Source organism: Oncorhynchus mykiss, chromosome 23, assembly GCF_057628025.1.
Source record: "Oncorhynchus mykiss isolate SJ-2025 chromosome 23, ASM5762802v1, whole genome shotgun sequence".
Classification (NCBI taxonomy): domain Eukaryota; kingdom Metazoa; phylum Chordata; class Actinopteri; order Salmoniformes; family Salmonidae; genus Oncorhynchus; species Oncorhynchus mykiss.
Genome location: NC_143044.1, coordinates 43010438 through 43154616, shown reverse-complemented (window position 1 = coordinate 43154616; position 144179 = coordinate 43010438). Strand labels below are relative to the sequence as shown.

The 144179-nt window shown below is 44.7% G+C and overlaps 1 protein-coding gene and 1 pseudogene across 2 annotated transcripts; both read left to right on the top strand.

The window, feature by feature from the left end:
• Positions 1–24104: 24104 nt before the first annotated feature.
• LOC149972608 (protoheme IX farnesyltransferase, mitochondrial-like) lies at positions 24105–102962 on the top strand (annotated as a pseudogene).
• Positions 102878–141323, top strand: LOC110502957 (heparan sulfate glucosamine 3-O-sulfotransferase 3B1). 2 transcript variants are annotated; one of them, XM_021581304.3, is made up of 2 exons: positions 102878–103790; positions 140535–141323. In XM_021581304.3, exons 1-2 carry the CDS (start codon positions 103204–103206, stop codon positions 141151–141153), a joined length of 1206 nt encoding a protein of 401 aa, XP_021436979.3. In that variant the 5' UTR covers positions 102878–103203; the 3' UTR covers positions 141154–141323. The 2 variants fall into 2 exon arrangements, with proteins under 2 accessions (XP_021436979.3, XP_090073628.1); XM_090217502.1 differs by lacking the exon at positions 102878–103790 and adding an exon at positions 138573–138758 and having other exon boundaries at positions 140535–141281.
• The last annotated feature ends 2856 nt before the right edge of the window (positions 141324–144179 follow it).

Here is a 144179-nt window from a genome sequence, read left to right as displayed (position 1 = left end):
ATGGAGATGTCAACAGCTGTTTCTGAAATCAAAACTGAAAAGAGGATTGGGTTAAGATGTATGGTTTTATTGATGGGGAAATGATCTCTCTCTTGAACCAATAAACATCAGAAAAACTAGGGACAGACTCTTCTATAAAAGCAGCATTTTACTACGGGATGTTTTTGTGTTTCGTCGATTCTCCATGTCTGTGAATTCCATTTGTTTTACCTACGAGGGTTAAAAAAGTGACAAGCAGTTAGACAGATATGTTTTCCATCTGCTAGTTGTCATTATGTTTACTATTGTGGTAGAGACATTGGTCGAGTCCTATAATCAGAAGCATTTAGCTATGTTTATAGACCAAAACTCATTAAATTGAAAAAAGTAAGCTTCAGAATGAAATGTACCGTATGCAATAATTGAAAGCATGCATGTTGTTCTCATAATTTTCTTTTGTTGTGATTCAAGCTACAGTACAAGCCCCCAGCCTCGAAATCTGCATTCAATCGCACACCATTGTCTCAAAAATCCCATTTTATTTCAGCATATTCCATATTGCAAATGGACTCTTTCAGAAGCAATATCCTTGCTTGTTCCTCCTCGGTTCGTTCAGAGAAAATACATAGCAGAGAGAACTGATTCTGTTAGAGATGGTTGTGGATTTATGACATGGAGAACTAGTGTTTTGTTTTTTAACAGGACGACTGGACCAAGGGCGGCCGAGTTGCAGAATGTGCTCTCCTCTCATCCTGCCCTCGTCCTCCCCACATCCTAACCTTATCCTCCAGAGAGAGTTGTCTTTCCTCCCTCCCACTCCCCCACCCTACCTCCACCTAAACCCCACCCCTCCACCTAACCCCCACCCCCTCCACCTAACCCCCGCCACACCCCCTGGAGTACCAAGGCTGGGTTGTTGGACAAATACAGGCCAACTCGTTAGGGTCAATAAATAACATGTTTACAGACTGATGGGAAAGCCATATTGAGGCAAGCCAGGGCTCAGAGTACACATGCAGGCAGTCTCTCTCTGGATGGATGTGGAGAAATGTGGAGAGCTTGCTGCGACCCCAGCAGAAACCTCATGTGCTGTTCAAATGTGTAAGCCCTTAGATGCAATGTTTCACTGAGCGTGGTCTCAAACCCTAGACTGACAGTGAGAGTTCAGCTAAACCAAATAGATCCAGAACTGAACAATGGCTGTGGGGTAACCCCTCTAGACCCAGCAATTTGGTTCTGCTTATGGGCTGGACTCGTTGACCCTATAAGTCCACAGGCTGTCTCCTTGTCCAGCACCACAACAAGGAAAGGCCCTCGAGGCCCTCCACCCACTTACAGCACCAGGTCCAGCCAGCATCCAAACCAAGATGATAAACTGCCCTCAAGGCCCTCCACCCACTTACAGCCCCAGGTCCAGCTATCATCCAAACCAAGATGATAAACTGCCCTCAAGGCCCTCCACCCACTTACAGCCCCAGGTCCAGCCAGCATCCAAACCAAGATGATAAACTGCCCTCAAGGCCCTCCACCCACTTACAGCCCCAGGTCCAGTTAGCATCCAAACCTAGATGATAAACTGCCCTCAAGGCCCTCCACCCACTTACAGCCCCAGGTCCAGCTAGCATCCAAATCAAGATGATAAACTGCCCTCAAGGCCCTCCACCCACTTACAGCCCCAGGTCCAGCTAGCATCCAAACCAAGAAGATAAACTGCCCTCAAGGCCCTCCACCCACTTACAGCCCCAGGTCCAGCTAGCATCCAAACCAAGATGATAAACTGCCCTCAAGGCCCTCCACCCACTTACAGCCCCAGGTCCAGCTAGCATCCAAACCAAGATGATAAACTGCCCTCAAGGACCTCCACCCACTTACAGCCCCAGGTCCAGCCAGCATCCAAACCAAGATGATAAAGTGAAATGAAATAAAACACTCTCGTTGTCACCCAGTTCATAAATCAGATGAGGAACGACTTCAAGTGAAAACAGCCAATTAAAATACTATTGGATTGGAGTCAGTTTGACAAATCCTTTCCTTCTGAACAACAATTTCAGAGGCATTATTATGAAATTCAATCTGGAAACTAAAATCATTTTCGGGATCTGTGTAATAAGGAGGGTAATGAGGCTATGGTCCGCCCTCAGACTGTGTAATGAGGCTATGGTCTGCCCTCAGACTGTGTAATGAGGCTATGGTCCGCCCTCAGACTGTGTAATGAGGCTATGGTCCGCCCTCAGACTGTACAATAGGGAGGATAATGAGGCTGTGGTCCGCCCTCAGACTGTGTAATAGGGAGGGTAATGAGGCTATGGTCTGCCCTCAGACTGTGTAATGAGGCTATGGTCCGCCCTCAGACTGTGTAATGAGGCTATGGTCCGCCCTCAGACTGTACAATAGGGAGGATAATGAGGCTGTGGTCCGCCCTCAGACTGTGTAATAGGGAGGGTAATGAGGCTATGGTCTGCCCTCAGACTGTGTAATAGGGAGGGTAATGAGAATGAGGCTGTGGTTAGGTCTCAGACTGTGTAATAGGGAGGGTAATGAGGCTGTGGTCCAGTCTCACTGTGTAATAGGGAGGGTAATGAGGCTGTGGTCCGCCCTCAGACTGTGTAATATGGAGGATAATGAGGCTGTGGTCCAATCTCAGACTGTGTAATAGGGAGGATAATGAGGCTGTGGTCCAGTCTTAGACTGTGTAATATGGAGGATAATGAGGCTGTGGTCCGGTCTCAGACTGTGTAATAGGGAGGGTAATCAGGCTGTGGTCCAGTCTCAGACTGTGTAATAGGGAGGGTAATCAGGCTGTGGTCCAGTCTCAGACTGTGTAATAGGGAGGGTAATGAGGCTGTGGTCCGCCCTCAGACTGTGTAATATGGAAGATAATGATGCTGTGGTCCAGTCTCAGACTGTGTAATAGGGAGGGTAATGAGGCTGTGGTCTGCCCTCAGACTGTGTAATATGGAAGATAATGATGCTGTGGTCCAGTCTCAAACTGTGTAATAGGGAGGGTAATGAGGCTGTGGTCCGCTCTCAGACTGTGTAATAGGGAGGATAATGAGGCTGTGGTCCGCTCTCAGACTGTACAATAGGGAGGATAATGAGGCTATGGTCCGCCCTCAGACTGTGTAATAGGGAGGGTAATGAGGCTGTGGTCCGCTCTCAGACTGTGTAATAGGGAGGGTAATGAGAATGAGGCTGTGGTCCGGTCTCAGACTGAGTAATAGGGAGGGTAATGAGGCTGTGGTCCACCCTCAGACTGTGTAATAGGGAGGGTAATGACGCTGTGGTCCAATCTCAGACTGTGTAATAGGGAGGATAATGAGTTTGTGGTCCAGTCTCAGACTGTGTAATAGGGAGGGTAATGAGGCTGTGGTCTGCCCTCAGACTGTGTAATATGGAAGATAATGATGCTGTGGTCCAGTCTCAAACTTTGTAATAGGGAGGGTAATGAGGCTGTGGTCCGCCCTCAGACTGTGTAATAGGGAGGGTAATGAGTCTGTGGTCCGCTCTCAGACTGTGTAATAGGGAGGGTAATGAGAATGAGGCTATGGTCTGCCCTCAGACTGTGTAATAGGGAGGGTAATGAGAATGAGGCTGTGGTCCGGTCTCAGACTGAGTAATAGGGAGGGTAATGAGGCTGTGGTCCACCCTCAGATTGTGTAATAGGGAGGGTAATGAGGCTGTGGTCCAGTCTCAAACTTTGTAATAGGGAGGGTAATGAGGCTGTGGTCCGCCCTCAGACTGTGTAATAGGGAGGGTAATGAGGCTGTGGTCCGCTCTCAGACTGTGTAATAGGGAGGGTAATGAGAATGAGGCTATGGTCTGCCCTCAGACTGTGTAATAGGGAGGGTAATGAGAATGAGGCTGTGGTCCGGTCTCAGACTGAGTAATAGGGAGGGTAATGAGGCTGTGGTCCAATCTCAGACTGTGTAATAGGGAGGGTAATGAGGCTGTGGTCCAGTCTCAGACTGTGTAATAGGGAGGGTAATGAGGCTGTGGTCCAATCTCAGACTGTGTAATAGGGAGGATAATGAGGCTGTGGTCCACTCTCAGACTGTGTTATAGGGAGGATAATGAGGCTGTGGTCCGCTCTCAGACTGTGTAATAGGGAGGATAATGAGGCTGTGGTCCGCTCTCCGACTGTACAATAGGGAGGATAATGAGGCTGTGGTCCGCCCTCAGACTGTGTAATAGGGAGGGTAATGAGGCTGTGGTCCGCTCTCAGACTGTGTAATAGGGAGGGTAATGAGAATGAGGGTATGGTCTGCCCTCAGACTGTGTAATAGGGAGGGTAATGAGAATGAGGCTATGGTCTGCCCTCAGACTGTGTAATAGGGAGGGTAATGAGGCTGTGGTCCACCCTCAGACTGTGTAATAGGGAGGGTAATGAGAATGAGGCTATGGTCTGCCCTCAGACTGTGTAATAGGGAGGGTAATGAGAATGAGGCTGTGGTCCGGTCTCAGACTGTGTAATAGGGAGGGTAATGAGAATGAGGCTATGGTCTGCCCTCAGACTGTGTAATAGGGAGGGTAATGAGAATGAGGCTGTGGTCCGGTCTCAGACTGTGTAATAGGGAGGGTAATGAGGCTGTGGTCCACCCTCAGACTGTGTAATAGGGAGGATAATGAGTTTGTGGTCCAGTCTCAGACTGTGTAATAGGGAGGGTAATGAGGCTGTGGTCCACTCTCAGACTGTGTTATAGGGAGGATAATGAGGCTGTGGTCCGCTCTCAGACTGTGTAATAGGGAGGGTAATGAGTCTGTGGTCCAGTCTCAGACTGTGTAAGAGGGAGGGTAATGAGGCTGTGGTCCAGTCTCACTGTGTAATAGGGAGGGTAATGAGGCTGTGGTCCGTCCTCAGACTGTGTAATATGGAGGATAATGAGGCTGTGGTCCAATCTCAGACTGTGTAATAGGGAGGATAATGAGGCTGTGGTCCAGTCTCAGACTGTGTAATAGGGAGGATAATGAGGCTGTGGTCCGCACTCAGACTGTGTAATATGGAGGATAATCAGGCTGTGGTCCAGTCTCAGACTGTGTAATAGGGAGGGTAATGAGGCTGTGGTCCAGTCTCAGACTCTGCATTTCTGTCTGCCACCCTTCCGCTAGAGGCAGTGTGGGGCAACATGTCTTCTACATAAATGAAGAAAATTCACTAAAAAAGAAGATGGCTGTCAGGAGAGAGAGAACAGATGGACATGTCGGATGATGTCAGCTTTGTGCGTACATTTGGATTCCTCCCAAAACCACTCGGTCAATCCAGCCCGAGACCTGATCCTTTAAGGGCCTTCAAGAGACTTACAACCTAGCATCCATTCCATGTTGTCTCGTTCCTCTTCCTGCCGTTGGGATGGGGACTGTGTGTGTCTGTGTGTGCGTGTTGCTCTGCTAGATTGATGATCCATAGCCAATTAGGAGCTTAGCCTCAGAGACACACGAAGACAGCCTGATGATCTCAGACAATAACACTGGGAGACAAGACACACTATATCTTCTTTCTAAAACAACACAAGCCCTGTTTGGGAGGTTTCAAATACTTCATTGGCTCAAAGTACTTTTGACTAAAGTCATTTTTCCCTCCTCAATTAGATGAAACCAAGGCAAGAGACATTGCCAGCCTCAGACTAATTCCTTGGCTGATCCCTGTATTCCGGTATGGTGCCATCATCTCTGACAGAGGGGAGGGCGGGTGGCGGGAGGGAGGGATAGTCATTCCATTTGACACCCTGTAGTTGATGAGCTCCAGGAGCCACAGAGTTTGTTTGTTAGACAAACTCTGTCAAGACTTTGCCCTTGAAAAACAATTATAAAGAGGGAGCTTCCCTCCCTGCCTGCATAAAAAAAGATGCTTCTGCTTGGGACTTTAGTAGCCGTTCATCCGTCTCTGCATTTCTCTGTAATTCTCACAGTTTGTCTCTGTCTGTTTGTCTCTGCCTCTGTCTTACTGTATGCCTGTATGTCTGCCTATGTCTGTCTCTGTCTGCCTATGTCTCTTTATCTGTCTGTATGTCTCTGTCTGCCTCTGTATCTGTCTGTACGTCTCTGTCTGCCTCTGTCTCTTTAACTGTCTGTATGTCTCTGTCTGCCTCTGTATCTTTCTGTATGTCTCTGTCTGTCTCTGTATCTGTCTGTATGTCTCTGTCTGCCTCTGTCTCTTTATCTGTCTGTATGTCTCTGTCTGCCTCTGTATCTCTCTGTATCTCTCATTCTGTATGTCTCTCTGTCTCCGTCCATCCGCCTGTTTGTCTGTCTGCCTATGTCTCTTTATCGGTCTGTAATTCTCTGTCTGCATCTGTCTGTCTGTCTCCGTCTGTCTGTCTCCATCATTCTGTCTGTCTGTCTCCATCTGTCTGTCCGTCTGTCTGAATGTCTCTGTCTGTCTGAATGTCTCTGTCTGTCTGTCTGTCTATGTCATTCTGTCTGTCATTCTGTCTGTCGGTCTCTGTCTGTCCCCGTCATTCTGTATGTCTCTGTCATTCTGTATGTCTCTGTCATTCTGCATGTCTCTGTCATTCTGCATGTCTCTGTCATTCTGTATGTCTCCGTCATTCTGTATGTCTCCGTCATTCTGTATGTCTCCGTCTGTCATTCTGTCTGTCTCAGTCATTCTGTCTCCATCTGTCTGTCTGTCGATCTCTCTCTGTCTGTCTCTGTCATTCTGTCTGTCTCTGTCATTCTGTATGTCTCTGTCATTCTGTATGTCTCTGTCATTCTGTATGTCTCTGTCATTCTGTATGTCTCTGTCATTCTGTATGTCTCTGTCATTCTGTATGTCTCCGTCTGTCATGCTGTCTGTCTCAGTCATTCTGTCTCCATCTGTCTGTCTGTCGATCTCTCTCTGTCTGCCACTGTCTGTCTGTATGTCGCTGTATGCGTCCGTCTGCCTGTCTCAGCCCGTCCGTCTGTCTCTGTCCGTCTGTCTCTGTTTGTCTGTCATTCTGTCTCTGTCATTCTGTCTGCTTCCCCCTGTCATTCTGTCTGCCTGTCTCTGTCATTCTGTCTGCCTCCCTCTGTCTGTCTGTCTCTGTCATTCTGTCTGCCTCCCTCTGTCTCTGTCTGTCAGTCTCTATCTCTATCGGTGCCTCTGTCCCGCTCTGTTACACACGCCTCTTGGGAGGAAGGAATGCAACATCCTGCTACACTCATCCCCTCGTGGAGTAAAAGAGGTTTGTGACTTCAGGTGCGGGTAAGGATGACAGAGCCAGATAATTTTACCGTTTACATGGAATTTACATGGAACTTTGCGCAAAAATGCAAAGGCTTTCCGTTTGAGTTATGTTAGGGTTTATTTTCATCGTTAATTTGGGGAAAAGGGGCTGGACGGAACCAAAGCAAAGAAAGTCAAAATTAGAGAGCCCCCTCTCCTACCTTACCTACCCACAACTTCCCTAACTAGCACCAACTGGCGCACTAAACAAAATACAGGGGATGGTCCGCCAAGGTCTTACCTAGTGTGCATAGACATAGTACATACTACGGGTATATGTATGTCCGCAGGCCTCTTGCTGAAGCACTCCCAAGGTGCCTTCCCCTTCCCCCCGGGAACAAATTAAAAAGAATAATACAAACTTAAAGTGAATTTCACTAATCAAAACCACAGTCCTATAGCATACACAAACGTCAGCAGGACCGGCTACAAAATACTTCACTAAAATCCATACAGACCAACAACAAAACACAGGACATACCAAGAAGCTCTCTCCTCCTAACAAAGGAACACTGGCTTTTAAAGCTGCCGAAGGAGTCGGAAATTGAAAACAGCTGTATCTCCTGACGAGAGGGCGTGGTCAGAGAGCCAATCATTGATGGGGCTGACCAATCAGCTGCTTAGTATCCGGGAAGCCTTTTCCTGAAACACACACATACGAACCCAACAACATTACAGAAACTGGGGAACGTAACAGTCTGTCCGTCTCTGTCAGTCTCTCTCTGTCATTCTGTGTCTGTGGCTATCGCTCTGTCTTTCTCTTTCTGTTTGTCTCAGGTTGTCTCTTTCATTCTGTCTCTGTCTGTCTGTCTCTTTTTGTCTTTTTTTTCTCTGGAATTCTAACTGTCTGTCTGTCTGTCTGTCTCTTTTTGTCTTTTTTTTCTCTGAAATTCTAACTGTCTGTCTGTCTGTCTGTCTCTTTTTCTCTGGAATTCTAACTGTCTGTCTGTCTGTCTCTTTTTGTCTTTTTTTTCTCTGAAATTCTAACTGTCTGTCTGTCTGTCTGTCTCTTTTTCTCTGGAATTCTAACTGTCTGTCTGTCTGTCTCTTTGTCTTTTTTTCCTCTGGAATTCTAACTGTCTGTCTGTCTGTCTGTCTGTCTGTCTGTCTGTCTCTTTTTGTCTTTTTTTTCTCTGGAATTCTAACTGTCTGTCTGTCTGTCTGTCTCTTTTTGTCTTTTTTTTCTCTGGAATTCTAACTGTCTGTCTGTCTGTCTGTCTTTATTTATCTCTCTCTGTCCATCTCTGTCTGTCTGCCTCTGTCTCTCTTTTTCTGTCTGCCTGTTTTTCTCTGTCTTTCTGTGTCTGTGTCTGTCACTCTGTCTGTCGCTCTCTCTGTCTCTGTCTGTTGTCTCTGTCTGTTTGTCTCAGGTTGTCTCTTTCATTCTGTCTGCCTGTCTGTTGTCTCTGTCTGTTTGTCTCAGGTTGTCTCTTTCATTCTGTCTGCCTGTCTGTCGTCTCTGTCTGTTTGTCTCAGGTTGTCTCTTTCATTCTGTCTGCCTGACTATCGTTTTTTCTCTGGATTTCTAACTGTCCGTCAGTTTGTCTCTGCCCCTTCTTTCTGTCTCTGTCTCTGTCTCTGCCCCTTCTTTCTGTCTCTGTCTCTGCCCCTTCTTTCTGTCTCTGTCTCTGTCTCTGCCCCTTCTTTCTGTCTCTGTCTCTGTCTCTGTCTCTGCCCCTTCTTTCTGTCTCTGTCTCTGCCCCTTCTTTCTGTCTCTGTCTCTGTCTCTGTCTCTGCCCCTTCTTTCTGTCTCTGTCTCTGCCCCTTCTTTCTGTCTCTGTCTCTGCCCCTTCTTTCTGTCTTTGTCTCTGTCTCTGCCCCTTCTTTCGATCTCTGTTTCTGTCTCTGCCCCTTCTTTCTGTATCTGTCTCTGCCCCTTCTTTCTGTCTCTGTCTCTGTCTCTGCCCCTTCTTTCTGTCTCTGTCTCTGCCCCTTCTTTCTGTCTCTGTCTCTATCTGTCTCTGCCTTTTGTCTTTATTTCTCTCTGTCTCTGTCTGTCTCTGCCTTTTGTCTTTATTTCTCTCTGTGTCTGTCTGTCTCTGCCTTTTGTCTTTATTTATCTCTGCATTTTGTCTTTATTTATCTCTGCATTTTGTCTTTATTTATCTCTGCATTTTGTCTTTATTTCTCTGCCTGCCTGCCTGCCTGCCTGCCTGCCTGCCTGCCTGCCTGCCTGCCTGTCTGTCTGTCTGTCTGTCTGTCTGTCTGTCTGTCTGTCTGTCTGTCTGTCTGTCTGTCTGTCTGTCTGTCTGTGTCTGTCTCTGTCTGGTTCTGTCCATCTCTGTCTGTCCATTTCTGGCTGTCTTTTTCTTTCTGTCATTCTGGCTGTCTGTTTCTCTCTGTCATTCTGGCTGTCTGTTTATCTCTGTTATTCTGGCTGTCTGTTTCTCTCTGTCATTCTGGCTGTCTGTTTCTCTCTGTTATTCTGCTGTCTGTTTCTCTCTGTCATTCTGGCTGTCTGTTTCTCTCTGTTATTCTGCAGTCTGTTTCTCTCTGTCATTCTGGCTGTATGTGTCTCTCCGTCTGTCTTTTTTTCTGACTCAACATAGCAGTTGAAATGGCCATCCCCAAGGGATTAGTGATGGAGCTTAAGCATGTGGGACATTGCTTGTGATTCAGCCACGATGAACTGGGGTGATGACAGGTCCAGGAGGCCACGGTTACCTGACTAGGGCATTTAGTGGAGGGTTTTGCACACACACACACACACACACACACACACACACACACACACACACACACACACAGAGAGATAGCGAGAGGGGGGCTCCTCCTCATTATCTGTGCTTTGTGCTTTCTCTGCTGCATTGAACGTGTTAAACAAAATGTAAATAATGGTTAGACTGATGGGCGTTGGAGAATAACATATGGGGTTATGTTCTGGACTGGAGCCCCCTAAGTATTGAAGTCTATTAATAATGGCCTTTCAGCGCTTTGATTACACATCCTGGTGCCAAAGTTACCTTCAACTGATACAACATGCCCCCTTTTCACCGCCGAGCGCCAGGGTTCTGTGTTTAAATTAGCAAGCTGGGTAAATGCCTAGGCCACTTGAAATTTGCAAAAATATCCCTTTTTTCCCGCTGGCCGCTTGGCCACACCAATTTCACAGCAGCCCGGACAACTGGAGAGACCCTAACATTGTCCTGGCCCACCAATCTTCTTTAACAGCTTCTTTCTCGTGTATAATAGATCATGTTTGTTCACTGTTAATCTCAGTGGTCCCACACATTTCATTTTACAAATGAGGGAAAACCTTTGGGCAAGGTTGGTCTATCTCTAGAGAGAAAAGACAAAAAATCGAAACTCAAACCAGATATTAGTCTAAACTAAACTCAAACCAGATGTTAGTCTAAACTAAACTCAAATCAGATATTAGTCTAAACTAAACTCAAACCAAATATTTATCTAAACTAAACTCAAACCAGATATTAGTCTAACTAAACTGAAACCAGATATTAGTCTAAACTAAACTCAAACCAGATATTAGTCTAAACTAAACTCAAACCAGATGTTAGTCTAAACTAAACTCAAACCAGATATTAGTCTAAACTATACCAGATATTAGTCTAAACTAAACTCAAACCAGATATTAGTCTAAACTAAACTCAAACCAGATATTAGTCTAAACTAAACTCAAACCAGATGTTAGTCTAAACTATACCAGATATTAGTCTATAGCTGTCTCAACAATAGCATGCAGAGTAGCCCAGAAATGTGGACTTTAATTAATCAATAAACCTGCCTATTCTTAGCAGTTATATTTCTGTACATAAATCATGTGGATAATTGATCAATAATTAATAGAAGTAATCAGACGTTCTCCAGTAAACAATGGAGGATTACTGTTTTTCATTTTAAATAGGTTTTCCAAATGTGCTTAGGCCTATTGTTTTTGTTTTCCCAATACACAACTATCTCAGTGTTCCCATTTGTTGCCACGAGGTGAGTGGGAGACCCCAGATGATTGAGAGGAGGAGGAAGAGTAGACGAGAACCCACATCATGAAGTGGAGGAGGAGACCCCACATCATGGAGAGGAGGAGGAGGAGACCCTACATCATGGAGAGTAGGAGGAGGAGACCCCACATCACGGAGAGGAGGAGGAGGAGACCCCACATCATGGAGAGGAGGAGGAGGAGACCCCACATAATGGAGAGTAGGAGGAGGAGGAGGAGACCCCACATCACGGAGAGGAGGAGGAGGAGGAGACCCCACATCATGGAGAGGAGGAGGAGAGGAGACCCCACATCATGGAGAAGAGGAGGAGGAGAGGAGACCGAGCATCATGGAGAGGAGGAGGAGGAGACTCCACATCACGGAGAGGAGGAGGAGGAGACTCCACATCACGGAGAAGAGGAGGAGGAGACCACACATCACGGAGAGGAGGAGGAGGAGGAGAGGAGACCCCACATCATGGAGAGTAGGAAGAGGAGACCCCACATCACGGAGAGGAGGAGGAGGAGACCCCACATCATGGAGAGGAGGAAGAGGAGGAGAGGAGACCCATATCACGGAGAGGAGGAGGAGGAGAGGAGACCCACATCATGGAGAGGAGGAGAAGGAGACCCCACATCATGGAGAGGAGGAGGAGGACACCCAAATCAAATCAAATCAAATCAAATTGTATTTGTCACATACACATGGTTAGCAGATGATAATGCGAGTGTAGCGAAATGCTTGTGCTTCTAGTTCCGACAATGCAGTAATAACCAACGAGTAATCTAGCTAACAATTTCAAAAATAATACCTTATACACACAAGTGTAAAGGGATAAAGAATATGTACATAAAGATATATGAATGAGTGATGGTACAGAGCGGCATAGGCAAGATGCAGTAGATGGTATCGAGTAAATTATATACATTTGAGATGAGTATGTAAACAAAGTGGCATAGTTTAAAGTGGCTAGTGATACATGTATTACATAAAGATGCAGTAGATGATATAGAGTACAGCATATACGTATACATATGAGATAAATAATGTAGGGTATGTAAACATTATATTAAGTAGCATTGTTTAAAGTGGTGGTGATATATTTTACATCAATTCCCATCAATTCCCATTATTAAAGTGGCTGGAGTTGAGTCATGGAGAGGAGGAGAGGAGACCCCACATCATGGAGAGGAGGAGGTGAGGAGACCCCACATCGTGGAGAGGAGGAGGAGAGGAGACCCCACATCATGGAGAGGAGGAGGAGGAGATCCCACAACATGGAGAGGAAAAGGAAGAGATGAGACCCCACATCATGGAGAGGAAAAGGAAGAGATGAGACCCCATATCATGGAGAGGAAAAGGAAGAGATGAGACCCCACATCATGGAGAGGAGGAGGAGGAGACTCCACATCATGGAAAGGAAAAGGAAGATGAAACCCCACATCATGGAGAGGAGGAGGAGGAGACCCCACATCATGGCATGGAAAAGGAAGAGATGAGACCCCACATCATGGAGAGGAGGAGGAGTAGATGAGACCCCACATCATGGAGAGGAAAAGGAAGCGATGAGACCCCACATCATGGAGAGGAGGAGGAGGAGATGAGACCCCACATCATGGAGAGGAGGAGGAGGAGACCCCACATCATGGAGAGGAGGAGGAGACCCCACATCATGGAGAGGAGGAGGAGGAGACCCCACATCATGGAGAGGAGGAGGAGACCCACATCATGTATAGGAGGAGGAGGAGACCCCACATCATGGAGAGGAGGAGGAGGAGACCCCACATCATGGATAGGAGGAGGAGGAGACCCCCCATCATGGAGAGGAGGAGGAGGAGACCCCACACAATGGAGAGTAGGAGGAGGAGACCCCACATCATGGAGAGGAGGAGGAGGAGACCCCACATCATGGAGAGGAGGAGGAGACCCCACATCATGGAGAGGAGGAGGAGACCTCACATCATGGAGAGGAGGAGGAGGAGACCCCACATCATGGAGAGGAGGAGGAGACCCCACATCATGGAGAGGAGGAGGAGGAGACCCCACATCATGGAGAGGAGGAGGAGGAGACCCCACATCATGGAGAGGAGGAGTAGACCCCACACATGGAGAGGAGGAGGAGACCCCACATCATGGAGAGGAGGAGGAGACCCCACATCATGGAGAGGAGAAGGAGGAGACCTCACATCGTGGAGAGGAGGAGGAGACCCCACATCATGGAGAGGAGGAGGAGACCCCACATATTGGAGAGGAGGGGGAGACCCCACATCAAGCAGTGTATCTCTTTTATGAATTTCATTCACAGGAGGTTGGTAGCACCTTCATTGGGGAGGACGGGCTCATGGTGATGGCTGGAGCGGATTAAGTGAAATGTTATCAAACCTATGGTTTCTATGTACAGTGCCTTGTGAAAGTATTCGGCCCCCTTGAACTTTGCGACCTTTTGCCAAATTTCAGGCTTCAAACATAAAGATATAAAACTGTATTTTTTTGTGAAGAATCAACAACAAGTGGGACACAATCATGAAGTGGAACGACATTTATTGGATATTTCAAACTTTTTTAACAAATCAAAAACTGAAAAATTGGGCGTGCAAAATTATTCAGCCCCCTTAAGTTAATACTTTGTAGCGCCACCTTTTGCTGTGATTACAGCTGTAAGTCACTTGGGGTATGTCTCTATCAGTTTTGCACATCGAGAGACTGAATTTTTTTCCCATTCCTCCTTGCAAAACAGCTCGAGCTCAGTGAGGTTGGATGGAGAGCTTTTGTGAACAGCAGTTTTCAGTTCTTTCCACAGATTCTCGATTGGATTCAGGTCTGGACTTTGACTTGGCCATTCTAACACCCGGATATGTATATTTTTGAACCATTCCATTGTAGATTTTGCTTTATGTTTTGGATCATTGTCTTGTTGGAAGACAAATCTCCGTCCCAGTCTCAGGTCTTTTGCAGTCTCCATCAGGTTTTCTTCTAGAATGGTCCTGTATTTGGCTCCATCTATCTTCCCATCAATTTTAACCATCTTCCCTGTCCCTGCTGAAGAAAAGCAGGCCCAAACCATGATGCTGCCACCACCATGTTTGACAGTGGGGATGGTGTGTTCAGCTGTGTTGCTTTTACGCCAAACATAACGTTTTGCATTGTTGCCAAAAAGTTCAATTTTGGTTTCATCTGACCAGAGCACCTTCTTCCACATGTTTGGTGTGTCTCCCAGGTGGCTTGTGGCAAACTTTAAACGACACTTTTTATGGATATCTTTAAGAAATGGCTTTCTTCTTGCCACTCTTCCACAAAGGCCAGATTTGTGCAATATACGACTGATTGTTGTCCTATGGACAGAGTCTCCCACCTCAGCTGTAGATCTCTGCAGTTCATCCAGAGTGATCATGGGCCTCTTGGCTGCATCTCTGATCAGTCTTCTCCTTTTATGAGCTGAAAGTTTAGAGGGACGGCCAGGTCTTGGTAGATTTGCAGTGGTCTGATACTCCATCCATTTCAATATTATCGCTTGCACAGTGCTCCTTGGGATGTTTAAAGCTTGGGAAATCTTTTTGTATCCAAATCCGGCTTTAAACTTCTTCACAACAGTATCTCGGACCTGCCTGGTGTGTTCCTTGTTCTTCATGATGCTCTCTGCGCTTTTAACGGACCTCTGAGACTATCACAGTGCAGGTGCATTTATACGGAGACTTGATTACACACAGCTGGATTGTATTTATCATCATTAGTCATTTAGGTCAACATTGGATCATTCAGAGATCCTCACTGAACTTCTGGAGAGAGTTTGCTGCACTGAAAGTAAAGGGGCTGAATAATTTTGCACGCCCAATTTTTCAGTTTTTGATTTGTTAAAAAAGTTTGAAATATCCAATAAATGTCGTTCCACTTCATGATTGTGTCCCACTCGTTGTTGATTCTTCACAAAAAAATACAGTTTTATATCTTTATGTTTGAAGCCTGAAATGTGGCAAAAGGTCGCAAAGTTCAAGGGGGCCGAATACTTTCGCAAGGCACTGTATTTGATGCCATTCTATTTACTCCGTTCCAGACATTATTGTGAACTGTCCTCCCCTCAGCAGCCTCCACTGGTTTCATTGAGCACAAAAGGCACTGTGCTGTGATCCAATCAGATCTGGGTATCCCATCCCATTCCAGCCATCCCATTTCCCTGATTCATCTCATTCATTACAGCTTCCTGCAGGGGACTGATGGCAATAATACACCGAAGGATTGCAATTCCAAATGGCACCCTATTCCCTGGGCCATTTACGGGCTCTGGTCAAAAGTAATGCACTACATTGAGAATAGTGTGCCATTTGGACCACAGGCCAGGCCATCCCAGAGCCAGCTACACAGAACCTTTATTACAGGACAACGATTATGTGCTGTCCTCTGACCCGTTCAAACTCTTTTGTTTGAGTGTGGATATGTGTGATAAAATGTTTTATCACCTTGTTTTAAACCACTCCCTTGTTTCATGTTACCTCTGTAATGATGTAATAAAGTTGTGGAGGGTCAAATCTATTCCACTGAAAATGTAACCTTATCTTCATGCTACGTGTGTGTGTGTGTGTGTGTGTGTGTGTGTGTGTGTGTGTGTGTGTGTGTGTGTGTGTGTGTGTGTGTGTGTGTGTGTGTGTGTGTGTGTGTGTGTGTGTGTGTGTGAGTGTGTGTGTGTGTGTGTGTGTGTGTGCGTGCGTGCGTGCGTGCGTGTGTGTGTGTGTGTGTTGAGCTGGAACCTCACCTCAGGCCCTGGAGTTTCAGTGGATCAGTCCCCGCCCCTATTTCCAGTGCAGATGAGATGAGTGTCATACAGCCCCAGTATAATGTTATAGGGCCTTTCATGTTAACAATCAGACTTATTAATAACCATGAGGAGCAGAGCTGGCTGCCCTGCCTCTCGGGGTTAATTATGGGAATAATATTTGTTTATATAATTTAGGGATAATTCATCCTGATCCAATGCAATACAAAGGCTTGGACAGAGGAGAGTATCGCAGGGGAATTATTTTCAGAATTCAGATCTCCCCATTTCCCCGGCTGGCCGTGAGGGCAAAAGGAGAGGTAATACTGTGGTCAGTGTTGTTGACCTGGATAGCATGGTTTAGATTTGAGGTACTGTGTGGAGATTTCATTCAAGGTACAACTCCCAATAGCCAACAAACACTCTCTTCTGAATATCCAGATAGCTCAGGGATGGGGAGGAGTGACATACACGTTGCTCCTGATGACATACCTACTCTGGCAGATACCCCTGATGGAGGCACTGTCCAAGGAACAACGACAGGACAATGGGAAGAAGACTTCTCTACCATCACATGGTCTTCCTAACAGACATTGGAAACCAGGACAGATGAAGAACGATAGAATGGCCTTGACAGCAACGGCGGCAAACCTAGAAGAAATTTAAAAATCACCTCCCGCTAGCACTAGTACACCAACTAAGACAATGGCAAAACCACAAGAAAGTCGGTTGATGCAGAAAATCGGGACATCTGTTACTAACTGGCGTAGCTACAATGGAGAAACTAACAAAAAATGTCTGGTATAAGTTGGCTCAGTGGGCCAGCCAAAAAAACAGAATGGACAATTGTATACTGTGTAGAAAATCCCCCATGACAGGCATATTAATTGTATACTGTGTAGAAAATCCCCCATGACAGGCATATTAATTGTATACTGTGTAGAAAATCCCCCATGACAGGCATATTAATTGTATACTGTGTAGAAAATCCCCCATGACAGGCATATTAATTGTATACTGTGTAGAAAATCCCCCATGACAGGCATATTAATTGTATACTGTGTAGAAAATCCCCCATGACAGCATATTAATTGTATACTGTGTAGAAAATCCCCCATGACAGGCATATTAATTGTATACTGTGTAGAAAATCCCCCATGACAGGCATATTAATTGTATACTGTGTAGAAAATTCCCCATGACAGGCATATTAATTGTATACTGTGTAGAAAATCCCCCATGACAGCATATTAATTGTATACTGTGTAGAAAATCCCCCATGACAGGCATATTAATTGTATACTGTGTAGAAAATCCCCCATGACAGGCATATTAATTGTATACTGTGTAGAAAATTCCCCATGACAGGCATATTAATTGTACCTGAATCTGTGACGTTTGAGGTTTGTGCAAATGTTGCAAACTAGAGGATGTGAAACTTGTTCATCATGCTGATATGTTCATCATGCTGACCCAATTGTCTGTGCTACAGTTGAAGTTGGAAGGTTACATACACCTTAGCCAAATACATTTATACTCAGTTTTTCACAATTCCTGACATTTAATCCTAGCAAAAATTCCCTGTCTTAGGTCAGTTAGTTATCACCACTTTATTTTAAGCATATGAATTGTCAGAATAATAGTAGAGAGAAAAATTTATTTCAGCTTTTACTTCTTTCAAAACATTCCCTGTGGGTCAGAAGTTTACATACACTCAATTAGTATTTGGTAGCATTGCTTTTAACTTGTTTAACCTGCAAATCCAATAACTAACCACAGGCTGTTTTAATTATAACAACAAATTAACTGAATTAATTCATTTTCAATCAAAATGATTATATAAATGACATATTCCAACAGCTAGGGGTCAAACATTCCTAAACAATAGAGTAGACGTGTGGGTGTTTGTTCATTTGTTTTGCACAAATAGGCCTTGAGGCCTTGTATATTTTTTATTTTAATAAAGAAAATTCAGTTAAGAATTACGTCTTGGCCTTTTTGAATTTGTTTAGAGAAAAACATGAAATCGAGTTATATATGTATCGTGAATCGTCAAAACCTCTGAAAAAAATGGAGATATTACTTTTAGGCCATATCGCCCAGCCCTACTTCATGGCGTTACTTTTTCACTGCGACCGGCAATCAGTTTTCCCACCAATTATTTTTCACCACTCCATCACTGACTACCGGTATGCCTGATGTTCATGGTAAGACACATTGTAGCCTAGTCTAGTAAGTTGACTGTGTTAGGGTGAACATCGTGTTTTTTCACGGGACAGTTTCTGCCCCATTACATGTGTCTTGACTTTTCAGGATACAAAAAATGTCAATTTGTCATCAAGACGCATCAATTAATGAAGGACTAATCAATGGCAATCACTGAATGCACACCTTTTTGTGTTTTGTAAAAACATGTCTATTTCCGTTCATCAGAGTGTACATGCATTGCACTGTTTGGATGATTATTTAACGGACGGTCATGCACAGGTAACATACATTTTGAAGTGATTTGTTTGACAATCAGATGAAAGCATCATGACTGGTTGTGTTCTTGCCACTATAAAAGGTAATTCACCATTAAAATTTGGCCCATAACATTTTCCGTGCAGTATAATCCCCCCCCCCCACATTGTAATTCACATTCTGTCCATCCTATATCAACGATGTTTGGACAGGACAATGAGACTGTCATCAAGACATCGCCCAACCCTAACATACACAGGATTAGCTATATTATAATCGCAGCCTGAGTCATGGGCAGTCACTTCTTATTGATAAAAAAACAACGAGCAAGATATTACATTTTAGCGTCTCAGTTGCATGAATGGAAATAGACTTCTACATGTACACTCTGATGAATGGAAATAGACTTCTACATGTACTGTCAGGTGCGTGAATGAGGACCCAAAAGCGAATTAACAAAACAGAGTTTCTTTAATGACGAAACACACGTAGGCTCAGATGGACAGGCAGATTCCGACAGGACAGGACAAGGTTGCAGCAAACACGACGGTAGTCTGGTTCAGGCATGAGTAACACAAACGAGAATCCGACAAAGACAGAAGCAGAAACAGAGAGAGATATAGGGACCTAATCAGAGGGAAAAAGGGAACAGGTGGGAAAAGGGGTGAACGAGGTAGTTAGAGAAGACAAGGAACAGCTGGGGGAAAGAGGGGAAGAAAAGGTAACCTAATACGACCAGCAGAGGGAGACAGGGTGAAGAGAAAGAACAGGAACAGGACACAACATGACAATACATGACAGTACCCCCCCACTCACCGAGCGCCTCCTGGCGCACTCGAGGAGGAAACCTGGCGGCAACGGAGGAAATCATCGATCAGCGAACGGTCCAGCACGTCCCGAGAGGGAACCCAACTCCTCTCCTCAGGACCGTACCCCTCCCAATCCACTAGGTACTGGTGACCACGGCCCCGAGGACGCATGTCCAAAATCTTACGGACCCTGTAGATAGGTGCGCCCTCGACAAGGATGGGGGGGGGGGGGGGGGAGACGAGCGGGGGCGCGAAGAACGGGCTTAACACAGGAGACATGGAAGACCGGGTGGACGCGACGAAGATATCGCGGAAGAAGAAGTCGCACTGCGACAGGATTAATGATCTGAGAAATACGGAACGGACCAATGAACCGCGGGGTCAACTTGCGAGAAGCTGTCTTAAGGGGAAGGTTCTGAGTGGAGAGCCAAACTCTCTGACCGCGACAATATCTAGGACTCTTAGTTCTACGCTTATTAGCAGCTCTCACAGTCTGCGCCCTATAACGGCAAAGTGCAGACCTGACCCTCTTCCAGGTGCGCTCGCAACGTTGGACAAAAGCCTGAGCGGAGGGGACGCTGGACTCGGCGAACTGAGATGAGAACAGCGGAGGCTGGTACCCGAGGCTACTCTGAAAAGGAGATAGCCCGGTCGCAGACGAAGGAAGCGAGTTGTGGGCGTATTCTGCCCAGGGGAGCTGTTCTGACCAAGACGCAGGGTTGCGAAAAGAAAGACTGCGTAAGATGCGACCAATAGTCTGATTGGCCCGTTCTGCTTGACCGTTAGACTGGGGGTGAAAGCCGGAAGAGAGACTGACGGAAGCCCCAATCAAACGGCAAAACTCCCTCCAAAATTGAGACGTGAATTGCGGACCTCTGTCCGAAACGACGTCTGACGGAAGGCCATGAATTCTGAAAACATTCTCGATGATGATTTGTGCCGTCTCTTTAGCAGAAGGAAGCTTAGCAAGGGGAATAAAATGAGCCGCCTTAGAGAACCTATCGACAACCGTAAGAATAACAGTCTTCCCCGCTGACGAAGGCAGTCCGGTGACAAAATCTAAGGCGATGTGAGACCACGGTCGAGAGGGAATGGGAAGCGGCCTGAGACGGCCGGCAGGAGGGGAGTTACCGGACTTAGTCTGCGCGCAGACCGAACAAGCAGCCACGAAACGACGCGTGTCATGCTCCCGGGTGGGCCACCAAAAACGCTGGCAATGGAAGCAAGCGTACCCCGAACGCCAGGGTGGCCGGCTAACTTGGCAGAGTGAGCCCACTGAAGAACGGCCAGACGAGTAGGAACGGGAACGAAAAGAAGGTTCCTAGGACAAGCGCGCGGCGACGGAGTGTGAGTGAGTGCTTGCTTTACCTGCCTCTCAATTCCCCAGACAGTCAACCCGACAACACGCCCCTCAGGGAGAATCCCCTCAGGGTCAGTGGAGGCTACTGAAGAACTGAAGAGACGAGATAAAGCATCAGGCTTGGTGTTCTTAGAGCCCAGACGATAAGAAATCACGAACTCGAAACGAGCGAAAAACAGCGCCCAGCGCGCCTGACGCGCATTAAGTCGTTTGGCAGAACGGATGTACTCAAGGTTCCTATGGTCAGTCCAAACGACAAAAGGAACGGTCGCCCCCTCCAACCACTGTCGCCATTCGCCTAGGGCTAAGCGGATGGCGAGCAGTTCGCGGTTTCCCACATCATAGTTACGTTCCGACGGCGACAGGCGATGAGAAAAATACGCGCAAGGATGGACCTTGTCGTCAGAGAGGGAGCGCTGAGAAAGAATGGCTCCCACGCCCACCTCTGACGCGTCAACCTCGACAACGAACTGTCTAGAGACGTCAGGTGTAACAAGGATAGGTGCGGATGTAAAACGATTCTTGAGGAGATCAAAAGCTCCCTGGGCGGAAACGGACCACTTAAAGCACGTCTTGACAGAAGTAAGGGCTGTGAGAGGAGCTGCCACCTGACCGAAATTACGGATGAAACGACGATAGAAGTTCGCGAAGCCGAGAAAGCGCTGCAGCTCGACGCGTGACTTAGGGACGGGCCAATCAATGACAGCTTGGACCTTAGCGGGATCCATCTTAATGCCTTCAGCGGAAATAACAGAACCGAGAAATGTGACGGAGGAGGCATGAAAAGTGCACTTCTCAGCCTTCACAAAAAGACAATTCTCTAAAAGGCGCTGGAGGACACGTCGAACGTGCTGAACATGAATCTGGAGTGACGGTGAAAAAATCAGGATATCGTCAAGGTAAACGAAAACAAAGATGTTCAGCATGTCTCTCAGGACATCATTGACTAATGCCTGAAAGACAGCTGGAGCGTTAGCGAGGCCGAAAGGAAGAACCCGGTATTCAAAGTGCCCTAACGGAGTGTTAAACGCCGTCTTCCACTCGTCCCCTTCCCTGATGCGCACGAGATGGTAAGTGTTACGAAGGTCCAACTTAGTGAAAAACCTGGCTCCCTGCAGGATCTCGAAGGCTGAAGACATAAGAGGAAGCGGATAACGATTCTTCACTGTTATGTCATTCAGCCCTCGATAATCTATGCAGGGGCGCAGGGACCCGTCCTTCTTCTTAACAAAAAAAAACCCCGCTCCGGCGGGAGAGGAGGAGGGGACTAGGGTACCGGCGGCAAGAGCTACAGACAAATAATCTTCGAGAGCCTTACGTTCGGGAGCCGACAGAGAGTATAGTCTACCCCGGGGGGGAGTGGTTCCCGGAAGGAGATCAATACTACAATCATACGACCGGTGTGGAGGAAGAGAGGTGGCCCTGGACCGACTGAACACAGATCGTGATATTCCTCCGGCACCCCTGTCAAATCACCAGGCTCCTCCTGTGAAGAAGAGACAGAGGAAACAGGAGGGACAGCAGACATTAAACATTTCACATGACAAGAGACGTTCCAGGAGAGGATAGAATTACTAGACCAATTAATAGAAGGATTATGACAAACTAGCCAGGGATGGCCCAAAACAACAGGTGTAAAAGGTGAACGAAAAATTAAAAAAGAAATGGTTTCGCTATGATTACCAGAGACAGTGAGGGTTAAAGGTAGCGTCTCACACTGAATCCTGGGGAGAGGACTACCATCCAAGGCGAACAAGGCCGTGGGCTCCCTTAACTGTCTGAGAGGAATGTCATGTTCCCGAGCCCAGGTCTCGTCCATAAAACAGCCCTCCGCCCCAGAGTCTATCAAGGCACTGCAGGAAGCTGACGAACCGGTCCAGCGTAGATGGACCGACAAGGTAGTGCAGGATCTTGAAGGAGAGACAGGAGTAGTAGCGCTCACCAGTAGCCCTCCGCTTACTGATGAGCTCTGGCTTTTACTGGACATGAAGTGGCAAAATGACCAGCGGAACCGCAATAGAGACAGAGGCGGTTGGTGATTCTCCGTTCCCTCTCTTTAGTCGAGATGCGGATACCTCCAAGCTGCATAGGCTCAGCACCCGAGCCGGCAGAGGAAGATGGTAGTGATGCGGAGAGGGGGGCAACGGAGAACGCAAGCTCCTTTCCACGAGCTCGGTGACGAAGATCAACCCGTCGCTCAATGCGAATAGCGAGTTCAATCAAGGAATCCACGCTGGAAGGAACCTCCCGGGAGAGAATCTCATCCTTTACCTCTGCGCGGAGACCCTCCAGAAAACGAGCGAGCAAAGCCGGCTCGTTCCAGCCACTGGAGGCAGCAAGAGTGCGAAACTCAATAGAGTAGTCTGTTATGGATCGATGACCTTGACATAGGGAAGACAGGACCCTGGAAGCCTCCTCCCCAAAAACAGATCGATCAAAAACCCGTATCATCTCCTCCTTAAAGTCCTGATACTGGTTAGTACACTCAGCCCTTGCCTCCCAGATTGCCGTGCCCCACTCATGAGCCCGTCCAGTAAGGAGAGATATGACGTAGGCGATACGAGCAGTGCTCCTGGAGTAAGTGTTGGGCTGGAGAGAAAACACAATATCACACTGGGTGAGGAACGAGCGGCATTCAGTGGGCTCCCCAGAGTAACACGGCGGGTTATTGATTCTGGGCTCCGGAGATTCGAAAGCCCTGGAAGTGGCCGGTGGATCGAGGCGGAGATGGTGAACCTGTTCTGTGAGGTTGGAGACTTGGGTGGCCAGGGTCTCAACGGCATGTCGAGCAGCAGACAATTCCTGCTCGTGTCTGCCTAGCATCGCTCCCTGGATCTCGACGGCTGAGTGGAGAGGATCCGAAGTCGCTGGGTCCATTCTTGGTCGGATTCTTCTGTCAGGTGCGTGAATGAGGACCCAAAAGCGAATTAACAAAACAGAGTTTCTTTAATGACGAAACACACGTAGGCTCAGATGGACAGGCAGATTCCGACAGGACAGGCAGGACAAGGTTAGCTGAACAGGCAGATTCCGACAGGACAGGACAAGGTTGCAGCAAACACGACGATAGTCTGGTTCAGGCATGAGTAACACAAACGAGAATCCGACAAAGACAGAAGCAGAAACAGAGAGAGATATAGGGACCTAATCAGAGGGAAAAAGGGAACAGGTGGGAAAAGGGGTGAACGAGGTAGTTAGAGAAGACAAGGAACAGCTGGGGGAAAGGGGGGAAGAAAAGGTAACCTAATACGACCAGCAGAGGGAGACAGGGTGAAGAGAAAGAACAGGAACAGGACACAACATGACAATACATGACATGTACACTCTGATGAATGGAAATAGACTTCTACATGTACACTCTGATGAATGGAAATAGACTTCTACATGTACACTCTGATGAATGGAAATAGACTTCTACATGTACACTCTGATGAATGGAAATAGACTTCTACATGTACACTCTGATGAATGGAAATAGACTTCTACATGTACACTCTGATGAATGGAAATAGACTTCTACATGTACACTCTGATGAATGGAAATAGACTTCTACATGTACACTCTGATGAATGGAAACAGACTTCTACATGTACACTCTGATGAATGGAAATAGACTTCTACATGTACACTCTGATGAATGGAAACAGACTTCTACATGTACACTCTGATGAATAGAAATAGACTTCTACATGTACACTCTGATGAATGGAAACAGACTTCTACATGTACACTCTGATGAATGGAAATAGACTTCTACATGTACACTCTGATGAATGGAAATAGACTTCTACATGTACACTGATGAATGGAAATATACATCTGTTTACAAAACACAAAAAGGTGTACGTTCAGTGCCACCTAACCATGTTGTGTGCCAATGTGAACATTTGATGTTCACTGCCTGTATGTTCAAAGGAGGAATATCTGCCATAATGTGCCAATGACAGACCGCCTTTTATCTTCACTCACTATCTGCCCTCTCCCTCTGCAGTATGTGATGAGGAGTAACAATTTCTTCTCTCAGAGAGCTGAACCTAAGCAGACAGCCATCTTGACCGTCCTGGAGGACCATCGTGATGGTGGTGTGAACAGACAGATCCAGCAGGTCCCAACCATTGACCATATGCCTGTGGTCACCGTTGTCACACCACCTCCGCAGCAGTCAGAGAGCGCAACCACAAATGTGACCAAACACCTGTCTCAAGTCCTGTCTCGACTGTAGCAGCACAGGAGATACTTGCTCTGTTGAAACCAACGTCCAGCAAGGCTGTGTCACCACCACGGTCTTCCAGCACAGCAGAGTCTGGGACTGAGATGTTAGAGGTGCCCCATCTGCGGGTGGAGTCTGATGAAGCCAGGGAGGCTCGGCTGGACAGGCAGTGGACGGTGCTGAAGGTGGACATGGCTGAACTTCCAGATGTGTACACTAAACTTGTCAAAATCAAACTAACAGGTATGACATGGACCAGTGTATCAGTGTTTCTTAATGTTTGTGCATATCCTTGATAAAAAAATATTTGTCCTAGGGCATTGCTTCGCCTTTCACAAAGATGGGAACTTTTACCACAGAGAGAAAAGTGAGCCAGATGTTTCACTGGATGTATAAATGCTAAGCATCTGCTTGGCGTTCCCATTCTCTACCAAATATGGTGATGAGAGGAAGCCCAGTGGCCGGCAGTGGGAGAATATGGAGCCAGATGGATTTTGGCCGACATTCTGCAAATTTTCACCTCAATTAAACGTTTTATTGCAATACAGTTTCCTGTTCTTAAAACTAAAATCTAGTTTATATCTAACAGATTAGAAAAAGTTCTGAAGACTTTATCCCCCCCCCCCCCCCCCCCCCTTTTTTGGGGGGGCCTAATGATGTTTAGGAGTGCAAGGGCGAATTTTGTTATTTCAAACGTGCACTCCAGAGTAGGCGTTCCCTTCTGGAAATATGCAAATATATTATAGAACGCACCAATAGGATCTCGCAAGCTCGTGCTTGGTTCTGCCCCCCTCCTTGCTTGTTCTGCCCACTATGACTCATTTGCTCCCATTGGAAACGACAGGCTGTGGTCTATCTTGGGTTAGTTATAAAAATCTTTGCTTATAGCGTTCGCATGTACTGCTCTGCCAGTAATTGCCCCAATCTGTGGGCCTATAATTGGTATGGAAACTATGGTGGGGAATGAAGTATGAAGCATGTTGCTTGTGTGTCGGTATGATATTAATGTTGTTGTTTCAGGGTTAGTACTGTGGACAACAGCAGCTGGTTTTGCCATGGCTCCAGTAGGCTTTTACCCTGCCACCTTCTTCCTGGCATCCACTGGGACAGGGCTCGCCTTCTGCATCGCCAATTCCATCAACCAGGTCAGTTACGTCAAAATCAAATAGAATTGTATTTGTCATATGCTCCGAATACAACGGGTGAAATGCTTGCTTATTCCCAACAATGCAGAGTAGTAACACGAGGAATTAAATAAAATACACAAGATTGGAGCTATATACAGGGATTTCCAGCACTAGATCAATGTGGAGCTATATACAGGAAGTACCAGTACCAGATACATGTAGAGCTATATACAGGGTTTCTAGCACTAGATCGACGTGGAGCTATATGCAGGGAGTACCAGATCAACATTGAGTTATATACAGGGAGTACCAGTACCATATCAATGTGGAGCTATATACAGGGACTAACAGTACCAGATCAATGTAGAGCTATATACAGGAAGTACCAGTACTAGATCAATGTGGAGCTAAATACAGCGAGAACCAGATCAATGTAGAGCTATATACAGGGAGTACCAGATCAATGTAGAGCCATATACAGGGAGTATCAGATCAATGTAGAGCTATATACAGGGATGTCTAGTACAAGATCAACGTGGAGCTATATATATGGAGTACCAGTACCAGATCAATGTAGAGCTATATTCAGGAGCCACCAATACCAAATCAATGTGGAGCTATATACAGGGATGTCTAGTACTAGATCAATGTGGAGCCATATACAGGGAGTACCAGTACCAGATTAATGTGGAGTTTTATACAGGGAGTACCAGATCAATGTGGAGTTATATACAGGGAGTACCAGTACCAGATAATATGGAGCTATATACAGGGAGTACCAGATTAATGTAGAGCTATATACAGGGAGTACCAGATAATATGGAGCTATATATAGGGAGTACCAGATTAATGTAGAGTTATATACAGGGAGTACCAGATCAATGTGGAGCTATATACAGGGAATACCAGATCAATGTAGAGCTATATGCAGGGAGTACCAGATCAATGTGGAGCTATATACAGGGAATACCAGATCAATGTAGAGCTATATACAGGGAGTACCAGTGCGAGATAATATGGAGCTATATACAGGGAGTACCAGATCCATGTAGAGCTATATACAGGGAGTACCAGATCAATGTAGAGATATATACAGGGAGTACCAGATCAATGTAGAGCTATATACAGGGAGTACCAGATCAATGTAGAGCTATATACAGGGAGTACCAGATCAATGTAGAGCTATATATAGGGAGTACCAGTACCAGATCAATGTGGAGCTATATACAGGGAGTACCAGTACCAGATCAATGTGGAGCTATATTCAGGGAGTACCAGATCAATGTAGAGCTATATACAGGGAGTACCAGATCAATGAGAGCTATATACAGGGAGTACCAGGTCAATGTGGAGCTATATACAGGGAGTACCAGGTCAATGTGGAGCTATATACAGGGAGTACCAGGTAAATGTGGAGCTATATACAGGGAGTACCAGATTAATGTAGAGCTATATACAGGGAGTACCAGATCAATGTAGAGCTATATACAGGGAGTACCAGGTCAATGTGGTGCTATATACAGGTAGTTCCAGATCAATGTAGAGCTATAGACACGGAGTACAAGGTCAATGTGGAGCTATATACAGGGAGTAACAGTATCAGATAAATGTGGAGCGATATACAGGGAGTAAAAGTATCAGATCAATGTGGAGCTATATACAGGGAGTACCAGTACTAGATCATTGTGGAGCTATATACAGGGAGTACCAGTACCAGATCAATGTGGAGCTATATACAGGGAGTGCGAGTACCATATCAATGTGGAGCTATATACAGGGAGTACCAGTACCAAATCAATGTGGAGTTATATACAGGGAGTACCAGATCAATGTGGAGTTATATACAGGGAGTACCAGTACCAGATAATATGGAGCTATATACAGGGAGTACCAGATTAATGTAGAGCTATATACAGGGAGTACCAGGTCAATGTGGAGCTATAAACAGGGAGTACCAGGTCAATGTGGAGCTATATTCAGGGAGTACCAGGTCAATGTGGAGCTATAAACAGGGAGTACCAGGTCAATGTGGAGCTATATACAGGGAGTACCAGGTCAATGTGGAGCTATATACAGGGAGTACCAGATGAATGTAGAGTTATATAGAGGGAGTACCAGGTCAATGTGGAGCTATATACAGGGAGTACCAGATTAATGTAGAGCTATGTACAGGGAGTACCAGATCAATGTGGAGCTATATTCAGGGAGTACCAGGTAAATGTGGAGCTATATACAGGGAGTACCACATCAATGTGGAGCTATATACAGGGAGTAACAGGTCAATGTGGAGCTATATACAGGGAGTACCAGATGAATGTAGAGTTATATAGAGGGAGTACCAGGTCAATGTGGAGCTATGTACAGGGAGTACCAGATTAATGTAGAGCTATGTACAGGGAGTACCAGGTCAATGTGGAGCTATATTCAGGGAGTACCAGGTCAATGTGGAGCTATATACAGGGAGTACCAGATCAATGTAGAGCTATATACAGGGAGTAACAGATCAATGTGGAGCTATTTACAGGGAGTACCAGTATCAGATCAATGTGGAGCTATATACAGGGAGTACCAGGTCAATGTGGAGCTATATACAGGGAGTAACAGTATCAGATCAATGTGGAGCTATATACAGGGAGTACCAGATCAATGTGAAGCTATATACAGGGAGTACCAGATCAATGTAGAGCTATATACAGGGAGTAACAGATCAATGTGGAGCTATTTACAGGGAGTACCAGTACCAGATCAATGTGGAGCTAAATACAGGGAGTACCAGTACCAGATAATATGGTGCTATATACAGGGAGTACCAGATCAATGTAGAACTATATACAGGGAGTACCAGATCAATGTACAGCTATATACAGGGAGTACCAGATCAATGTACAGCTATATACAGGGAGTACCAGTACCAGATCAATGTAGAGCTATATTCAGGGAGTACCAGGTCAATGTGGAGCTATAAACAGGGAGTACCAGGTCAATGTGGAGCTATATAGAGGGAGTACCAGGTCAATGTGGAGCTATATACAGGGAGTACCAGATCAATTTAGAGCTATATACAGGGAGTACCAGTATTAGATCAATGTAGAGCTATTTTCAGGGAGTACCAGTACCAGATCAATGTGGAGCTATATACAAGGAGTACCAGATCCATGTAGAGCTATATACAGGGAGTACCAGATCAATGAAGAGCTATATACAGGGAGTACCAGTACCATATCAATGTGGAGTTATATACAGGGAGTACCATATCAATGTGGAGTTATATACAGGGAGTACCAGGTCAATGTGGAGCTATAAACAGGGAGTACCAGGTCAATGTGGAGCTATATTCAGGGAGTACCAGGTCAATGTGGAGCTATATACAGGGAGTACCAGGTCAATGTGGAGCTATATACAGGTAGTTCCAGGTCAATGTAGAGCTATAGACACGGAGTACCAGGTCAATGTGGAGCTATATACAGGGAGTAACAGTATCAGATAAATGTGGAGCGATATACAGGGAGTAAAAGTATCAGATCAATGTGGAGCTATATACAGGGAGTACCAGTACTAGATCATTGTGGAGCTATATACATGGAGTACCAGTACCAGATCAATGTGAAGTTATATACAGAGAGTACTAGTACCAGGTCAATGTGGAGCTATATACAGGGAGTACCAGGTCAATGTGGAGCTATATACAGGGAGTAACAGTACTAGATCCTTGTGGAGCTATATACAGTTAGTACTAGTACCAGGTCAATGTGGAGCTATATACAGGGAGTACCAGGTCAATGTGGAGCTATTTTCAGGGAGTACCAGGTCAATGTGGAGCTATATACAGGGAGTAACAGTACTAGATCCTTGTGGAGCTATATACAGGGAGTACCAAATCAATGTGGAGCTATGTACAGGGAGTACCAGATCAATGTAGAGATATATACAGGGAGTACCAGATCAATGTAGAGCTATTTTCAGGGAGTACCAGTACCAGATCAATGTTGAGCTATATACAGGGAGTACCAGATCCATGTAGAGCTATATACAGGGAGTACCAGATCAATGTAGAGCTATATACAGGGAGTACCAGATCAATGTTGAGCTATATATAGGGAGTACCAGTACCAGATCAATGTGGAGCTATATACAGGGAGTACCAGTACCATATCAATGTAGAGCTATATTCCGGAGCTACCAATACCAGATCAATGTGGAGCTATATACAGGGATGTCTAGTTCCAGATCAATGTGGAGTTATATACAGGGAGTACCAGATCAATGTGGAGTTATATACAGGGAGTACCAGTACCAGATAATGTGGAGCTATATACAGGGAGTACCAGGTCAATGTGGAGCTATAAACAGGGAGTACCAGGTCAATGTGGAGCTATATACAGGGAGTACCAGGTAAATGTGGAGCTATATACAGGGAGTACCAGATTAATGTAGAGCTATATACAGGGAGTACCAGATCAATGTAGAGCTATATACAGGGAGTACCAGGTCAATGTGGTGCTATATACAGGTAGTTCCAGATCAATGTAGAGCTATAGACACGGAGTACAAGGTCAATGTGGAGCTATATACAGGGAGTAACAGTATCAGATAAATGTGGAGCGATATACAGGGAGTAAAAGTATCAGATCAATGTGGAGCTATATACAGGGAGTACCAGTACTAGATCATTGTGGAGCTATATACAGGGAGTACCAGTACCAGATCAATGTGGAGTTATATACAGAGAGTACTAGTACCAGGTCAATGTGGAGCTATATACAGGGAGTACCACATCAATGTGGAGCTATATACAGGGAGTAACAGTATCGGATCAATGTGGAGCTATATACAGTTAGTACTAGTACCAGGTCAATGTGGAGCTATATACAGGGAGTACCAGGTCAATGTGGAGCTATTTTCAGGGAGTACCACATCAATGTGGAGCTATATACAGGGAGTAACAGTATCAGATCAATGTGGAGCTATATACAGAGAGTACTAGTACCAGGTCAATGTGGAGCTATATACAGGGAGTACCAGGTCAATGTGGAGCTATATACAGGGAGTAACAGTACTAGATCCTTGTAGAGCTATATACAGGGATTACCACATCAATATGGAGCTATATACAGGGAGTAACAGTATCAGATCAATGTGGAGCTATATACAGGGAGTACCAGTACTAGATCATTGTGGAGCTATATACATGGAGTACCAGTACCAGATCAATGTGAAGTTATATACAGAGAGTACTAGTACCAGGTCAATGTGGAGCTATATACAGGGAGTACCAGGTCAATGTGGAGCTATATACAGGGAGTAACAGTACTAGATCCTTGTGGAGCTATATACAGTTAGTACTAGTACCAGGTCAATGTGGAGCTATATACAGGGAGTACCAGGTCAATGTGGAGCTATTTTCAGGGAGTACCAGGTCAATGTGGAGCTATATACAGGGAGTAACAGTACTAGATCCTTGTGGAGCTATATACAGGGAGTACCAAATCAATGTGGAGCTATGTACAGGGAGTACCAGATCAATGTAGAGATATATACAGGGAGTACCAGATCAATGTAGAGCTATTTTCAGGGAGTACCAGTACCAGATCAATGTTGAGCTATATACAGGGAGTACCAGATCCATGTAGAGCTATATACAGGGAGTACCAGATCAATGTAGAGCTATATACAGGGAGTACCAGATCAATGTTGAGCTATATATAGGGAGTACCAGTACCAGATCAATGTGGAGCTATATACAGGGAGTACCAGGTCAATGTGGAGCTATTTTCAGGGAGTACCACATCAATGTGGAGCTATATACAGGGAGTAACAGTATCAGATCAATGTGGAGCTATATACAGAGAGTACTAGTACCAGGTCAATGTGGAGCTATATACAGGGAGTACCAGGTCAATGTGGAGCTATATACAGGGAGTAACAGTACTAGATCCTTGTAGAGCTATATACAGGGATTACCACATCAATATGGAGCTATATACAGGGAGTAACAGTATCAGATCAATGTGGAGCTATATACAGGGAGTACCAGTACTAGATCATTGTGGAGCTATATACATGGAGTACCAGTACCAGATCAATGTGAAGTTATATACAGAGAGTACTAGTACCAGGTCAATGTGGAGCTATATACAGGGAGTACCAGGTCAATGTGGAGCTATATACAGGGAGTAACAGTACTAGATCCTTGTGGAGCTATATACAGTTAGTACTAGTACCAGGTCAATGTGGAGCTATATACAGGGAGTACCAGGTCAATGTGGAGCTATTTTCAGGGAGTACCAGGTCAATGTGGAGCTATATACAGGGAGTAACAGTACTAGATCCTTGTGGAGCTATATACAGGGAGTACCAAATCAATGTGGAGCTATGTACAGGGAGTACCAGATCAATGTAGAGATATATACAGGGAGTACCAGATCAATGTAGAGCTATTTTCAGGGAGTACCAGTACCAGATCAATGTTGAGCTATATACAGGGAGTACCAGATCCATGTAGAGCTATATACAGGGAGTACCAGATCAATGTAGAGCTATATACAGGGAGTACCAGATCAATGTTGAGCTATATATAGGGAGTACCAGTACCAGATCAATGTGGAGCTATATACAGGGAGTACCAGTACCATATCAATGTAGAGCTATATTCCGGAGCTACCAATACCAGATCAATGTGGAGCTATATACAGGGATGTCTAGTTCCAGATCAATGTGGAGTTATATACAGGGAGTACCAGATCAATGTGGAGTTATATACAGGGAGTACCAGTACCAGATAATGTGGAGCTATATACAGGGAGTACCAGGTCAATGTGGAGCTATATACAGGGAGTACCACATCAATGTGGAGCTATATACAGGGAGTAACAGTATCGGATCAATGTGGAGCTATATACAGTTAGTACTAGTACCAGGTCAATGTGGAGCTATATACAGGGAGTACCAGGTCAATGTGGAGCTATTTTCAGGGAGTACCACATCAATGTGGAGCTATATACAGGGAGTAACAGTATCAGATCAATGTGGAGCTATATACAGAGAGTACTAGTACCAGGTCAATGTGGAGCTATATACAGGGAGTACCAGGTCAATGTGGAGCTATATACAGGGAGTAACAGTACTAGATCCTTGTAGAGCTATATACAGGGATTACCACATCAATATGGAGCTATATACAGGGAGTAACAGTATCAGATCAATGTGGAGCTATATACAGGGAGTGCCAGGTCAATATGGAGCTATATATAGGGATTACCAGGTCAATGTGGAGCTATATTCAGGGAGTACCAGGTCAATGTGGAGCTCTATACAGAGAGTACTAGTACCAATACAGGGAGTACCAGTACTAGATCATTGTGTAACTATATACATGGAGTACCAGTACTAGACCCTTGTGGGACTATTTACAGGGAATAACAGTACTAGATCAATGTGGAGCTATATACAGGGAGTAGCAGATCAATGTGGAGCTATATACAGGGAATTCCAGTACCATATCAATGTGGAGCTATATACAGGGAGTAGCAGATCAATGTGGAGCTATATACAGGGAATTCCAGTACCATATCAATGTGGAGCTATATACAGGGAGTAGCAGATCAATGTAGAACTATATACAGGGAGTACCAGATCAGATCAGAGGTACTAGGTGTAGGTAGATATGTACATGAAGGATAGGTAAAGTGACTTTCCATAAGTATAGATAATGAGGTAGATATGTACATGAAGGCAGGGTAAAGTGACTCGGCATCAGGATAGATAATAATAAGTAATTTGAGGTAGATATGTACATGAAGGCATGGTAAAGTGACTCGGCATAAGGATAGATTATAATGAGGTAGATATGTACATGAAGGCAGGGTAAAGTGACTCGGCATCAGGATATATTATAATGAGGTAGATATGTACATGAAGGCAGGGTAAAGTGACTAGGCATCAAGATAGATAATAATAATGTATTTGAGGTAGATATGTACATGAAGGCAGGATAAAGTGACTCGGCATCAGGATAGATTATAATGAGGTAGATATGTACATGAAGGCAGGGTAAAGTGACTAGGCATCAGGATAGATAATAATAAGGTATTTGAGGTAGATGTGTACATGAAGGCAGGATAAAGTGACTCGACATAAGGATAGATTATAATTAGGTATTTGAGGTAGATATGTACATGAAGGCAGGGTAAAGTGACTCGGCATAAGGATAGATAGTAATTAGGTATTTGAGGTAGATATGTATTTGAATGCAGGGTAAAGTGACTCGGCATCAGTATAGATTATAATGAGGTAGATATGTACATGAAGGCAGGGTAAAGTGACTAGGCATCAGGATAGATAATAATAAGTAATTTGAGGTAGATATGTATATGAATGCAGGGTAAAGTGACTCGGCATCAGGATAGATTATAATGAGGTAGATATGTACATGAAGGCAGGGTAAAGTGACTAGGCATCAGGATAGATAATAATAAGGTATTTGAGGTAGATATGTACATGAATGCAGGGTAAAGTGACTAGGCATAAGGATAGATAATAATTAGGTATTTGCGGTAGATATGTACTTGAAGGCAGGTTAAAGTGACTTTATTTGTGTGTGTGTGTGTGTGTGTGCGTGGAGTCAGTACAAATAGTCCGGGTAACCATTTCATTAACTATTTATCAATCTTATGGCTTAGGGTTTGAAGCTGTCTCAGAGCCTGTTGGTCCAAGAGCTGACGCTCCTGTACTGTTTGCTGGACAGAATCGGTAGTGAACCTTCTATGGGTTGGGTCACAGCTTTGTGTGTGTGAGTGTCCAAATTGTGGTGCAGAAATGCTGTGTTTAGCCTGCCTGGACTCTCTTGGTTTGGGGTCAGACATTGTCTTGGTATTGCAGTGAGATATGACCTCGATAAACGACTGAAGAAAAGCCCAATTAGGTAAAGGCCTACTGTGTTATTAATGCATGTATTATTGAGAATGTTTTCCCCCCTCCATGATGACCATTGTTTTACATGGCAAACAAAACCCACGTCTTTGGGTTCTGTCACCGTATGGGTGGGTAATGGCTCAGAAAAACATAATTTAACATCTTCCCCTGCTCTAGTAATCGGTCTACTGGTCTCTTTGTTATTTCTCTTAAGTTGTTTCTCTGAAAGATGGATGAGGCCTCATTTCAACGGCTGGCAGGATTACAGTTGGGTTCTGCAACGCATAATGGGTTTTCATTGCACTTTACACAAACACAAACTCACTGGCTGAAAGACGCGCACATACACACACTCAAGTACACACAGTGCTGTCCCTCACCACGCACTTGTTGTTGTTCTAGAAAACATTTCAGGAGCCAATGATGGCCCTTTGGACTATAGTCTCATTGCTCTCTCGCTGCGTGTCACATTAACAGGGACTCACACTCTAATACTGTTATTATTTTCCCGCTGAAAGCTTTTTGATAACGAAAGATAAAGAAGAGACTGCTGCGATGGACACTTAAACGGTCTGGAATAATCAGGCTGCGCTGGGTTGCCGAGTGCTGTGCTGGAATGCGCTCCGTGACTTAAGAATATGAGTTTAATGGGCGACCTCTCCCTGAGCCATGGGTTGATCCCCATTTTGCTGCGGTCCTCAGCCTGTAATTTGGCCAAGGCCCTGATGACACTGCAGGTTCCTATGCTAGGGGCCAGACAGCAAGGTTGCGTTTACTAGTCACCAAACAAACGCACAATGAACTGAACCTATGATTTGTCCCAGCACTCCAAAGCTCTTGGACCTTTCTGTGCAGGCATGTAGTATTGTTTTCTCTAGTCTAGTGTGTCATGGTCAGGGTTACGTCTTTGGATATGAATGTGCGGTGGGAGTATGAATAGCATCAATCCATCAAACGTAAATACATAGAGGGAAAAAACGTAGTTGTCCCGTCAAGGACTTCTTGGAACTATGCTCTGCCTGCCTTCCCTCTTCCATGTAGCCTACCTCTTTACCTGTCTCCCTTACACTACAGCAGGTGTGTAAATGTCCTCCAAGTATGACAACTATGTCTCCTCTAAAGGCAGGTTGGCAGTCTCCAGGGCCCCAGCTGCAGGGCTCCAGCCCTCAGGAGTTCAAAGTGTTGAGAGATGGGAGAGGCGGAAGCTACAGTTGCTACACTGACTGTGTGTTCATGCCCGTTTCTGTTTCTTTGGGCCCACCCTCAATTCAGCCCCTGTCAATATGTATTATCTCTATAGAAATGGCTCGGGGCAGTGTTTGACATTAACATGGGGAGAACAAGTATTTGATACACTGCCGATTTTGCAGGTTTTCCTACTTACAAAGCATGTAGAGGTCTGTAATTTTTCGTAGGTACACTTCAACTGTGAGAGGCGGAATCTAAAACAAAAATCCAGAAAATCACATTGTATGATTTTTAAGTAAATCATTTGCATTTTATTACATGACATAAGTGTTTGATCATCTACCAACCAGTAAGAATTCCGGCTCTCACAGACCTGTTAGTTTATCTTGAAGAAGCCCTCCTGTTCTCCACTCATTACCTGTATTAACTGCACATGTTTGAACTTGTTACCTGAATAAAAGACACCTATCCACACACTCAATCAAACAGACTCCAACCTCTCCACAATGGCCAAGACCAGAGAGCTGTGTAAGGACATCAGGGATAAAATTGTAGACCTGCACAAGGCTGGGACGGTCTACAGGAAAATAGGCAAGCAGCTTGGTGAGAAGGCAACAACTGTTAGCGCAATTATTAGAAAATGGAAGAAGTTCAAGATGACGGTCAATCATCCTCGGTCTGGGGCTCCATGCAAGATCTCACCTTGTGGTGCATCAATGATCATGAGGAAGGTGAGGGATCAGTCCAGAACTTCACGGCAGTACCTGGTCAATGACCCGAAGAGAGCTGGGAACACAGTCTCAAAGAAAAACATTAGTAACACACTACGCCGTCATGGATTGAAATCCTGTAGCGCACGCAAGGTCCCCCTGCTCAAGCCAGCGCATGTCCAGGCCCGTCTGAAGTTTTCCAATGACCATCTGGATGATCCAGAGGAGGAATTGGATAAGGTCATGTGGTCTGATGAGACAAAAATTGAGCTTTTTGGTCTTAACTCCACTCGCCGGGTTATGAGGAAGAAGAAGGATGAGTACAACCCTAAGAACACCATCCCAACCGTGAAGCATGGAGGTGGAAACATCATTCTTTGGGGATGCTTTTCTGCAAAGGGGACAGGACGACTGCACCGTATTGAGGGGAGGATGGATGGGGCCATGTATCGTGAGATCTTGGCCAACCACCTCCTTCCCTCAGTAAGAGCATTGAAGATCGTGGCTGGGTCTTCCTGCATGAAAACGACCCGAAACATACAGCCAGGGCAACTAAGGAGTGGCTCCGTAAGAAGCATCTCAAGGTCCTGGAGTGGCCTAGCCAGTCTCCAGACCTGAACCCAATCGAAAATCTTTGGAGGGAGCTGAAAGCCCGTATTGCCCAGCGACAGCCCCGAAACCTGAATGATCTGGAGAAGTTCTGTATGGAAGAGTGGGCCAAAATCCCTGCTGCAGTGTGTGCAAACCTGGTCAAGAACTACAGGAAACGTATGATCTCTGTAATTGCAAACAAAGGTTTCTGTACCAAATGTTAAGTTCTGCTTTTCTGACGTATCAAATACTTATGTCATGCAATAAAATGCAAATGATTTACTTCAAAATCAATGTGATTTTCTGGAATTGTGTTTTAGATTCCGTCTCTCACAGTTGAAGTGTACTTCTGAGAAACATTACAGACCTCTCTTTTGTAAGTAGGAAAACCTGCAAAATTGTCAGTGTATCAAATACATGTTCTCCCCACTGTATCTGTCATTTACTAGGTCACTCTCCTTTCATCATCTCCCTGTACAGCAGTCACCTTCCCGGCCTAGTCACAACAGAAGCCTGGGGCTAGGGAGCCTTGCAGTCAGGCTATGTGTAGGTTGGAGGTGGGGGTTTGGGGCTGTAGTTTGGGAGGCTTTGGGAGCGGGTTGGCCACTGTTCTGAAGTGGCTGTGTGGAACATGTAGACTACCCTCAACCGGACATGTGGGGTACTAGACTGGTGAGGTAGTGTTACCCTCAACCGGACATGAAGGGTACTAGACTGGTGAGGTAGTGTTACCCTCAACCGGACATGAAGGGTACTAGACTTGTGAGGTAGTGTTACCCTCAACCGGACATGAGGGGTACTAGACTGGTGAGGTAGTGTTACCCTCAACCGGACATGAAGGGTACTAAACTTGTGAGGTAGTGTTACCCTCAACCGGACATGAGGGGTACTAGACTGGTGAGGTAGTGTTACCCTCAACCGGACATGAGGGGTACTAGACTGGTGAGGTAGTGTTACCCTCAACCGGACATGAGGGGTACTAGACTGGTGAGGTAGTGTTACCCTCAACTGGATATAAAGGGTACTAGACTTGTGAAGTAGTGTTACCCTCAACCGGACATGAGGGGTAGTAGACTTGTGAGGTAGTGTTACCCTCAACTGGACATGAGGGGTAGTAGACTTGTGAGGTAGTGTTACCCTCAACCGGACATGAGGGGTAGTAGACTTGTGAGGTAGTGTTACCCTTAACCGGACATGAGGGGTAGTAGACAAAGTAGCAGCCTGGTGAGGTAGCGTTACAGTAGGGAAGGACAAATGGGCGCCCTGTAGATTTATTTCGTTTGATGTGCCTCTGCTTTGATGTCTTAATGGGCCAGCCGGACCAGTGCCTTGTGGGTGGGTGGTTGCGTGCACTTGGCCAACTGAAACCCATTTATTCATGGCAAAGAGACACACACAGGAAGAAAATTGTGGAGATAAAAATGCCACTGAATCTGAGGTGATATTGGATCACTGTAAATGGTCTTTGAAAGGGAGAAGGGCTTACCAACAAAAGGACTAATTCAAGGTAAAAAAGGAGTTGAAGCGCTCCACAAAAATGCAGAGATGTATTTATTTTAGCTCACTAATCCCCTGTACAGGATGCGAACAGGTGACGTTTCAACATCAAGCTGACGTCTTCCTCAGAGATCTTCGAAAGTAAATACAGATATCTTGTTGTACTCTGCAAACCTCAAAATGTTGTTTTCCTCCCTTTTAATATGGATGGCCTTGTTTTCCTCAGACCTTACGTAAGCAGAGCCTGAGTCTCCACACCGTTCTGTCTGGAATCTGAGAGCATTACATCTTAAGGCCAGGGCTTCTCTTTCTTGTGGCCAGCAGCAGCATCACACCACACAAGGCTATCTGCCCCCATGTCCTTTCTCTTTTTCAATGGTCCTCTGTGGTTAAGAAGCCCTGTGGTTTCATCCTAGGTTTAATTGGCAAGTTTGGAGGGATTGGATAAACATTGAGTACGGTTACATGCACACAATAATGTGATTGTTGTGCATAATCAGATTAATATAATAGTTATATTAAAACGTTTTCATGCTTTGCAAAATTAATGATTTCCCTAATAATCAGAAATCAGGCTACATGATGGCACTCTGATAAATGCAGAAAATCTCAAACCAAACTAAACGTTCTACCATGTTATTTTTGGGAAGCATATTTGATTCTGAGTTCTGACATATAGAGTTTGTATGTGAAAACTACTCCTAAGACACGCATACATTCAGTTGTTCTGAACTCACTTAAGGGAGGCTCGCTCGGACGATTTTAAGATAATCAGAGTATGGTGTTTAGATGACTATTCCATTATCTACTGTCATAATCAGTTTAATATTGAATTATTAGTGTGCATGTAAATGTACTCATTGTTTAATGGGAAGAGAGCCACCTGGTTCAAGGAGCCCATTCCATCTAGTGGGCTTCCCAAATGGTGTCCTATTCCCTGCATAGTGCTTTTGACCAGATTTAAAGTGTAGGTTAATGGGTTATAGCATGGCATTTGGGATATAGTCTTAACCTATAATAGTAGTATGCCTACTAGGGCTGGGAATTTCCAGGGACCCCACCATACCATATTATCATTATTATACTTAGGTGCCAATATGATATGTATTGCGATTCAAAGGGGATTTTATTTAGATTCGATGTAGATAATCAGAGTATGGTGTTTAGATGACTATTCCATTATCTACTGTCATAATCAGTTTAATATTGAATTATTAGTGTGCATGTAAATGTACTCATTGTTTAATGGGAAGAGAGCCACCTGGTTCAAGGAGCCCATTCCATCTAGTGGGCTTCCCAAATGGTGTCCTATTCCCTGCATAGTGCTTTTGACCAGATTTAAAGTGTAGGTTAATGGGTTATAGCATGGCATTTGGGATATAGTCTTAACCTATAATAGTAGTATGCCTACTAGGGCTGGGAATTTCCAGGGACCCCACCATACCATATTATCATTATTATACTTAGGTGCCAATATGATATGTAGGTGGTCAAATGCATATTTGTAAATAATAGCTGGTGCACGAAATCTAAGGAAGTCTCCAGATTTTGCTCGCCTGAAGTAGAGTATATTATGATAAATTGCAGGCCACACTACTTGCCTAGAGAGTTCTCAGCTATACTTTCGTGGCTATTTATTTACCACCACAGACAGATGCCGGCACTAAGACCGCACTCAGCCAGCTGTATAAGGAAATAAGCAAACAGGAAACCACTCACCCAGAGGTGGAGCTCCTAGTGACCGGAGATTTTAATGCAGGGACACATAAAACAGTTCTACCAAATCTCTATCAACATGTTAAATGTGCAACCAGAGGGAAGAAGAATTCTAGATCACCTGTACTCCACACACAGAGACACGTACAGAGCTCTCCCTCGCCCTCCATTTGGAAATTCCGACCACAACTCTATCCTCCTGATTCCTGCTAACAAGCAAAAAATGAAAGCAGGAAGCATAATAAAAATTGGTCAGATGAAGCAGAATCAGATGCTAAACTACAGGACTGTTTTGCTATCACAGACTGGAACATGTTCCGGGATTCTTCCGATGACATTGTGGAATACACCACATCAGTCACTGGCTTTATCAATAAGTACATTGAGGATGTCGTCCCAACAGTGACTGTAAGTACATACCCCGACCAGAAGTCATGGATTACAGGCAACATTCCTACTGAGCTAAAAGCTGCCGCTTTCAAGATGCGGGACTCTAACCCGGAAGCTTACAAGAAATCCCGCTATGCCTTGTGACGAGCCATCAAACAGGCCAAGCGTCAATACAGGGCTAAGATTGAATCATACTACACCGGCTCCGAAGCTCGTCGGATGTGGCAGGGCTTGCAAACTATTACAGACTACAAAGGACACGAGCCCAGTGACACGAGCCTACCAGACGAGCTAAATCACTTCTATGCTCGCTTCGAAGCAAGCAACACTGAGGCATGCATGAGAGCATCAACGGTTCCAGACGACTGTGTGATCACGCTCTCCGTAGCCGACGTCAGTAAGACCTTAGAACAGGTCAACATTCACAAGGCTGCAGGGTCAGATGGATTACCAGGACGTGTGCTCCGGGCATATGCTGACAGGTGTCTGACAGGTGTCTTAACTGACATTTTCAACATGTTCCTGATTGAGTCTGTAATACCAATATGCTTCAAGCAGACCACCATAGTCCCTGTGCTCAAGAACACAAAGGCAACCTGCCTAAATGACTACAGACTCGTGGCACTCACGTCTGTAGCCATGAAGTGCTTTGAAAGGCTGGTAATGGCTCACATCAACACCATTATCCCAGAAACCCTAGACCCACTCCAATTTGCACACCGCCCAAACAGATCCACAGATGATGCAATCTTTATTGCACTCCACACTGCCCTTTCCCACCTGGGCAAAAGGAACACCTATGTGAGAATGCTATTCATTGACTACAGCTCAGCGTTCAACACCATAGTACCCTCAAAGCTCATCACTAAGCTAAGGATCCTGGGACTAAACACCTCCCTCTGCAACTGGATCCTGGACTTCCTGACGGGCCGCCCCCAGGTGGTGAGGGTAGGTAGCAACACATCTGCCACGCTGATCCTCAACACTGGAGCTCCCCAGGGGTGCGTGCTCAGTCCCCTCCTGTACTCCCTGTTCACCCACGACTGCATGAACAGGCACAACTCCAACACCATCATTAAGTTTTCTGATGACACAACAGTGGTAGGCCTGATCACCGACAACGACGAGACAGCCTATAGGTAGGAGGTCAGAGACCTGGCTGGGTGGTGCCATAATAACAACCTATCCCTCAACGTAACCAAGACTAAGGAGATGAGTGTGGACTACAGGAAAAGGTGCACCGAGCAAGTCCCCATTCTCATCGACGGGGCTGTAGTGGAGCAGGATGAGAGTTGAGAGCTTCAAATTCCTTGGTGTCCACATCAACAACAAATTAGAACGGTCCAAACACACCAAGACACAGTCATGAAGAGGGCACGACAAAGCCTATTCCCCCTCAGGAAACTAAAAAGATTTGGCATGGGTCCTGAGATCCTCAAAAGGTTCTACAGCTGCAACATCGAGAGCAGACTGACCGGTTACATCACTGCAAACAGTGCTCCCGCACATTGGCTAACTGGGCTATCTGCATTATGTCCCACCACCCGCCAACCCCTCTTTTTACACTACTGCTACTCATCATATTTGCATAGTCACTTTAACCATATCTACATGGCAGTACATGGTACTACCTCAATAAGCCTGACTAACCTGTGTCTGTATGTAGCCTTGCTGCTCTTATTTTCAAATGTCGTTTTACTGTTGTTTTATTTCTTAAGAACAAATTCTTATTTTCGATGACGGCCTAGGAGCAGTGTGTTAACTGCCTATTCAGGGGCAGAGTACCTTGTCAGCTCGGGAATTTTTTAACTTGCAACCTTCCGGTTACTAGTCCAACGCTCTAACCACTAGGCTACCCTGCCTCCCCATATAATTGTATGTGTGGGGCACAGAGATGAGGTAGTCATTCAAAATGTATATTAAACATTATTATTGCACACAGATTGAGTACATTAAATTTATTGTGACTTGTTAAGACATTTTTACTCCTGAACTTATTTAGGCTTGCCATAACAAAGGGGTTGAATACTTATTGACTCAAGACATTTTAGCTTTTAATTTTTAATAACTTTGTAAAAAAATTCTAAAAACAGAATTCCACTTTGAAATTATGGGGTATTGTGTGAAGGCCAGTAACACAATCGCAATTAAATCCGTTTTAAATTAAAGCTATAACACAACATTTTCAAAAAGTCAAGGGGTGTGAATACTTTCTAAAGGCACTGTAAATTAGTCTTCATGCTCATTGCACATTTATAAAACCCAGACTAAACAACTAGTTTAACAGTCTGTGGCTAAAACGCTGCTAGCAGTACATGGTACCACAATTCTGCGCGCAACAGAAACTGAACATTCATTTTCCACAATCATGGTCATTGATACTTCCGTTTTAGTAGGATCTGTCCGTTCAAATGTATATTTTATTTTACGTAAAAATTGTATTGTTAGAAGGGGAATCGACTGATTCTGTAAGACCAAAATAAATTTGCAAATAGCGAGTTGAAACTGCTTGTTGTCAGAGAGGAAGAAGTGATCTTTCGTTTTTTTTAATGTGAGTGGCAGGGGCTTGGTGTTTGTGTGCGAGTGGGAAGGTGCACACAGCACAGAAGGAGATGGACCAAAAACACAAAAGCTCTTCAAAAAACACTATATTCTTGAGATACCGTCATTTGGAACATTGCGCTAAAACATAAATTCAAATGAATTAGATGTGCACAGACCCCTATGGACCCTGGTGAAAAGTAGTGCACTAAATAAGGAACAGTGTGCCATTTGGGCTAGACTGCACTTTTCCTCCTGGTTTCACAGTGGAGATCAGCCAGGTGCTTTTTGTTTAGCTGAGGACCTCCGGTTACAGCAGGGGTCTTTAGGACCTTCAGTCCTAGTTACCCAATTAGGTTTAATTAGAGCTGGAGAGTGAGGAGTCAGTAATGGAGGGGGGGGGGGGGGGGGGGACTTCGGATGGCTGGAACACCGGGAAGTTATTCCCTGCTGTGACCCCCAGGGGCTTGGGAGGTTTGGAAGGCCAGACCACCATCAGACCTCCAGGCTCCAACAGCTAGGGCTCTGTCTCCAGACCCTTTACAGAGCTGTTAAACCATCTGGCAGGCTGGTAGAGACACAGGCCGCTCTGAGCGAAAACCACCACCTCAGCGGAGGCCATAGCTTCACATCATTCCCACAGACCACACCCACCAGGTGCTGTACTGCAGAGCACTACCACCCTGTCTGTCAAATCATCCGGTGTGGTAGTCCGAAGGTTTGTGAACTATGTTAAATTGTGTCCACAAGGAAAGATTAAAAGCATACAAACGTGGAATCCAAATAGGGTTTAGCAAAGCTTGTGATCCAAATGCCCAGCTGATCTGTTCCAACAAAAAAAAACAGCAAAACGCTACCATCCTTTTATCTGGCTCACTAACACGACAAGGTCAAATCAAATGGTCATGGTGTCTCTTCAGTGCAGTGAGAAAGTCCACACAGTGCCATGCCATTGTTACAGGACTCCAGGCTCTTACACTTCCGCGTAAGTTTCCCTAAATGGGGTTATATTTAAGAAAAGAAACTGCAACATTTGTGTCTGTGTGCTTGCCTTCAGGCACTTCCCCAATGAGAGGAACTGCAGCACTACTGCTGAAGGTCTAGCCTCCCTTTGCTGACATCTCAGACAGGTTTCCTCCCAAATGACACCCAATTCAATAAAAATGGACTAAATGTGATCAGGGCCCATAGTGCTGTGGTCAAAAGTAGTGCACTATATAGGGAATAGGGTGCTATTCGGGATGCACATTCCAGAGTCAGTCAGACATTCTTCTCCCCAAAGACATTTTCTTGTCTCTCTTTCCTGAAGGTAACCTTACCACAGTTGTCTGGTGTGGTCACACACTCACTCAGTCGCACACACACACGGTCAGCTGCCACCAGCGACTCTTCAGCCTTCAGGGCCAAAAACGTTAAAAGATTAAAGGGCGGTGGGGAAATCTACCTATTCCCCTTGCTTTGTTTTGGTTGTCATTCTCTTGTTTCATTGGTCAAATCAAGAAGAAAAAAAGTAGTTTGTGCTTTGATCAAGCAAAAGCACAGTACCGACAATGTGGCTGTCCTTTTAAAGATGGCCCAAGCACAGTACTGACAATGTGGCACTACTTTTAAAGATGGCCCAAGCACAGTACTGACAATATGGCTCTACTTTTAAAGATGGCCCAAGCACAGTACTGACAATGTGGCACTACTTTTAAAGATGGCCCAAGCACAGTACTGACAATGTGGCACTACTTTTAAAGATGGCCCAAGCACAGCACTGACAATGTGGCTCTCCTTTTAAAGATGGCCCAAGCACTCCATCTCCTTTTAAAGATGGCCCAAGCACAGTACTGACAATGTGGCACTACTTTTAAAGATGGCCCAAGCACAGTACTAACAATGTGGCTCTCATTTAAAAAATGGCCCAGGCACAGTACTGACAATGTGGCTCTCCTTTTAAAGATGGCCCAACCACAGTACTGACAATGTGGCTCTACTTTTAATGATGTCCCTACCACAGTACTGACAATGTGGCTCTACTTTTAATGATGTCCCAACCACAGTACTGACAATGTGGCACTACTTTTAAAAATGGCCCAGGCACAGTACTGACAATGTAGCTCTCCTTTTAAAGATGGCCCAAGCACCCCACCTCATTTTAAAGATGGCCCAACCACAGTACTGACAATGTGGCTCTTCTTTTAAAGATGGCCCAACCACAGTACTGACTGACAAAAATACTCTACTTTTAAAGATGGCCAAAGGAATGCACTGACTGACAATGTGGCTCTCCTTTCAAGATGTCCCAACCACAGTACTGACAATGTGGCTCTACTTTTAAAGATGGCCCAACCACAGTACTGACAATGTGGCTCTCCTATTAATGTTCGCCCAAGCACAGTACTGACAATGTGGCTCTCATTTAAAAGATGGCCCAAAAATAGTACTGAACAACACTGTGGCTCTCCTTTTAAAAATCAACCAACCACAGTACTGCCAATGTGGCTCTCCTTTCAAGATGTCCCAACCACATTACTGACAATGTTGATCTCCTTTTAAAGATGGCCCAAGCACAGTACTGACAATGTGTTTCTCATTTTAAAGATGGCCCAACCACAGTACTGACAATGTGGCTCTCCTTTTAAAGATGGCTCAACCACATTACTGACAATATGGCTTTCCTTTTAAAGATGGCTCAACCACATTACTGACAATATGGCTCTACTTTTAATGATGTCCCAACCACAGTACTGACAATGTGGCTCTACTTTTAATGATGTCCCAACCACAGTACTGACAATGTGGCTCTACTTTTAAAGATGGCCCAACCACAGTACTGACAATGTGGCTCTACTTTTAAAGATGGCCCAACCACAGTACTGACAATGTGGCTCTACTTTTAATGATGGCCCAACCACAGTACTGACAATGTGGCTCCACTTTTAAAGATGAAACAAAAGGACAAACTTGGCACCAGATCTAAAGTTGTCATTTCTTTTCTGTCCTTCCACTCCTCCCTCTCATGTTTGGGGATTATGAACACCAAAAGGACGACCAAAGTGAAAAGATCAACTACGCCCAGGTGAGGGTTTGCCTCTTTTGCAAGACAATCCCCTGACAGATGATATGGTGTGTGTCAAGGTGACACAGCGGAAGATCACATAGTTGCCAGCGAGGCGAAGTGTGTGTGTGTGTATGGTAATGCACCACAGTGTTATGTGTCACAAGACAACCCCATGGGCCATTGTGTAATTACACAAAAACAAGTTGTATTCTTCTACAAACAAAGCAAAAACAACTACTTAACAGTCACATATATATGTACTTTATATATATATGTACTTTATAGTCTTTATATAGACACAAGGAAGCAACTGCCAAATAGTCATTCATTAACTGGCTTTGTTATGTCTAAAAATTGTGTTACCCTATTAATTAGGGAAGCATAAATACTTTAAAGTTCTGGGCTGATGGGAGAAAATAATTTCATGAAAGTATCACTGGCCAGCCGAAGTTTCATTGAGTAGGCATTAGTGATGGGGGAGAAATCTATTTTTTGGTGATCGTTTGCTGTACCTGCAGAAAAATGCCAGTATTTTTACTTCATTGCTTGTTATCCATCTTTTTAAATAGGCAGCCCATTTGTTTTCCCCATCTGTATTTACATGACTGATCAAAACTCGTTTTCTGATGACTCTCACGTCTCTCTGCAGCAACCATATGGTGAGCAATATCAAATCAAAGTTTATTTGTCACGTGCGCCGAATACAACAGGTTACAGTGAAATGCTTACAGTGAAATGCTTACTAACCAATAGTGCAGAGAAAAAAAGTGTGTGCGTGTAGGTAAGTTAACTGACTTGCCTAGTTAAATAAAGGTAAAATAAATCAAATCTATAAGTTCCCTCCATCGAACAGTGAACTTCAAACACAAATTCAATCTCAAAGACCAGGGAGGTTTTTCAATGCCTCGCAAAGAAGGGCAACCATTGGTAGATGGGTAAAAATAAAAAGGCAGACATTGAATATCCCTTTGAACAGGATGATGTTATTAATTACACTTTGGGTGGTGTATCAATACACACAGTCACTACAAAGATACAGGCATCCTTCCTAACTCAGTTGCAGGAGAGGAAGAAAACCACTCAGCAATTTCAGTTCGATTTGAATGGCTGTGATAGGAGAAAACCTGGACGTTGTAGTTACTCCACAATACTAACCTAATTGACAGAGTGAAAAGGAAGCATGTCTAGAATAAAAATATTCCAAAACATGGCTGGCTTCTGTAACTCCTCTTACTTGGCTCCTACTGTAACTCTGGCTTTTGTAACTCTTACTGGGCTCCTTCTGTAACTCTGGCTTCTGTAACTCCTCTTACTTGGCTCCTACTGTAACTCTGGCTTCTGTAACTCTTACTGGGATCCTTCTGTAACTCTGGCTTGTGTATCTCTTACTGTACTCCTACAGTAATGCTGCATTCTGTAACTCCTCTTATTGGTCTCCTACATTAACTCTGGCTTCTGTAACTCATCTTACTGGGTCCTACAGTAACTCTGGCTTCTGTAACTAATCTTACTGGGCTCCTACAATATCTCTGGCTTCTGTATCTCTTACTGGGCTCCATCAGTAACTCTTGCTTCTATTTCTCTAACTGGGCTCCCACCGCCTCTTTGTGGGCTCCTACCAGCTTAAGGATCATGGCTGAACATCTGAAGTTCTCTGAAGCACACTGATTATTCTACTTTCAGCAGTTTGTTGCCTTTTGCGGGGGTGCTACCCACTTTGTAGTTAGCAGGTAAAGTACAGAGACAGTAGTGTCTGAGTGTAACATTGTTCATTAGCTTGTTTGTCACTAGTAGAAGCACAGCGGTGACTGTTTCTCAATCAGTGTCTTCAACCTACTGATTCCAGTACAAGCACAATGCACATTCCCATTGAACCCCCCTTGGGGCACCCCACCTCTAACTTGAGTCTAGGCTGTAAGAGTATATATAAGATCTATACTGATGCCAATGCTGTCTAAATGAAAGCCATATCAAATCAAACTTTCTGCTAATTTGCTGTAACTGCAAAACATCAACATAAATCATTATGGGTGAAGAAAGTGTGATCATAATGTTTAGTCCTGTAGTTGTACCGTTCTCCAAAGAAGAGCATTTTTGAAAATATCCCTCTTTACATGTGTTTTTTTGTTTGCTTTCTGAGCCTGCTGAATATTCCCCTCAATTGAACTGGGATGATCATGTGTTTTATTTGGTCTGACATGGGTGTCCTAATCATGCTATTAAGAGTACGATGTAATAATGAAGCACGCTTGCATTTTTAATGGGGCACATTGCCTCAATGTCACTGATCCATATTCTAGAACCGCATTTTGCTGAATATCATGATGGTTCTAGAACACATGTGGTTCTGATTAATGATCTGATTGGTTATTAGACTTCAGCGAGTCGTTTACCTCTTGGGTTTCCAATGGGGATAGGCACCCTCCACTGTCTGTGTGTCCAGAGGTGACCCCCGCCCCCCTGAGGATTCATAGGGACCATCTTCAGAGGTATGGCGTGTGAGAAACATCCACATAAAGTACTAGAAATTGACTCCTTACATTTAATAATTGCTTTTCGTGTAGGCTTTGTATTGACACAGTAGGCTAGGTGAGATCAGGGTATCGGAGGTCATTTTGAGACAGTTTGTGTTCACTGTAGTCAGATACCTTGTTGTCATATTTTCAAATGGACAATGACAACAAGCATACTTCCAAAGTTGTGACAAAATGGCTTAAGGACAACAAAGTCAAGGTATTGGATTGGCCATCACAAAGCCCTGACCTTAATCCCATAGAAAATCTGCAAACCTGACTCAGTTACACCAGCTCTGTCAGGAGGAATGGGCCAAAATTCACCCAACTTATTGTGGGAAGCTAGTGGGAGGCTACCTGAAACGTTTGACCTAAGTTATACAATTTAAAGACAATGCTACCCAATACTAATTGAGTGTATGTAAACTTCTGACTCACTGGGAATGTGATGAAAATAATCATTCTCATTCTTAAAATGAATTGGTGATCCTAACTGACCTTTTTATTTTTTATTTTTTATTTCACCTTTATTTAACTAGGTAGGCTAGTTGAGAACAAGTTCTCATTTACAACTGCAACCTGGCCAAGATAAAGCATAGCAGTGTGAACAGACAACAACACAGAGTTACACATAGAATAAACAAAACATACAGTCAATAATACAGTAGAACAAAAGAAAACAAAAAGTATATATACAGTGAGTGCAAATGAGGTAAGTTCAGGAAATACATAGGCCATGGTGGCAAAGTAATTACAATATAGCAATAAAACACTGGAATGGTAGATCGGCAGAAGATGAATGTGCAGGTAGAGATACTGGGGTGCAAAGGAGCAAATAAATAAATTAATACCAGTATGGGGATGAGGTAGGTAGATAGATGGGCTGTTTAAGTACGCGTGCAGTGATCTGTAAACTTCTCTGACAGCTGGTGCTTAAAGCTAGTGAGGGAGATGTGAGTCTCCAGCTTCAGAGATTTTTGCAATTCGTTCCAGTCATGGGCAGCAGAGAACTGGAAGGAAAGACGACCAAAGGAGGAATTGGCTTTGGGGGTGACCAGTGAGATATGCCTGCTGGAGCACGTGCTACGAGAGGGTGCTGCTATGGTGACCAGTGAGCTGAGATAAGGCGGGGCTTTACCTAGCAGAGATTTGTAGATAACCTGTAGCCAGTGGGTTTGGCGACGAGTGTGAAGCGAGGGCCAGCCAACGAGAGCATACAGGTCGCAATGGTGTGTAGTGTATGGGGCTTTAGTGACAAAACGGATGGTACTGTGATAGACTGCATCCAGTTTGTTGAGTAGAGTGTTGGAGGCTATTTTATAGATGACATCACTGAAGTCGAGGATCGGTAGGATGGTCAGTTTTACGAGGGTATGTTTAGCAGCATGAGTGAAGGATGCTTTGTTGCGATATAGGAGGGTGATTCTAGATTTAATTTTGGATTGGAGATGTTTAATGTGAGTCTGGAAGGAGAGTTTACAGTCTAACCAGACACCCAGGTATTTGTAGTTGTCCACGTATTCTAAGTCAGAGCGAGCAGGTGCGGGCAGCGATCGATTGAAAAACATGCATTTAGTTTTACTTGCGTTTAAGAGCAGTTGGAGTCCACGGAAGGAGAGTTGTATGGCAATGAAGCTCGTCTGGAGGTTAGATAACACAGTGTCCAAGGAGGGGCCAGAAGTATACAGAATGTTGTCTTCTGCGTAGAGGTGGATCAGAGAATCACCAGCAGCAGGAGCAACATCATTGATGTATACAGAAAAGAGAGTCGGCCCGAGAATTGAACCCTGTGGCACACCCATAGAGACTGTCAGAGGTCCAGACAACAGGCCCTCCGATTTGACACACTGAACTCTATCAGAGAAGTAGTTGGCAAACCAGGCGAGGCAATCTTTTGAGAAACCAAGGCTGTCAAGTCTGCCAATAAGAATGTTATGATTGACAGAGACGAAAGCCTTGGCCAGGTCGATGAATACGGCTGCACAGTAATGTCTCTTATCGATGGCAGTTATGATGTCGTTTAGAATCTTGAGCGTGGCTGAGGTGCACCCATGACCAGCTCTGAAACCAGATTGCATAGCGGAGAAGGTATGGTGGGATTCGAAATGGTCAGTGATCTGTTTGTTAAACCTGTCTAGGTCACACGTTCTGCTAGCGGAACACCCCCCCAACATTCCGCTGAAAAGGCAGCGCAGGATATTCAAAAATATTTTTAGAAATATTTAACTTTCACACATTAAAAGTCCAATACAGCAAATTAAAGATAAACATCTTGTTAATCTACCCATCGTGTCCGATTTTTTAAATGTTTTACAGCGAAAACACAACATATATTTATGTTAGATCACCACCAAATCCATAAAAACACAGCCATTTTTCCCAGCCAAGGATAGTCACAAAAGCAGAAATAGAGATAAAATTAACCACTAACCTTTGATAATCTTCATCAGATGACACTCATAGGACATCATGTTACACAATACATTTATCTTTTGTTCGATAATGTGCATATTTATATCCACAAATCTTGGTTTACATTGACGCCAAGTCATATAACAGAAATACTCATCATAAACTTTGATGAAAGATACATGTTTTACATATGATTAAAGATACACTTGTTCTTAATGCAACCGCTGTGTCAGATTTTTTTTTTACTTTACGGAAAAAGCATACCATGCAATTATCTGAGATGGCGCTCAGAGGTCCACAATATTTCTCCGCCATGTTGGAGTCAACAGAAATATGAAATGACATAATAAATATTCCCTTACCTTTGATGATCTTTCATTAGAATGCAGAGCCAGGAATCTTAGTTCTGCAATAAATCATTGTTTTGTTCGATAATGTCCATTACTAGTGTCCAATTAGCTACTTTTGCTAGCGCCTGACCAGGAAATGGCATTCCGCCAGACCACTGACTCAAATGGCTGCCATCCGGTCCCACATCACACTAGAGGCTTCATTCCACGTTCTACTGACTGTTGTCATATCGTGGAAGTGCGAACAGATCCATAGCTTACTGGGATGTGAATAGGCGATGAGTTGAAAATCAACCAGCCCCAGAATTTCCACTTCCTGTTTGGAAGTTTGCCTGCCAGATTTCTGTTATACTCACAGACATAATTCAAACAGTTTTAGAAACTTCAGAGTGTTTTCTATCTAATAGTAATAATAATGCATATATTAGCATCTGGGACAGAGTAGGAGGCAGTTCACTATGGGCTCGCAATTCATCCAAAGTGAAAATGCTGCCCCCTCTCCCTAAAAAGTTAACTGGGCTTTCGAAGACCTTAGAAAGACAGGGTATGATAGATATAGGTCCGTAGCAGTTTGGGTCTAAAGTGTCACCCCCTTTGAAGAGGGGGATGACTGCGGCAGCTTTCCAATCTTTGGGAATCTCAGACGATACGAAAGAGAGTTTGAATAGGCTAGTAATAGGGGTTGCAACAATTTCGGCAGATAATTTTAGAAAGAGAGGGTCCAGATTGTCTAGCCCGGCTGATTTGTAGGGGTCCAGATTTTGCATCTCTTTCAGAACATCAGCTATCTGGATTTGGGTAAAGGAGAAATGGTGGGGCCTTTGGCGGGTTGCTGTGGAGGGTGTCAGGCAGTTGACCGTGGTAGGGGTAGCCATGTGGAAAGCATGAACAGCCGTAGAGAAATGCTTATTGAAATTCTCAATTATAGTGGATTTATCGGTGGTGACAGTGTTTCCTAGGCTCAGAGCAGTGGGCAGCTGGGAGGAGGTGCTCTTATTCTCCATGGACTTTACAATGTCCCAGAACTTTTTTGAGTTAGTACTACAGAATGCAAATTTCTGTTTGAAAAAACTTGCCTTAGCTTTTCTAACTGCCTGTGTATATTTGTTCCTAACTTCCCTGAAAAGTTTTATATCACGGGGGCTATTCCATGCTAATGCAGAACGCTACAGGATGTTTTTGTGCTGGTCAAGGGCAGACAGGTCTGGAGTGAACCAAGGACTATATCTATATCTATATCTAGGTATGGATTGGTAACAACATTTAGTACACATGTTGCAATCACTGGTAAGACTCAACATATGCAAGAACATTCATATCGACCTCACGGTGGCGCTATAATGTGCACATGTTTATGTCTCGATCTGTTTGACTCGAGTGGTGAAATTTGGCTCACATGTTTAGGAATGTGAGTCTAGCTGACCAATGCGATTTATGACAACACTGGCACCAATTTTGACCAAAAGATGGTGCTGGGTCATACTGTTGCCTTGTTCTAATATGTACTCGCACAGTTCCTTGCCTGGCTTTTAAGAAGTATAGGCTGCCACCTGACAGTGTATGTCTCAAAAAAGCAGTCTTTTGCAGGACCACCCATGATTATTTTGACTAATGATGGTTTTCTGCTAAAAACAGAAAATCAGAGTCTGAAACAATACCTTGATGCCATAATCCATAATATGCTGTGCATCTGACATTTTGAAGACATTTGATGTTGTTCTACACAATGCAGACCAAAGAAGACATTGGTATGGTGTCACACAAAATTGCTCCCCTCTCCTTTCCTTTCTAAACAAATGTCCCCTTCACAACCTCTTGCATACATGTGAGAATAGATGTGAAATGTCACTACATTTTACCATTGATCTGTTTAGTCGTCTTGTTGTCTGATCCCACCTGCACTCCTTTCCCAGTCAACTAGCTCTCACCTGGCCTACCTGCCAGTCCAAGTTGAGGCGACGTGGGGCTGGGCAGTGTGGAGGGAAGAAGGGCCCCTGTCTTTCTCGCTGGCCCTGGTGGGGTTGGGTGGGCTGAGCAGTGTGGAGGGCAGAGGTCCCCCTGTCTGTCTCTGTGCTCTAGGTAGACTACAGGTGGTCTGGAGGAATGTAGGAATCCACTGTTTTGTCCGCATCTGTGTGGCGCTTTGGCAAACTGTCAGACCCTGTCACGCTCTAGTTACTGATTACTGTCCACATGAGCAGTAGAAGTCCCTCTTCAATCAATCTACACTTTACAGCTCACCCAAACTCAGGCATACAGCTTCTGAAGTACCACTTTGTTTTTGGCTTACATCATCTTTCCCCCTTCTAACAGTGTGAAATTACGTTAGTTCTCCATGCACTGTTGTTTAATAACCGTTTTCCTGATTCTCCATAGCTCACCTGCTAGCTCACCTGTGCTTAGAATTCTCCCTGTCTCTGTCAACCAAGACCAAAACAAACCTGAAAGCCTTTGGAGTGTGGCAGGCAGGCAGCACCAGTACTTAACTGTTGCTTTGTCTGAAGGAGATACTGTCATTATGTGTGTAGTTTTTTCAATAGTGTTACTAAACCAATAGCTAAACACAGTGAGTTCGTATCATCACTAAACCAATAGCTAAACACAGTGAGTTGGTGTCATCACTAAACCAATAGCTAAACACAGTGAGTTGGTGTCATCACTAAACTAACAGCTAAACACAGTGAGTTGGTGCCATCACTAAACTAACAGCTAAACACAGTGAGTTGGTGTCATCACTAAACTAACAGCTAAACACAGTGAGTTGGTGTCATCACTAAACTAACAGCTAAACACAGTGAGTTGGTGTCATCACTAAACTAACAGCTAAACACAGTGAGTTGGTGTCATCACTAAACTAACAGCTAAACACAGTGAGTTGGTGTAATCTTTTCTCAATCCTTTGTTTTGTTGGTACGTGATAAAAGAGCAGTTATCTAATGAAACGGGACCTGGTCCAGTAGTTATCTAATGTAACGGGGCCTGGTCCAGCAGTTCTCTATTGTAACGGGGCCATGTTCCAGTAGTTATCTAATGTAACGGGGCCGGGTCCAGTAGTTATCTAATGTAACGGGGCCTGGTCCAGTAATTAACTAATGTAACGGGGCCTAGTCCAGTAGTTATCTAATGTAACAGAGCCTGGTCCAGTAGTTATCTAATGTAACGGGGCCTGGTACAGTAGTTACCTAATGTAACAGGGCCTAGTCCAGTAGTTATCTAATGTAACGGGGCCTGGTCCAGTAGTTAACTAATGTAACGGGGCATAGTCCAGTAGTTATCTAATGTAACGGGGCCTGGTCCAGTAGTTATCTAATGTAACGGGGCCTAGTCCAGTAGTTCTCTAATGTAACGGGGCCTGGTCCAGTAGTTATCTAATAAAACAGGGCCTAGTTCAGTAGTTCTCTAATGTAACAGGGCCTGGTCCAGTAGTTATCTAATGTAACGGGGCCTGGTCCAGTAGTTCTCTATTGTAACGGGGCCATGTTCCAGTAGTTATCTAATGTAACGGGGCCTGGTCCAGTAGTTCTCTATTGTAACAGGGCCTGGTCCAGTAGTTATCTAATTTAACGGGGCCTGGTCCAGTAGTTATCTAAAGTAACGGGGCCTGGTCCAGTAGTTATCTAAAGTAACGGGGCCTGGTCCAGTAGTTATCTAAAGTAACGGGGCCAGGTCCAGTAGTTATCTAAAGTAATGGGGCCTGGTCCAGTAGTTATCTAAAGTAAAAGGGCCTGGTCCAGTAGTTCTCTAATGTAACGGGGCCTGGTCCAGTAGTTATCTAAAGTAAAGGGGCCTGGTCCAGTAGTTCTCTAATGTAACGGGGCCTGGTCCAGTAGTTATCTAATGAAACGGGGCCTGGTCCAGTAGTTATCTAATATAACGGGGCCTGGTCCAGTAGTTATCTAAATAACGGGGCCTGGTCCAGTAGTTATCTAATGTAATGGGGCCTGGTCCAGTAGTTATCTAAAGTAAAGGGGCCTGGTCCAGTAGTTCTCTAATGTAACGGGGCCTGGTCCAGTAGTTATCTAATGAAACGGGGCCTGGTCCAGTAGTTATCTAAATAACGGGGCCTGGTCCAGTAGTTATCTAATGGAACGGTGCCTGGTCTAATGTAACGGGGCCTGGTCCAGTAGTTATCTAATGAAACGGGGCCTAGTCCAGTAGTTATCTAATGTAATGGGGCCTGGTCCAGTAGTTAACTAATGTAACGGGGCCTAGTCCAGTAGTTATCTAATGTAACGGGGCCAAGTCCAGTTGTTATCTAATGTAACGGGGCCTGGTCGAGTAGTTCTCTATTGTAACGGGGTCTGGTCCAGTAGTTATCTAATGTAACGGGGCCTGGTCCAGCAGTTCTCTATTGTAACGGGGCCATGTTCCAGTAGTTATCTAATGTAACGGGGCCGGGTCCAGTAGTTATCTAATGTAACGGGGCCTGGTCCAGTAGTTATCTAATGTAACGGGGCCTGGTCCAGTAGTTATCTATTGTAACGGGGCCATGTTCCAGTAGTTATCGAATGTAACGGGGCCTGGTCCAGTAGTTATCTAATGAAACGGGGCCTAGTCCAGTAGTTATCTAATGTAACGGGGCCTGGTCCAGTAGTTAACTAATGTAACGGGGCCTAGTCCAGTAGTTCTCTAATGTAACGGGGCCAAGTCCAGTAGTTATCTAAAGTAACGGGGCCTGGTCCAGTAGTTATCTAATGTAACGGGGCCTGGTCCAGTAGTTATCTAATGAAACAGGGCCTAGTCCAGTAGTTATCGAATGTAACGGGGCCTGGTCCAGTAGTTATCTAATGTAACGGGGCCTGGTCCAGTAGTTATCTAATGTAACGGGGCCTAGTCCAGTAGTTCTCTAATGTAACGGGGCCTGGTCCAGTAGTTATCTAATAAAACGGGGCCTAGTCCAGTAGTTCTCTAATGTAACAAGGCCTGGTCCAGTAGTTATCTAATGTAACGGGTCCTGGTCCAGTAGTTCTCTAATGTAACGGGGCCTGGTCCAGTAGTTAACTAATGTAACGGAGCCTAGTCCAGTAGTTAACTAATGTAACGGGGCCTAGTCCAGTAGTTATCTAATGTAACGGGGCCTGGTCCAGTAGTTATCTAATGTAACGGGGCCTGGTCCAGTAGTTATCTAATTTAACGGGGCCTGGTCCAGTAGTTAACTAATGTAACGGGGCCTAGTTCAGTAGTTATCTAATGTAACGTGGCCAAGTCCAGTAGTTATCTAATGGAACGGTGCCTGGTCTAATGTAACGGGGCCTGGTCCAGTAGTTATCTAATGATACGGGGCCTGGTTCAGTAGTTATCTAATGAAACAGGGCCTAGTCCAGTAGTTATCTAATGTAACGGGGCCTGGTCCAGTAGTTATCTATTGTAACGGGGCCATGTTCCAGTAGTTATCGAATGTAACGGGGCCTGGTCCAGTAGTTATCTGATGAAACGCGGCCTAGTCCAGTAGTTATCTAATGTAACGGGGCTTGGTCCAGTAGTTATCTAATGAAACAGGGCCTAGTCCAGTAGTAATCTAATGTAACGGGGCCTGGTCCAGTAGTTATCTAATGTAACGGGGCCTGGTCCAGCAGTTCTCTATTGTAACAGGGCCATGTTCCAGTATTTGTCTAATGTAACGGGGCCTGGTCAGGTAGATATCTAAAGTAACGGGGCCTGGTCCAGTAGTTATCTAAAGTAACGGGGCCTGGTCCAGTAGTTATCTAAAGTAACGGGGCCAGGTCCAGTAGTTATCTAATGTAACGGGGCCTGGTCCAGTAGTTATCTAATGTAATGGGGCCTGGTCCAGTAGTTATCTAATGTAACAGAGCCTGGTCCAGTAGTTATCTAATGTAACGGGGCCTGGTACAGTAGTTACCTAATGTAACAGGGCCTAGTCCAGTAGTTATCTAATGTAACGGGGCCTGGTCCAGTAGTTATCTAATGAAACGGGGCCTAGTCCAGTAGTTATCTAATGTAACGGGGCCTGGTCCAGTAGTTAACTAATGTAACGGGGCCTAGTCCAGTAGTTATCTAATGTAACGGGGCCAAGTCCAGTTGTTATCTAATGTAACGGGGCCTGGTCCAGTAGTTATCTATTGTAACAGGGCCTGGTCCAGTAGTTATCTAATGTAACGGGTCCTGGTCCAGTAGTTATCTAAAGTAACGGGGCCTGGTCCAGTAGTTATCTAATGTAACGGGGCCTGGTCCAGTAGTTATCTAATGTAACGGGGCCTGGTCCAGTAGTTCTCTATTGTAACGGGGCCTAGTCCAGTAGTTCTCTAATGTAACGGGGCCTGGTCCAGTAGTTCTCTATTGTAACGGGGTCTGGTCCAGTAGTTATCTAATGTAACGGGGCCTGGTCCAGCAGTTCTCTATTGTAACGGGGCCATGTTCCAGTAGTTATCTAATGTAACGGGGCCGGGTCCAGTAGTTATCTAATGTAACGGGGCCTGGTCCAGTAGTTAACTAATGTAACGGGGCCTAGTCCAGTAGTTTTCTAATGTAACAGAGCCTGGTCCAGTAGTTATCTAATGTAACGGGGCCTGGTCCAGTAGTTAACTAATGTAACGGGGCCTAGTCCAGTAGTTATCTAATGTAACGGGGCCTGGTCCAGTAGTTATCTAATGTAACGGGGCCTAGTCCAGTATTTCTCTAATGTAACGGGGCCTGGTCCAGTAGTTATCTAATAAAACGGGGCCCAGTCCAGTAGTTCTCTAATGTAACAGGGCCTGGTCCAGTAGTTATCTAATGTAACGGGGCCTGGTCCAGTAGTTCTCTATTGTAATGGGGCCATGTTCCAGTAGTTATCGAATGTAGCGGGGCCTGGTCCAGTAGTTATCTAATGAAACGGGGCCTACTCCAGTAGTTATCTAATGTAACTGGGCCTGGTCCAGTAGTTAACTAATGTAACGGGGCCTAGTCCAGTATTTATCTAATGTAACGGGGCCAAGTCCAGTAGTTATCTAATGTAACGGGGCCTGGTCCAGTAGTTCTCTATTGTAACAGGGCCTGGTCCAGTAGTTATCTAATTTAACGGGGCCTGGTCCAGTAGTTATCTAAAGTAACGGGGCCAGGTCCAGTAGTTATCTAAAGTAAAGGGGCCTGGTCCAGTAGTTCTCTAATGTAACGGGGCCTGGTCCAGTAGTTATCTAATATAACGGGGCCTGGTCCAGTAGTTATCTAATATAACGGGGCCTGGTCCAGTAGTTATCTAATGGAACGGTGCCTGGTCTAATGTAACGGGGCCTGGTCCAGTAGTTATCTAATGTAACGGGGCCTGGTCCAGTAGTTAACTTATGTAACGGGGCCTAGTCCAGTAGTTATCTAATGTAACGGGGCCAAGTCCAGTTGTTATCTAATGTAACGGGGCCTGGTCCAGTAGTTATCTATTGTAACAGGGCCTGGTCCAGTAGTTATCTAATTTAACAGGGCCTGGTCCAGTAGTTATCTAATGTAACAGGGCCTGGTCCAGTAGTTATCTATTGTAACGGGGCCATGTTCCAGTAGTTATCGAATGTAATGGGGCCTGGTCCAGTAGTTATCTAATGAAACGGGGCCTAGTCCAGTAGTTAACTAATGTAACGGGGCCTAGTCCAGTAGTTATCTATTGTAACGGGGCCTGGTCCAGTAGTTTTCTAATGTAACGGGGCCTGGTCCAGCAGTTCTCTATTGTAACAGGGCCATGTTCCAGTAGTTGTCTAATGTAACGGGGCCTGGTCCAGTAGTTATCTAATGAAACGGGGCCTGGTCCAGTAGTTATCTAATGTAACGGGGCCGGGTCCAGTAGTTATCTAATGTAACGGGGCCTGGTCCAGTAGTTAACTAATGTAACGGGGCCCAGTCCAGTAGTTCTCTAATGTAACGGGGCCTGGTCCAGTAGTTATCTAATGAAACGGGGCCTAGTCCAGTAGTTATCTAATGTGACGAGGCCTGGTCCAGTAGTTAACTAATGTAACGGGGCCTAGTCCAGTAGTTATCTAATGTAACGGGGCCTAGTCCAGTAGTTATCTAATGTAACGGGGCCAAGTCCATTAGTTATCTAATGTAACGGGGCCTTGTCCAGTAGTTCTCTATTGTAACAGGGCCTGGTCCAGTAGTTATCTAATTTAACGGGGCCTGGTCCAGTAGTTATCTAAAGTAACGGGGCCTGGTCCAGTAGTTATCTAATATAACGGGGCCTGGTCCAGTAGTTATCTAATGTAATGGGGCCTGGTCCAGTAGTTATCTAATGAAACGGGGCCTAGTCCAGTAGTTCTCTAATGTAAAGGGGCCTGGTCCAGTAGTTATCTAATGAAACGGGGCCTGGTCCAGTAGTTATCTAATATAACGGGGCCTGGTCCAGTAGTTATCTAATGGAACGGTGCCTGGTCTAATGTAACGAGGCCTGGTCCAGTAGTTATCTAATGTAACGGGGCCTGGTCTAATGTAACGGGGCCTGGTCCAGTAGTTATCTAATGTAACAGGGCCAGGTCCAGTAGTTCTCTAATGAATCGGGGCCTGGTCCAGTAGTTATCTAATGAAACGGGGCCTGGTCCAGTAGTTATCTAATATAACGGGGCCTGGTCCAGTAGTTATCTAATGTAACAGGGCCAGGTCCAGTAGTTCTCTAATGAATCGGGGCCTGGTCCAGTAGTTATCTAATGAAACGGGGCCTGGTCCAGTAGTTATCTAATATAACGGGGCCTGGTCCTGTAGTTATCTAATGGAACGGGGCCTGGTCCAGTAGTTATCTAATGAAACGGGGCCTGGTCCAGTAGCTCAATACAGACACGGCTAAGATCATGCCATCTCAAGACAGACACAGCTATGATCATGCCATCTCAATACAGACACGGCTATGATCATGCCATCTCAATACAGACACAGCTTTGATCATGCCATTTTAATACTGACACGGCTATGATCATGCCATCTCAAATACATCCACCCCTACTACACACAGACACTCCACCAACCCACTTAGCTAGAGATGAAGGGTTCTATAGCCCGTCGTTCAGGTAGGGCACAGCTTTTCTGCCCATTCATTTCCTACCCTCATAGTGGTACTTCAGAGGAGGTGTGACTGGGATAGGGGTTGAATACAACCTCCTAGTAGGTGTGTGTGTCAGAGATGGAGAGATGCTGTGTGTAATGGAGAGGATTGGACTAGAATCTGCCTTTGTTTCTCCTATCCAAATCCTCGGGATTAGCTGTTTCCACTTTGTCTGTCTGTCTTCTAAAGTGTCTCTGTCGTTTCTGTGGCTGTTTGATGTTTAGAGACCTTTTATCTGATAGGCTACTTCCTCTTCTTTTAAGTGCTTCCTGACTGATAGAGAATAGGTATTGGAGGAGCAGCTCCAGTTTCTTCAGCTAACACTATCCACAGTACATTATAGCTGTAAAATCACGTGTTAGCAAGCCTGTTTTCAGCCATGTAGAAGTGTCCCAATGCTGAGGTCACGGACCCTGGCTCCATTCCTCTGTGGTTTCCTTTGACTGCTCTCTCTCAGCTCAGTCACTGTCCACACTCAACCCTCCCAGACAACAGACACACATGCAGTGAGTCTTCTCAACCCTCCCAGAGAGACAGACACAGTGAGTCTACTCAAACCTCCAAGAGAGACAGACACACACACAGTGAGTCTTCTCAACCCTCCGAGAGAGACAGACACACACACAGTTTTTCTACTCAATCCTCCCAGAGTAACACACACACACACACACACAGTGAGCCTACTCAACCCTACCAGACGACAGACACAAGCAACGTGTTTTTCAGGAACTATGTTGTGGATTTAAAGTGACAGACGGTTGACAACTCATTCTCATGATGCATCATAGGAGGTAACTGGCTGAGATCAGAGGTAGAGAGCCTAGGTCTCTGGGGCTCTGCTCATAGAGTGGGCATGGACAGGCTATGACAGGAATTCTCCATTTAGTTTGCCTATTCACTGAGGGACTGTGAATAGTGTTGTACAGTAATTATCAACACTAGTTTACCCCCTCAGTTCAAACTCAGTTTTCTCTGAAGTTTTACCAGTTAATATGCTGCCACCCCCATTGCCTGCATGGGGTGGCAAGTAGCCTAGTGGTTAGAGTGTTGTGCTAGTCACCGGAAGGTTGCAAGATCGAATCCGCCGAGCTGACAAGGTGTAAATCTGTCGTTCTGCCCCTGAACAAAGCAGTTAACCCAGTGTTCCTAGGCCGTCATTGAACATGTGAATTTGTTCTTAACTGACTTGCCTAGTTAAATAAAATAAAAAAGTAACCTTTAAAACCTGTTATGGCTAGGCACACCTCGACAACATCCGGTGAAATTGCAGAGCGCCAAATTCAAACTAAAGAATTTAAAATATGTAACATTCATGAAAATATATTTGTAATACATCCAAATAAAGCTTAACTTCTTGTTAATCCCATGTGTCAGATTACACACGCTTCAGTCAATAATCCACCCGTTTCCCTCCATCAAAATGCATACAAAATGAATCCCAAATGTTACTAATAAACTTTTCCAAACAAGTCTAACAACATTTATAATCAAACCTTAGGTACCCTAATATGTAAATAAATGATACAATTTAAAACGGAGAATCATTATTGTCTTTACCGGAGAACAAAAAGAACGTGCTCTCGTCCATGCGCATGGAAACACTACAGCCAAAATGGGAGCCACCTATAAAAACTACAACTTCTACCTCATTTTTCCAAAAAACAGCCTGAAACTCTTTCTAAAGACTGTTGACATCTAGTGGAAGCCCTAGAAACTGCAATTTGGGAGGATTTCGCCTTTTAATAAAAGTGACAGCCATTGAAAACAGCGAGTGGCTGAAATGGTTTTTTGGGGGGATGGTTTTTCCTCGAGGTTTCGCCTGCCATTAATTGAACCGTTTTAGAACATTAGAGTGTTTTCTATCCAAATCTTCCAATTATATGCATATCCTAGCTTCTGGGCCTGAGTAACAGGCAGTTTACATTTCCTGTCAATCAAATGCATGTTGAACTAATAACGAGTTAGTGGGGGGCATCCGATCAATGCAGCCTTTTAACCCCCTCATATAGAGTGTGGGGTATACCACACTTACATCCTGGTTCATAATTGAAGATTATCAAGATGTTGCTTCTATTCAACTCTCCAGCCTCCATGTGATGGTTGAAGGGATCTCTCCTTCCCACTCCCTCCCTGTGTAACATATTCAGAGACAGCGCAGATTTTAAACATGTGCTCTCTGGCAGTCTGGCTCCATGCTTTGCTAAACTACTCTGCTATAGTGGAGGATTTGGCTGTGTAGTGTGTTGAGGAGGAGATATGTAATACTAGAGTCCCAAATGACACCCTAGTCCATAGTGCTCTGCTCAAAAGTGTTGCACTGCATAGGGAATAGGGTGCCATTTGGGACAAAGTATGGATGGTTTGGAATTTAATTGTATGTGTCCTTCTCATTGATAGAGTTCATGCTGTCAAACTGGACTGTTGCTCAGTAGAGCAGACCATTTGACATTGCATTCATACTAACATGCATAGCGTATGTCTCTCGTCTGAGATGTTTGCAGTGGTTGTGTTAACTTGAGCGTGCCTTGTGTATTCCAAAGGCTGTCCTGTTTCATCTGTCTTACTCTGTCTAGTGTACAGAACATGGAGGGAGGAGGTAGAGAGAGAGAGAGAGAGAGAGAGAGAGAGAGAGAGAGAGAGAGTGAGAGAGAGCGAGAGAGAGAGAGAGAGAGAGAGAGAGAGAGAGAGAGAGAGAGAGAGAGAAGAAAATCAGCCCTGTTTGAGGAATGCAGGAGCGTTTGGTTGGGTGTCACTGTGTGAGTGGCAGGGCTGTATGGCTGTGTATATTTCTAAGGTCTTCGAAAGTCAACAAACAGATTACCGACCATTTCGAATCCCACCGCACCTTGTCCGCTATGCAATCTGGTTTCAGAGCTGGTCATGGGTGCACCTCAGCCACGCTCAAGGTCCTAAACGATATCTTAACCGCCATCGATAAGAAACAATACTGTGCAACCGTATACATTGACCTGGCCAAGGCTTTTGACTCTGTCAATCACCACATCCTCATCGGCAGACTCGATAGCCTTGGTTTCTCAAATGATTGCCTCGCCTGGTTCACCAACTACTTTTCTGATGTAGTTCCAGTTTGTCAAATCGGAGGTCCTGTTGTCTGGACCTCTGACAGTCTCTATGGGTGTGCCACAGGGTTCAATTCTTCTCTCTTCTCTGTATACATCAATGATGTCGCTCTTGCTGCTGGTGAGTCTCTGATCCACCTCTACGCAGACGACACCATTCTGTATACTTCTGGCCCTTTGGAAACTGTGTTAACAACACTCCAGACGAGCTTCAATGCCATACACCTCTCCTTCCGTGGCCTCCAATTGCTCTTAAATACAAGTAAAACCAAATGCATGCTCTTCAACCGATCGCTGCCTGCACCTACCCGCCCGTCCAGTATTTCTGGACGGCTCTGACTTAGAATATGTGGACAGCTACAAATACCTAGGTGTCTGGATAGACTGTAAACTCTCCTTCCAGACTCACATCAAACATCTCCAATCCAAAGTTAAATCTAGAATTGGCTTCCTATTTCGCAACAAAGCATCCTTTACTCATGCTGCCAAACATACCCTCGTAAAACTGACCATCCTACCTATCCTCGACTTCGGCAATGTCATTTACAAAATAGCCTCCAATACCCTACTCAATAAATTGGATGCAGTCTATCACAGTGCCATCTGTTTTGTTACCAAAGCCCCATATACTACCCACCATTGCGACCTGTACGCTCTCGTTGGCAGGCCCTCACTTCATACTCGTTGCCAAACCCACTGGCTCCAGGTCATCTACAAGACCCTGCTAGGTAAAGTCCCCCCTTATCTCAGCTCGTTGGTCACCATAGCAGCACCCACCTGTAGCACACGCTCCAGCAGGTATATCTCTCAGGTCACCCCCAAAACCAATTCTTCCTCTGGCCGCCTCTCCTTCCAGTTCTCTGCTGTCAATGACTGGAACGAACTACAAAAATCTCTGAAACTGGAAACATGTATCCCCCTCACTAGCTTTAAGCACCAGCTGTCAGAGCAGCTCACAGATTACTGCACCTGTACATAGCCCATCAATAATTTAGCCCAAACAACTTCCACTTCCCCTACTGTATTTATTTATTTTGCTCCTTTGCAGCCCATTATTTGTATTTCTACTTTGCACATTCTTCCACTGCAAATCTACCATTCCAGTGTTTTACTTGCTATATTGTATCTACTTTGCCACCATGGCCTTTTTTGCCTTTTCCTCCCTTCTCACCTCATTTGCTCACATCGTATATAGACTTGTTTATACTGTATTTTTGACTGTATGTTTGTTTTACTCCATGTGTAATTCTGTGTTGTTGTATGTGTCGAACTACTTTGCTTTATCATTGTAAATGAGAACTTGTTCTCAACTAGCCTACCTGGTTAAAATAAAGGTGAAATAAATAAAAAATAAAAAAAAATTAAAGAGAATCATAAGAATTGAACAGGTTTTTCTGTGTAACCTGTAGAGTGTGTGCCTATCTGTTTGTGTATAAGACTGTCGACTAGGCATTTCTATCGTAGATGATGGATCACTCAAATTCATTAAATAGCCAAATATGTCTGTAAGCCTGTCAGTTGGACATTTTCACCAGCCCTCCCACCACAAACTCACAAACATGTCCTGACGGAGACTATGAAGAGAGGTATATTTGGTTTGTTTTACACATTGTCTTATTTAATTGTATCAATTTGTCATTTTCAATAGCCCTGTATCCTACAGAAACAGGGGCTTTTTCCAAAGTCTGATGTCTAAAACCTTAAATGGACAGGCAGTTGTCTAGTCTGTCTAACCAAACTATGAGTATTTCAACTTGAGTGTTTCCACCATGTTAGTGGATTAGAGAGCACTGTTATTTCTCTCTGTGAATGTTCTTCTCTGAGAGTTCCACCATGTTAGTGGATTAGAGAGCACTGATAGTTATCTCTGTGAATGTTCTTCTCTGAGAGTTATAATGTTCTATCAGTGTGATTTGAGCAGCTTGATGAATGACCCTATCCAGATGAATGAGTGGATATACTGTAACTGTGGGTCGCTGGTGCCCACAGCTTCAACACAAACCTGCCAGAGGTGCTGATGGGGCCCCGTGATGTTTAGAGAGATCAGACCAGGGAAGCCCTCCTTCAGATGTTTGACTGTCTGAGTTGGGAGAAAAACATAGAGGAGCTCCCCACCTCCCTAGACCTCAAGAGCTCACCATCTGGGTTGTATTCATTAGGGCAAAACATTTTAGAATAGAAAACACAGCACAGCATTCAGACTGAACCCTTCCTAGGAACCCATTTACTGTGCCACACAGCTGGAGGAGAGCCTTTACTGTTCCACACAGCTGGAGGAGAGCCTTTACTGTTCCACACAGCTGGAGGAAAGTCTTTACTGTTCCACGCAGCTGGAGGAGAGCCTTTACGTTCCACACAGCTGGAGGAGAGCCTTTACTGTTCCACACAGCTGGAGGAGAGCCTTTACTGTTCCACACAGCTGGAGGAAAGTCTTTACTGTTGCACGCAGCTGGAGGAGAGCCTTTACTATTCCACGCAGCTGGAGGAGAGCCTTTGCTGTTCCACACAGCTGGAGGAGAGCCTTTACTGTTCCACACAGCTGGAGGAGAGGCTTTACTGTTCCACACAGCTGGAGGAGAGCCTTTACTGTTCCACACAGCTGGAGGAGAGCCTTTACTGTTCCACACAGCTGGAGGAGAGCCTTTACTGTTCCACACAGCTGGAGGAAAGTCTTTACTGTTCCACGCAGCTGGAGGAGAGCCTTTACTGTTCCACACAGCTGGATGAGAGCCTTTACTGTTCCACACAGCTGGAGGAGAGCCTTTACTGTTCCACACAGCTGGAGGAAAGTCTTTACTGTTCCACGCAGCTGGAGGAGAGCCTTTACTGTTCCACGCAGCTGGATGAGAGCCTTTACTGTTCCACACAGCTGGAGGAGAGCCTTTACTGTTCCACACAGCTGGATGGAGAGCCTTTACTGTTCCACACAGCTGGAGGAGAGCCTTTACTGTTCCACACAGCTGGAGGAAAGTCTTTACTGTTCCACGCAGCTGGAGGAGAGCCTTTACTGTTCCACACAGCTGGAGGAGAGCCTTTACTGTTCCACACAGCTGGAGGAGAGCCTTTACTGTTCCACACAGCTGGATGAGAGATATGGAATCTGAACCCTCTCGTTCTGACCCCCTATAAACAGTCATGCACATACCTGGTCTCCAACTAAACTGTTGAGAGAGATACTGTTACAAGCTTGCGAAACACATGTCATCTCACTCACACACCCTCAGTTATTGTCAAGTGATTGTAATATTTCCCTTCAAACATGTTAAGTGTTTGGAACATTGTAACATGTGGGTGTGTGAAAACACACACACACTCTAAGGCTGGTTGTAAAGAATAGTCCCTTTTTGAGAGTTAATGATTAGCAGGAGCCTCAGTGGAATGCTCTTGTTAGTAAGAGTGTGTGTTAACTTATCAGTCTGAGACAGATATAGATATGGCCAGCCAACAAGTGCTCCAGAGAAAGGAATTTGTCCTATTAGCAGAATTGATGTGTTTACAGTGGAGTGAAAATGTCAGGCCTATCACCTAACTAATCCAGTTCTACGCTGTTGTTTACTTTGCCAGGGTGTTAGGCTGCAAGTGAGTCTGATTGGGAGGGAACTAGGAAGACATTCATTGTGGGGAAATTGTACCAACTTAGTCCCTACTAGGAGAATTAGGTCACTAGCCAAGATGGAAGATTTAAACTACAACAAAGTTTGAAATTGGAACTCATTGTGATCATGGATTTACTTTCAGACCCATTGTCTCTGATGCCAACCGCAGTCATAACCAGTCATAAACTGTCTCCCAAATGGCAGCCTATTCCCTATTAGCCTTGGTCTAAAGTAGTGCACTAAATAGCACACATGGCCTGTAAGCAGCTCTGTTGATCATTTCATGGTGGGATGCACATTGGGAAGTTTGCTTCCAGATGACTAGAAATATGCAGTAAGGTCAAAACAGGAAGGTACAGTATGTCTACCTGCTGCGTGAGATAATAGAAACCTGACCTGGAACAGAATACCACCCTCTGGGTTTTCTAGAGCCATAGCTAACGTAATCACCATCTCATCATCCCCACTGCTATCTACACACAAACACGTTAGACACGGCGCACACACACTCACTCTGACACACAGACAAACACACATTGTAAACTGAAACCAGAGCCCTCCCTCTCAGTAGGAGGCGCTATAGCCGTGGTGCTGCCGTAAAATATGAGCGTAGTGATGCAATATGACATCTTGTGGGATTCATGATGAACTGCGGCTCCATCACCTCTACACGGGACATTCTACTACCCCTCCTTGGAGATGCTTGTCTCCAACCGCCTCCAACGCCCAACCAGAATAGACAACACTCATCCATCATGAGACACTGGTGAGGGAGTCAAGGGCTTAGGAAATGTTCTTCATGGTTTCTTAACAACCGGAGCGTCAGCCGCGAAACCATCTGTGATCTCACTGGATCGGTGGCGCTGGACGAAAAACCTCAGTATGCCAGAAAAAAATCGATTTGGAATTTTAGTAGGAATGTGGACACAATTGTCCTGACCCTCCTTTTCCATATTTATTTATTTATTTATTAATATATAACTGTTTTTAACCTTTATTTAACTAGGCAAGTAAGTTAAAAACAAATTCTTATTTACAATGACGGCCTACCCCGGCCAAACCGGATGACGCTGGGCCAATTGTGCGCCGCCCTATGGGACTCCCAATCATGGCCAGTTGTGATACAGCCAGGAGTCAAACCAGGCTCTGTAGTAATGCCTCTTTCACTGAGATGCAGTGCCTTCAACCGTTGCGCCACTCGGGAGACCCTCCTTGTACTGCTTCTCTTCCACCTTCTCGTCTTCCTCATTCTCCTCAACTTCCTCTATCTAGCTAAGAAGGCATGCCCCTGCCTAATGCTCTGCATTTAGCATAGTCCTAGCGTTCCCAGGTGCATCCGAAATGGTACCCTATTTCCTATATAGTACACTACTTTTGGGTCAAAATAGTGCACTACATAGGGAATAGGGTGCCTTTTGATATTCACTCCAGATCCCCTTCCTACAACCTGAGGGAGTTACTGTTGCCAGGCTAGGCTATAGGGGTAATGCTGGGTAATGTTGCTCCACACTGCAGTAATTGGTTGATTTAACATGAGGCCAGTTTAGCACTTCACTGTCCCACACTCAGCCCATTAATCAAGACAAGGCTGTGCCAACTCACTGCCAACACAGACTGTTACACTACGGTGAGAGGAGAGGGAGAGGGAGGGAGAGGAGAGCGAGGCTATACCAGTAAAGAGAGAGAGAGAGACTTGGTGAGAGGAGAGCGAGGCTATATGCCCGGAGATAGGGAGGGAGGAACAGAGGAATGTATAGCTTAGCCCTGCAAGCACAGCCAACAGGAGAGATGATGTAATAATGTAGTCTTAGACCGCTGTGTAGCCTAGCAACCCCCAAATCAGACTTCAATTGTACAGCTAGGCTATACCTCCATGGTTGAGGGATTTAGTAGGCAGAGAGGAGAGGTGTAACCCTTACCAGCTCCATATGTCTGGAGTAAGTCAGCCCACGGTCTGTTTCTGCATAGACTATGTCATGCAAATGGTGCCATGAGGACCTCTGATATAGAGTTCACAGCTGGGTTCGAGTGAGTGAGTGAGTGAGTGAGTGAGTGTGAGGGAGGGAGGGAGGGAGGGAGGGAGTGTCAGAGAGAAAGAGGGAGTGAGGGAGTGTGAGTGAGAGAGAGATGCAGGGAGTGAGGGAGTGTGAGTGAGAGAGAGATGGAGGGAGTGAGTGAGCGAGAGAGAGAGATCTGAACTCCTGTTGTTAATGTCCCCTATCACCTCCACACACATGGACCAGAGTGTAAGACTGTGAGTGAGTTTTTTCTCTGTGTACTTAGATCACACACACATTTAGATCAACTCTGGTGATCCCAGTCATTTCATTACGTCTCTGGATCAGAGGGCTATAGAACCAATCGCAACTCAGGAACATCTGCCAGCCGTCCACAACACAGCATTCCAACCAGACACAGCTGTCTGTCTGCCGTTTTATCTCTCACAACCCACGGCCACAACTAAGGTTGTGAAATAAATATTGTGCTTTGCACAGCCCCCTCTCTGTATATCTGTCTCTCTGTCTTTCTCCTTTTCTCTCCATTTCTGTTTCTCCTCTCCTACATGCAAGACAGTCCTATTGTTAACCCCTTGTTACGTGTTCACAGTTTAATAAGCACTCTGAAAGACTAATCTGGTTCTGGTGAGAAGCCACAGCATTGTTCACATAGTTCCAAGACGTAGTTCCAAGACATAGTTCCAAGACATAGTTCCAAAACATAGCTCCAAGACATAGTTCCAAGACATAGTTCCAAGACATAGTTCCAAGACATAGTTCCAAGACATAGCTCCAAGACATAGTTCCAAGACATAGCTCCAAGACATAGCTCCAAGACAAAAGCATATGGACACCACTTCAAATTAGTGGATTTGGCTATTTCAGCCACACTCTTTGCTGACAATCGGTCTGTAGTGCGGAGCGAGAATCCCAAAGGCTGGAGCATCAGCCTTCTCACCTGCTCCAATTTTTCTCCAGTAGCGCTCACTTCATGAACTCAGGGCATGACCGGCCCTGCATGCATCTGTTGTCTACTTGTGTGCTGCTATAGACCCTTGCTTTAGCTACTGTCATGGAGTTCGCTAAATATTTTCGTAAAGAAAGGGATAAAACACAAAGGTGCTAAATGAAGGTGACTTACAAAGATGAGGACCAAGAGCAAGAGAGGGAGTGTGGTGATGCAGTGTCCACAACTAAAGAATCATTGTGGAATCTGAAAAGACACGTATCCCGAAAGCATGATGGTGTAACCAATACATGCTAAAAGAAAGGAACGAGGTGGATAGAGAATGAAGTGTGTCATTGTAGCAACGTATTTCTAAACAAAAATCTGATCTCTTATTTAATTCTAAGTAAGTCACAGCCTATATGCTCAATTTATAGACTATAGTGATTCAATTCAATAAAATGTTGTTTAACTGCTGAGCACTTTATGTCCTCACCAGCCTGTTGTGTCACACTCTGAAATGCCTCACAATGTACATTTTTTGTTTGTAGGCTATCGCCTTGAAATAATTTAAATAATATAGCCTAAATAATGAATTACCATTCCTTCTTATGTTCCCTGTCTGCCTCCTGACCTATTTAGAGTGTTTATATGCTGTTTAATACAACATGAAGCCTGTTTGAAATTATGAGTGCTTCTTACATTAACCTTTTCATGTTTATTAAAAAACTTTTCATTCAAATCATGTGGTTTGGTTTCAATGCTTAAAAACCAAATGGTAGTTCCAGGTTGTCACAAAAACAGATGAGTTTGTTAAATTGTGATTTTAATGAATGAAGCGAATTTGGAGTGGCAGTTTTTTAACCTGTGAACGTGGATTGTTTTTTAGCGAGCGGTTGGAGGCCCCAGAGCGGTGAGCAAGCACCTCTCAACAGCTAAAATCCGCTCATATACTCTGGTGGAGAGCTCTTAGGTGGTGTGTAAAGAGTGCTGGGTCATTCTCCGGTTTAGAGGGCTTTGTAGAGAGCACTCGGTGGTGTGTAAAGAGGGCTGGTTCATTCTCCGGTTTAGAGGGCTTTGTAGGGAGTTCTCGGTGGTGTGTAAAGAGGGCTGGTTCATTCTCCGGTTTAGAGGGCTTTGTAGAGAGGTCTCGGGTGGTGTGTAAAGAGGGCTGGTTCATTCTCCGGTTTAGAGGGCTTTGTAGAGAGCTCTCGGTGGTGTGTAAAGAGGGCTGGTTCATTCTCCGGTTTAGAGGGCTTTGTAGAGAGCTCTCAGGTTGTGTGTAAAGAGGGCTGGTTCATTCTCCGGTTTAGAGGGCTTTGTAGAGAGCTCTCAGGCGGTGTGTAAAGAGGACTGGCGTGTACGAGAAGCTAGAAACCACCCCATGAATGTTTGGAGTTGAAACAGTCTCACGTCCCATTTAGCTGCAGTGTACAGTACAAACAGGTAACTGGAACAATCAGTGTACAGTACAGTAAAGTACAAACAGGTCAAATCAAATATTATTTGTCACATGCTCCGAATACAACAGGTGTAGTAGACCTTGCCGTGAAATGCTTACTTGCAAATCAAAAAGTAACACAAGAAAATTACATAATAACGAGGCTTTATACAGGGGGTACCTGTACAGAGTCAATGTACGGGGGTACAGGTGTACAGTACAAACAGGTGACGGCCCCAACAAGTGATGACTTGGTGATTCTGTAGAGTTTACTGTGTAGACACAGTGCACCTGGGTTTCCCTCAATAACCAGACAAAAAGAGTGATAGAAAGAAAGGAGGAGAGGGAGAGGAGGAGTTGGCTAGAGATGTTAGGTCAGCTGGCGCTGCCGTGGGGTTGATACTGTACAGCTGTTCCATGCCCTGACCTCTGTCACTTTCCTGTTGTTGTTTGTGGGGCCTGGCTGGCTGTGTCTGTTGTGGGTAGGTTGGTAGGGCAACCCCTCTCCCCGTGGGAGTAAGAGGTGCCCAATGGGGCTGGCCTCAGACACTGGTATGTGGTTACTGTTATAACACATGCACACTCACTGTAGCACTGTGGTTATGATTGACGCCTGAGGGAAGCAGCTGCTTTGGCCTGTGTGTCTGTCTGTCTGTCTGTCTGTCTGTCTGTCTGTCTGTCTGTCTGTCTATCTGCCTGTGTTGCTCAGCTGTGTTGTAATAGACTGAATGGATAGAGCTGGGCCCACACAGCTTTAATTCACAAACACAGCTTCTCACTCGTTGTCCTTGAGGTGTGTGTGTTGGACTGATTGCTACGTCATCTACATGTGTTCTCTCAGTGACATGGATGCTCTATCCTGCTTTTTACTGAGTCATTATGTACTCTGGTCAAGTGGCATCAACCAGACTCACAGACTAAGACACAATAGCACTGCAGTTCACCTCCAGTCTCTGTGTTCTAATCGCCAGACATAAAAGTTCTAGAAGACCCACAGTTTTCCATCACTATAAATCACAATGTGATAGAAAGCACACAGATTTTCCTCTAAGTTGACCACAGGAAGCGGAAATGTCACACACACACACACACACACACACACAGAGGGTAGTGAGGTCTGCACAACGCATCACCGGGGGCAAACTACCTGCCCTCAAGGACACCTACACCACCCGATGTCACAGGAAGGCCATAAAGATCATCAAGGACAACAACCACCCGAGCCACTGCCTGTTCACCCCGCTATCATCCAGAAGGCGAGGTCAGTACAGGTGCATCAAAGCTGGGACCGAGAGACTGAAAAACAGCTTCTATCTCAAGGCCATCAGACTGTTAAACAGCCACCACTAACATTGAGTGGCTGCTGCCAACACACTGACTCAACTCCAGCCACTTTAATAATGGGAATTGATGGGAAATGATGTAAAATATATCACTAGCCACTTTAAACAATGCTACCTAATATAATGTTTACATACCCTACATTATTCATCTCATATGTATACGTACATACTGTACTCTATATCATCTACTGCATCTTTATGTAATACATGTATCACTAGCCACTTTAACTATGCCACTTTGTTTACATACTCATCTCATATGTATGTACTGCACTCAATACCATCTACTGTATCTTGCCTATGCCGCTCTGTACCGTCACTCATTCATATATCTTTATGTACATATTCTTTATCCCCTTACACTTGTGTGTATAAGGTAGTAGTTTTGTAATTGTTAGCTAGATTACTTGTTGGTTATTACTGCATTGTCGGAACTAGAAGCACAAGCATTTCGCTACACTCTCTTTAACATCTGCTAACCATGTGTATGTGACAAATAAAATTTGATTTGATTTGATTTGACACACACACACACACACAGGTGGATAGTTGTCTTTACAGTGGTGGTGGAGTGTGTGTAATCAAAAGCAGCACAACCCCTCCACAGCTTCCAGCTCCTTTCTGGCTGGACAGCCTTTCAGTTGTACACCATCAATCTAACTGGCTGGGAGAGGATGGCTGGGAGCTCAGTCTTCTCTCTGTGCAACCTCAGAGGATCTGAGTACTACAGTCCTGGACATAAAACCTACAGCTGTAGCTGTGAGCCTCTTTATGACTGGTTCCCAAATAGCACCCTATTCCATTTACAGTGCAACACTTTTGACACAAACCCTCTGGACCTGGTCAAAAGTAATGCACTATAAAGGGAATATGCTTCCATCTGGGACAGAGAGTCTCTATTACCTATACAGAACACTTCATTAATAGACTGTTTGACATTCCACTGTTCAAAATTATATCAGATTGACATTTATGCCCTCGTGATGTGATTGATTGTGGACTGAGCGTCTCCCAGGAACAGGAAGTTATTAAGTTGTCAGGTGGTTGTGTTATTGTGCCAATCAGATTTAAACAGCTTTAAACAGTTTCGAACTGCTCTGACTCTTTTCATCTGCACCCAAACAAATGCAAGCAAGCAAGCACACATGCACACACACAGTGGAATGGCATAATTGCTTAAAGCCAAGGACAAATGGTTGTAACATGGGACTGTGTGGTTGAAGGGAAGTAATGGGCTGAGAGGAGAGGGCTGGTAGTGCTGTGATCCAGATGAAAGGCTGACAGGAGGAGAATAGAAGGGGACACACTGTGATGGGGACACACGGCGGACGCAGTGGGCTCACTGAGTAACTAGAGTATGACATTCATATCAATCCAGGCATCCATAGAGGACAAGCACATAGCCAAACCAGGCAGTGTGTCAGTGTCCGTACAGCGTTTTCAGCTAAACTCCTCCCCACACAGGCCTTAAAGGGAGAGAAAATCCCAGAGAAGTCCATTTATGTGAGGGTCCGATAGGTGGGAGTCAGTTTTCATGTACAGGTCAGAATGATGGCGTTATTGGAAACTGAAACGATTGTTCTGTTTTTATGTGACCAATGACCGGTCCTGCATGTGATAACTTGGTCTGCCTGAGGGCCAGTTCTGCTCTGGCCCAGTCTGCGACTCCAGCTGGTGTCACGATCGTCGTATGAAGCGGACCAAAATGCAGCGTGGTATGTGTTCATGATGATTTTTTTAATAAAAGAAAGCACTGAACACTGAATACAAACTATACAAAATAATAAACGAAATAACAACCGTGAAGCTATAATGAGAACAGTGCTGACAGAAGCAACTAACATAGACAATCACCCACAAACAAACAGTGAAACCCAGGCTATGTAACGGTTTTCTTTATGAGAAGGAGAGTCGGACCAAAATGCGGCGTGTAGATTACGATCCATGTTTATTGTGACTATAGCAACACGAATCTAAATACAAACAGTGCAAAATAATAAACGTAATGAAAACCGAAACAGCCTAAACTGGTGCAAACTAACACTAAGGACAATCACCCACAAACACACAGTGAAACACAGGCTACCTAAATATGGTTCCCAATCAGAGACAATGACTAACACCTGCCTCTGATTGAGAACCATATCAGGCCAGACATAGAAATAGACAAACAAGACATCCAACATAGAATGCCCACCCAGTTCACGTCCTGACCAACACTAAAACAAGGAAAACACACACGAACGATGGTCAGAACGTGACAGTACCCCCCCTCCAAGGTGCGGACTCCGGACGCACAACTTAAACCTATGGGGGAGGGTGTGGGTGGGCATCTGTCCGCGGTGGCGGCTCTGGCGCTGGACGTGGACCCCACTCCATAACAGTTTTAGTCCACCTCCTTAGCGTCCCTAGATAGGTTACCCTCCTTAAAGACCGCTCGGGACAGAGGGGCAGCTCGGGACAGAGGTAGCTCGGGACTGATGGGTAGCTCAGCACTGAGAGGAAGCTCAGCACTGAGAGGAAGCTCAGCACTGAGAGGAAGCTCAGGCAGGTGGTTGGATCCGGCAGATCCTGGCTGGCCGGCGGTTCCGGAAGAGTCTGGTCGGCTGGCGGTTCCGGAAGAGTCTGGTCGACTGGCGGATCCGGAAGAGTCTGGTCGACTGGCGGATCCGGAAGAGTCTGGTCGACTGGCGGATCCGGAAGAGTCTGGTCGACTGGCGGATCCGGAAGAGTCTGGTCGACTGGCGGATCTGGAAGAGTCTGGTCGACTGGCGGATCTGGAAGAGTCTGGTCGACTGGCGGATCTGGAAGAGTCTGGTCGACTGGCAGATCTGGAAGAGTCTGGTCGACTGGCAGATCTGGAAGAGTCTGGTCGACTGGCAGATCTGGAAGAGTCTGGTCGACTGGCAGATCTGGAAGAGTCTGGTCGACTGGCAGATCTGGAAGAGTCTGGTCGACTGGCAGATCTGGAAGAGTCTGGTCGACTGGCAGATCTGGAAGAGTCTGGTCGACTGGCAGATCTGGAAGAGTCTGGTCGACTGGCAGATCTGGAAGAGTCTGGTCGACTGGCAGATCTGGAAGAGTCTGGTCGACTGGCAGATCTGGAAGAGTCTGGTCGACTGACAGCTCTGGCTGCTCCGTGCTGATTGGCTGCTCCATGCTGACTGGCAGCTCTGGCTGCTCCATGCTGACTGGCTGCTCCATGCTGACTGGCAGCTCTGGCTGCTCCATGCTGACTGGCTGCTCTGGCTGCTCCATGCTGACTGGCTGCTCCATGCTGACTGACTGCTCCATGCTGACTGGCGGCCCTGGCTGCTCCATGCTGACTGGCGGCCCTGGCTGCTCCATGCTGACTGGCGGCCCTGGCTGCTCCATGCTGACTGGCGGCTCTGGCTGCTCCATGCTAACTGGCAGCTCTGGCGGCTCCTTGCAGACTGGCAGCTCTGGCGGCTCCTTGCAGACTGGCAGCTTTGGCGGCATCCTGCAGAAAGGCAGCTCTGGCGGCTCCTTGCAGACTGGCAGCTCTATGCAGACTGGCAGCTCCTTGCAGACTGGCAGCTCCTTGCAGACTGGCAGCTCATTGCAGACTGGCAGCTCCTTGCAGACTGGCAGCTCCTTGCAGACTGGCAGCTCTATGCAGACTGGCAGCTCTATGCAGACTGGCAGTTCTGAACAGGCGGGAGACTCCGGCAGCGCTGTAGAGAAGGAAGGCTCTAACAGCGCTAAACAGGCGGGAGACTCCGACAGCGCTGGAGAGGAGGAAGGCTCTGGCAGCGCTGGACAGGCGAGGCGCACTGTAGGCCTGATGCGTGGTGCTGGCACTGGTGGTACTGGGCCGAGGACACGCACAGGAAGCCTGGTGCGGGGAGCTGCTACCGGAGGGCTGGGGTGTTGAGGTGGTACTGGAAAAACCGGACCGTGCAGGTGCACTGGAGCTCTTGAGCACCGAGCCTGCCCAACCTTACCTGGTTGAATGCTCACGGTCGCCCTGCCAGTGCGGCGAGGTGGAATAGCCCGCACTGGGCTATGCAGGCGAACCGGAGACACCGAGCGCAAGGCTGGTGCCATGTAAGCCGGCCCAAGGAGACGCACTGGGGACCAGCTGCGTAGAGCCGGCTTCATGGCATTAGGCTCGACGCTCAATCTAGCCCGGCCGACACGCGGAGCTGGAATATACCGCACCGGGCTATGCACCCGCACTGGAGACACCGTGCGCACCACTGCATAACACGGTGCCTGTCCGGTCTCTCTAGCCCCCCGGTAAGCACAGGGAGTCTGCCCAGGTCTCCTACCTGGCGTAGCCATACTCCCTGTTAGCCCCCCCCCAAGAAATTTTTGGGGCTGCCTCTCGGGCTTCCTTCCGCGCCGCCGTGCCTGCTTCGCCAACTCCATTCTCTGATAACCTTCCGCGCACTGCTCCATCAAATCCCAGGCGGGCTCCGGCACTCTCCCTGGGTCGGCCGCCCACCTGTCGATCTCCTCCCAAGTCGTATACTCCATACTGTACTCCTCTTTGGGCTGCTCCTGTTGTTTCTTCTCCCGCTGCACCTTTGGGCGGCTACACTCCCCTGGTTTAGCCCAGGGTCCTCTCCCGTCGAGGAATTCCTCCCATGTCCAGAAATCCTTATTGCGCGTCTCCTCGCGCTGCTCCTGCCTGTTGACACGCTGCTTGGTCCCTTTGTGGTGGGTGATTCTGTAACGGTTTTCTTTATGAGAAGGAGAGTCGGACCAAAATGCGGCGTGTAGATTACGATCCATGTTTATTGTGACTATAGCAACACGAATCTAAATACAAACAGTGCAAAATAATAAACGTAATGAAAACCGAAACAGCCTAAACTGGTGCAAACTAACACTAAGGACAATCACCCACAAACACACAGTGAAACCCAGGCTACCTAAATATCGTTCCCAATCAGAGACAATGACTAACACCTGCCTCTGATTGAGAACCATATCAGGCCAGACATAGAAATAGACAAACAAGACATCCAACATAGAATGCCCACCCAGTTCACGTCCTGACCAACACTAAAACAAGGAAAACACACACGAACGATGGTCAGAACGTGACAGGCTAACTAAGTATGATTCTCAGTCAGAGACAACTAATGACACCTGCCTCTGATTGAGAACCATACTAGGCCGAAACATAGAAATCCCAAAATCATAGAAAAACATAGACTGCCCATCCCAACTCACGCCCTGACCATACTAAATAACGACAAAACAAAGGAAATAAAGTTCAGAACGTGACAGCTGGAGTACGAAGCTCTGTCCCTCTCTCTTTCCCCTATGTACCGTCCTGCTGCCACTGACATCCTGACGTGTTTCCTGATCCAGGAATAGAATTAACACCTCAGCCTGAGCCCTGGGTCCCACAGCCGCAGTAGAATAGTGTTTGTTTTCTTTCAAATACAGTGCATTCGGAAAGTATTCAGACCCATTCCCTTTTTCCACATTTTGTTACGTTACAGCATTATTCTAAAATTGCTTAAATGTTTTTCCTCATTAATCTACACACAATACGGATAATGACAAAGTGAAAGCAGGTTTTTAGAAAAAAGGTAGGAATCTTGAAATTAATTGAGTTCAGGTGCATCCTGTTTCCATTTATCATCCTTGAGATGTTTCTGCAACTTTTTTGGAGTCCACCTGTGGTACATTTTATTGATTTGAACATGATTTGGATAGGCACACACCTGTCTAATTAAGGTTGACACAGTTGACAATGCATGTCAGAGCAAAAACCAAGCCATGATCTGCGGAAGGGTACCAAAACATTTCTGCAGCATTGAAGGCCCACAAGAACACAGTTGCCTCCATCATTCTTAGATGGAAGAAGTTTGGAACCACCAAGACTCTTCCTAGAGCTGGCCGCCCGGCCAAACTGAGCAATCAGGGGAGAAGGGCCTTAGTCAGGGAGGTGACCAAGAACCCGATGGTCACTCTAACAGAGCTCCAGAGTTCCTCTGTGGAGGTGGGAGAACCTTCCAGAAGGACAACCATCTCTGCAGCACTACACCAATCAGGCCTTTATGTTAGTGGCCAGACAGAAGCCACTCCTCAGTAAAAGGCACATGACAGCCCACTTGGATTTTGCCAAAAAGGCATCTAAAGGACCATGAGAAACAATATTCTCTGGTGTGATGAAACCAAGATCGAAATCTTTGGCCTGAATGCCAAGTGTCATGTCTGGAGGACACCTGGCACCATCCCTACGATGAAGCATTGTGGTGACAGCATCATGATGTGGGGATGTTTTCCAGTTGCAGGGACTGGAAGGCTAGTCAGGTTTGATGGAAAGATTAACTGAGCAAAGTACAGAGAGATCATTGATGAAAACCTACTCCAGAGCTCTCAGGACATCGGACTGGGGAGATGGTTCACCTTCCAACAGGACAAAGACCGTAAACACACAGCAAAGTCAATGCAGGAGTGGCTTTGGGACAAGTATCTGAATGTCCTTGATTAGCCCAGTCAAAGCCCGGAATTGAACACAATCGAACATCTCTAGAGAGAACTCAAAATAGCTGTGCAGCGACGCTCCCCATCCAACCTGACAGAGCTTGAGAGGATCTGCAGAAAAGAATGGGAGAAACTCCCCAAATACAGGTTTGCCAAGCTTGTAGTATCATACCCCAAAAAACTTGAGGCTGTAATCAGGGGGGGTCTGAATACTTATGTAAATGTGATATTGTTGTTTTGCTTTGTCATTATGGGGTATATGTGTCGATTGATGAGGGGAAAAAAATATTTAATCAATTTTAGAAAAAGGCTGTAATGTAACAAAATGTGGAAAAAGTCTCAATACTTTATGAAAGCACTGTATTTTAGCTGTGCTTGATTGAGCTTGCCTGACTTAATAGACCAACATAATAGTCCCAAAAGTGGTAACTCAGCCCATTTGGCACTCCGGGCAAGCTAGAGCAAATGCTGAAAGTATTTGAAATATTTGAAATATTATTTGAACCCAGTGCTTTACGGTAAATCATAAACTATATAGTGGTATTCAATCAAGGACCAGTTTGGATTTTTACTTTACATTCTAAAGCGATATTTTGAAGATTTGTTACATAATAATAATCCCTTTTGATCACCAGTAAGAAACTGCTAACAGCTGAGAACTGCTAGCTCACCAGTAAGAAACTGCTAACAGCTGAGAACTGCTAGCTCACCAGTAAGAAACGTCTTAGCAGCTGAGAACTGCTAGCTAACCAGTAATAAACTGCTAACAGCTGAGAACTACTAGCTCACCAGTAAGAAACTGCTAACAGCTGAGAACTGCTAGCTGACCAGTAAGAAACTACTAACACCTGAGAACTGCTAGCTCCCCAGTAAGAAACTACTAACACCTGAGAACTGCTAGCTCACCAGTAAGAAACTACTAACACCTGAGAAATGCTAGCCCCCAGTAAGAAACTTCTTAGCAGCTGAGAACTGCTAGTTCACCAGTAAGAAACTGCTAACAGCTGAGAACTGCTAGCTCACCAGTAAGAAACTTCTTAACAGCTGAGAACTGCTAGCTGACCAGTAAGAAACTACTAACAGCTGAGAACTGCTAGCTGACCAGTAAGAAACTGCTAATAGCTGAGAACTGCTAGCTGACCAGTAAGAAACTGCTAACAGTTGAGAACTGCTAGCTAACCAGTAAGAAACTGCTAATAGCTGAGAACTGCTAGCTGACCAGTAAGAAACTGCTGAGAACTGTTAGCTGACCAGTAAGAAACTGCTAACAGCTGAGGACTGCTCGCTAATTTATTAGCACAAGTCAACAATTTCTTTAGGGAAAGCTTGCCCCTGGAAATCGGCAGACTATGAAAGTAAGAACTGCAATTGAAGCAGAAAATATTGTCAAATATGAGAAAAATTATTCTCATGAAGGAAACGTTTTACTAGTTTGTATGAAATAGAGGCATTCTAAGATAAAAGAAATGTGACTGTGTCTAAATGATAACAAATTAGTGCAGGAAATGAAGACATGGTCGAGTACCAGAATTGGAGGCTACAAAAGACGATTTTGATTCGTACACAATCAGAATGGAGAAAGCTCATTACAACCATTTAGCATTTATTTGTTTCCATGCACTTCCCATAAAGCATATTTAGCTACAACTTTTATTATTCAGAGACATAAAAGACCATCAAAATTAGAAAAATAGTGTGATATAATATTTTGGCCATATCGCCCAGCCCTAATTTTGAACCCAGGTCTGCTGCACAGTCAGGCCAGGCCCAGTACAGTGCTGTACGGACTACAGCTGTAGCATGTAGGGAAAGACGGAAGACTGACTCTATATGGAACACATGAAGCTATGGAGCTCAGCTTATCCGTCCACTAACTTTATCACTGTGGGTGGCTTGTGGGTTTGTGTTACACACTCTGCTGCCAGAAGCCACTAAAACAAAATGAAAGACATCAATTATCAACCCAAACTTCTGGATGCAGTCTAGACCTGACTAGTAGAGTACCCACCTGTTTGTACAGTATTACCTGTTGGTCGTCAATCAATGTTGTATTCATCCCATCAGTAGTGTGTGAATATAGTGAACAATTCACTGTGTCCCAAATGGCACAATATTGCATATAGTGGCTAGTGAACTACTTTGACCAGGGCCCTATTAGGTGAATCCTGAAGGTCGCTCATCTAGCTAGCCTATCCAAGGAGGTTTTTGTTCCCTGAACACTGTGCAGGCAGGCCAAGCAGACAGACTCCTTTGTCACAGTTAATGCAAAGACATTTCCCCCCTGCTGTGCCACTAAAGTGGTATGACCCAACTCCCAGAGGCCTCTAGCAAAATATAAATGCACTCTATGTGAAACCTATTACCGACCACAGGGGTGTTTTTAAATATGGAGACTTTCCGATGTCAAACAGCCAGTAATTTAAGGATGGAGAAGAGAAGTGTATTATCTGTTTATTTTATTCTATCCATATTTCAAAAGTAATGGATCTTGATATTCTCTGATCGTCTGGACTTTGGTCCGAGTACTCTGTTTTACTCATTAGGGTGGTGGCTCATAAACACACACGCATGCACACACACACACACACACACACACACACACACACACACACACACACACACACACACACACACACACACACACACACACACACACACACAGATTAGCCAGTTCCTGCATTTAAGTACCCCCATGTGTTTGTGTGTTAGTCACACATCGCTGATCTCTTGGGGTCACTTTGAAGCAGACTCCCCCAGAGTAGATCAGAAAACTGAAAAATAAGTAGTTTTCCCACATAATTGTCCCCCTATGTACCCCAGATCCCTTCAACTCCCTCGTCACGCCCCCCACCACCTCTGTCCCTGCTCTGTGAGGTAAAGGGACACTGTTCTGTCCAACCTCTGTCCCTGCTCTGTGAGGTAAAGGGACACTGTTCTGTCCAACCTCTGTCCCTGCTCTGTGATGTAAAGGGACTATGTTCTGTCCCTGCTCTGTGATGTAAAGGGACTATGTTCTGTCCCTGCTCTGTGATATAAAGGGACTATGTTCTGTCCCTGCTCTGGGATGTAAAGGGACTCTGTTCTGTCCCTGCTCTGTGATGTAAAGGGAATATGTTCTGTCCCTGCTCTGTGGTGTAAAGGGACTATGTTCTGTCCCTGCTCTGTGATGTAAAGGGACTATGTTCTGTCCCTGCTCTGTGATGTAAAGGGACTATGTTCTGTCCCTGCTCTGTGATGTAAAGGGACTATGTTCTGTCCCTGCTCTGTGATGTAAAGGGACTCTGTTCTGTCCCTGCTCTGTGATGTAAAGGAACTATGTTCTGTCCCTGCTCTGTGATGTAAATGGACTATGTTCTGTCCCTGCTCTGTGATGTAAAGGGACTCTGCTCTGTCCCTCCTCTGTCCCTGCACTGTGATGTAAAGGGACTATGTTCTGTCCCTGCTCTGTGATGTAAAGGGACTATGTTCTGTCCCTGCTCTGTGATGTAAAGGGACTCTGTTCTGTCCCTGTTCTGTGATGTAAAGGGACTCTGCTCTGTCCCTCCTCTGTGATGTAAAGGGACTCTGCTTTGTCCCTCCTCTGTCCCTGCACTGTGACGTAAAGGGACACTGTTCTACTCAGAGATTTCCCATGAGCTGTTCCCATCACTTTCCTTCACTACCGATGTCTAAATATTTTTTGGTGTATGTTCACCATCATTTAGTTGTGGTGTTATTTTTCTTTTATTTTATTTATTCTCCCATAGAAGATGATAATGGTTAAGACACCCACTATGCCAGAGCGATGGTGTTATTTAGGAAAGTGCCACTGATCTGGGGTCTGTGTGGGTGTTATTTAGGAAAGTGCCACTGATCTGGAGTCTGTGTTTGCGTGACTCATTCATTAACCCATAATTTCCTCTCCACAGTACTTTGAGGTGCCCTTTGACTCCAACATGAACCTCACAAAGAACCGGCCCCTGGTCAGAGGACAGATAAGGTACACTAAAAATTATACTTCCTTTTAGGTGCATCCCTAATGACAACCTATTCCCTATATAGTTCAGAGTCTTACGGGCCCTGGTCTAAAGGTACTGCACTAGATAGGGAATAGCGTGCTATTTGGGACAGCCTGTCTTTGTCTCTCTACATCTGTTTATGTCTCACAACATTTTTGCATAAAATATATTCAGCATTTATTTAACCAGGATAAAATAATTTTGAGACCTGGATACCATCACCAAATATGCTGCCACTGCCCTTCTCATCTCCATATTGGTATCTGATCTATCTAGAGCAGTGTGTTTCCAGTGTGGAAACTGGATCACTGTAATAGCAGATCTGTGTAACTGTGTGTCTCATATAATAACATGGGGAGGTAGGGAGTGCCGTGGGGGGGCAGGGAGCACCGTGGTGAGGCAGGGAGCGCCGTGGTGAGGCAGGGAGCGCCGTGGTGAGGCAGGGGGCAGGGAGCGCCGTGGTGAGGGAGGGAGCGCCGTGGGGAGGCAGGGAGCGCCGTGGTGAGGCAGGGAGCGCTGTGGGGAGGCAGGGAGCGCCGTGGGGAGGCCGGGAGCGCCCTGGGGAGGCAGGGAGCGTCGTGGGGAGGCAGGGAGCGCCATGGGGAGGCAGGGAGCGCCGTGGGGAGGCAGGGGGCAGGGAGCGCCTTGGGGAGGCAGGGAGCGCCGTGGGGAGGCAGGGAGCGCCGTGGGGAGGCAGGGGGCAGGGAGCGCCTTGGGGAGGCAGGGAGCGCCGTGGGTACACTTCAATGAAACAGTAGTGCTGCTGTGCATGCAAAGCACAGCATCACACACACACTTCAAACAAGGAGGTGACTGAAAGTGTTGTTATTTGATACAAGAAATCACTTTACAAAATACAATGCATTATTATTAAACACTTTACCTGACTCTCTTTTCAAAGATGTGTTAAACACAGTCCAGTTCAAAGTAAATGGTACAGATGGCAATGGTCTATTTGCATATACGCCTACTGCAGCTCTGATTGTTTATGGAGCACCTGAGTCATGAGTGTCAATGCAATTAAAGCTTACTTCGATGCGTTCTGTCTACAACAAAATCTGTTGCATAGTTTTTGTTTCGGTATGTTGCATTGAAAACAGGGCTGTGTGGTGACCATATTATTGTCACGAGTCACGAAGGCAGTCAAATTCCAAGTGATAATTTATTCATAGTGCTGATGGTCATTAGTATCCGACCAAACGTGCTAACTGTCTGGTACTCAGCACCCTATTGTCCCTCTAATCACTCTGACATCAACGCAAATGTATTCAAAAATCTAATCAAACACTTCATGAGAGCGCATGAGCTCATGTTGTGCCACATTTCTATAGGTAATGCAATTGTGTGAGAAAATAGATGTCTTTAAATGAAAAAAATAAATGAAAAAATGAAAAAAAAAAAATGTCTTTTTCCCCTGCCCTTGTTTTGAGACAGGTCCATGATAATGGTCCATTCTAAATCAAAACAATTTTCATAGTTTTGATGTCTTCACTATTATTCTACAATGTAGAAAATTACAAAAATAAAGGAAACCCTTGAATGAGAAGATGTGTCCACATTTTTGGACTGGTACTGTATATGATTTAGTATATGTAAAGACAAGATTAAAACAAGAACAGTCTGATGGGTGACAGTATTAGTCTATCACTTGTGAATGAAGCCCAGCTTGTGGCTTTTTTAAATCATAGTCCCACACCTCATATAGCCTATTCCATATGCCTATATGTTTTGTAAAGGTTTGTATCACAACAAAAGTGGCCGAATAACTTCTGAAATAAAGCACGTTTATCCGCTTTACAACAGGTGTAGAGCCTAACTAGGACACACCGTACGCAGTGTGTGAGTTTCAAGTTTGGGGAAGATCATTTTCACTTAAAAAAATGCAAAATTATAATAAAAGCATTACTTGCATGATCGCATTTGTGGTCACTTTGATAATGGAGTTTTCCGCTAATGGATCATACACACCTATAGCCTATTGTCGTGTGCGCATTGCTGCACTTATAATGTGGAGAAATAGCAAGCAAAACGTTCTGATCTGTTGCGTCAGCCTCATTGCGTAAAAAAGTTTTTTTGATGCTAGTTGTTGTGTTCATTTGGGATCTATTGCATCCCACAACTGTCCCAGACTATTTTTGAATTATTTTTTTCTCACACAGAATAGAAGAGGTCCACTTTTGTACTATGGGTGATAGTAGAGTGACACCGCCTAGTGTTTTTGCTGTTCGTTAGGCCTACTCATCTTGTTGGCTGAAGAAAAGTAAATATGGACTGTTCATCCAAAATCTTCTACACTCAGCAAAAAAAAGAAACAAGTTCCACAGACATGTGACTAACAGAAATTGAATAATGTGACCCTGAACAAAGGGGGGGTCAAAATCAAAAGTAACAGTCAGTATCTGGTGTGGCCAGCAGCTTTATTAAGTACTGCAGTGCATCTCCTCATCGTGGACTGCACCAGATTTGCCAGTTCTTGATGTGAGATGTTACCGCACTCTTCCACCAAGGCACCTACAAGTTCCCGGACATTTCTGGGGGGAATGGTCCTAGCCCTCACCATCCGATCCAACAGGTCCCAGACATGCTCAATGGGATTGAGATCCGGGCTCTTCGCTGGCCATGGCAGAACACTGACATTCCTGTCTTGCAGGAAATCACACTCAGAACGAGCAATATGGCTGGTGGCATTGTCATGCTGAAGGGTCGTGTCAGGATGAGCCTGTATGAAGCCACATGAAGGAGGAGTATGTCTTCCCTGTGACGCACAGTGCTGAGATTGCCTGCAATGACAACAAGCTCAGTCCGATGACGCTGTGACACACCGCCCCAGACCATGACAGATCCTCCACCTCCAAATCAATAGTACTCCAGAGTACAGGCCTCGGTGTAGCGCTCATTCCTTCCACGATAAACGCAAATCTGACCATCACACCTGGTGAGACAAAACTGTGACTCGTCAGTGAAGAGCAGTTTTTGCCAGTCCTGTCTTGTCCAGTGATGGTGGGTTTGTGCCCAAAGGCGACGTTGTTGCCGGTGCTGTCTGGTGAGGACCTACCTTGCAACAGGCCTACAAACCCTCAGTCCAGCCTTTCTCAGCCTATTGCGGACAGTCTGAGCACTGATGGAGGTATTGTGCGTACCTGGTGTAACTTGGGCAGTTGTTGTTGCCATGCTGTACCTGTCCCGCAGGTGTGATGTTAAGATGTACCGATCCTGTGCAGGTGTTGTTACACAGGTTCTGCCACTGCGAGGATGATCAGCTGCCCGCCATGTCTCCCTGTAGCGCTGTCTTAGGTGTCTCACAATACGGACATTGCAATTTATTGTCCTGGCCACATCTGCAGTCCTCATGCCTCCTTGCAGCATGCCTAAGGCACGTTCACGCAGATGAGCAAGGACCCTGGGCATCTTTCTTTTGGTGTTTTTCTGAATCAGTAGAAAGACCTCTTTAGTGTCCTAAGTTTTCATAACTGTGACCTTAATTGCCTACCATCTGTAAGCTGTCAGTGTCTTAACGACTGTTCCACAAGTGCATGTACATTAATTGTTTATGGTTCATTGAATAAGCTTGGGAAACAGTGTTTAAACCCTTTATGATGAAGATCTGTGAAGTTATTTGGATTTTTGTGAATTATCTTTGAAAGACAGTGTCCTGAAAAAGGGAGATTTCTTTTTCTGCTGCATTTTGATGCACCTCCGAATTGGATAAGGACGTGTGCAGTCGTGTCCCCGATGTGACCTCTCTGGGATATGTGGGACGCTAGCGCCAGTGAAATTGCAGGGCGCCAAATTCAATCAACAGAAATCTCATTATTAAAATTCCTTAAACATATAAGCATAATACACCATTTTAAAGATAAACTTCTTGTTAATCCAGCCACAGTGTCTGATTTCAAAAATGCTTTACGGCAAAAGCACACCTTGCGATTATGTTAGGTCAGCGCCTAGTCACAGAAAACCATTCAGCCATTTTCCAAAGAAGGAGAGGTGCCACAAAAGACAGAAATAGTGTTAAAATTCATCATTAACCTTTGATGATCTTCACCGGATGGCACTCCCAGGACTCCATGTTAGACAATAAATGTGTGTTTTGTTCGATAAAGTTCATCTTTAAGTCCTAAAACCTCATTTGAAATTGGTGTGTTGTGTTCAGAAATGCCTTGTCTCAAACAAACATCCGGTGAAATTAAAGAAATACTCATCATAAACATTGATCTAAGATACAAGTGTTGTTCATACGATTATAGATAGACTTCTCCTTAATGCAACCGCTGTGTCAGATTTTAAAAAAAACTTTACGGTAAAAGCACACCATGCAATTATGTCAGCGCCTAGCCACAGAAAAATATACAGCCATTTATCAACCAAGCAGAGGTGTCACAAAACTCAGAAATAGCATTATAAATATTCATTTACCTGTGATGATCTTCATCGGAATGCACTCCGAGGAATCCCAGTTCCACAATAAAGGTTTGTTTTGTTCGATAAAGTCCGTAATTTATGTCCAAATACTTCCTTTTTGTTTGCGCGTTTAGTTCACAAATCCAAATTCACAAGGCGCAGGCACTTAGTCCAGACGAAAAGTCAAAACAGTTCCATTACAGTTCGTAGAAACACAATCAATCTTTAGGATGTTTTTATCATACATCTTCAATAATTTTCCAACCGGACAATTCCTTTGTCTTTAGAAATGAAAGGGAACGCAGCTCACTCTCACGGCCACGCGCGTGACTTAGCTCATGGCATTCTGCCAGACACCTGGTTCAAACAGCTCTTATTTGCTCCCCTTCATAGTGGAAGCCTGGAACAAGGTTCTAAAGACTGTTGACATCTAGTGGAAGCCTTAGGAAGTGCAATCTGACCACATTTACAATGTATATTGGATAGGCAAAGACTTGAAAACCTACAAACCTCAGATTTCCCACTTCCTGGTTGGATTTTTTCTCAGGTTTTTGCCTGCCATATGAGTTCTGTTATACTCACAGACATTCAAAAAGTTTTAGAAACTTCAGAGTGTTTTGTATCCAAATCTACTAATTATATGCATATTCTAGCATCTGGGCCTGAGTAGTGGGCAGTTTACTCTGGGCACCTTATTCATTCAAGCTACTCAATATTGCCCCCAGTCCCAAATAAGTTAATCTTAACTTGTAGCCTGTTAGAAAGACCCGATCACGTGATGGAGAGCTGTGTGAGTGAGAGGTGCTTTGGAGCAGGCAGCACTCAGGGAGAAGGGCTGCAAAAGGCATGGATTTTTTTTAGGTTGCATTATGACTACACAAAGGGGATGCTGCTGGGAAACTCGAGGCATTATCAAGTGCTTCTCAAATTGTGAATGATAGACTGACAAAGTTTGGACAAGCTACTTTTTTCAAATCATCATTAGTCTCACAATATATAAGAGCCTTAAAATATATTAAAAAAATGAAACATATAGCCCAACGTTTGTAAAACAACAAGTTACATTATTAACTCTAAATTAAGCATATAGGAGTACTTATTTAATGGTTAACTGCTCAACATGGAATAGCCGCATGTTCGCACTTCCTCAAATCGTTTGAAGAAAATATAATTTATATTTTTTCTGCTATGTTCAAATGTATTCTTCATACCATAAAATAATGCCACAAAATTATTAGCAAATCTAGTCTGCTAAATGAACTAGTGTAGTTGTCATGTTCTGACCTTAGTTCCTTTGTTTTGTCGTTGTTTTAGTGTGGTCAGGGCGTGAGTTTGGGTGGGCAGTCTATGTTTGTTTTTCTAGGTTGGTTTTTGAGTTTGGCCTGGTATGGTTCTCAATCAGAGGCAGGTGTCGTTAGTTGTCTCTGATTGAGAATCAAACTTAGGTAGCCTTTTTCCACCTGTGTTTCGTGGGTGTTTGTTTTCTGTTTTCTGTTGTGTGTCTGCACCAGCGCTGCACCTTGGTCCTCACCTTCTTCCACCGACGACGACCGTTACAGAATAACCCACCACCAAAGGACCAAGCAGCGTGGTAATGGGCAGCAGCAGCAGCGATCTCAGGACTCCTGGACATGGGAGGAGATCCTGGACGGCAAAGGACCCTGGGCACAGGCTGGGGAATATTGCCGCCCCAAGGCAGAGCTGGAGGAAGCGAAAGCTGCGAGGCGGCGCTATGAGGAGGCAGCATGGCAGCGCGGCTGGATGCCGGAGAGGCAGCCCCAAACATTTATTGGGGGGAGGTGGCTAAGTCAGGTAGGAGACCTGAGCCAACTCCCCGTGCTTACCGTGGAGAGAGAGGGTCCGGGCAGGCACTGTGTTATGCCGTGAAGTGCACGGTGTCTCCGGTGCGCGTAAATAGCCCGGTTCGGTACATTGCAGCACCTTGTATCGGCCGGACTAGAATGGGCATCGAGCCAGGTGCCATGAAGCCGGTTCAGCGCATCTGGTCTCCAGTGCGTCTCCTCGGGCCGGGGTACAAGTCACCAGCCCTACGCATGGTGTCCCCGGTTTGCCAGCACAGCCCAGTGCGGGCTATCCCACCTCGCTGCACTGGCCTGGCTACGGGGAGCATACAGCCAGGTAGGGTTGGGCAGGCTCGGTGCTCGAGACCTCCAGTGCGTCTTCACGGTCCGGTCTATCCGGTGCCACCTCCACGCACCAGCCCTCCGGTGGCAGCCCCCCGCACCAGGCTGTCTGTCCGTCTCCTTCCTACCAGTGCTCCCGTCTGTCCAGTGCTGCCAGAGTCTTCCTCCTGCCCAGCGCTGTCAGAGTCTCCCGTCTGTCCTGAGCTGCCAGAGTCTCCCGTCTGTCCTGAGCTGCCAGAGTCTCACGTCTGTCCTGAGCTGCCAGACTCTCATCTGTCCTGAGCTGCCAGAGTCTCCCGTCTATCCTGAGCTGCCAGAGTATCCCGTCTGTCCTGAGCTGCCAGAGTCTCCCGTCTGTCCTGAGCTGCCAGAGTCTCCCGTCTGTCCTGAGCTGCCAGAGCCGCCCGCCAGTCAGGAGCTGCCAGAGCCGCCCGCCAGTCAGGAGTTGCCAGAGCCGCCGGTCAGTCAGGAGTTGCCAGAGCCGCCGGTCAGTCAAGAGCTGCCAGAGCCGCCGGTCAGCCAGAAGCTGGCAGAGCTGTCAGTCAGCCAGGAGCTGCCAGAACCATCAGTCAGCCAGGAGCTGCCAGAGCCGTCAGTCAGCCAGGAGCTGCCAGAGCTGTCAGTCAGCCAGGAGCTGCCAGATCCGTCAGTCAGCCAGGAGCTGCCAGATCCGTCAGTCAGCCAGGAGCTGCCAGATCCGTCAGTTAGCCAGGAGCTGCCAGATCCGTCAGTCAGCCAGGAGCTGCCAGAGCCGTCAGTCAGCCAGGAGCTGCCAGAATTGCCCTTCACACCGGTGCTGACGGAGTCTCCCATCCGTCTGGTGCTGCCGGAATCTCCCGTCCATCCGGTGCTGCTGGAATCTCCCGTCCGTCCGGTTCTCCTGGATACTCCCCTCCGTCCGGTGCTGCCGGAATCTCCCGTCCATTCAGGACCCGTGGCTTGGGTCTCCAGTCCGATGTCAGCGGCGAGGGGCGCCGTGTTAAAGAGGCCACGGAGGCGGGTAGAGAGGCGGAGAAGGACTATGGTGGAGTGGGGTCCACGTCCCACGCCAGAGCCGCCACCGTGGACAGACACCCACCCAGACCCTCCCCTATAGGTTTAGATTTTGTCGTTAGTTGTCTCTGTGGAGAATCATACTTAGGTAGCCTTTTTCCACCTGTGTTTCGTGGATGTTTGTTTTCTGTTTTCTGTTGTGTGTCTGCACCAGCCAGAACTGTTTTTGGTCGTTTCTCTTTGTTATTTGTTTATTTCTGTGTTCATTTATTAAATATGGACACATATCACGCTGCACCTTGGTCCTCACCTTCTTCCACCAACGACGACCGTTACAGTAGTCCACAGCCATATGGCATAGCCAGATCAGGACCTAACATAAGGTTAACTCAGTGTGCTCTTCTGTTATTTTCCTCATATCATGTTTCTTTAGGCCTTTCTAAAATAAATAATGGTTGTATTGTGAAGGTGTAGGCTATATTAGATCGATTTACTTGACTTTTTAAATGTAGACGTTCCATAGGTTTGCATCAATGTGTGGAAACCAGGAGATGCTAAATGTGTCTGTTAATTAACGGTCAATTACCGTGAGACCGACAGTTCACCGGCCTTCTAGCCATCGCCAATCCACTTTTCATTTTCCATTTGTTTTACTTCAAGTGATTTTAATTTCGAAAATCTGTTCCAAAGTATTCCCACACAGCTTTTAGTCAAATATGATATTTCTTTGGTCATTTTTAGCAGATGCTCTTATCCAGAGACCAACTTACAATAGTGAAGGCATACATTTTCCTACTTTTTTCCCATACTGGTCCACCGTGGGAATCAAACCCACAACCATGGCGTTGTAAGCGCCATGCTCTACCAACTGAGGAACACTGGGCCATGTTTGAGCTTCTTGTGGATCAATTTGCAGTCTTCAAATTCTTAGTAATTATGTTCCGGCCTCCTGACCACCCGCTCAATAACAAATTGTCCCCTGGCTGAATCTAGTTGATGATCCCTGGACTAGGGGAACTCCAGGGTAAATGAGAAGACTCCTACCATAACAACTGTGTTGAACCCTGACCTGGCCCTATCTTGTCATGTCCACAGTGGAATCCTCATGGGACGTGTTGTTTAAAGGACACTCCTCTTGTTGATTTGGTGATTCAGGATGTAGACTGTTCTCCAAACACAGCTTGGCTGTGTCTGTACCTCCTGTTGTTGACGTGACTGAGTAATGTGTGTGACACACACGTAACCTGTGGACCAGCTGGATAGCTACAACTGGGTCCCAAATGGCACCCCATTTCCTACATAGAGAATATGACCATAGCCTAAGTAGTGCACTATATAGGGAATAAGGTGCCATTTGTGGCCTAGACAACCGTTACAGTCGCTGTCAAACAAGCCCTCAGCATCTCACATTCTCTTTATCCACCCGCTCTCTCTCTCTCTCCATCCGCTCTCTCTCCATCCTCTCTCTCTCTCTCCCCCCCCCATCCGCTCTCTCTCCATCCGCTCTCTCCCCCCCATCCGCTCTCTCTCCATCCGCTCTCTCCCCCCATCCGCTCTCTCTCCATCCTCTCTCTCTCGCTCTCTCTCTCTCTCTCTTCCCCACCCATCCGCTCTCTCTCTCTCTCTCTCCATCCGCTCTCTCTCCATCCTCTCTCTCTCTCTCTCTCTCTCTCCCCCCATCCGCTCTCTCTCCATCCGCTCTCCCCCCCATCCGCTCTCTCTCTCTCTCCATCCGCTCTCCCCCCCATCCGCTCTCTCCATCCTCTCTCTCTCTCTCTCTCCCCCCATCCGCTCTCTCTCCATCCTCTCTCTCTCTCTCTCTCTCTCTCTCTCTCTTCCCCCCCCATCCGCTCTCTCTCTCTCTCCATCCGCTCTCTCTCCATCCTCTCTCTCTCTCTCTCTCTCTCTCTCTCTTCCCCCCCCCCCCCCCCCCCCCCTGGACCCAGCTCAAGCGCCGATGATAAAATATGCTCAATGAAGAAAAGTTTTTTTTGTTGTCTTATATAACCAAGCGTACTGGTGGATATCTTTGATAAACTTTCTGGACATCTTGTCAGAGCTCTCCTCTGCCTCTAATCTTTCAATTAAATTGAGTCATTCTCTATTGTGGTGTGATGTTGAAGCATGTGGTGGTTCTGGAACATAACCAATTCAGAGAGAGACGGCGGTGGTGGTGGGGGGGGGGGGGGGGGGGACCTCACACTCTTGGTCTCATTTCAATTGAACACACAAACATTCCTTAGTGTAGCCCTTTTCATTGATCTAATTGGAAAAGCCTGGATGCCTGACACTAACCACCCCTCATCACTCTGAGACAATCCTTCAACCTATGTTCCTGTATAAATCGTCATCGTCTCTTCATTCTCTCACTCTAGCTTGAATAACTTAGAACTTGGTGAAGACCATTTATCCCCGGTTGTGGAGAGTAAGTTCCCTCTGATAGCCAGCCAGCTTCAGATACATTGCCTTAGTGTTTAGTGCTGACCGACCTGGCTGACCGCGTTATGACTGGGACAGTGTCAAACTGTAAACAACGATGGCCCCCCGAGTGGCGCAGCAGTCTAAGACACTGCATCGCAGTGCTTGAGGCTTCACTACAGATCTGGGTTCAATACCAGGCTGTGTTGCAGCTGACCAGGAGACCCATGAGGTGGTGCACAATTGTCCAGGTTAGGAGAGGGTTTGGCAGGCCAGGATGTCCTTGTCTCATTGAGCTCTAGCAACTCCTTTTGGAGGGCCGGACGCCTGCACGCAGACATGGTCGGCAGGTGTCGGCAGGTGTTTCCTCCGTAACATTGGTGCGGCTGTCTTCTGGGTTAACCAAGCAGTGTGTCAAGAAGCAGTGCTGCTTGGCAGGGACGTGTTTCAGAGGACGCATGGCTCTTGTAGGACGCATGGGCCAAAGACCAGCTATGGTGTGTTAGGAAGTTGATATGCCCATATTAGGATATCGACCTTCGCCTCTCCTGAGTCCGTACAGGAGTTGACTGTAACTCCCAATTGGATTCCACGAAATTGGGGAGATAAAGGGGTAAAAAGTACAAAATAAATCAACTGTAAACAAAAGCCAGATAACCCCCCCTCAGGCCGCGTGACACATTCCGTACTTCGACCCACACAGAGATAACCCAAACCCAGCCCACACACACACACCACACACCACCATCACGGCCACAAAAAAACAGAAATAACACCACTAATTCCATTAATACACTATCCTATGAACTCAACGGAAAATAAAAGCCCAGTTTTCTCTACTGAAGGCCTGCTGCGTTTGGTCAAGATTTTAATCTCCAAACCTCCCCCCCTCTAATTTACAAAGTATTTACTTGTGAATTTGAACCAGTCTCTAGCTAGCTGCTTTCAATAAAAGCCAGAAAAAGAAGGAGGAAGTCTTCATCCAGTTAAAATCCGGGGTCTCTGTGGTTAGGCCTGAGGAGGGTTTGATCTCTGGACGTGTGTAATGCCTACAGCCACGTTGCCACACTCTTTGTCTTTCAGGGCCACTTTTATCCCTGACAAACGCTGATCACATGAGCTCTCCTCTAATCCCCTGTATTCAGACTATGCGCCGTTCCGCCGCAAACCGAGTGTGTGGCCCGGCTCTGTGGCCCGGCCCTGTGGCCCGGCTCTGTGGCCTGGCTCTGTGGCCCGGCCCTATGGCCCGGCTCTGTGGCCAGGCTCTGTGGCCCGGCCCTATGGCCCGGCTCTGTGGCGCTCGCTGTATGTGTGTTTGTGTGTGTGTGTGTCTTTGCATGTGGGGCTATTATCATCCTATTATCATCCTATCATCCTATATCCTACAATCTCCACGTCTGCTTATCTCAATCAGACCATGAAGGCTACATTGTAGATCTGTGATGGGGATTGAGCAATTGTTCTATTTCCTTTTTTCAGTCTGTCTTTCAGCCAGGTGATCAGTATTTTCTTTGTCTTTAAACCAGGTGTTCAGTATTCGCTCTGTCTTTAAGCCCGGAAGGTATTGGCTCTGTCTTTAAGCCCGGTGTTTGGTATTCACTCTGTCTTTAAGCCCGGTGTTCTGTATTCGCTCTGTCTTTAAGCCCGGTGTTCAGTATTCGCTCTGTCTTTAAGCCTGGTGTTCAGTATTCGCTCTGTCATTAACTTCTTTGGGCTAGGGGGCAGTATTTTCATGTCCGGATGAAAAGCGTGCCCAAAGTAAACTGCCTGCTACTCAGGCCCAGAAGCTAGGATATGCATATTATTAGTAGATTTGGATATAAAACACTCTGCAGTTTCTAAAACTGTTTGAATAATGTCTGTGTGTAAAACAGAACTGATTTGGCAGGCGAAACACCAAGCCCAATCCATACAGGGACATTTTTTTTGAGGTCAATCTGTTTTCTATTTGTTTTCTTTGGCAAGCCCGTTTTAATAAAAATATGCTTGTAGTTCCTATTGCTTCCACTAGATGTCAACAGTCTTTAGAAATTGGTTGATGTTTTTCCTTTGAGAAATGAAGAAGTAGCCATTTCCTATCTGGGTGGACAGCCAAGTGTTCTGTTGTGGTTGGGGCGCACGACCTGAAGCTCGCTCTACTTTCATTTTATCCGCTATTGAACGCAGTTTATCCCGTCTTAAATTTTATTGATTATTTACATGTTTTTTCTAAATAAGATAAGGAAAGTTGTTTGAAATGTTTGGACAAAGTTTACAGGTAACTTATTAGATAATGTGTAGTCATGTCGGGCGAGTTGGAACCAGTGTTTTTCTGAATCAAAAGCGCCAAATAAATGTACATTTTGGAGATATAACGACGATATTTATCGAACAAAAGGACCATTTGTGATGTTTATGGGACATATTGGAGTGCCAACAGAAGAAGCCCTTCAAAGGTAAGGCATGAATTATATCGTTATTTCTGAGTTTTGTGTCGCGCCTGGCGGGTTGAATTATGATTGTTGTGTGTTTGTTTGATGGGGTGCTGTCCTCAGATAATAGCATGGTTTGCTTTCGCCGTAAAGCCTTTTTGAAATCTGACACATTGGCTGGAATAACAAGCAGTAAAGCTTTAATTTGGTCTATTGCACTTGTTATTGTATGAAAGTTAAATATTTCTAATAATTTAAATTGAATTTGGGGCTCTGCCATTTCACTGGATGTTGTAAAATCGATCCCGTTGACGGGATTTGATCCAAAATAGTTTTAAGCCCAGTGTTAGTTATTCGCTCTGTCTTTAAGCCCGGTGTTCAGTATTCGCTCTGTCTTTAAGCCCGGTGTTCGGTATTCGCTCTGTCTTTAAGCCCGGTGTTCAGTATTTGCTCTGTCGTTAAGCCCGGTGTTTAGCATTCTCTCTGTCGTTAAGCCCGGTGTTCAGCATTCTCTCTGTCGTTAAGCCCGGTTTTCAGTGTTGCTTTTGCTTGCTGAATTTGTTAAGATTGTGTCTTTCTCTTCCTCCCTCCCTCCCCCTCCCCCCCCCCTTCCTCTTTCTGTACTTCCATAACTTTGTCCTTCCCTCTCCCTCTATCCTTTCTCTCTCTCTCTATCTCTCCCTTAGTCCTTTCTCTCGCTCTCCCTCAGTCCTCTCTCTCTCTCCCTCAGTCCTTTCTCTCTCTCCCTCGGTCCTCTCTCTCTCTCCCTCAGTCCTCTCTCTCTCCCCCTCAGTCCTCTCGCTCTCTCCCTCAGTCCTCTCCATGTGGTGGGCTTTACCTTAGCGTGTGGGGTCCCTGGTATCATCGTGTTGACCCTGGCTGTGAACCCTCTAACAGGGCCCTTGGGGGTCCTCAACATCTTCCTCTACACCTGCTGTTACACCCCCCTGAAGAGGCTCAGCATCACCAACACCTGGGTGGGAGCTGTGGTGGGGGCCATTCCCCTGTCATGAACTGGACGGCCGCTACGGGTGCTCTGGACACACACAATGTACACACACACACACACACACACAAACACAGTACTGATACCTCATCTTATGTTTCACGATGAAGCTGTGGGTTTATGACAAGCTGTTCAAACTGAATATGTTGGCAAACGGGGGATTGAGGAGAGAAAAGAAGGATACACCCATACTCGTTGATCCAACTTTGGGCCAAAGAGCAGCTATGGTGTGTTAGAAAGTTAATGTCTGTGTACTACATCCTACTGTTAAACATGTTCAACTCTGGTTCAAATCTGACTCTTCCGAACGACTCAGACGTGGATTACTGTTTTCCAAACTAGATATCCAGCTACTGGGAAAGATGGTGTTTATCGCCACCTTAAATAACATTTTTTATTGTATTTTATGTAACCTTTACTTAACTAAGCAAGTCAGTTAAGAACAAATTCTTATTGACAATGACGGCCTACCAAAAGGCCAGTCTTTGGCCTTGGTTTTGAAAGAAAAGCAAATGTTTTTCCATTAAAATAATATCAAATTGATTAGAAATACAGTGTAGACATTGTTAATGTTGTAAATGACTATTGTAGCTGGAAACGGCTGATTTTTAATGGAATATCTACATAGGCGTACAGAGGCCCATTATCAGAAACCATCACTCCTGTGTTCCAATGGCACGTTGTTTTAGCTAATCCAAATGTATCATTTTAAAAGGTTAATTGATCATTAGAAAACGCTTATTATGTTAGGACAGCTGAAAATGGCCAGAAACAAAGTTCTTTCTTCTGAAACTCATCAGTCTATTCTTGTTCTGAGAAATGAAGACTATTACATGCAAGAAATTGCCAAGAAACTGAAGATCTCGTACAACGCTGTGTGCTATTCCCTTCACAGAACAGCGCAAACTGGCTCTAACCAGAATAGAAAGCGGAGTGGGAGGCCCCGGTTCACAACTGAGCAGAAGGACAAGTACATTAGAGTGTCTAGTTTGAGAAACATTCCTTACCAGCCGATCTATAAATTATGTCTCCGTAATATATCATGGGTAGGATGGTCATCTGAATCAGGGTTAGTTTGGCAGCTGGGGTGAAAGAGCAGCGATTATGAAATGGGGAAACCAAGTCTAGATTTAACTTTAGCCTGCAGCTTTGATATGTGCTGAGAGAAGGACAGTGTATCGTTGAGGTGACAACCTCAAGCTCTAAACCCTCAGAGGTAGTAATCACACCTGTAGGGAGAGGGGCATTATTCTTATCAACCCACATGACCTTTGTTTTGGAGGTGTTCAGAACATGTATTCATTATCTTTAACTGGTTTAGTGTTTGTAGTTTGCACATTTCAGTAGTGATTAACATGCATAAATAGTGTTAAATCCCTGCTTGATTTAACATTTCGTATAGTTGGCATTTTTATACATATTCTGTATTTCCACTGAAGAAGCAATAATTAATCAACACTACTGTAAATAAACGGACACTACCTGTTATAAAATTAAAATTGCTCTCCGTAAATAAATGGTGAGAAATGCTCAGTCTGAGGGCATTAGGCTATGGGTTTCACAGCCCTGTAATAATTAACAATATTGAGTTAGAATGTTGTGTTTTTATATATATATAAATAAATGTGGGACACAAAAAAAGGCAGTGTAGAACACCATTGCCCGAAATGCATTGCTCTAATAACTCTAAAATTTTGTTCTGGAAGTTTGCCCCCCAATCCCCCCAATCCCCCAATCCCCCCCCCCAGTTTATATATATATATATATAAATAAATGTGGGACACAAAAAAAGGCAGTGTAGAACACCATTGCCCGAAATGCATTGCTCTAATAACTCTAAAATTTTGTTCTGGAAGTTTGCCCCCCAATCCCCCAATCCCCGTCCCCGTCCCTGGTTTGAATCCAGGCTGTATCACATCTGGCCGTGATTGGGAGTCCCATAGGGTGACACACAATTGGTCCAGCGTCCTCTGGGTTTGGCCGCGGTAGGCGGTCATTGTAAAAAATAAGTTGTTCTTAACTGACTTGCCTAGTTAAGTAAAGGTTAAATACAAATAAAAATAAACATTTTGGGGGTATTTAACACAAAAAGTCACACAGAAATGCACAAAATCTGCTGAAATATTTGTTGTACATATTTGCACGAATTGAGTGAGATTGTGTTGCCACAGGCTACCATTAATAGAAGATTTTCTCAGTGTACAAAACATTAGGAACACCTGCTCTTTCAATGACAGGCTGACCAGGGGAATCCAGGTGAATGCTATGATCCCTTATTGATGTCAATTGTTAAATCCACTTCAAATAGTGTAGATGAAGGGGAGGAGATACGTTAAAGAAAGAGTTAAAATCTTTCAGACAATTGTGACATGGATTGTGTGGCATTGAGGGTGAATGTGCAAGACAAAATACTTACGTGCCTTTGAACAGGGTATGGTAGTAGGTGCCAGGTACACCGGTTTGTGCGTCAAGAACTGTATCAAGAATGGTCCACCAACCAAAGGACATCCAGCCAATTTGACACAACTGTGGGAAATGAAGCCAGCATGGGTCTGCATCCCCGTGGAACGCTTTTGACACCTTGTAGAGTGCATGCCCCAATTACTTGAGGCTGTCCTGAAGGTGTGCTTAATGTTTTGTGCACTCGATGTGTATCCCGACTCCCGAACGAGCCCGAGTCCCGAAGGAGGAATTAGTTGATTCTTGACCGTAACATCTGGCGGAGTCTCCCCGCGCGGCCTTATTGTGCCTGGCCAGTCATGTAAAGGAGCCTACTCTTGGAGTCGTGGATTTACCTCCGATCCCTCGGTAATGTAGCATACTTTAAAAGTAAATATGTGGCCTTTTAACAGATCGTGGCCGATTTACTTGATCTTGTACGAAATGTATTTAGAACTTGTGAGATATTCAAGCTCAGATACAAAAACACTAAGTAGTGCAAATATATCAGTGACTCATAAGGATTTGAATGGTATCCCGAACTGTCTTTTTATGGTGGCCTGTAAATTATATAGCATTAACATTACTGATATGTTTGAAATGTGAAGTGTCTTTGTTAAATGTTCAGGCTCAAGTAGGCTAATCTTTTTTTGGCAGTCGTTGTTTTATCATCTGGTTTATCAGTTATTCATTTTAATAATAATAAGTAAAATAACTCATACAATAACAGTATTTTTTTCCAGTCACATCGGTGCTAGGACCCCTAATTCATGTGAAGTTAGATGTCCTTTGAAGTTATATTAAACAATGTTAGGGTTTTCATTGAGTTACGTCAGCCGTGCAAAGTTGTGTTAAAAAATTGCTGTAATTTAGGCCTGCTAAGATCTTGTTGATGTTTTGTCCTTTTTGATGGTTTGAAAATATTGTTCACGACGATCATGCTAAAATATAATCGTTTTTTTGTCCTCTGAAAATGGGTTTAGTTTTCATGTATCATGCATCAGTTTGTAGGCTGTTGGGCAGACGCTGGCAGAGGTCTGTAGGCTACTAGGCTACAACAGTTGCCTTGACAATTTACGAAAAAAGACTTGGTTTATTTACCAAATGTTTGTCTAATTTATTTAAGAAGAACATGTTCACCAGTTCATGAGGTATCCTTATGAGTTCATATGCAGTAAGAAATAATAAACAAAAGTGTACCTTTATGAATGAGCATTCATATGTTGCTCCAAAGACGTAAAACATGTTTAATCCACATTATAACATTCATATCCATGTGAGAGTGAAAACGTTCTCAACAGGTATGCAAATGCGTTTATTTAATCATGAATAGCCAGCCACCTTATCAGAGCGAGCAAAACGTTTGGAGGCTTGTTGGTAAACTGGATCGAAAGTTCCAGCACACACAGCTTTCATTTAAAGTCGACATTTCTCTGAGTATTTACATTGAATTTAGGCCAACATGGGGTATTTGCCGTTGGCATAAAAAAAGTAGTTTTAACATTAATTAACAAATAACAAACGGATAGGGCAAAGTCCTCAACGAATGAAGAAAATGTTTTTCTTACAACACTAACATAACTCAAAATGAATTACTGTGTCGTTTTCGATCATAATAATAATAACAAAATAAATCATTTTTTTAAAGTCTTGTCATTGTTGTCATGCAGCTGCTGATAATTAATGTCTTGTTATCAATAATAAAGGTATGAACCATTGTTATTAATATTTATGTAATGGCTACTTTTGTTCAGTGTAAAAAATAAATACTAATAATCAAATGGCTAAGGCTACTTACTCTCCTTTGATAACCACCGCTACTTTCTGCATCTACAATTATTTGCAAGCACAATAATCGAACTGTTTTTCTCCTTGAAAATATGGAAGGAAATATTTAACGTATAATGCAGCCTATTTAACTTATATACAGCCCATATACTGTGCTTCCCACAATCGATGGCCTATATGTTTGGCAATACAGAAGATCTGTGCCAGCAACAATTACATCAGTTGATATTGAGTTTGAGAAGACAAGATGGGTCATCGTTATGCATAATACATCATGTATTACCGTAGGCCTGTAGGATATATGACACAGAACCAGGGCAGACTACCCTATCCAATACAATGTGTTCATATACATGAAATAATGCTCAAAAAAAAAAAAAAAAAAAAAAAAAAAAAAGGAATAGCACAGCTGGTAGACTTCACAGCTGCCTTGGCAAAAATAATTTGAACTCTTTAGAATTTCTTTAGTGATTAGAATCCATAATGTCTCTTCGTCCAATAAGAGCATTTATAAACCGGATGGTTCGAGACCTGAATGTTGATTGTCTGACAGCCGTGGTAGACAGACATTATAAACTGGGTGATTCGAGCCGTGAATGCTGATTTGGCTGAAAGCCATGGTATATCAGACCACATACCGCAGGTATGACAAAACATTTACTTTTACAGTTCTAATTATGTTGGTAACCCGTTTATAATAGCAATAAGGCACTTCAGGGGGTTGTGGTATAGGGCTAAGGGCTGTATCCAGGCACTCTGCGTTGTCGTGGTTAAGAACAGTCCTTAGCCTTGATATATTGGTCATATATCATACCCCCTCGGGCCTTATTGCTTAAATATGTCATGACATTGTTGAATACTTGTTTCTGAATGTCTTGAAGGGAATTTTAGAGCGTGCATTATTTCCCTTTACAAACTGGGTGGTTGTAGCTCCGAATACTGATTGTCTGACTGACAGCCGTGGTATATCAGACCGTCACCAGGGGTATGACAAAACACTTATTTGGTAAACAGTTTATAATAGCAATATGGCACCTCGGGGGTTTGTGATATATGGCCAATATACCAGCCCTTTGCCGTGGTATATTGGCCATATTCCACATCCCCTCGGGCCTAATTGATTAAATAAGGCATGTTATATTTGCATAGTATAATTTAATGGATATAGTTATTTTTTTACACGTTTTGTTTGAGCTGCTTTTAAAAGCAAAAGTCGAATTGAAAACATTATTGACATAGTTGATTTTGATGTTCATAATAGCAAGCTGGGACTGATGGTTTGGTTACCACGGCAACTACTGTAGATATCTAGTAAACTTGCCAGCTACTTCAGTTAATGTTGAGCACATTTCTACCGGAAAATTAACTAATTTCTATCAGCAAATGTATTAAATTATAGCCCTGGTATAAAAGGGATGATCAACTCGGGGCTCCATGCGTTCTCTGGAAAATAATGCAACTCTTTGGAAGGTCTGTTCCACGTCGTTCATTGTTTTCCATAGAACGCTTAGCCGCTCGTTGACTATCCCTTACTTAATGATCTCAACGAGGATCCCACGCGAGCGCCCTCGCACAATCTCCTGTGATAGGTCAGTTTAGCTTGCTAATTAGCTTGCCTGCGTCAATTGGCCATGGTGATTGTCAATCAGAAATACCCGTACGCCCCCTTGCGCTGTAAATGTCTTGTCCTCGGAGGAAGCCCTCAAACTAACAGTTTGAAGAAAGGTTTGGCGACGGTGGTGCTTGTGGAGAGAGACGGCTGGGGCTTGGAGTAGCACCACTGAAGTGCACCAGTCGTTCCTTTCAATTTCCGAATTATTTCCCGTGGTTCTGGTGAATAACAATTATAGCATGCAATGACTTTGCACTCGTGGATACATCATCCGCTTTAGATTATTTGCTTGGTTTATTATTTTTTTCGTTTTAGGTGAATGGCGAGGATACTTGAGGTACAATCGAGAGTGAGTGGTTTTGACAATATGTGTTGCTGCAATATGGTATGCAACCTAAAGGTTTATGGAATATAGCCAGATTTCCCACAATCTGTATGCGTTCTCATTCAGCCCGGTAAAAAATAAATTATTTCTGCTAGGCATCATGTTTTTACTCTGGGTATATATGCTCTACTCTTGCGTGGGCTACTGCGCCCCCATGCCAAGCTTGGTCGTGGACAATAACCGGGGAAAGGAGACTGGGACGGGGTCGGTGGTCGGTAAAAGGACCGAGAATAACGCCAGAGCGGACCTCAAGTCCAGACTACTCCCTATCCCACCCTGGGTGGATATAGAATCCGATTACGACGAACCATCCGTCCGGACCTCCTCCAGAGACCTGCTCAATAAAGAGATAGACGCGTACAGAGGAGTTGAGGACTGGGGTGAGATGAGGGGTGAGGGGCAGAGAGCTCCTGAACCCGGTGCGATGTCAAGTTTCTCCAACGACTTAGGGAGCAAGAAACTGCCGCAGGCGATCATCATCGGGGTAAAGAAAGGAGGGACGCGCGCGCTGCTCGAGTTCCTCCGCGTGCATCCAGACATCAGAGCTGTGGGAGCCGAGCCGCACTTCTTCGACCGTAACTACGAGAACGGACTGGAGTGGTACAGGTAAATACATCAACATTGTATGCTCTCACGTTCGATGTGCATTAAAGATAGGCTATCAGACGTACATCAATGATTCCCATAGATCAACCAGCGCTATACAAGAAACGGTGAGGGAATAGGCATGACAGTCATAGCTATCCATCCAGTTATTAGAGCTCAACTTCCAATAGTTGTCCATAGCAGCCTATTGCTTTTCGTTTCGTTGCCTATATCTTCCACCCCCCAAAAAAACATATTGGATTGCAAACTGTGAAGGGTTTCTTCGCGTTAAAACATTCGAATATCGACTTAGAATGGTATAGTTAACAAAGTATTTAAATCACAGGAAAAGTTTGATTATCCTATTTATTACAAAGTTGTAATCATTATATAATTAAACAGTGCATGTAAAGGATTCGATATCATAATTCAGGCGAATTGTGTCTGTGCGTTTTTTACAATACGATTTGTATTGATAATGTATCAAATAGAACTAAATATGTCCGGAAAATCAATTTAGTTAACTCCATAATGCATACTAATAGGTCTTGATCATATCTTAATCTCTATTTGCCACATAAATGTATTCTATAGAAATGTTTAGGGATAATGTCAGTGACCATATTTGGGCCGATAGAATATCTTTATAAGATACAACAGTTATTTACTATTGTTTCAATCGATGTTTTGTCCTGTATATTTGTTAGTAAGGTGCTTTTCCAAAATCCAATCAGTCTTGGCATCAACGTGGACATATGATCATCCAGTATTCAAACCTGAGTAAAACTGTAGGGTAATTGAATAGCATTAGTGAGAACAAATTCATATTTTTGTATTCATCTTTCACCATGTTCCGGGAGTAGGCTAGACTATGCCTGAGTAAGGAATCAATACACTGTCACATAGGCTAATCTATGGGCTGTGCGGTTTCCACGTTGTGCAGTGGTCTCTATTGGACACAGTGCAACATTGCAAGTTAACGGGTTACTTTTCAGCTCTGTTGAGGTGAGTTTAACCTTTGAATATAAATAAATAATTGGAATGAATACAAGCTAGTTATACATACGTTTCTTATACTATAACGCCGAAAAGGTTAGGCAATGTCCAAGTTGTGGTCTGATGTGGAAATGTAATGAATTCAAGATCGAGAAAGTGTAGGCCTAATGTATTTGAAGTAAGATGTGCTTGATTACTTTAATTATTAATCACATTTTTTTATATTTACACATTTCAATGTAAATAAATACGCAATGTCAGGCTATACTTATTATTTGAGTTAGTCCCATGCGAGTTTGAAGAAATTATGTTAATCTTAAATACATTCTAAACTAAGCAGGGTTGTCCTACCTCTCTCCTTCAATAGAAATACATAATACATGCACTCGGATGGAACAGTAATTACTCTACAACACAATAGCACTGAGCTTCTCTGAGAACATCAATCAAACAAAAATGATTCAAACGTGTTTTCAGATGGTAGCTATACCTTGACACCGGCCATTTACATTTTAACAGACAATGAGTGGCAGGAGGCCTAATATACTAGGCTAAGTAGGCTACTGTAGTAGAAATAATAAAACATTTATGCCAGAATTACTTCAATGATTCATTAATACAAAATCCCACCAACAGTATGAGCGCTATTCCTTGATCAATATTTGGAAATACATGACCCACCCTGTCCCTCCCTCTCCTATATTCTTCATGCATAATTAAACATTATAAACAACGTGCAGAGCAAGTGTGACTAATAACACAAATATTGAGGACTCTATCTCGCGTTGCATTCTCTTGACTCGACCTGTAAAATAACTAGGGCCTACTCAATTGATGGCGCTTGGCTTAGCAATATAATTTAGACCTGTTTTTAAATAGGCCACTATAGTCAACGACGATTCGGCAATTGCAACTCATATCCAATCAATATGAGTGGAACATTATGTAGCCTAATCATCTTACCTAAATAAATTAGTCAAAGCAACACTTTAAAAGAATGAAGTCCATGGATGAAATGTGTGAATTTTTATTTAAGTGAAACGTAGCCGAAATAAACGTGAAGGTCTTTGCAGCAAAATCCGAGAGCATAGTGAATGGTTTCCTTCTCGCCTTAACCCCTGGGACATTGTTTTAGCTTAGGGAGAGTTTCTTCCTCTCTTTTCCCTGGACGCGGAGCAGAACTAATAGTTTATCTGACAAATTGATAAAAACACTTCTGGATTGCATGCCCCTCTGAATAACCGGATTTGGTGCAGTATGGTGTGAAGAGCCGGGCTGTTAAATTTGCGAGGTGGTTGAGGGCCCCAACTAAAGTAAGGCAATGAAATGAAAGAAAAAGCGGCATGAGAAATTTGGGTGTTTAGAGGGGGTGGCGGGCTATATGGATTTGATTTAAAATAAAAACACTTTCTGCCGCCTAATTATTCAGGGAAGGATCCAACTTGAGCTTTTTAATTTGCATTGATAGACATAGCTTACAAGTAGGCTTTGTTAAACTGTGCACACTTTTGCTGAAATACGTTATCCAAATGGTGCTAGTTATATCATTTTATTTACATTGTCCATTAACCCGATCTCCTCGTCACAAATGCATCTTTTTAGAAAGAACATCCACGGATAATAGGGAACATTGAACAGTTTGTGATAACGGTAATGTGGACCATGGCTACGGTGGATTCTTTTGGGTCGGTGTTGCGGGTGTGTTCGTAAATTCAATCTGGAGTGCCAGAATGCGCTCAGACTGCGCTCTGTGTGTTCAGAAATTCAGAGCGTTGGCGACTGTAACTGTGCTGCTGGCAACAATTTAATGACGTTTTTTTTGCCGACGTTTACTGGTCATATTCAACGGGTGTTGAGGGTTCGTAAATTCATCAGTTATTCTGGTCTCGGAACACTCATACGAGAGTGCTCTGAAGTCAGGGTAGATAGCCAGAGGGAATTTACCAACGCGCCCTAAATTAGAGGAGCAATGTCATAAACCCTCAAAGTTCCAGAATGGAATGAAATTGGCATTCCATTTCTCCCTGACATTGGTCAGGAAGAAATCAAAACCAGTTTAATTGGAATGAATGACAGTAGAGACATAATACAGATTTTTCTTAAGCAGGAAAATAAAAGAAAGGCATGGGATTTATTAGAAATTGTATAATATAATTTTTGTCAACGTAAAATATTGTCAAAAAGTTATAAATACAGTTTATACAGGTTTTATACACATTTTCTGTATAAATAGCCTCTGAAATATATGTAAACAGACGATAAATGTCAACATTTTGTTTTCTTGGAAAGTGTGAGTGCTTTTATGATACAGTATAAGTAGTTGTTGCATTTACAACTTGTCTCAGTCCTATCATCAACTGATTTCAGCCAGTGTACGGCTGTGGATTGACTATATTGTTTGAGTGGAATTTTGGAATATTGGCAGCTAATTTGAAAAATGTATGTAATCATTCCTCTAAAACTGTCTGGCTAGCTAGCTAACAAACATACAGTGCAGATCAATTCTACACGATCTTAACACAGGACTGGCAAACCATGGTTGACCAATTCCCTGACCAAAATGGCTGACCTTTATCCCATCATAAGAAGGTTCATGGCCATTCTAGTATTCTAATTGTACGGTTGTAACCCTCTCTCTTGCAACCCTGTTTACAGAGAAAATATGATGCTGGCTGGGAACCAACTGATAAAATAAACACAAATGCATCTACGTTTTATCTACTCCTGGCTGTGTTTTATCTGGGCTCCTGGTGGTGTGTTATCTGGGCTCCTGGCTGTTGTTTGGCTGGGCTCCTGGCTGTGTTTTACCTGGGCTCCTGGCCGTGGTTTGGCTGGGCTCCTGGCTGTGTTTTATCTGGGCTCCTGGCTGTGGTTTGGCTGGGCTCCTGGCTGTGTTTTATCTGGGCTCCTGGCTCTGTTTTATCTGGGCTCCTGGCTGTGGTTTGACTAGGCTCCTGGATGTGGTTTGGCTGGGCTCCTGGCTGTGTTTTATCTGGGCTCCTGACTGTGGTTTGGCTGGGCTCCTGGATGTGGTTTGGCTGGGCTCCTGGCTGTGTTTTATCTGGGCTCCTGGCTGTGTTTTATCTGGGCTCCTGGCTGTGGTTTGGCTGGGCTCCTGGCTCTGGTTTAGCTGGGCTCCTGGATGTGGTTTGGCTGGTCTTCTGGCTGTGTTTTATCTGGGCTCCTGGCTGTGGTTTGGCTGGGCTCCTGGATGTGGTTTGGCTGGGCTCCTGGCTGTGCTTTGGCTGGGCTCCTGGCTGTGGTTTATCTGGGCCCATAAACCCCTATCTGTTTCTATCTCCTTAGGCTTATCATTTGATGGGACAATGGTAATAACATTGGAACACAGTTAGATCTGTGGTCAAATTGCTGTTTAGTACAATTCAGTCCCATTCAAAATCCTATTTTCCCTTACCTCTAACCCTAACCCGTACTCTTACCCTAACCTTAACCCAAAACCTAACCTTAACCCTAAACCTAATCCTAGCTCTTAACCCTAAAACTAACCCTAACCTGTACTCTTACCCTAAAGATAGCCCTTAACCCTAAAACTAACCCTAACCCGTACTCTTACCCTAAACCTAGCCCTAGCTCTTAACCCTAAAACTAACCCTAACCCATACTCTTACCCTAAACCTAGCCCTAGCTCCTTACCCTTAACATAATTCTACCCCCCCCCCAAAAAAACGCCAAAAAATCCCCTGTTGGTCAAATTTTTGTTGGTTTACTATTCTTGTGGAGACTTCTGATCCCCACAAGAATAGTTAAACACATCCACACACACACACACACACACACACACACACACACACACACACACACACACACAACACACAACACACACTGTTCAACTGACTGAAAAGTTCAGCTGGGTTTTTCGATCTAACCCAGTTTGTCAGAAAGCGTCTCATGTTTTTAGTATGCTGTAGTGACTCCTCTCATGCAATCACAGATGTCTATATCTGGGCACCAGTTTCTTTTTTTCTTCAAGGAGAAGATCAACGAAAGGGATGTATGGGTCATTTATAAAGGGTTGTGTAATGCCATGATGTTCATTTGCCTTACACTGTTCTTCTCTGGCTAGTTTGCACCATCTTTGTCTCTGTGAGCCCATGGACACCTACATTTAGCCTTGGAATTCCTCCAACTAGAGAGAGAGATTTTCTCAGTCTTATACTTTTTAGAACACTCTTGTGTTCTACCCAAAGAGATCCTTTTCAATTAGTATTCTAATTCTATGGTTCTACCTCCTGGAACTGAACCTGAATGTAGATTTATTAGTTCTAGAGGTACTGTTAGGTCCATTCAGTTGGACTGTTTTCATTAACTGTTCACAATTCCGTCTTCACACTTTTCACTCTCTATTTCCTACCATTTTACTGTTTCTTCTGTCATGTCAAAGCTTTTGTTTCCTCATCCAAATGACATGTAGATTTTATCTACAACTTAGTCTACATTTGTCAAGTTGATTATGACAGTTTGGTGGTATGTGGTGCTTCTCTTTCTGTGCTCACATTCCATACAGATGTATTGATCATGAAGGGGCTTTGATTTATAATGACTGGTTCTGTCGTTTGCTAACGTGTCGTGGGCTTTCATCTTAGCTGCCTGTCAGCTCTCTGCAGTGCTGTACTGAGCCCTTTCACGGCTCCTCCCAACAAGTGTTTTTATGGTTTAACAAGTACTTCTGAACACTTATATCCACAAGGCTCCTTCTAACTTTCAAGCTCTAGATATGGAATCTGTCACTCTTGTGTGAGTAACTTAGGAAAGATCAATCTGTACTTTTGCATAATGTCCCCAGCCTTTGCCTATAAGAAAGATACTAGTTGAGCTTAGTCTGAACAAAAGTTTATATTGAGTTTCTGGCATTCAAACTTTTTTTGTCTTGAAAATAAAGTGGATTCTTCCCTTGATTTGGAGCTCTTGGGGAATGTGCAACGTTCCTTTGTTGACCGTTACTGTCTGTGGTTAATGAGTGTACTTATGATACTTGTGAACTGTCATGTTTATTATTATACATTAGGGAATGATGGCTGTTTGAACCTCTCTGGAACCTGTATACTCAGAACAATGACACCACCAAAGAGAGCTGAGGTGGTGTGAACATCTATATAATGGCCCTGCATTACAAAATGGCCCTTAGTTCACCATTACATGTAATAAAAAATATAAAACATATTTAACCATGTAGGCCAGTTGAAAACAAGTTCTCATTTGCAACTGCGACCTGGCCAAGGTAAAGCAAATCAGTGTGACAAAAACAACAACACAGAGTTACACATAAACAAACATACAGTCAATAACACAATATAAAAATCTATGTACAGTGTGTGCAAATGTAGAAGAGTAGGGAGGTAAGGCAATAAATAGACCACGGAGGCGAATTACAATTTAGCATTAACACTGGAGTGATAGATGTGCAGATGATGAAGTGCAAGTAGAGATACTGGGGTGCAAAAGAACAAGAGGATAAAAAACAATATGGGGATGAGGTAGTTGGGTGTGCTATTCACAGATTGGCTGTGTGCAGGTACAGTGATCGGTAAACTGCTCTGACAGCTGATGCTTAAAGTTAGAGATGGAGACATAAGAATCCAGCTTCAGTGATTTTTGCAATTCGTTCCAGTCAATGGCAGCAGAGAACTGGTAGCCAAAGGAAGTGTTGGCTTTGGGGATGACGAGTGAAATATACCTGCTGGAGCGTGTGCTACGGATGGGTGCTGCTTTGGTGACCAGTGAGCTGAGATAAGGCGGGGCTTTACCTAGCACAGACTTATAGATGACCTGGAGCCAGTGGGTTTGGCAACGGATATAAAGTGAGGGCCAGCCAACGAGAGCATACAGGTCGCAGTGGTGGGTAGTATATGGATGGGGCTTTGATGACAAAACAGATGGCTCTGTGATAGACTACATTCAGTTTGCTGAGTAGAGTGTTGGAGGCTATTTTGTAAATGACAATGCCGAAGTCAAGGATCGGTAGGATAGTCAGTTTTACGATAGCATGTTTGGCAGCATGAGTGAAGGAGGCTTTGTTGCGAAGTAGGAAGCCAATTCTAGATTTCATTTTGGATTGGAGATGCTTAATGTGAATCTGGAAGGAGAGTTTACAGTCTAGCCAGACACCTAGGTACTTATAGATGTCCACATATTCTAAGTCAGAACCGTCCAGAGTAGTGATGCTTGTCGGGCGGGAGGGTGCAGGCAGCAATCGGTTGAAGAGCATGCACTAAGTTTTACTTAGATTTAAAAGCAGTTGGAGGCCTCGGAAGGAGTGTTGTAGTAATGACATTCCCATATAGAGAGTACAATCCATTCATGTGATGTATTAAATTAATATACATAACTCAGAAATAACCCCTAATCGATAATTGAAACGTGGATGGACTTTCTCAACAATACCAAGTTAATCTGGCTGCTGTTTTGTTTGCAGTGGTTGATCAAGGTTATGCTTCAGTCTTCTGTTGAAGGACTAGTTGGACTTAAATGGCGCCATCCCTGAGCGGGGTCTCTTTTTGGGCCTTTGAACCTTGTTTCCCTCCACCCCGTGATAAAGAACCAAAAAAGTAAACACTTAATGGCAGCTAGCTTTGGTTATCTAGTGTCATGACGTTGCCCTATTTGAGTACAGCGAGCACCATCCCCCGCTCTCTGCTTCTACAACCAGACTGCTGTGGTCAGAGTTCGTAAATTCTTGAGAAGACCTCATGGACACACAGTTATAGAGAGTAGTTTTTCATGGAGACAAAGGAAATCCTTCCACCTCACAGAACTTGAGGTACAAACAAATTTCATGTTCCAGAGAAAGTGTAAAAGATCAGTGAAGAATCCAGCTACGAACTGGTCTGTTTGGCACAACTTGGGAAGCTCAAGAGAGACGGTGTGGCCACATTACCATAACGCTGTTTATATAATAGCCTCAGACATGAGGTTTACATCTAATTGTTGTATAAGCTGAATGAGTGAGTATGATACTGTTTGTATAATTGTGTAATATGATTGTGTACTGTTTAATGAAGAAAAATACAATTCACTTTTGAAGGACCCTGAGCTCAGTTAGGGTCAGACATCCTGGGACAGCCCTCTTCTGCCATTCCGAATAAAACCCAACTTTGAGAAGTTATCAGCAGACCATGTTTCTCTCAATCACGGGAGTACAAAGGTTGCAGACCATTGCTGAATCTTTTAACCATACCACGTGGTTAAACTATTAGACTATCGATACCGACAGAATAAGAACAAGTCTTTGATATTGACTACTAGTCTGCAGCTAGGAATTCAGTATCATTGAACGCGAAGAATGACAACCGCCGAAACATCCAATCTAATACGAATGTCACTTTGAACTATCCCCTCTAACCAAGACAGAGAGAGAGAGGGAGAGAGACGGACAATTCTACAAAATAAAGACTTTTCACCAGCGATCAAGACGACACACTGAGCATAAATATATATATTGATTGCAATTGTTCCCGAATGAGTGAGCATTCATGTGTAAAGGATTAGCATTTTAATTGTTATAATTAACTCTGTAGTGACTTCTTGGTAAAACCCCCACTTCCCTTTTGTCAAATAAGCCGCCATGCCAGGTCAGCCCACATTCTATCATTTCATGTAACCATATTTACTGTTTGTTTATTAATTTTTGTGAATTTTTGTGAATTTTTGTGAATTTGTTAGTAATAAATAAATTATTTAAGACAATTGATGTATTGATGACTCATAGTGAAGACTGGGTTCGTGTAGATAACCAACAATTTACGACGTTTGGAATGAGACTAACCTGAGGTAACATAAATAAATCATTAATCAGAAGACTATTGATCAGATATGAAAATATCTGAAAGGTTATATTGGGAAATTATAACTTTGTAATCTGAATACTTTCCTTGGTGCCCCAACTTCCTAGTTAATTACAGGTACATGATTATTCAGTTTAATCGAGTAACTAATTACAGAGAATCTTTGATAAAATGAAGTCTTCAGTTTAATGATAGTAAAGACACGACACTAGTTAAGGCCTGCTTAGAAACTTCACCACAACAAGGGACAAGTGGAGCATTGTTCAAAAGGGGGCTTCATAGTGGAAAAATCATGTTACGCTATCAAACTGGAGATGGTTGCAGAAGTCGGTGAGTTGATAGTTATCTATGGGCCAGCCTGTCCTGCCCCTTGCTTCCAGAGACCAGACAGGGGCTCATGTCCGTGTCAAGTTCTGGTTGGATGTCTCTTCTTTATCTCTTCACCACAGGAGCACTCCTGTTTACACGTAGGTGACCCAACACACACTGTCCTCTCCACTGACCTCTCCCTACTCTCTCTGGCAGAAAGAATGGCAGAAAGACTTCTCCCTTTTCTTTCTGGAAGGCAGAATGGCAGAAAGACCTCTTCTGTTTTCTCCCTGGCAGGCAGAATAGCAGAAAGACCTCTCCCTTTTCTCTCTGGCAGTCAGAATGGCAGAAAGGCATCACCCTTTTCTCTCTGGCAGGCAGAATGGCAGAAATACCTCTCCTTTTCTCTTTGGCAGGCAGAATGGCAGAAAGGCATCACCCTTTTCTCTCTGGCAGGCAGAATTGCAGAAAGACCTCTCTCTCCCTTTTCTCTCTGGCAGGCAGAATTGCAGAAAGACCTCTCCCTTTTCTCTCTGGCAGGCAAGATGGCAGAAAGGCCACCTGGTTTTAATGCCATGCGGGCAAAGTTTAAACTAATTTGATCGAACACGAAAGTCTGGAAGGAATGTGAGTGTTGTCCAAAAAATAGAAACTACCTCAAATGGAGAATGATGGAGTCAGTCAACCAGCTTTTAAGTCTTCTCCTGTGACGAGGAAATGCTTTGAGACGCAGCTGTGAAACATTAGAATTTTCTTCTCCAGTCAAAAGAATGGTCAACACACACACACAGACAGACACCAAACACACACAGATGACACAAAGCGTTGTCCCTGGGTCCTTAGAGAGTAGTGTGTATTGATTAGTCTGGCCTGATTGTAGGTGAAGCGTGTAGAAGGGTTAGATGGGTTAAGGGCCTTTGACTGGAAGCCAGTATGGCTGCTGCTGACTGACAGGCACTATGTGCTTGACCATCTGCAGAGCAGGAAAATGCTGCTGAACCCTACAGGGCTGCTGAACCCTACAGGGCTGCTGAACCCTACAGGACTGCTGGACCCTACAGGGCTGCTGAACCCTACAGGGCTGCTGAACCCTACAGGGCTTCTGAACCCTACAGGGCTGCTGAACCCTACAGGGCTGCTGGACCCTACAGGGCTGCTGAACCCTACAGGGCTGCTGGACCCTACAGGGCTGCTGAACCCCACAGGGCTGCTGAACCCTACAGGGCTTCTGAACCCTACAGGACTGCTGAACCCTTCAGGGCAGCTGAACCCTACATGACTGCTGGACCCTACAGGGCTGCTGAACCCTACAGGGCTGCTGAACCCTACAGGGCTTCTGAACCCTACAGGGCTGCTGGACCCTACAGGGCTGCTGAACCCCACAGGGCTGCTGAACCCTACAGGGCTTCTGAACCCTACAGGGCTGCTGAACCCTACAGGGCTGCTGGACCCTACAGGGCTGCTGAACCCTACAGGGCTGCTGGACCCTACAGGGCTGCTGAACCCTACAGGGCTGCTGAACCCTACAGGGCAGCTGAACCCTACAGGGCTGCTGGACCCTACAGGGCTGCTGGACCCTACAGGGATGCTGAACCTTACAGGGCTGCTGAACCCTACAGGGCTGCTGGACCCTACAGGGCTGCTGGACCCTACAGGGCTGCTGGACCCTACAGGGCTGCTGGACCCTACAGGGCTGCTGAACCCTACAGGGCTGCTGAACCCTACAGGGCTGCTGAACCCTACAGGGCAGCTGAACCCTACAGGGCTGCTGGACCCTACAGGGCTGCTGGACCCTACAGGGATGCTGAACCTTACAGGGCTGCTGAACCCTACAGGGCTGCTGGACCCTACAGGGCTGCTGGACCCTACAGGGCTGCTGGACCCTACAGGGATGCTGAACCTTACAGGGCTGCTGAACCCTACAGGGCTGCTGGACCCTACAGGGCTGCTGGACCCTACAGGTCCCACTGGGTATTCCAAATCTTATTATTAAACTGTATTCACTGTAAGGGATTTATCTGATGAGGTAGCTGAAATATTCTGTGAAACCACAAACTGAAAACGGCTGCTATTACATTGTAGTTATAGTTAGAGAGGAATGTTGACTCTGCGACGGTCTGATACGTTGCGCTCTGATGGCTTCCTGTATCCTACATCCTGGCCTTCCCTCCCTCCACAGCTCCCCTCCTCAGGGGCCAACATGGCCGACCAGCCAACCGTACCGCTGACAGCAGGTTGACATCCCCTCCTCAAAGAGCGAGAGCAGCAAACATAAAAACAAGTAGCTCGAAACCATTCCTCAGTGTTGGGTAAACTTCCCCAGTGGTCCCAAATGAGAGAGGATTATTTTCTTTGTGGTCAGGCTTCAACCCTCAACCCTGACTGCCCCCCCCCCCCCCCATTCTCCCCTCCACCCCAAAATAACCCTCCTCTCATTTCAGAATCTCCTTTCTCCATTCTCCAGCTGTGCACTCCGTCTATTGGCAAATAAGAATAGTGTCACATGTTGTGCTCTGTCCGCCCGATCCTGGGCGGGTCTCCCTGCAGGCCTCAATGACCCAGAGAGCCCTTTGGTCAGCACAGAAGGGGAGAAGAGGCCCTCGCTCCCGCTGCCTAAGCCGGTATGGCCCTTCTGAATGGAGGCTAGAATAGGGGTGGAGGAGGGGGCTGGATGCTGGAGAAAGGCAGCTTTGAGCTTGCATCCCCAAATTACCACCGGCTAATTGTGAAAGCGGTGACCTAGGGAGAGGGGAGTGGCAGCTAGCTAGTGCAGCACTGCGGTGGCCTGGTGGCCCATGTGAGAGCCTATTGAGGACTGACCACAACATTGGGAAGAAGATGGCCGCCACAGGCAGGAACCTCCTACTGGAACTATGGATAAAAGACACTGAGCCGGAGAGGAACTCAGTGTCGCATGCACACACTCAAACACACACAGTAAATAACTTTTTTAAAAACTCTGACTATTGCTTGCGCTCATTCATTCACTCTGGATGAGGAGAGCAGACACTTGTTTGTCTGTCTGTTTCTTGAGAAATCGTTAATGTATTCCCCCCGGGACTGGAGTCAGAGCTAGATGAGGGAGGCAAGGATGAAGAATAAATAATTGAAAAAGAAGAAGATGAGCTATGGTCTTCTGAGGTAGTGATGTTCTTCCCCTCTCTCTCTCCTTGAACAGACCCTCCCTCTGTGGCGTTGGTGAATTGGGCAGTATTTAACGAGGTGATTATTTGGATGTGGGAACACATGTCAGAGCAATATCAGACCTCCCTCCTGAGTTAATGGTCATTCATTGCTGCTAAATAAACACTGTTTGGCACGTTAAAAAGAGCCCAGGGGCTTGGAGTTGGAGAGAAAAACACATAAGCTTTCCTATATGCTTTGTTATTCAGTAGCCTCTTTCTTACACAGCTTTCCTTCCAACACCATGGCCAGTCTGTGTTCTGTTGGCTTTGCTCCCCCAGATATTAAGAGACGAGAGTGGTGGGTGAGAAAGGGGTGGGCGTGGAGGAGGAGGAGAAGGAGATGACAGTAAACCTGTAAACCTCGACTTGTCCCAGGTATTAAGTCCCAGAGGTAACCATTAGGGTGAGGTTGAGCATTGGCAGGGAATGAGGATAGGGTAGGGGCTGGGGCTGTGAGAGTTAGGTAGCAGGGACTAGGATGTGTTCTATTTATCCTCGGCCATAAAAGAGCACACCTCATCAGGAGCTCTGAGTGATTTCTCTCTCTCAATTAATTTCAAGGGGGCTTTAACGGAATGGGAAACATATATATATATATATATTGCCAAAGCAAGTGAAATAGATAATAAACAAAAGTGAAATAAACAATAAAAAATGAACAGTAAACACTACTCTCACAAAAATTGCTAAAATATTAGAGACATTTCACATGTCATTATGTCTATATGCAATGTTGTAATCATGTGCAAATATTTAAAGTACAAAAGGGAAAATTAATAAACATAAATATAGGTTTTATTTACAATGGTGTTTGTTTTTCACTGGTTGTCCTTTTCTTGTGGCAACAGGTCACACATCTTGCTGCTGTGATGGCACACTGTTGAATTTCACCCCCAATTTATCAAAATAATATTTGTTTTCAAATTCTTTGTGGGTCTGTGTAATCTGAGGGAAATATGTGTCTCGAACATTGTCAAATATTTGGCAGGAGGTTAGGATGTGCAGCTTAGTTTCCACATTTTATGGCGGCCTTTCTCAATAACAAGGCAATGCTCACTGAGTCTGTACATAGTAAAAGCTTTCCTTAAGTTTGGGTCAGTCACAGTGGTCAGATATTCTGCCACTGGGTACTCTCTGTTTAGGGCCAAAGAGCATTCTAGTTTGCTCTGTTTTTATCTAAATTCTTTCCAATGTGTCAAGTAATTATCTTTCTGTTTTCTCATGATTTGTTTGGTTCTAATTGTGTTGCTGTCTCTCTCTGTCTCTCTCTCTCGATAGTGAATGGTCCTCAGAGGAGAACAGCTCAGCTCCAAGGCAACCCAGCCAATCAAACCCAGGGGCCAAACTCCCATTGGCTCTCTCTCTCTCTCTCCTCTCTCTCTCTCTCTCTCTCTCTCTCTCTCTCTCTCTCTCTCTCTCTCTCTCTCTCTCTCTCTCTCTCTCTCTCTCTCTCTCCTCTCTCTCTCTCTTCCACTCTCTCTATTGGTTCTATCTTCTGCTTTCGGAATGAAACAGGGATAAACATACCTGAATTTGTCCTATAGAAACTCACATTTGCAACTGTTGGATTAATGATTACACCCTTGATCAGCTAGATGCAGACAAGATTGTGAAAAGAGTTATTGAAAATTCTCTCAACCTGTGCACCTACGTTGTACATTTTCATTCATAGGCTAGGTTGTAGCACCCTCCCGATGGGTACAGGGTAGACTAAACCAATAGATGTTATATTGAGCTGGGTGAATGGAATATGAATGACAGTCATCCAACATGCTGTAATAGAAATAAGGCAATGCCCATCTTAAACGGCACCGACCGCCACTGCTGTGTACGTGTCGAGGAAATGTCTGCGCTCGGAGTAGATTTACTTGTTGGCTTGGCTCACTATTGCAGTGTCAGCTATACCTTATTTTGTATCTAATGTCAATCAAAGTGATGAGGTGAACGTTGTCTTACCCAAGGAACCAATGGGACCTCCATCGTTCTGAAAGGAATTGTGAAAGAGAAGGAACCTTTTAGCATAGCTAGTCCTCATTCCTCCTGCTTCAGGAGAAAACCACTTCTGTAAATGGCAACAGCTCAAGGTAAAGACTCGGGTTGCATCCCAAATGGTACCCTATTCTCTAGTACCTATGGGTCTTGGTCAAAAACAGTGAGCTACATGAGAGGAGGAAGTGAAGGGGGCACATTATATCCCCACCCCTCCACTCCCCTACTCCTCCACCACCGTTCTCCCCCACCCCCCTACTCCCCCACCAACGTTCTCCCCCACCCCCCTACTCCTCCACCACCATTCTCCCCCACCCCCCTACTCCCCCACCAACGTTCTCCCCCACCCCCCTACTCCCCCACCAATGTTCTCCCCCACCCCCCTACTCCTCCACCAACATTCTCCCCCACCCCCCTACTCCTCCACCAACATTCTCCCCCAGCTCCTACTCCCCCACCAACATTCTCCCCCACCCCCCTACTCCTCCACCACCATTCTCCCCCACCCCCTTCTCCTCCACCAACGTTCTCCCCCACCCCCCTACTCCCCCACTATCCTCACTGTTTTATTTATACCACATGGAGAGCTGCCTCTTCTTACCACAGTCATTATATTAACACCCAGTGATGTCACTCACCCTGCATGGCCACATGCCTGTAAGAAATTGTTTTAACCTGGACCATATTCCCTCTCTGTGTGTTCAGTAGGACTGTTTGAAGTTAGTATGCAGGTTGTTCCTGTAAGAGAGAGCAGAGTTGAGTGGAGCTTTGCTGAATTGTTGGACAAATCCCGGAACAATGTTGATTTACCTAGCAGCAAGGTATGCACCTTTACCTCTGCAAACCTCCACCAGAACAATTTGAATAAAATAAATACACAAATTAGATCCAGAAGGGGTATTCAACCAGGGGTCACCGAAAAATGAAATAATGATATATACACTACCGGTGTGCAAAGCTGTCATCAAGGCAGAGGGTGGCTATTTGAATAATCTCAACTATAAAATATATTTTGATCTGTTTAACACTTTTTTGGTTACTACATGATTCCATATGTGTTATTTCATAGTTTTGATGTCTGTCTTCACTATTATTCTACAATATCGAAAATATTAAAAATAAAGAAAAACTCTTGAATGAGTAGTTGTTCTAAAACTTTTGACTGGCAGTGTACACTAAACAAAAATATAAACGCAACATGTAAAGTGTTGGTCCCATGTTTCATGAGCTGAAATACGATGCCAGAAATGTTCCATACACACACAAACCTTATTTTTCTTTTACACCCACTTTAGTGAGCTTTTCTCCTTTGCCAAGATAATTTTACATTTAATTAATTTAGCAGACACTTATCTAGAGCGACTGACTTGTCCCCCGTGGGAATTGAACCCACACCTGACAGGTGTGACATATCAAGAAGCTGATTAAACAGGTGCACCTTGTGCTAGGGACAATAACAGGCCACTTTAAAATATTCAGGTTTTGGTCACACAACACAATGCCATAGATGTCTCAAGTTTTGAGGGAGTGTGCAATTGGCATGCTGCCTGTAAGAATGTCCACCAGCGCTGTTGCCAGATAATTTAATATGAATTTCTCTCCCATAAGGAGCCTCCAGCGTTAGAGAATTTGGCAGTACATCCAACCAGCTTCACAAGCGCAGACCACGTGTAACCATGCCAGCCCAGGACCTCCACATCCGGCTTTTTCACTTGCAGGATTGTCTGAGACCAGCCACCCAGAGAGCTGATGAATGTGAGGAGTAATTCTGTCTGTAATAAAGCACATTTTGGGGCAAATACTAATTGTTATTGGCTGGTTCTGGCTCCCCAGTGTGTGGGACTTTTCCTTTTTTGCTAATGTCCCTGGGTTGCCGGTTTGCCTGCGCTGGGGTCACTGGGCAAGGAAAGGTTGAAGACCCCTGAGACACAGGACTGGACTAACTTTGGCAGGAACAGTTTGAGTTTCCTAAATAATTGTGAGAAAAACGTAAACTATCATATAGTGAGACAACAGGATATGATTATCCTGTGGAACTGAGCACAGAAAAGCACAGCAAGACGTACGTGAGGTAAAAATACAGTGAAGAATTACTGTATAACAGTTGAAAAGTCTTGTGAAAACAAACTCTAAAGTGTTCTGGCCAAGGCTCACATATTTTGTTGGCAGGACCCATTTCTCAAATGTCTTTTTCAAATCTCAGATTTTTTTGGGTCTTTCTGGCATGGAGTGTGAGCGGATCATGTTTCGCTGCGAACCATGAGGCCCTCGCTAGAGACAGCGGAGGGCGAAAAGAAAACATTTGTCATCGTGCTGTCGATGGTTATCCGACATACAAATGAAATAATGAAACCCTGAAATCTCGCTCCATCTTGGACATCAACGCTGGCCGATAACTGGAACTAGCAGCAGTTGGTTAACAACGTGTGCCCCGACCAGCTCACTATACTTAACTGCAATTTTTCTTGTCTTCGGGATGCACTGAGATATCATAGCAGACATTATCTAGGCTATCATCCAAGACCGAGCTTTAGAACTGCCTGAGGATCCAAGAGCACAACAACACTGCTGTCATTATTCTCATCACAAATGAACAGTTTAATTGTCACTTGTGTTACTATTGCCACACAACACTAATTATATGTTAGCCAGAGGAATTTTTACACCATTAACCCACACCACAGCTGTACTGTCTGTGAGTAATGGAGGAGAGACATGTCATGGTGAACACACACACACACACACACACACACACACACACACACACACACACACACACACACACACACACACACACACACACACACACACACGCACACACACACACACACACACACACACACAAATATGGATGCCTGTAAACTGACTGACAACGGGGAAATCCCCTCGTTTTGTAGCTCACCTGCCTTTAAAAAGTTCTCAGGCAGTTATGGATGTCAGCCAATTCAAACAGGATGCAAAGTAGCGTGTGTGTATATATATATACATGTGTGTCTGTGTACACTACCGGTCAAATTTTTAGAACACCTACTCATTCAAGGGTTTTTCGTTATATTTAATATTTTATACATTGTAGAATAATAGTTAAGACATCAAAACTATGACATCAAAACACATATGGAATCATTTTGTAATGAAAAAAGAGTTAAACAAATCAAAATATATTATATACTTGAGATTCTTCAAATAGCCACCCTTTGCTTGATGACAGCTTTGCACACTTGTGGCATTCTCTCAACCAGCTTCACACTGTCTTGAAGGTGTTCCCACATATGCTGAGCACTTGTTGGCTGCTTTTCCTTCACTCTGCGGTCCAACTCATCCCAAACCATCTTAATTTGGGGTCGGGTGATTGTGGAGGCCAGGTCATCTGATGCAGCACTCCATCACTCTCATTCTTGTTAAAATAGCCCTTACACAGCCTGGAGTTGTGTTGGGTCATTGTCTTGTTGAAAAACAAATGTTAGTCCCACTAAGCCCAAACCAGATGGGATGGCGTATCGCTGCAGAATGCTGTGGTAGCCATGCTGGTTAAGTGTGCCTTGAAATCTAAATAAATCACACACAGTGTCACCAGTAAAGCACCCCCACACCATCACACCTCCTCCTCCATGCTTTACGGTGAAAAATACACAAGCAGAGATTATCCGTTCACCCACACTGCGTCTCACAAAGACATGGTGGTTGGAACTAAAATATCTCAAATTTGGACTCCAGACCAAAGGACAAATTTCCACAAGTCTTGGTCCAAGCAAGTCTCTTCTTATTATTGATGTCCTTTAGTGGTGGTTTTCTTGCAGCAATTCAACCATGAAGGCCTGATTCACACGGTCTCCTCAGAGCAGTTGATGTTGAGATGTATCTGTTATTTGAAACTCTGTGAAGCATTTATTTTGGCTGCAATTTCTGAGACTGGTAACTCTAATGAACTTGTCCTCTGCAGCAGAGGTAACTCTGCATCTTCCATTCCTTTGGCGGACCTCATGAGAACCAGTTTAATTATAGCGCTTAATGGTTTTTGGAACTGAACTTTCAAAATTCTTGAAATTGTCCGTATTGACTGACATTCATTAATTAAGGCTAGGCGGACATCTTCCGGTGAAACAGGGGGGCGCGCATTTCAAATAAATAATGATACAAATAATGGATATTAAACATTTAGGTACAAACAAGTGTCTAATATTGGTTAAAAGCTCAAATTATTGTTAATCTAAATGCGCTGTCCGATTTGCAGTAGGCTTTACAGTGAAAGCATGCCATGAGATTGTTTTGAGGACGGCGCCCCACATCAACATATTTTCCCACTGGCACAGGTCTCATAAATTCACAAATAGCGATTAAGTATTCCGTTTAGATTTGTCATCTAAATGGTCCCAGCTATAACATGTAGTGGCGTTTTGTTAGATAAAATCCTTCTTTATATCCCAAAAAGTCTGTTTAGTTGGCGCCATCGATTTGAGTAACACACTCGTTCAACATGCCAAGATAGGAATCAGAAAATGTACCCCTAAATATGTTTCTATGTAATCCTCAGATACCCTAAAATGTAATTAAACTATAATATTTAATACGGAAAGAAGTATGTTCAATAGGAAAGCGATATTAGCAGGTGCGCGCACATATACGAATTTCCAAGTCTGTGTCCCTGTAGTAAAACTCATATTTCTTTCTCATTTTGGAAGAAACAAGCCTGAAACCTTGACCAAAGACTACTGACAGGGGAAGCCATAGGAATTGCATATTGGGAGCTAGATTTTATTATTTCCCTAGACGTTCCATTGGAACAGCATGTGCTCTCCAAAAATATTATTCTGGTTGGTTTTTCTTTGGATTTTCTCCTACCATATCTATTGTGTTATAGACTCCTACATTATTTTAACATTTCTACAAACATCAGAGTGTTTTCTTTCCAATGGTACCAATTATATGTATATCCTGGCTTCAGGGCCGGAGCAACAGGCAGTTTACTTTTGGTACGTCAGTCAGACGGAAATTGAGAAAAATAGACCCTAGCCTGAAGAAGAAGTTATGATGGACAGTTGTTTCTCTTTGCTTATTTGAGCTGTTCTTGCCATAACATGGACTTTGTATTTTACCAAATAGGGCTGTATTCTGTATACCACCCCTATCTTCTGACAAGACAAACGCATTAAGAAGGAAAGAAATTCCACAAAATAACTTTTTAAGATTGCACACCTGTTAATTTAAATGCATTCCAGGTGACTACCTCATGAAGCTGGTTGAGAGAATGCCAAGAGTGTGCAAAGCTGTCATCAAGGCAATGGGTGGCTATTTGAATAATCTCAAATATAAAATATATCTTGATTTGTTTAACACTTTTCTGATTACTACAGGATTCCATATGCGTTATTTCATAGTTTTGATGTGTTCACTATTATTCTACAATGTAAAAATATAGAAAAACCCTAGATTGAGTAGGTGTTCTACAATTTTTGACCGTAGTGAGTGATTAAGTGAGTGAGTGTCTCTGTCTGTCTGTCTGTCTGTCTGTCCGTCTGTCTGTCTGTCTGTCTGTCTGTCTGTAATGGGGATGGTGACATGTATGCTGTGTCTAGACCAGAGAGTCAGGGTTGTATCCAGACCAGAGAGCCAGTGCTGTTTCCAGACCATGGAGCCAGTGCTGTTTCCAGACCAGAGAGCTAGGGCTGTGTCTAGACCAGAGAGCCAGTGCTGTTTCCAGACCAGAGAGTCATAGGGGGTTTACAAACACATTAGTTCAAGTAGTTATGTTGAGTTTGACTTGACAACGATGTAGGCTGTGTGTAGCGGTTAGTGGTCATAATATGACGATTTGGCTTTGATTCATTTTTTTTGCCTGGTCACAGACAGCTGATGAGGGAATGTGAGAGGGAAAGGGTGAGAGGAGGAGAGTGCGTAGATAGTTGCGAGAAGGAATTTCTCTGCCTTCGGGAAGTATTCAGACCACTTGACTTTTTCCACATTGATACATTACAGCCTTATTCTAAAATGGATTAAATAAATAAAAATCCTCAACAATCTACACACAATACCCCATAATGATAAAGCAAAAACAGTAAAAAAAAAAAACAGAAATACCTTGTTTAAGGTAAGGAAGTGAAGGGGCACTTTATATCCCCACTCCCCTACTCCCCCACCACCATACTCCCCCACCCCGCTACTCCTCAACCATTCCCCTATCCACCACTCCCCTATTCCACCACTTCCCTACTCTCCCACTACCCTATTCCCCCACTTCCCTACCACACCCACCACCCTAATCCCCCACCACTCCCCTACTTCCACACTCCCCTTCTCCCACACTCCCCTACTCCACCACTCCCTTACGCTCCCAATCCTCTACTCCTCCACTACCCTATTCCCCCACCACTCCCATACTCCCCCACCACCCTATTCCCCACCTCTCCCCACCACTCCCCTACTTCCACACTCCCCTACTCCCACACTCCCCTACTCCACCACTCCCCTACTCCACCACTCCCCTACTTCCACACTCCCCTACTCCCACACTCCCCTACTTCCACCACTCTCTTACTCTCCCACTCCCCTACTCCCATACTCTACCACTCTCTTACTCTCCCACTCCCCTACTCCACCACTCCCCTAATTCCACACTCCCCTACTCCCCCACACTCCCCCACCACCCTATTCCCCCACCACTCCCCTACTTCCACACTACTCTATTCCTCCACCACTCCCCTACTCCACCACAGCCCCACTCCCCCACCACCCTATTCCCCCACCACTCCCCCACCACCCCTACTCCACCACTTCCCATTTCCCTAATCCCCCACTCCCGTTCTCCCCCACCACTCCTCTACTTCCACACTCCCCTACTCCACCACTCCCCTACTCCCTTTCTCCCCCATCTCCTACTCCTCCACTCCACCACTCCCATACTCCCAAACCACCCTATTCCCCCACTCCCCTACTCCCCCACCATCCTATTTCCCCACCACCCTATTCCTCCACCGCTCCCCTACTCCGCCTCTCCCCTACTTCACCACTCCACCACTCCCCTACTCCCCCACCACCCTATTCTCCCACCACTCCCCTACTCCCCCACCACCCTATTCACCTACTCCCCTAATCCCCCACCATTCCCCTACTCCCCCATTCCCCCACTCGCTCACCACGCTACTCCCCCATTGCTCTACTCCCCATTCCCCTGCTTCTCCACCCGATGTTCCCCCACTCCCCTACTCACCCACCACTCTACTCCCCCATCACCCACCGATTTCCCCCACTCCCACACCTTGCTACTCCCCCACCAATGTTCTCCCCCACCTCCCTACTCCCCCACCACCCTCACTGTTTTATTTATACCACATGGAGAGCTGCCTCTCCTTACCACAGTCCTTTTTATTAACACTCAGTGATGTCACTCACCCTGCCTCTCCTTACCACAGTCCTTTTATTAACACTCAGTGATGTCACTCACCCTGCCTCTCCTTACCACAGTCCTTTTATTAACACTCAGTGATGTCACTCACCCTGCCTCTCCTTACCACATTCCTTTTTATTAACACTCAGTGATGTCACTCACCCTGCCTCTCCTTACCACAGTCCTTTTATTAACACTCAGTGATGTCACTCACCCTGCCTCTCCTTACCACAGTCCTTCTATTAACACTCAGTGATGTCACTCACCCTGCCTCTCCTTACCACTGTCCTTTTATTAACACTCAGTGATCTCACTCACCCTGCCTCTCCTTACCACATTCCTTTTATTAACACTCAGTGATGTCACTCACCCTGCCTCTCCTTACCACAGTCCTTTTATTAACACTCAGTGATGTCACTCACCCTGCCTCTCCTTACCACAGTCCTTTTATTAACACTCAGTGATGTCATTCACCCTGCATGGCCTCAGGCCTGTAACTCCTTCAGATTAGAACAATGCCACTTTCTTACTGTTATTTTTTCCTTCCAGAGGTGCTGATTAGCAAAAAATATACCCGAAACAGACCGTGTAGCAAATGGTGAGTTATTGAATTGAGTGATTTGTATGTGTCATGCTGTGGGGATGGTAACCCACCACAAAGGAACCAATGTGGTTGTGAGAAAGGCTTCTGGAGCACTCTATCCTCAGTTAAGTGTTTTCATGGAAAAACAGAGACTATTGTGATGTGAATGCATTCCAAATAGCACCCTATTCCCTATAAAGTGCACTACTTTTAACCAGGGCCCATAGGGCTCTAGTCCAATGTAGTGCACTATATAAGGAATAGGGTACCATTTGTAGTGCAAGCAAGTATATAAAGCTGGTGGGTACAGTAATACAGTGTTGGTGTGTCTTTTTGACTCTGCCTGAGATACAATCCCTCACTCTGTATGTGTCGGTTACTTTCTCTTGATTTACTCTTCTCTGGCTTGTCCATAGCCTGAACTAAAACCAGATAGACATTAAGAGTAAACATGCTTAGATAAGAATGCCTTTTGTTGGCATATTTCTCCCTGTGATTTCAGTGATGTATGGGCTGTTTAAGTTCATTGTTTGTTAACGTTGGAGCCGATGGTCAATTCTTTCCTATGATGTTCTGAGAGTCTGTCTCCTTGTATGCGGTAGAGGTTTGAAAGAGGCTGGGCTCTGCCTGCCAGCCAGCCAGCCAGCCATCCAGCCAGGTCAGTGTGTCAGTATATCTGTGAGGCTACGCCTGTCGACATTATTCATCTCTCCTCTTCAGTAGACCGCTCAGACAGCCTCTTCCAGGGGCTTGTGTCTGTATGTGGTGTGATTGTTTGTGCCGTCTGTATGCAGTGTGATTGTTTGTGCCTGTTCCACCATCCAACCCGACATCTTACAGAGATCCAGTGACACCATTTATTCAGCGAGGTCTATTAATGTGTAGCTCCAGGCCTGGATGGAAAGTATCCTGACAGTCTGAAGAGGGGCTCCTTCTCAAGGCTTAATGGTGCTTTAGTATCAAATAGGGTTCATCCCACAGTCAGCCAGTCAGCCAGGCAGTCAACCAGCCAGCCAGTCAGGCAGCCAGCCAGTCATTTACTCACTAACAAATAGAGACTACACACACAATCAAGAGAACGCACAGACGTAAGTGCGAACACAGGCAATCCACGCATGCAATCTCCTGCCCCGTAGGTTAAGAGGAGATCACTGGATCTCTTCAAACTGGAAATGATGCCAGGAAACACTAAATGGCCATGTACAGGAACCTACCATCCTCTCCTCTTATCTCCTCTTTGCTCCTCTACTCTTATCTCCTCCTCTCCTCTCCTCTCCTCTCCTCTCCTCTCCTCTCCTCTCCTCTCCTCTCCTCTCCTCTCCTCTCCTCTCCTCTCCTCTCTTGCAGGAACCTAGCATCCTCTTCTCTTATCTCCTCTTTGCTCCTCTTCTCTTATCTCCTCCCCTCCTCTCATCTCCTCTTATTTTCTTACCTCTCCTCTCCTCTCCTCTCCTCTCCTCTCCTCTCCTCTCCTCTCCTCTCCTCCACTCGTCTTCTTTCTTCTCGTCTCCTGTCCTCTTATCTCCTCCTCTTCTCTCCCCTCCTCTCCTCCTCTCCTCTGATCTCCTCATCCTCTCCTCTCCACTTAGCTACTCCCCTCCTATCCTCTCCTCTTATCTCCTTCTCTCCTTTCCTGTCCTCTTATATCCTCTCCTCTTATCTCCTCCTCTCCTGTCCTCTCCTTAACTCTAATCTCCTCTTATTATTTTGAATTTATAGCCGCAACCTTGCTCTGCGTTTAAATATAATGTCAGACTCCAGGTTCATCGGGGTATATTTCAAAACATCTGGCTTCTGTGTGTGTCTCAACACTGCTTTGAAAATATGTATGCAGAGATCCACGATAGTGGAGCTTATCTGCCTGTCTGCTCAGTCAGTGGCATCCACTGTATGTGTGTGTTACATAAACTCTTTCTACTAATTTCAATCCCATTTCACAGACAGACAAGCTGGGCCATTACAAAAAGACTGTAGTACCTTTCTTTCAGCATCCTATAGAGGGCTCAAGCTGTTGAATTTGTTCAAATTAGTTCTTACAAAAAAACGGTCAAATATAATATACTTTCCTTTGTTGAATGGACCCTTCATCATCCATGCCGTGATAAATGGTGCTTAGGAAAACAGCCAACTTCAATGTGTCCTCAGAGTCGAACAATGCAGAAGGATTCTTCTAAATTCAGAACAGAGAGAGGCACCAATAGAATACTTAATAGACTACTTTGAGCCCAGACGTATTTGTCAGCATGTTGTCGAGAACAGGGGTTAAATAGGTATAATTCACAACATTCTCCAAACTTTGATGCCCAGTCAAGGAACAAGTGGGGCTGAAGATGCCTATCTTATACCGCAAAAGAAAGACAAGTCTTTGTATTTTACCAGACGACGTTGTATCTACATCTCTCTTTTCGTGTTCATCTGAGAGAGCGAGAGAGCGAGAGAGAGAGAGAGAATAGAAAAATAATAGTACAATTTGATTGGTAAAATATATCATACTAAAGCATGGATAGATGTTAGTTGTTTAGTGTAAAGACATTTCTCCCAAGTGAGACAGAGCAGAGAGAGACAGTGGAATCTTCCTAGAGCTCATGGAACCTAGGGGGCAGCCGAGTGTTCCAGGGGGAACCTCTGGGCACACGTTCCACTCCAGAACTCTCCAAAAGCTCCTCTCACTCAAAGCTGAGAGTGATCTAGAAGTGCTTCCACTCAGTCCTCAATAGGAACCCAGCCCCCTCCACCCCCGCCCCCGCCCCCATGGCCTGGCCACTGCCCTGTTCACCCTGCCGCCAAAGGACAATGCCCTCGTTTTGAAAGGAAAGCAGGGAAAAAGAGGGGCTCGTTGTCACACAATTGCCGGTTTGCTGACAGAACTACCTCATAAATCAAATTGAGCATAATAGGCATTGTTCCCCGCAAGAGCTACTCTTCCCACTGAACTGATATCCCTCCTCCTCTTCTCTTCTATTCTACTCCCTCCCTTTCTGCTTCTTTGCCACTCTTCTCAGAGTTGAGTGGGTCAAGTCAGAGGGGGATGTTTTTATTGAGGGGCCTTCTCTTCTTGTGGTGGATTTGTCAGGTCTTGTCTTCCTACTCTCTCTGTCCAACTCTACCCTCCCTTTACCTTCTCCATCCATCCAGCCATCTCAACCTCCAACAATTAATTCACAAGGGATTCCCTAGATCAGCATAATCTATCAGCATGCACATTCTACCTCAATCTGCCTTCCCATTCTACCTCTCCCTATCTCTACCTATCCTCCCTATCCATTCCTATCCCTCCCATATCCCTCCTATACCCCTCCCTATCATTCACTATCCCTTCATATCCCTCCCTATCACTTCATATCAAATCTAATCAATTTTTTTTAGTCATATGTGCCAAAAACAACAGATGTAGACCTTACAGTGAAATGCTTACTTACAAGCCCTTAACCAACAATGCAGTTTAAAAAAATACAGACAAGAATAAGAGATAAAAGTAAGAAGTAATTTAAGAGCAGCAGGAAAACAACAATAGCGAGACTATTGACTATTGACTAGTGACTATTGTTTTGGCACTCTGGTACCGCTTGCAGTGCGTTAGCAGAGAGAACCATCTATGACTAGGGTGGCTGGAGTCTTTGACAATTTTTAGGGCCATCCTCTTACACTGCCTGGTATATAGGTCCTGGATGGCAGGAAGCTTGGCACAATGACGTACTGGACCGTTCGCACTACCCTCTGTAGTTCCTTGCGGTCGGAGGCCGAGAAGGTGCCATACCAGGCAGTGATGCAACCAATCAGGATGCTCTTGATGGAGCTGTAGAACCTTTTGCGGATCTGAGGACCCATGCAAAATCTTTTCAGTATCCTGAGGGGGAATAGGTTTTGTCATGCCCTTTGCATGACTGTCTTGGTGTGCTTGGACCATGTTAGTTTGTAGGTGATGTGGACACCAAGGAACTTGAAGCTCTCAACCTGCTTAACTGCATCCCCGTCGATGAGAATGGTGGCGTGCATGGCCACCTTGTGCTCGGTTCTTTTTTTCTTGTAATCCACAATCTTCTCCTTTGTCTTGGTCACGTTGAGGGAGAGGTTGTTATCCTGGCACCACATGGTCAGGTCTCTGTCCTCCTCCCTATAGGCTGTCTCGTTGTTGTCGGTGATCAGGCCTACCACTGTTTTTTCATCGGAAAATTTAAACAGATGCTGTTGGAGTTGTGCCTGGCCGTGCAGTCATGAGTGAACATGGAGTACAGGAGGGGACTAAGCAAGCACCCTCGAGGGGCCCCTGTGTTGAGCATCAGCGTGACGCATGTGTTGTTGCCTACCCTTACCACCTTGGGGCAGCCAGTCAGGAAGTCCAGGATCCAGTTGCAGAGGGAGGTGTTTAGTCTCAGGGTCCTTAGCTTATTGATGAGCTTTGAGGGCACTATGGTGTTGAATGCTGAGCTGTAGTCAATATGAATAATATTCTCACATAGTGTTCATTTTGTCCAGGTGAGAAAGGGCAGTGTGGAGTGAAATAGAGATTGTATCATCTCTGGATCTGTTGGGGCAGTATGCAAATTGGAGTGGGTCTAGGGTTTTTGGGATAATGGTGTTGATGTGAGCCAGGACCAGCCTTTCAAAGCACCTCATGGCTTCAGATGTGAGTGCTACGGGTTGGTAGTAATTTAGGCAGGTTACCTTAGTGTTCTTGGGCACAGGCACTATGGTGGTCTTCTTAAAACATGTTGGTATTACAGACAGGGGGAGATTGAAAATGTCAGTGAAAACACTTGCCAGTTGGTCAGCGCATGGTTCCAGTACACGTACTGGTAATCCGTCTGGCCCTGCGGCCTTGTGAATGTTGACCTGTTTAAAGGTCTTACTCACATCGGCTGCGGAGAGCGTGATCACACAGTCTTCCGGAACAGCTGGTGCTCTCATGCATGTGTCAGTGTTGTTTGCCTCGAAGCGAGCATAGAAGTAGTTTAGCTCATCTGCTAGGCTCATGTCACTGCGCAGCTCTCGGCTGTGCTTCCCTTTTGTAGTCTGTAATGGTTTGCAAGCCCTGCAACATCCGACGAGCATCAGAGCCTGTGTAGTACAATTCAATCTTAGTCCTGTATTAATGCTTTGCCTGTTTCATGGTTTGTCAGAGGGCATACCTGGATTTCTAATAAGCTTCTGGGTTAGAGTCCCTCTCCTTGAAAGCCACAGCTCTAGCCTTTAGCTCAGTGCTGATGCTGCCTGTAACCCATGGCTTCTGGTTGCGGTATGTACGTACGGTCACTGTGGAGACGACGTCATCGATGCACTTATTGATGAAGTCAATGACTGAAGTGGTGTATTCCTCAATGCCATCAGAGGATTCCTGTAACATGTCCCAGTCTGTGCTAGCAAAACAGTCCTGTAGCTTGGCATCTGCTTCATCTGACCACTTTTTTATTGATATAGTCACTGGTGCTTCCTGCTTTAATTTTTGCTTGTAAGCAGGAATCAGGAGAATCCCTCCCTATCCCTCCCATTTCCCTCCCTATCCTTCCCATGTCCCTCCCATATCCCTCCCTATCCCTTCCTATCCTTCCCTATCTCTTCCTTATCCCTCCCAATCCCTATCTATCTCTTCCTATCCCTTCATATCGCCAGGCCCCATTGTCATTAGAATGGGAGCTGTTGTTCTGAGTTGTTTTGGTTCTAGGCACTTCATGCATCATGTTAGCACTACGTAAGACAAAAAGGTTGCCGGCTGTATCACCATAATTTCTACAGAGAATTAGTGACTAATGCTTTGTATTTGAAGGCTGACTTTGGTTTATATTCCTTGAAGACATTCTAGAAGGCTGTATAAACACTTTAAGTGGGATCAACGCTCTTGAAGAAACAGGGGAATGGAGTGTGTGTGTGTGCGTGCGCGTGTGCGTATATGTAAGGGCTCACCTGTGTGTGTGTATATATACAGTGCCTTGCGAAAGTATTCTGCCCCCTTGAACTTTGCGACCTTTTGCCACATTTCCGGCTTAAACATAAAGATATAAAACTGTATTTTTTTGTGAAGAATCAACAACAAGTGGGACACAATCATGAAGTGGAACGACATTTATTGGATATTTCAAACTTTTTTAACAAATCAAAAACTGAAAAATTGGGCGTGCAAAATTATTCAGCCCCCTTAAGTTAATACTTTGTAGCGCCACCTTTTGCTGCGATTACAGCTGTAAGTCACTTGGGGTATGTCTCTATCAGTTTTGCACATCGAGAGACTGAAATTTTTTCCCATTCCTCCTTGCAAAACAGCTCGAGCTCAGTGAGGTTGGATGGAGAGCATTTGTGAACAGCAGTTTTCAGTTCTTTCCACAGATTCTCGATTGGATTCAGGTCTGGACTTTGACTTGGCCATTCTAACACCTGGATATGTTTATTTTTGAACCATTCCATTGTAGATTTTGCTTTATGTTTTGGATCATTGTCTTGTTGGAAGACACATTTCCGTCCCAGTCTCAGGTCTTTTGCAGACTCCTTCAGGTTTTCTTCCAGAATGGTCCTGTACTTGGCTCCATCCATCTTCCCATCAATTTTAACCATCTTGCCTGTCCCTGCTGAAGAAAAGCAGGCCCAAACCATGATGCTGCCACCACCATGTTTGACAGTGGGGATGGTGTATTCAGGGTGATGAGCTGTGTTGCTTTTACGCCAAACATAACGTTTTGCATTGTTTCCAAAAAGTTCAATTTTGATTTCATCTGACCAGAGCACCTTCTTCCACATGTTTGGTGTGTCTCCCAGGTGGCTTGTGACAAACTTTAAACAACACTTTTTATGGATATCTTTAAGAAATGGCTTTCTTCTTGCCACTCTTCCATAAAGGCCAGATTTGTGCAATATACGACTGATTGTTGTCCTATGGACAGAGTCTCCCACCTCAGCTGTAGATCTCTGCAGTTCATCCAGAGTGATCATGGGCCTCTTGGCTGCAACTCTGATCAGTCTTCTCCTTGTATGAGCTGAAAGTTTAGAGGGATGGCCAGGTCTTGGTAGATTTGCAGTGGTCTGATACTCCTTCCATTTCAATATTATCGCTTGCACAGTGCTCCTTGGGATGTTTAAAGCTTGGGAAATCTTTTTGTATCCAAATCCGGCTTTAAACTTCTTCACAACAGTATCTCGGACCTGCCTGGTGTGTTCCTTGTTCTTCATGATGCTCTCTGCGCTTTTAACGGACCTCTGAGACTATCACAGTGCAGGTGCATTTATACGGAGACTTGATTACACACAGGTGGATTGTATTTATCATCATTAGTCATTTAGGTCAACATTGGATCATTCAGAGATCCTCACTGAACTTCTGGAGAGAGTTTGCTGCACTGAAAGTAAAGGGGCTGAATAATTTTGCACGCCCAATTTTTCAGTTTGAAATATCCAATAAATGTCGTTCCACTTCATGATTGTGTCCCACTTGTTGTTGATTCTTCACAAAAAAATACAGTTTTATATCTTTATGTTTGAAGCCTGAAATTTGGCAAATGGTCGCAAAGTTCAAGGGGGCCGAATACTTTCGCAAGGCACTGTATATAATCAGTCTAGCCTTTACTTTTCTCTTCTCTATCTATTAATGGTTTTGCTTACTAAAGGGAGATCTGTCATGCTCTTGCAGAGAGAGATTCAGTGCATCCCTATCTCTTTTGATTTCAATAGGCAGTTCATTAGCTTTTGGAAGGAGCCTTGGCTCTCTTCCCTCTTCTCTCTTCTCTTCTGATATGTCAGCAATCAATCTCATATGATTAAGCAATAAGGCTAAAGGGGGTGTGGTACATGGCCAATATACCATGGCTAAGAGCTGTTCTTAAGCACTACGAAATGCAGAGTGCCTGGATACATCCCTTAGCCGTGGTATATTGGCCATATACCACAAACCCCTGAGGTGCCTTACTGCTATTATAAACTGGTTACCAATGTAATTAGAGCAGTAAAAATAAATGTTTTGTCATACCCATGGTATATGGTCTGATATAACACGGCTGTCAGCCAATCAGCATTCAAGGCTCGAACCACCCAGTTTATATTCAGAATTAGATCATTGGCTGGCTCTTGAAATACTCTGTTGAAACTACTACACATCTGCCTAGTTACCTCACACCCCCCTGGGCTGTCTCTTTTATTTCATCACCCCCCCCCCTCTCTAACGCCTCCTCTCTAACGCCCCCTCTCTCAATTCAATTTCAATTTAAGGGCTTTATTGGCATGGGAAACATATGCTTACATTGCCAAAGCAAGTGAAGTAGATAATAAACAAAAGTGAAATAAACAATCAAATTAACAGTAAACATTACACTCACAGAAGTTCTAAAAGAATAAAGACATTGCAAATATCAAATTATATCTACATACAGTTTTGTAATGATATGCAAATTGTTAAAGTACAAAATTGAAAATAAATAAACATAAATATGGGTTGTATTTACAATACTGTTTGTTATTCACTGGTTGCCCTTGTCTTGTGGCAACAGGTCACACATCTTGCTGTTGTGATGGCACGCTGTGGTAGTTCACCCAATAGATATGGGAGTTTATCAAAATTTGATTTGTTTTCAAATTCTTTGTGGGTCTGTGTAATCTGAGGGAAATGTGTTTCTTTAATATGGTCATACATTTGGCAGGAGGTCTCTCTTTTGCTCTTTCTCTCCAACACCCCCCTCTCTCTCCTCTGTCACTTGCACTGTCTCTCTCAGAAAGGGAATTTCCACTACACACCATGTCTAGTAGTTCATTGAAGGGACCAGCCAGTAGTTCATGTCCATGAGGTGCAGTAGTTTGCAGTAGAGGTGCAGTAGTTTTAGCCATGAGGTGCAGTAGTTCTACCAATGGGCTGCAGTAGTTTTAGCCAGAAGTACATGTCTATGAATTAGCCATGAGGTGCAGTAGTCTTAGCCAGTAGTACATGTCCATTAATTAGCCATGAGGTGCAGTAGTTTTAGCAATGAGGTGCAGTAGTTTTAGCAATGAGGTACAGTAGTTTAAGCGAGAAGTACATGTCCATGAATTAGCCATGAGGTGCAGTACCTTTAGCCATAAGTACATGCCCATGAATTAGCCACGCGGTGCAGTAATTTTAGCAATGAGGTGTAGTAGTTTTCGCAATGAGGTGCAGTAGTTTTAGCCTTGAGGTGCAGTTGTTTTAGCCATGAGGTGCAGTAGATTTAGCCATGAGGTGCAGTAGTTTTAGCCATGAGGTGTAGTAGTTTTAGCCATACGGTGCAGTTGTTTTTGCAATGAGGTGCAGTAGTTTTAGCCATGAGGTGCAGTAGTCTTAGCCAGAGGTACATGTCCATGAATTAGCCATAAGATGCAGTAGTCCTAGCCATAAGTAAATGTCCAGGAATTAGCCATGAGGTGCAGCAGTCTTAGCCAGAGGTACATTTCCATGAATTAGCCATGAGGTGCAGTAGTCTTAGCCAGAGGTACATTTCCATGAATTAGCGATGAGGTGCAGTAGTCTTAACCAGAAGTACATGTCCATGAATTAGAACCTGATGTAGCCAGCTAGATAGCCATTTGTTTTTTTCTCCATGACCAATACACGATGTTCTATCTTTAGCTGATATGGGAATGAATATCAAATCAAATTTATTTATAAAGCCCTTCTTACATCAGCTGATATCTCAAAGTGCTGTACAGAAACCCAGCCTAAAACCCCAAACAGCAAGCAATGCAGTTGTAGAAGCACGGTGGCTAGAAAGGCCAGAACCTAGGAAGAAACCTAGAGAGGAACCAGGCTTTGAGGGGTGGCCAGTCCTCTTCTGGCTGTGCCGGGTGGAGATTATAACAGAATATGGCCAAGATGTTCAAATGTTCATAGATGACCAGCAGGGTCAAATAATAATAATCACAGTGGTTATCGAGGGTGCAACAGGCCAGCACCTCAGGAGTAAATATCAGTTGGCTTTTCACAGCCGATCATTCAGAGTATTTCTACCACTCCTGCTGTCTCTAGAGAGTTGAAAACAGCAGGTCTGGGACAGGTAGCACGTCCGGTGAACAGGTCAATGTTCCATAGCCGCAGGCAGAACAGTTGAAACTGGAGCAGCAGCACGGCCAGGTGGGCTGGGGACAGCAAGGAGTCATCAGGCCAGGTAGTCCTGAGGCATGGACCTTAGGGCTCAGGTTCTCCGAGAGAGAGAAAGAAAGAACGAATTAGAGAGAGAATACACAAGCCGGCAAGTATATGAATATGTTTTAAAATTATACATCTGATTATTTCACATGGACAGAATGTGGGAAACTAAAAAGGCTAGCTAGCTTTCTATGTTTTTAGCCAGGCTAGCAAGGTTGCCAGCTAGCTACTTCTAGCAAGGAAAAGCAACTCTTCCTTGATTTCACCAAATGAAAAGACATTACAAGAAAACGTTGCCACCTTGTGAATGGGAGTGGGACTGGTGGGGATATCATGTTAACAAAAATTGTCCAATGCTCCAAAAATCCTGCTCCGCACACAAACACACATGTAGATCAACTGAGTGAAGCGCCCCTCAACAACATTCCGCTGAAAAGGCAGCGCGCAAAATTCAAAAATATTTCACACTTTCACACAATAGAGCAAATGAAAAATAAACATCTTGTTAATCTACCCATCGTGTCCAATTAAAAAAAAATGCTTTACATCGAAAGCACAACATATGATTATGTTAGGTCATAGCCACGTCGAAAAAACACAGCCATTTTTCCAGCCAAAGATAGGAGTCACAAAAAGCAGAAATATAGATAAAATTAATCACTAACCTTTGATGATCTTCATCAGATGACACTCATAGGACATCATGTTACACAATACATGTATGTTTTGTTCAATAATGTGCATATTTATATCCAAAAATCTCAGTTTACATTGGCACCTTACGTGCAGTAATGTTTTGATTCCAAAACATCCGGTGATTTTGCAGAAATACTCATCATAAACATTGATAAAAGATACAAGTGTTATTCACAGAATTAAAGATAGACTTCTCCTTAACCTTTTTGGGATAGGGGGCAGCATTTTCACTTTTGGATGAATAGCGTGCCCAGAGTGAACTGCCTCCTACTCTGACCCAGATGCTCATATATGCATATTATTATTAGTAGTGGATAGAAAACACTCTGACATTTCTAAAACAGTTTGAATGATGTCTGTGAGTATAACAGAACTCATATGACAGGCATGAGAAAAATCCAACCAGGAAGTGGGACATCTGAGGTCTGTAGCTTTTCAAAGCTTGCCCTACCGAATAGACACTGAGATATGGATAAAGTTGCACTTCCTACGGCTTCCAATAGATGTCAACCGTCTTTAGAAACTTGAATGAGGATTCTACTATAAAGGAGAGGCTCATGAGACCTCTTTGAGTCAGTGGTCTGGCAGAGTGCCTTGGTCTCATGACCCTCACTCACGACAGAGTTACCTCTCGTTCCAGTGCTTTTCCGAAGACAAAGGAATTCTCCGGTTGGAACATTATGGATGTTTTATGTTAACCTCTCTGATCTCCCAAACCCGGATCCGGTATCGTGACTACAGCCTCAAGCTCATTACCATAACGCAACGTTAACTATTCATGAAAATCGCAAATGAAATGAAATAAATATGCCATCTCTCAAGCTTAGCCTTTTGTAAACAACACTGTCATCTCAGATTTTCAAAATATGCTTCTCAACCATAGGAAAACAATAATTTGTGTAAAAGTAGCTAGCTAGCGTAGCATTTAGCATTAGCATTAGCGTTAGCATCCAGCACGCAACATTTCAACAAAAACATAAAAGCCTTCAAAAAAATCATTTACCTTTGAAGAACTTCTGATGTTTTCAATGAGGATACTCTCAGTTAGATAGCAGATGCTCAGTTTTTCCAAAAAGATTCTTTGTGTATTAGAAATAGCTCCGTTTTATACATCACATTTGGCTACCAAAAAAAAAACGAAAATTCAGTCCTCAAAACGCGAACTTTTTTCCAAATTAACTCCATAATATCGACTGAAAACATGGCAAACGTTGTTTAGAATCAATCCTCAAGGTGTTTTTCACATATCTCTTCAATGATATATCGTTCGTGGAAGCCTGGTTTCTCCTCTCTATCAAATGGAAAAATACTTGCACCTGGCTTTGCGCACCAGTTTCGACGCAGGACACCAGGCGGACACTTGGAAAATGTAGTCTCTTATGGTCAATCTTCCAATGATATACCTACAAATACGTCACAATGCTGCCGACATCTTGGGGAAATGGCAGAAGGTCTAAGCTTATTCCTGTCGCATTCACAGCCATATAAGGAGACATTAGAAAACAGAGCTTCAGAAATTCTGCTCATTTCCTGGTTGAAGTATCATCTTGGTTTCACCTGTAGAATGAGTTCTGGGGCACTTACAGACAGATTCTGAAACTTCAGAGTGTTTTCTTTCCAAAACTGTCAAGAATATGCATAGTCGAGCATCTTTTCGTGACAAAATATCGCGCTTAAAACGGGAACGTTTTTTATCCAAAAATGAAATAGCGCCCCTAGAGATGCAACAGGTTAAAAACATCCTAAAGATTGATTCAATACATTGTTTGACATGTTTCTAAAGGACTGTAACGGAACTTTTCAAGTTTTTGGCTGGATGAAGTGCCTGTGCCTCATGAAGATGGATTACTGGGCTGAACACGTTAACAACAAGTGGCTATTTGGACATAAATTATGGAAATTTATGGAACAAATCAGTCATTTATTGTCGAACTGGAATTCCTGGGAGTGCCTTCTGATGAAGATCATCAAAGGTAAGTGAATATTTATGGTGTTGTTTCTAACTTTGTTGACTCCAAAATGGCAGATATTCCTCTGGCTGTTTTGGGTTCTGAGCTCCGTTCTCAGATTATGCTTCTTCCGTAAAGTTTTTTTGAAATCTGACACAGCGATTGCAATCAATAAAAGTGAAATAAAAAAAACTAAAATAAATACTCAGGCGACAATAGGCTAACAGGAACCCTTATCTCTGTGAGTGTATGCCCCCTACAGCCTGCCTGCATGGGTTATATGAATTCAATTCGAAGGGCTCCAACGGCATGGGAAACGTGTTTACATTGCCAATGCAAATGAAAAAGACAAAAGCAAAACAATGACAAAAACCACCAACAACCAGACATGCACAGTAAATAGGGGGGAGGGGGGAATACATAAACAGATAATTCTGGGTTGTATTTCCATTGGTGTTTCTTCTTTCTAGCACTGCACACTGCTGCACTTGATCGGGGTTCAAACAAGATAATATCATGCTTCTAGTGTGCATTTATGCGTATGTGTCCTGCAGGGTTGTAATCAAGGCTGTGTGTCCTGCTGGGTTGTACCAATGATGTGTGTTCTGCAGGGTTGTATCAAGGCTGTGTGTCCTGCAGGGTTGTATCAAGGCTGTGTGTCCTGCAGGGTAGTATCAAGGCTGTGTGTGTGTGTGTGTGTGTGTGTGTGTCTGTGTGTGTGTGTGTGTGTGTGTGTTAATGAGCATGTATAAGCATGAGTAATAGTACCTGTAATCTCCGGTTTATAGCAGGACCACCTCACCTCCAGCTAGCGGTATCAGAAACAAATGATCACGTGTAGAAATCAGAGAAATACAGGGTTTTCTGCCAGAGGCTCCAGGGGTTCTCCACCAGTGATGGAAATTGGATCCGTGTCCCGGTGTCCATCAAAGCCCCTCTTATTGCCTCACCATAATCCACTCTCCATGATTGGCTACCATTTCTGAAACATGAAACCACAGTAGAGAGCACATTCACTTTTCATTCAAAATGTGTTGTTCATATAGGTTTTACTTTATAGATTTGACATGTCTGTCTCACTCCCCCTATCACAGCCAACCTGGCTGGCCCGGGCCCTGTTAGAAACATTAGCTGGTCTGAAACAAGTCAAATCTCCTTTCAGACAGCTCCAGGGCTTGTTGTTGAAGCAGCACTCCACCATGGGCATGCCATAGAGGGCTCTAGCTGAGTCAGTGAAATTTCAGATTAAGCTTTGCTGCCTAAGTGGTTAATGGTTTGAAGAGGCAGGGTGGATTTAGATTTAGCCCAGCCTCACTGGACCATTAGGGTAGTTGGCACAGCCAGACAGATAGACAGACAGAGGGATGAGACTGGGCACTTCTCTGTTTGCTATTGCCCAGGTAAGAAGTGACCTTCTCTGACTGACTGGCTCATTGATTGTAGAACACCGCTCTCCATCTGGTTGATGACTATATGCAAGATTATCCTCTCTCTCTCTCTCTCTCTCTCTCTCTCTCTCTCTCTCTCTCTCTCTCTCTCTCTCTCTCTCTCTCTCTCTCTCTCTCTCTCTCTCTCTCTCTCTCTCTCTCTCTCTCTCTCTCTCTCTCTCTCTCTCTCTCTCTCTCTCTCTCTCTCTCTCTCTCTCTCTCTCTCTCTCTCTCTCTCTCTCTCTCTCTCTCTCTCTCTCTCTCTCTCTCTCTCTCTCTCTCTCTCTCTCTCTCTCTGATTGCTTTAATATTTCATAGTTGTAATAGTCATGAGTCATAGATTTTCTTTTAACCCTGTCCTCCTTCTCCTCAGGGAGCTGATGCCCAAGACCCTGGAGGGCCAGATCACCATGGAGAAGACCCCCAGCTACTTTGTGACCAGAGAAGCCCCGGCCCGGATCTCCGCCATGTCCCGGGACACCAAGCTGATCGTGGTGGTGAGGGACCCCATTACCAGGGCTATTTCTGACTACACACAGACACTGTCAAAGAACCCAGACATTCCCACCTTCGAGAGCCTGGCCTTCAAAAACAGGACTACGGGGCTCATCGACACGTCCTGGAGCGCCATCCAGATTGGCATCTATGCCAAGCACCTGGACAACTGGCTACAGTACTTCCCCATGGGCCAGATTCTGTTTGTGAGCGGGGAGCGTCTGATCAGCGACCCGGCCGGAGAGCTGGGCAGGGTGCAGGACTTCCTGGGACTCAAGAGGATCATCACAGACAAACACTTCTACTTCAACCAGACCAAGGGCTTCCCGTGCCTCAAGAAGGCTGAGGGCAGCAGCAAGCCCCACTGCCTGGGCAAAACCAAAGGGCGGACCCACCCCAACATCCACCCAGAGGTGGTGCAGAGGCTACGAGTCTTCTACAGGCCTTTCAACATGAAGTTCTACCAGATGACGGGACATAACTTTGGTTGGGATTGATGGATGTGAATTTGGGAGAACACATGGTTTATTTTATTTTCTGTAATTCAATGAATGGCAAATAAGACATGGGAGATGTTGCTATATATATATATATATATATATATATATATATATATATATATATATATATATATATATGTACATGTATATATATATATATATATATATATATATATATATGTACATGTATATATATATATATATATATATATATATATATATGCATATATATATATATATATATATATATATATATATATATATATATATATATATATGCATATATATATATATATATATATATATATATATATATATATATATATATATATATATATATATATGCATATATATGTGCATGTATGTGTGTGTGTGTGTGTGTGTAAGATGTACAGAAATCTATTTTATAATAATTTATTTTTTATTTCTAAGCAATTAATTCACTAAGCTGCCTAACCATATATGTACATGCATAATATCTGGCCCACACTTTGTTTTATAATTTTTACATTCCACCTTTAATGTTTTTTTTCTTTACTCTTCACTTAATGGTCCCTCATGTAAACTCAGTAGAGTTAAAATGGTCCCTAATGTCAACAGTATACTTTAAGAAAGAATAGAGGGATATTTATTAATGCCCCATTTTATGGGTATAGAGTTTGACAGAACAGTAATACATACTCCATTCATGTGCATTCTGATTTAAACATTCATATTCAATAGCCATCATCAAACCCTTCCTCAATAGCCATCATCAGACCCATCCTCAATAGCCATCATCAAACCCTTCCTCAATAGCCATCATCAGACCCATCCTCAATAGCCATCATCAAACCCTTCCTCAATAGCTATCATCAGACCCTTCCTCAATAGCCATCATCAAACCTGTCCTCAAACAGCCATCATCAGACCCTTCCTCAATAGCCATCATCAGACCCTTCCTCAATAGCCATCATCAGACCCTTCCTCAATAGCCATCATCAGACCTATCCTCAATAGCCATCATCAGACTCATCCTCAATAGCCATCATCAGACCCTTCCTCAATAGCCATCATCAGACCCATCCTCAAACAGCCATCATCAGACCCTTCTTCAATAGCCATCATCAGACCCATCCTCAATAGCCATCATCAGACCCATCCTCAATAGCCATCATTAGACCCTTCCTCAATAGTCATCATCAAACCCTTCCTCAATAGACATCATTAGACCCTCACCCCCACATTACTCCTATCGGTTTCTGTTCCATCCATTCAAACACTGTGTTTCATTGAAATTAGGTCATTTCAGTTATTACCGATTACCCCCATCCACAACCCATTATCATACCGTCCCATTGGCCTAACCAGCTGATCTCCTGCCCTGTCATTGGCCTAACCAGCTGATCTCCTGCCCTGTCATTGGCCCAACCAGCTAATCTCATGTCCATTTCAGTTAATAACAGGTGGATCAATAGGCCTAACTGCTGCTCATTGTGTCAGCCATGCTTAATGTGTGGCCTTCCTCTTCTAGTGCTCCTATAGCCTGTTCTAATGAATGGCCCATCCACCAAAGGTCTAAATCCTATTTCTGACTGCATCACATTGATATGGCTCCATATTGACATGATGCTAATGGAATAACTTTACTGAGGCCCATTGATTCAGGTCTCCTCTCCGCTATACTCTTGCTCCCATTACAAGACACTGTGTGCTCAGAGCCAGGGTTCAAAGGTCATACACATTAAAATTTGCTCTTAGGGACATTTGATTTGTTGAAGAGACTGAGAGGGGAGGACACACTGGATCAGGGGAGGACTATAGTATAGTCCTTGAATGCATCCCATATGGCACACTACCCTATATAGTGCACTACTTTAGACCAGAGCCTTGTGACCCCTGGTCAAAAGTAGTGAAATATAAAGGGAATAGGGTGGCATTTGGGACAACCATTGTCTTCATGGCGCAGTGAGAATGCTTGGCATGAGTTGAGGTAGGATGTCTGATACAGATGATATGAAAACGTTCTTCATATGAGAAACAGTCTAGTTATGCTGGCCCATACTCTCGCAGGTAGGGGCTACTTCAAAGCCATCCTATCCTCTTTGGATTGTAAAACTGCTGAATATGCACCCTATTCCTTACAGTGTACTACTTGTGACCAGGGCCCATAGTGAATAGGAGACCATTTGGGTGGTAAGCCTAAAACGGCTGAGTGTGGAGGGACCCAGAGTGAATATGCACATCCTTTCCCCTACATACTACACATTCAATTACCTCCAATCAAATGCAAAGTTGAAAGTGTCTGTCACTGACTATTGGCAATTTAAAAGTATATCATTAAAATAAGTGACAGTATGGTACTTTTTTCAAGTTTTAAGAAAATGTTGCGCCTCTAAACTACCCAGTCTAATTCAAATACCCAACCTCCATCTCATTTCAACAGTGTGGAACCAGTTATGAAGGTAGATTTTTAAAAATCTCAAACCAGTGGATGGTATTAGTGGAGATGAGGGGTTGTCCCAGCATTTTACTGGTCCCTTATTCACATAGTGGCTTTTACCACCAAGGAATTTACACCTGTTTTCAATGATCATGCCTATATAGACAACGCCTCAACCTCCCATTCTCTCCTTATAGTGCAATGTTTGTTGAAAACATTTAAAATGGCCTTTGTATAGAGCAGGGAATTCTGAATCTGAGTAATGTCAATCTTTCTCCCTGTAACGTTTGGAGTAAAGGAGACTGGGGCTGTTGCCCTCTGTTACATTTACAATCCCACTAATGCATTGGAATTATGGTGTTATTCATGTTACTAAGAGAGTAGGTGTGCATCCCAAATGGCACTCTATTCCTTATTTAGTGCACTACTTTTGACCAAGGACTACAGGGCTCTGGTGAAAAGTAGTGCACTTTATAGGAAATAGGATCGGTCCGAAAGGAAACGCTATCTCAAAAGCTTGCACTCATGGTCACGATCCACCTCTGCTGTATCCGTTCTGGTTGAGTTTTATTCAACCCTTTTAGAGATCTACAAAATATAA

What these genes read in the sequence shown, in the direction of transcription:
- LOC110502957 (XM_021581304.3), top strand. Translation starts at nt 103,204, where the DNA reads ATGGAATATAGCCAGATTTCCCACAATCTGTATGCGTTCTCATTCAGC. An exon ending in AACGGACTGGAGTGGTACAG is followed by an intron (nt 103,791 to 140,534) that starts GTAAATACATCA and finishes CCTTCTCCTCAG; the next exon opens with GGAGCTGATGCCCAAGACCC.